Source organism: Pagrus major, chromosome 18, assembly GCF_040436345.1.
Source record: "Pagrus major chromosome 18, Pma_NU_1.0".
Classification (NCBI taxonomy): domain Eukaryota; kingdom Metazoa; phylum Chordata; class Actinopteri; order Spariformes; family Sparidae; genus Pagrus; species Pagrus major.
The window spans coordinates 22,915,536-23,059,079 of record NC_133232.1 but is presented as its reverse complement, the minus strand read 5'-3'; the positions used below and the strand labels follow the sequence as shown (position 1 = coordinate 23,059,079).

Sequence of the window (143,544 nt, the reverse complement as noted above, 5' to 3'; positions counted from 1 at the left end):
TGAAGCCAGTTGCCTTGTTGTTTGTATGTTTTTGGAGACAAACAGTGGCCTGTGTGGACGTCATTTTGAATCAACGTTATGCATCCCGAGCAGTGCTGCCCCCCAAAAATGAATAAGACATGAATAAAGGGGAATAATCTATAGTCCAAACTAATGAATGATTCATGAATGGGCTATTGAAACCCAATGGGATAACACATCATCTTACAGCTAGGCCCCTCCACTGTGATGAGGCGGATAAATGATTCATAAACGGTTTATAAGCACAAAATTCTTGACAAAAAAATAAATAAAAAAAAATGGCCTAAACATTATGATGGCAGCACACACACATGCACACACACAGGTGCACCAAGGCATGTGTGAATGCCAGCACTGTCGGGTCACTAGATCAGTAGCTTACTGTGTCTGTGCTCCCCTTTAAGGATGCCTCATGACAGATGTTTACTGGATGTCCCAGTCAGCCACACTGCGAGCCAGACAAGCCATGCAGGGGAATAATGAGCTGCAGCCCATAATAATAACAGCCTCTGTGCTGTGCTTTTTGTGTGGAGGTGTTAGAATCAGTTGTTAACTTTGTTTCAAATAGGATTTTAATTGGATTACAAATTTTAAGGAGCTACAAATTTGCCTGGCTGATGTTTATTGGAATGCCTGGTGAGATGGGATTTTCAAAATAAGAACCTGGTGAGTTTATCGTCTCTTTTAATGATCAGCTATTGACCTGGCTTGACTTGGTTTGATTTGTGCTTTGGAGCTTTTATTAGCTGTTTTTTTGACAGGTTGTTTTTGGACTTTTTAAGATGCACTGGGATACTAGTTGGAAGATATGCTTAAAGATCCCCTCCATACATGTATTTTCTTTTCCTTTCAGTGCGTCTGACAGAAACAAAGGTATAATTGCCACATTAGAATCCTTAAAATGGCACCTACTCCTTCTCCCTCCCCTAAAATGTGAATATACAAATATTTTTCCTTTTTCAAGTTTAACTGTTGGACACAAGATGTCTCCAACTTCACTGTAAAGTTCAGTGTATGTGACCTGGAGGCTTCAAGTTTCCACATCACGCTTGTGATCCTCTGACTGCTTGTGATGTCACAAATCATGCTCGTAGCCCCGCCTCTTAAAATCAGACGTTCAACGAGCACAGAGAAAATGTACACTGTCAGCAGATGAATGTGAAAACAGCCTTCTGGTGTCACAGTGAAGCTCAAAACACTCAACCGTGGGAACAAGAAGAAAAACACTTGGAGGGTGCTTTAAAATAATGAAATGTAATGTTAAACTGATGGGGGCAGTTGTAGTGAGCTGCCTGTCACTGCCCTCTCCTCCTCTAATGTGAAGACAGCAGTGGAAGCCAGATGGAAGGCCATGCATCGATTGAGTCAAAGAGAGCCTATGAGGGGGGCCAAATTGAGTTGACATGTTGATGTGGGTGTCATTATCACGTGTTGTCATGTGTGTGCCGTCACACCATCGAGGTGACGCGTCGAGGAGGAGAGGGCTTCCTTGCTTGGCCTTGTTTGAGGAGCATAGATAGGTTTGCCTGATCACCGTTTGCCATCCACATCCCCTCCTGGTCAAGCGGTGTCCTCCGTTCACTTGTAATTGGGTGAGCAGTTGAGCACAGTGACACATTTCAACACCGTGGCTCTGTTCCACAGTAGCAAAGACTGCGCTGGAAGGTTTTTCTGAAAATGTGTTTAAAATGCTATCTGAGCGTTATGTTGCAGCAATAAAACCAGCGGCTTGTGTACATAGTCTCTTATCTTCCCCGGCCCATGTGTGCTCTGTGGCTTCTCCTCTGCTTCAGCCTGAGGCACATGTGTCGGGCCTCTACCACCAGTCATAGAGAATAAACTGATCCTCATCAATCATCATTTGTCTGAGCAGTGGACACTTTATTCATGTATGAGGGTCATGTTTTTGATTCATATTTTACACCTTTACACCCTCTTATCAAAGAATAGGAGCTATCATGAGGATATAACAAAATCCCAAATACTTCATTGCCTTGCAGCTTGTACTGTAAGTCTGTAGGATACATGCGAGAACGCAAAAAGGACTTATCCTGCCTATACGGTGCCCTGCTGGGTTTTATGTCTCTGCTACAGTATGGAAGCACCTTGGCTCTGCCCCAGCCGATGTAGCAGCACGCTGAGCCCATCAGGACCAACTGTATGTTTAAGCACACTGTGTTTTATGTCAGGCCACTGTATGCAGAGGCCCGCTGCGTCGACCCCCAGCCCTGCGTTTGGGCTGTGGCCCAGCAGAGGCAGTCTTTCTCTGTGCTGCCGCCACTGCTGAGTTCTGTAATTAAAGGCAGAGGTAAGTCCAGGGGAGAAGGCTGGGCTCTGATTGCTTTTCATGGCCGCGAGGAGAGAGCTGCAGCGTGTCCTGAGGGACTGAGGCGCTGCTGAGCTCTTTGCTGCCTGCTCTGCTCTGCTCTGCCCCCCCAAGACGGGAGCTGTTCCAGGAAGACACACACATTTGTAGTCGCACAGACTGGCATACTCATACACACACACCCAAACACACAGAGTGGCTGAGCGAGGCAAAAATTACATCTGTAGCTGACAGGCAAACTGTGCTAATCTACTTTAAAGAATGCCCCGTTTTAGAAAATATGTGTCAGTACGAGGCGTGAGGAGGCACTGAGGCAAAACTGTAACAGCGCAGTCATGTAATGAATTAAAAACAGCGCGATCAGACAGACATTAAGGATCGCTCCCTCGATTGGCTGCCGCTCGGCATTGACAGAGCAGTTGACAGTGTGATTGGGCTGAGTGTAGATGTGAGCAGAGGCTGCCTGTGGTTGTCTTGGACCAGCGCTCTGCAGGGGGAGCTGTGCCTCCCCCTTCCCTCCCCTCCCTCCCTCCCTCCATAGCAGCAGCCAAACTGACGAGGGCTGCTCTGCACTCTGAGGGCCTGGCAAACATGGACATGCTCACATATAGGATCTGGGTGGGCCCCAGCGCTTTTAGGGGAAAAATGGCCTCAGTGCTCTCCTCTTTCTCTTTCTCTGAATTCATTCATGACAGCTGGCTGGTTAAAGTACACTAAGGGTTTAAACCACCACATGCCTTACAAGTCCTATCAGAGAGATTCCTGTGAAAGGCAGGAGCACTTTGAGGATAGGAGGATTTAAAAAAAAAAAAAAAAGAGAGGAAAGCAGTCGGATGCTGTTTGAATGCCAAGTCCAGCCACGTTTTTGCACTGTGTTCATGAATTAGTTCTGCCAGGATAATTAAAGTAATGCATCAGGATTTCTGCCATTAACAAATAAAAGTCCAATTAAGCTGGGGTCTATTAAACCACTTTCCGCATTGCCTACTTGATCTCAATATGTAGGCTGGTGGCCACTGGGACCACAAGCACGCAAGCTTGACGTTCATAGCTCATTTCCTGCTTCCACATCAGACTCTTATATTGCAGATGGATAGATAATGTGAAATTTCCCCCGTTTCTGCTCACACTCTCCGGGGCCCCCTTGCATTACAACTCGTGGGATTCTTGAAACAGATAGTGAGACGCGATGCTGGGAAATTTGAGAAGAAACCCAAAGAGGTGGGGATTCTAATGCAGTGGACACAGGTGCACTGACGTGAATGGTGTGAAGGCGACATATTGAACATGACTCGGGAGGGAGGAAGCTATATGACGGGGCTGGATTTTAATTGGTTTCACACAGCGTGCTCCCATGTATTGTTCCCTTTGTAATGGCACACACGGTGGCAATAACAGCTCTGTTTTTTGTTATATAATAACACTAATAGATTCATCGTCCCCTGTCTAATTTTTTTTTTTATTCCTCATGTTGGAGCCGGAGGAGCCCCATATCCATGTTGCACTGGACGTGTATATACTGTCAGGGCTCTGAACACTGGAATAATAAGCCACCTTCATTAGCCTTATCTTTGATTTGGTGGATGGAAAAGGGAGAAAAATAGGGGGTTGATGATGAGAAAAGGAGCAAAACATAGGGTAGGAGGTGCTGTGTGTGTGTGTGTGTGTGAGAGAGAGAGAGAGAGAGGAGGAAACAGGAGCTGCAGAGGAGAGGGGGGATGCACATGGTGTGAAGATTAGAGGAAGGGCTGGATGGACAGAGGGAGAGAGGGGACAGAAAAAAGGGAGAGACGTAGTTACTGTGTGTGGTGGGGGTTCAGGGTGCATCCTCCCAGCACAGCCAGTTGGAACAAACAAACGGGCGTGAGACAGACAGCGTTGTTTCTAATGGGGAGAGAAGCTCGCTGTGCCTTGGATGTTTCCCTGCACCTTTCATTTTCTAAATGCTGTTTTGTCTGTTCACCACTTAACAAGGCACCAGTGCCTCAGAAAGGAACCACGCTTTATTTGCTGCTGTACATAATTACCAGCCATTCAAGACGGGCTTGTTTGCTACTCTAAACGATGTTGTGAATTTATGTACAAATAAGAGACAGGCTATATTTTGCTGTAAATCTTTTCACAGCATACAAGATGAGGGTTTGGAATTTATGGCAATCGCCGGCGTTGGGCCCTAAGTTTCGCTGTAATTCATTTCACTTTAATTGCGCTGCTGTTTGTGGAGACTGCGCCATTTGTGCCCTAATCAAACATTAGCCATAATTGAATCGAATAGCTGTTTTATCATACATTGTGGCTGATGCAGGGAGAGCAGGATATATAAAGCCTGTTGAGCAGATGCAATAGTCTTCCTGTCAGATACAGTCAGCTGACGGATGGCGCTTTACTTTCCATTCACTATGGCACGCCAGAGGCAAAACATAATCCATGCGCGACACATCTAAGCAGAAGTCAAATGAGAAATGTTTTTGAATATCTTAACACAGGGGATGTGAATTGAATTGCATACATGAATTTCAAGTTGGATTTGACCCTGATCTGTTGGATGATGCTGATGATGATACAACAGCATGACTGCCATTCTACTACGAGTAATAATTATAATCATTCACAGCTAGTGGTCCTTGTCACAGGAGTGGGGCACAATGGAAATAATAATTAGGACTTCTCATTTCTGATGCATTGCAGAAGAGTGCATGAAGTGTGTGGTGCAGCTCTTTGACATCTAGGACGTACAGCTGTGTGTATCCTCGCCTGTTTCCCTGTGCGTGTTGGCTCCAGCACGCCCCAGTAAGAATTTCTGCTGGCTCTGGGTTTTCTTCAGCTTTGTGACTCCTGTTATTTCACACACACACAACCACACACACACACACACACAAGACAAATATGTTTTGCATGATGACAGTGACCCAGTCTTTTCTGTCGTGTAGAAGCGGCTAATTGTAGCATAAAGACACATGAAGGGCCAGGACGCCTGCTCCACGTTTATTCTGGTCTCGCCCCTGACAGTGACGTACCGAAGCTCCGTCATGCGCAAATAGACATTTTTCAGCTCACTATCTCTCGGTGCACTTCTAACCCATTTCCCCAAGTCATCATTCAGCGACACTGTCAGGAATACAGCCCACATACATCACAGTTGAGCCAGTAAAATGCTCTCCAGAAGGAGTCAAATATGCACCTCAGCGTAGCCGCCGCTGATAGAAGAGCTAATTCATCATTTAGTCACACAAAGCCTCAGAGATTCTTTGTGATATCTTGTATACTGTTCGACTTCAGGAGATCTGGGTTTACTGAATAATTTCCAGGCTTTCTGTGACAGTGTTTGGCTTTGTTTTTGAATAAAGTACAACGTTTATTTTTCAATTTACGTATGTAATATTATTTATGAAATATTTTTATATTTTGCATGTTTTGTGAGGCAAAAGGAATAGAGACAGGATAGTGATGATAATGGAGGAGGGGTGATGCTGGTGATCACATACAGGTGCTCTGTGGATACTTCAGGTGGACTGTGAAGGGCTCACTGCATGAGTGGAATATAGTCTCAGTAAGGGCTGCACAGTTAATTGAATTATTATCAGAATTGCAATAGGGTCAAGTGCAAGATCCAAATCACAGGAGCTCCAGTTTTTTGACAGTAAAAAGTGTCACAACATGCCGTGGCATTATTAATGAAGCATTACGCTGCTACAGAGGTGCCCCAGCTAGGGTTGCAGCAATATACCGGGTTTAAGGTAAGCCTGGGTGACATAAAGTCTATCATCAATTATTGATCAATTTCAATGACCAGGCTTATCTTTCTCATTTTTAATGAACAGGTGGAAAAAAGGTTGACTTTAACCTTTTTATTTTGAATTAACCACTTTATCAAGGCACACAGGTAATACATTTTATGTTGACAATGAAAAACACACAAATAGAATTACACAAATACATTTAAAAAAAGCTGTACCTGCGAGCTGGCCACCCATTTTGTATTCACAGTTTCCTTTCTTCACTCCACGTTCTTCTGTTGTTGCTGTCTCATGGCGATGGTGCAACCAAACTACACAACTGTAAGATGATTGGCTGTTTGCATGTCAGTCATAGCACGCTCCGTTATCAAGAGATGTGACATGCTGTTTATGAGCCGGGGCGTGTTTGTTATGTGCTTTCATGTTGGTTTGCTTTAATGCATACTCCTGAAACTATCAAACTATCTTCTTGATGCTATCGTTGACCACTGATACATATTGCTATCATTTATTATTGCCCAGGCCTATTCCAAAGTAAAACGTGGTATGGAAATTGAGTGTTATCACACTATCGAAGGTATTGAATTCAAGAATATCTGTGTTATTAAAAATATATATACTGTACGTCAACTTTATATCAAGTGTCATGTCTGTCAGGACAGATTATTTTATAAAACTATATTGAAACGTTTGTTCAGCCTTAAAAAACTCTCTTAGTTTACTTCTTTTAAGGGTCATTGCAACTGATAATAATAATAATAATAATAATTATAACTGTGAAATACCATATACATTAAACCGTGATATTTTCTGAGGTTGTTGTGCCATTAAAATCTCATACTGTTGCAACCCTAGCCCCGGCTTACAAATCAAATTCTCCAGACGTAAGGAATTAGGGAACATGCCTGTTTGGTTTAGACTCCAGCAAAAATCACAGCATCATCATTTTTATTCATTTTTTCAGTGAAAATCTAAAGCGAAAATTTATTTTCCCACTAAAATCATGACTCATATTGCAATATCTTTCGAAATGATGCAAAGGCACAATGTCGGGTTTGCAAAAATTTGAATATCTTTATTTTATTTGATCAACACGTTGCATGTGACATAGGTCTTCATCAGAGTCATTGTCAGCAGTAGCTTACACACATTTATTGTGTTATTGTTTTACACTGGCGAATTGAGCTGAAGGGTGGTTCTCAATCCATGTGCAAGCCTATTGGTGAAAAACAAGGAAGTGATAGATAGATGGGAGGAAGAAGGAGGAGGGGAGAAGAGGAAAAAGAAAAGTGCTGTTCTCTAATGATGATTATAGTTATCATTACATTATAGTCCCAACTATTATGGTTAGGGCTTTTTGAGTGCTGACTCAGCTGTCAAGTATTGGATGCTGGCACTGTATGCTTGGTCAGATCCTTGGTCACTTTAGACTGTATTTCAATGGCGAAAAGTTCTTGCTTGGTTACTTTGCATCAAGATGACAATCAGTAAATTCATTAGTGAGTAGAAGAAAAAATTATCTTTTTTTCAGGTTTTAGCACCTAAATTGTGAGGATATGCTGCTTTTTCTTGTTTGTGGCAAACATAACATTATATCAAGGTTATAGAGCACAATGAAGGACAATGAAGATGCCTGTTTTTATAGATCTTATGATTAGATGACTAACTGAGAAAATAATCATTGATTTTAGCCCTTGTTCAGACAAACATGAACACTTCTGAATTTGAGTTCGAGTTGAAGTTTGACCTGTTTTGAAAAAGATAAAAGTGTTTTTTGTCGAAAAAAACTTTTTCTATTCCTCAAAGTGAGGTATCAGGGGAAGAAAAAAGCATAATAAGCTTTGGCATTGGCACCAAACCTTCTGGTCAAAACACAGCTTAACGTGATACCTATGAATATAAAAGAAAGTACATGCCCGCTCCTCATCCACAGTGTCCGGTAATCTCGCTGCCATTGTGAGCGTCTCTTTTTTGCCGTGTTACAGCGGCGTTTCTGTCACCATGGGCTAAATACTTTGCGAGCCTCACAACACCAGGTATTCTCCTTTTATATTCAAATGACGTTGTGTATAACCTGCTCCTTTGAGATCCGTCTCTGAGGTGTGTATATGTGCTTGTGTATGAGCACTTTTTTTTTTTGCCTTTTGTGTGCACTATTTGGGGGATTTGCTTATGGTTTATTTATGCAGGTAATTCCATTGAGAGAAACTCTTTGTCAGGGGAGAGCGAGTGTACAGGCTGCATGCATACTTTATAGCCATATGATCTAATAGGTTTAAAACTCAGTATCAAAGATGTATGCTGCTGCAGTGTTTTGGCTCCAGTGATGAGGCCTCTGGAGAGCTGGGGTAAGGTATCTATGTGTTACTGTGTGTATGTGTGTGTGTGTGTGTGTGTGTGTGTGTGTGTGTGTGTGTGTGTGTGTGTGTGTGAATTATGTGTTTTGGAGGCGACCACTGCTTCTCGAAGCCCTCTGTGCTGGCTGTTAATCCCGAGATGCATTGAGTCCACCTGGACTTAGTAACATGACAGAATATTAGCAATAACAAACACCCGTCTGTCTCTCTTTTATACTCTGCCTACAACTCCTGAGACTCCACAGTGAGCGCAGTGACAGCCTGCCAAGCAAAGGAAAACATGAATGTGTACGTACGCATGTGCACATGCTTATTTGGCCCCCTGAGATTTTACGTGGGCACGGAAGTTTGTTTTTGTGTATGCACGAGTCAGTCGGTGTAAAATAATGAAATTATTTATGTTTTTTTTTCTACTTGCGCTGTGCAAAAATGATAACGAGCGAACACTGTTATTTGGATAACACAGAGTGCCTACGAGGAACACACATTCGGAGGACAAAGGCTTCATTGTCGGGAGAAAAGTAAAAAAATTTTGTAACAATTTACACTTTGACTCCATCTCTGGGGGCTTTAGGAAATGTTAATTTAAGTTCCCATTATGAAATGTATTTAAATCAGACTAAGAATTAATTCCATTATTCTTGGAGGCAGCCGGGGCTCCTGGATCCGTCGAGACGGCATGCTGCTTCCTCCTGAGACCTGTGGGTTTTCCCATCACTTTTAAAATCAATTACCTTTTCTACCTCCCTCGCCTCTCCAACTCCCTCTAAGTACTCTCCTCATATTCTTCATTAGAAAACCCACCACTTCACCTATAGCTCGCTATGAACACCTCAACCGGAACTCTGTGTATATTTAAGTGTTCGTGGCACATCTGAGTGCTCTCTTTGATTTATTAACATGTCTAAGGTAGAGCTATGGGCGGGCACAGATTGTACTCAGTCGTCCCTTTTTTTGTTTTTTTCACAGTATCTAGACAATGTCGCTGCCTCAGATATAAATAGGTAGGCAATCTGTGGCCGGGTAAGACCTGTTAGCCCTATGTGACACTAAAGCCACAACAAAGACTCTGCTGTACTGCTGCTGAGGAGCGGCTGCAGCCCTCTGGGAGAGATCATGTTATTCTCCCTTGTGCGCCATCTCACAAACATCTCACCGCACTAACTGAGGGGAATAAGCATGGATGGGCTTGACGGCTGCTTCCTATTTTAGTCATCGGCAGGTAGGCGGATGAGTTGAACTGCGGAGGATCTCTGTGCAGCGAAGTCTTCGTCTAATTAGTTTGTCTAATTATGTCTTTGTGCTGGAAATTTCTCAAATTAGTGGTATCGTGCAGAATGTGAGCATGCTCATTATGGTTGTCATGAGAATTGTTGCGGTGGTTGGAGAAGAGAAGAGAAAGGGAGAGGGAGAGAAAGAGTGTCATTGGAACCAAAAGCTCTCTCCGGTCCAAATCCCTTTATCAAACACGAGCATCTTGTAATGGGAGATGTAGTGCCCAGCTTGGTCCCAGGAAATGTTACTTCTGCCTGTGAAACACTCTGCGCCGCCCTCCCTTCCTGTGCAGGGGTGCACCTATTTGCGGCAGACCACAAAAAGGTCCCCTTTGATTTTCCCTCCTCGTGCGTCAGCTGTAAGAGTGTCACAGCATCAGGGATGTAAGTGTCTCACTTGGAGACACTTTTTGATTTTCCCTCCTTGTGAGGTACCACAGCACCAGGGATGAAGACCCCCCCCCCCCCCACCTCCCCTCCTCGCCATCGCCCACGACTCTGAGCTTCTTCTCCTGGCCACCTAGTGAGGACAAGCCTCCTGTATCGCGTGCCAGCGACCCTCCCCTCCCTCCTCTCGCCTTTCTTTCCCTTTTTCCCTCTCTCCTTCCTTCCCCTCCCTACCGTCCCTCTTTCTCTCTCTCATTCTCCCTTTTCCTCTCTCCCTCTCTCTCCCTCTCTCCTTCCCCCACTCCTGGGCCTACAGTAATTGGTATTCCGAGTGGCAGCTGGGATCCATACAAACACAGCAGACAGGGGGAGAGAGCGAGCGAGGCAGAGTGTGTGTGTGTGTGAGAGAGAGAGGGAGACATGGAGGCAGAGAGAAAGAGAAAGCCAGCAAGTCAATACGCTGGTTCATTAGAGCACTGAGTCACAGTGGCCGCTGCCTCGTTTGTTTGTGTTTGTCCAATACTCTGCCTTAAGCAGAGCCCACCGCCTCTGTCCGCTCGCACTGGCAAACCTGACAGCAACACACCCCAGGCTGCCTGGCCGCCTGTGATATGGGCTTTTCTGTGCCTGTGAGTATTTGGACATACCGGCTTATGAAATAATTACCAAATCAATAGCTGTGAATTAAGCGAAGCGAGGTCCTTTCTCACGATTCTCTCCCAAACCCTCGTCCAAGTTCATGCCTAGAACGGGCCGCAGTATGTATGGAAATTGGCATTGGCGCGCCTGTATGTTATTCCATAAGCACGCTGTGATTGAGTTATATTCTCCATGACTAATTATATGTCAGCAATATGTGATATTTTTGATCGGATTAACCGAGGTGTTGATGAGACACGCGGTGACAAAAAATAGCAGTTCTGATTACGGCGGCGGATGTAAAGAAGACAGGCCAGTTCTCTGGAATAGAATTTAGAGCTGAGAGGGAGAGAGCAAAAAAAAATAATATAAAAAATATATAATAGAGAGAATGAGAGCGGCTCCATTAGGAAACAAAAATAGGATTCTGCAGTTATTGAAAATATGAAAGTGGATGTTCCAAAAAACAAGAGGGAGGAGTGTTCTCCGGTCACGGCGAGCTGAGAGCAGACCACTTGTCGGGATATTGAAAGAGAAGGAGAGAGAGAGGCAGGTTAAGAGAAAGGGCTGAAATGACCCGTTCCTCTCGTCAAGGCCTGTTTACTTTGGAGGAAATAGTAATATGATGGTGGCCGTGTGGTGGTTGTCTGGCCGGGGCCTGCTGGCTACCAGGGCGCTCATGGTGCATGGTGACCTCTCATTACCACCGCTTGAGGGAGCGTGAAACCAAGGAGATCACTCCAAAGGGCAGCTGTGTAGATGCGCCTAACCTTTTAAACCATCGGAATACGTCAACCATACAAATAACTCATTAACCTTATCCATTTAAATGAAAAGCTCCACTTTTACCCCACACCCACTTCCTCTCTACACTATTAGATTTGTTTAATTGGCCATTGCGCATGATGAAAATGGCAAGTCCCTTTGCAATGTGGTCTGGTCAAGGCAAGCCATGCAGCAGGGCAGTGGGGATTTGGCCCCCTTTGGCCCCCCTGACACTTAACAAAGCTGGTTTAAGATTTGGAGGGGGAGGGTTGAGGAAGTGATAGTATGTTAGCATGTGTGCAAGTGTGTTGTTAAGGAAGCGGCCTCCGGCTCTGTCCAGCAGCACAGGAGGGCATTGATTGGAGGAGCTCAATAGCTCGGGCCTTTTAATCACCTCGCTCAGAGGCTGCATTGTCCCACAGGCCCGGAGAATAAGCGCTGCTAATACCCCTGTGCATATGCACACAGCCACTGGCTCCCAGGCTTCTGCGGCCCCTCACAGACCCACACAGCCACTAATCAATAGGCCTGATTACCAACAGGGAGGCAGCGTAGGCTTTGTTCTCATTTGTCGCCACCTTCCAAACATCTTGCCAACTTCCCCTTCGTTCAGCCCCAACATGGCGTCATTTAAAGACGGCAACCGAGATGTTTCTGTGTTTCCTGACCTGCTGCACCTGGAGCTGGATCCGATGCTGTCAAAAGACTAAACGCTTGTTCCTCTGAGTCGGGAATAATGTGCCGTTGTGACCCAGTTGTAAAGAAAACATTTAGACTTACACATCAGCCCTCTAAAAATGGCATTTCTCTCACTCTCACTCTCTGCCGTGCACTCTCCCTCTCTCTCCTCTCCCTCAATCTGTCTCTCTGCCTTCTTGGCTGTCATATCTCTTTATACTGTTTAGAAATGCTGTACATTGTGTTACAGGGTTGTGACTGATAGCCTGCCAATTTCAGCTGTGGCACATCAGAGAGGCACCCCCCCCTCTAGTGAACACATTAAAGCCGTGACAGTGTGCTCCTTTTGCTGCTCTCACTGATTCCATACAGCCTGATCAAGTGTTTCACAGGAATGCTTGTTTATTTATTTATTTAGTATGTGTTTTCAGTGGCCTTTAACCAAGCTGCACCATTCAAGTGTGCCTCGATGCAGGACAGAAAACACGGAAACTCCCTCGTGGCGTGGCTCGTGTGGTGTAGATGTGCTGCACACGAGCAACAGACAAGAATTATTGTTCTGTCTCATCAGAGATTCTGAGGCCATTTATATTTCCATCTGAGCAGCCTATCAATAAGCCTCTAAGCCGGGTTTCAAAAACTAATAACATCAATGACTTTAAAAGGGAAAACAAATATCAAAGGGAGGCAGCGTATTAGCACCCAGAGATGGCGGGTGAATATTGAGATTTGAGTTCGTAGACGGTCTGAAGGGCAGAGCGGGGCTGTTGTTTTGTCCTGTGCCCTCCTCATAATTACCCTCCGACGCATACAGACATATTGTGCACACGCTCGTTCTCACAGCCCTCTCTGCATTTTTTCTGTCTTGTCTCTCTGGCCCTTTCTCCCCTCTGCCCTCCCTCTCCCATCGCCTCTCTCTCTCCCTCTGTATCGCCTTTCTTCTCCTTCTGTCCTCTCGCTGCACCCCCCCACTCCCTCCGCCCCACCTGCCCCTGTCCTTTGGTTTTGAAGCCAAGTAAAGGAGTCGCCTTCTGAAGCGACGGGGAAATAATTTGTGGCTCAGAGAACAAAGGGAAATCTTTACTGCGAGAGTAATGGAATGGATTTTTGTGATGTGGATGAAAACGGTCTTCGTTTCAGGCTCTCATTTTGAAAAACAAAGTGCTGATGAAAGATCGGGATTTAAAGAGAAAAATAATAGGGGAGTGATGTGTGATGGATAAAATACATCAATTTCTCAGGATCCTACTTTTAGATTTAAAGGAGCAACTTATAAAGAAATATATTTTGCAAAAAATCCTGCATGCGCTAATTATTTTTGACTCTTCATCACTGTTATCGTATTTTGGCGGGGTTGCAGAAGTTGGCAAATTGCAGCTATGTCAGTTACACGGCTAAAATACAGTTTTAGAAAGTGCCATGTGCAATCCATTATGGTCACATATTAGCTGAAAATTCCTCAAAGACCTCGACAGACCTCCACGCTCACTTATTGAGCTGTTATCAATGAGCTGCTTTTGTCTCGGCTCCAGAGACTCTGGACGCATTAGCAGGACATTTATTGTGCAAGAAAAGAAGGCATCAGTAAGCCAAGGATGCAGCTGATCTTTCCACAGAGCACTCGCTCATCCTTAACAAATATGTTTTTATCGCTTGACGTTTAGAATTTACTTTGTCATCAGTGGCTATCTACCTGGTGCACTGAAATTGAAACCAGAGAAGCTGCATCTCTTGACAAAAAAGAAAGAAATCTTACTGAAATTTCTCAGTTTTCTTTTTTTTTTTTTAAATAAGCCTCCATTATACTTGAATGGACACATCAGTAGGTGACCCTTTGTATTCCAGTTTCTGAGAGTAACCTCAAAGTACGTCATTAAGTCATCAAAAAATATTTGAAAAATAATTTGCAATTATTTCTAAAGAAATTCAAGAAGCGCACTCAAGTAGGATTTAATGACCCTTTTCAGGTTATTGCTTGTTGGATCTGCTGGACTTTCTTTTGATAATGGCTGAGATGTTCTTCATTGAAGAGACAGAAAAGAAGTGTGTTTTTACACTTTATTATACAACTGGACACACTGACTGGTGAGAGTGAGAGTGGTTTTAGAGGACACAGATGAAGAGCTGAAATGATTTATGAGACATTATTGATGTCGTGACTTGTCAACTAATGTCTGATGCTGTCTTTTCAATGGTGTAGTGTCCATGCTTCATGTAGGCTGTACAGTTACAACACCTGGTCATTTTTTCTCTCAAACATTCAGTAAATGCCCCGGCCATTTAATAAACAATTAAAATAAATAAATAAATCCAAAAGAAAGGCTAAAAAATGAGCTATCAGTGGCTTTAAAAGTTATTATTGCCAACATGTTAGTAAGTAAATCTATTTTCACCTCCTGCAGACATCGGAGTCTTCATTTGCAGTCATGTTGTGGTTTCGTCTCCATCAGCTCCTGAGAAAAATGACCTTAGCTCCACTCAAGGCTTGACATTCACCACATTCACCCTTGTCTAGTGTCTAGTGCAGGGCAGGCACTGAAACATACAATGGTTTTATCAGAGCTTTTTAGCTTGAATAATCTGCCTACGGGGGTCGGTGGGAGCAATTTTAGCCAAACCATCAAGTTGCTGTGCGAGTAGTAAAACCAAAATAATGTTTATAGAGGCTGAAAAGGTTAGTAGAGCTGCAGTTTGGTGATTAAAGCACCATAAGTGAACACAGACTGGTTCCATTCTGTGTAATCTAATATAAAAAATGATGATTAATGCAAGTTTGAAGATATTTTGTTCAAAAACAAACTATTCCAGCTCGAAAATTAACAAGTGCACGAGTCATTAGTGTTTCACCATGATTGATGTCGTAGCATCATGACACTCTGATCTCTATCTGAATTCCTGTATCTAAATTTTAAATACATCTTCCTGTTGAGTGGCTCATATCTGAACTTTGAAGAGTCAGGCTAGCTGTTTTACCCTGCTTCCAGTGTTTATGCTAAGCTAAGCTAACTGCCTCCATGCTCCCTCATGCATACTCACAGAAAGAAAGCGAATAAGTAAATCTCCAACTATTCTTTTGAAGTATTTTTCAATTCCATACATAGATTATGATTTCAATAAATATTGGGGCAACTAAAAACATTTTATGTAAGACAACCATGACATAACTTCTAAACAATGAAAAGTTTTTTAAAGTGAGGTATGTAGGCAGAAGCTATGCTAGCTGCACAGTTTACAATTTAGTGTGTAAGTAGAGGTGTCATGATTCAACAACCAAGTGTCGATGACGTTCAGAGATCCTTTATTGATGAGAAGAGGGTCCACTCATAGAGAAAAACCTGAACTGAACTAAACCGATAACATCGCCAAAGATCTTTGATTAATTTACTTGAGAAGATGGTTTACTCTGGACAGGTTTGAGTCACCAAAATTTGTAACAAACTGGATTTCTATCTTGTGAATCACTGAAAGCTGATGTTTCTTGTTAAACTCTGGAATCTTTACTTTTGGTGAACATTATTTGAGCTTGTCTAACCCTAACCAGCAAATGACATCAGGATAAAGGCAAGTGGTTGTTGTAAGATACTGCTGTATTTTTAAAGAAGAATTTGTAAAATTTGAAAAATGTAGATGACAGTTGTTGGGGGCAACAATAGCAAAGTTGTCAGTGCTCAAATTTTTTCAAATTGAAAATCTGATTGAATTGTGACCTTAAAATCGAAATCGAATCGTGGATTTGGAGAATCGTGACACTCCTAATAGTAGTAATGATGATGCATCCGTGGAATTATTACTCTTCTTTACTGCGAGTTACTGTGTTTGTGATTATGTTGACTGATAACATGATTGCAATATGATTCACATTTAGTATTAAAATCATGATGGCCTGTATCAAACAAACCTTTTTTTTTTTACATCTAGAGAACAAGATTTATAGGGCATCTCTGCAGCACCCTGACAGATACTATCTATTAGTGTGAGTTATTTATGTCACTAAACAGTAAAAATCTCACGTATTTAACCTCTAAATGAAATGCTAACAGAGACTTGGGATGCTTTGTGCAGTTGTAATCAGTGCAGCAGCAGCAGCAGCCTGTCCTGCATCTCTCCTGCAGCCTCCCTCTCCCCTCTGACTCTGGCTTTCACAAAGTTGATAGAGGCGTTTGGGGGGGATGACCTCAGCTTCCTCTCTCGTAGCTGCTGGAGTCGCAGTGTTTGTCATCTTTAATTCTCATCCATCAACACGGTTGTCAGGGGAACCAGACCTTACATTATAACAGCTGTACTGTTCTTTTGTCACTGCTTCTGCAGTGATATGTTTCACTGCATTGTTTACAACTCAACAAAAGCTACACAGCTTGAAAATACAAGGTTGTTGTTCTTGCATTTATCAATGATATACAGCCAGCCATGGTTTAAAAAGATAAAATATCTTTAAGTTAAATAAATTAAATAAATAATAAGTGATATTAAATACATTAGTGAGACAGCTGCAGTTTGGTTTAAATTGCACTGTAAAGTTAGCCATTTCTTTTTTAGTGTCCAGCACTTGATGCAGACACTTGCTCACCAAACTGCAATAGCAAAGGAATTAAATGTAGATTTCAGCTGTTTAGTTTTTCTTCATGGTCGTCTTGTGCTCCACATAAATCTCTCTGGAAAACATGCCTGGTCTGTCGTTGAACTGGTTGTAGTCATTTGGTGAAAGAGACGGAGGGAGAAGGGCAGCATCAGTCGTTTCAAAACAATATGTCTACATTCTCATGACAAAGCCCTCTAGAGGCTACAGGTGTTATTACGGGAGCAAAGGAGGAAGTCATGTGACATAGCTACTGGTGAATGGGGTCAAAAAACATCTGACTTTAACACTCGGGGCTGCTGTTCGTCAACATCGACAGTCAGCGTTGGTTGTTTTAAAGTGTGATCGTGATTATTTCTTAACAGTATCCAAGTGTATTGTCACCATGAAGACAAAGCTCCCCTAACTGTAGCGAACTAGTATTTTATCCCAAACTAGGATGTTTCCCTGCACCTAATCAAGTTGTTTTTGCAACCCAATCGCCAGAATAAATGTTCTGCAAAACCACAGATAAGTTCAAACTTTGTTTCATTAGGTTCAATTTTCTGTTTCTATCTTGTCACAACACTGTGCTTATGCTCATCAGAAAAATCCAATAGTTTCACACTTACAAATGCCAAAATGCAGACTTGAACTGCGGTCACTAGCTTGCTGGCCTTGTTGTCTGTAACTCCACCACCGTCCCATCCATCTCCCGGTATGAAAGTCAGGTAATAAACTTGCAATGTGAACATGATATGACATAATTTGTACAAATGTCAATATGGTACATAGCCTGTGACGTGGATGTATTTGTGGTTTTACAGGGTGACCGGGCTGTGCTTTTGTGACTAAACCTAAACCTTAACCACAGAGTCGTCATGTTGCATTTTGAAAACTCTAACTTTAATTTCATGTATTTCTTCATGATGATGATGATGATGATGATGATGAAAGCAGTGGAAGATTAGGAATATCCAACAATCTACTTTTAGCTGCTGCCCTGTCAAAACCATGTCTCTAGAAATTTGGTAATTTTGAGTATTCATATTAAAATATCCTTTATGGGGTGAGACAATTATTGTGACCCTTAGGTTTCTTAAACCATTTCAAAAGCAAGTGGACGATTTGAAAATGGGGTTGTTTTTCTGAAATTGTGAAAATCTGACGTGGGGATACATGGTTTTCACATGAGAGAAGCGCTTTACTCGTCAAAATGTGTATTAATACCCGGAACAGCAAAACAAAGAAAGAAGAATTTTCTCAATTTTAAACTTTAAATTTTTAAATTAATTAGAAGTGAAAAAGTAACCATGTTGTTGGATAAAGTCGTAGCTGCAGTATAATCAAACCAGACTGAAGTGTTTTTTTGGATGAGTCCCATTTTTGCATCATCATCCATTCGTTGAACCAGCACCATAATGGTGACACATTACATGACGTTTAATAAGTCCGCTTTTGTGGGATATTAGACACTAATTTGCCACAGAAGAGGTCAGAGATCAAGCTGGCCATGTCCTAAAGCATCCTACAGGAGCATTCATACACGTCTTCCATCCCAGCTGTCATTTTCTCCATATCTCTTTCATCAGCACGAGGAGCGAGGGATGTGAAGTAGGAGGCTTCCCGTGCATACAGCCATTAATCACAGGCCCAGAGGTAGTAAACACTCTTTGATGGTCATTAGAAAACAGTTCTATTACAGAGGTTACTGTGTCTAGCGGTTAACCTTCTCCTCTTTGATGTATAGCAGCGTGGGTTTTTAGAGCGGGAGGAGGAGGGGGGGAGGAGAGAGGAGGCAGGAGGAGGGGGAAACATCCTCACCTAGGCTGGAATGTCCCCCTTCAGCAGCTTTTGAATTGTTGTGCAATCATCGTGCAACCTTTTGTCCCCCCCCCCCCCCACCACCATCATTCCCGTCCCTTCCTCCCCTTTCTCTCCCTCGCTCCACCCCTCCCTCCTGTCATCTGAAATGTGCCCTGCATAAGTGGAGGCAGCTGCTTAAGTGCTGAGAGAGGGAGGAGAAGGGGAGAGTGGAAGTGGAAGGAGGGAGGTAAGGGCCGGAGAGAGAGAAAGAGAGGGAGTCTGACTCACAGTTAGCTTTGCTTTCCCTCCCTGAATGCTGCAGCATCTACTCCTCCCATTGCACTCAAGGTCTCTTTCTCTTTTCTCTCTCTTACACACACGCGCTCATGTGCGCACACACACTTTTGCGAGCATAAAGAAGCTGGGTTCAGTGTTTTACTTGAGGTTTCTGGGTTGTTGAAAATAATTTTGTATTGTGCCGCCTTGGTGCATTATTGACTTGAGAGGCTTTATTGTCATCTTGTTTTTTGTTATGAAATTTTAATGCGGCCCCTCGTAATTAGGGTGGCTGTATTTGATGCAGCTACCAGCCTTATCTCTTGCTGTTGTGCCTCAGTGTTGGCGGCAGTATACGCGGGGCTACTGATGCAATACAAGAAATAACACACGGTTAGAATAGTGACAATTGTCTCTGTCAATAAAATGTCAGATGAAATGTTGCTGGAGCTTAAGGGCAATTTGGCGCGGGCTTGTGCCTGTGTCTTTAGTGCTCTTGTAGCAGTGGGCTTCATAGCTAAAAGCACACTCCCCTGCAGTGGAATTACATAGTGGTGGTGACGCCAGCAAAAGCCCAGGGCTTTTATCAGCTGTCATTCACACCGGAGAAGCTGGATACAGGCTGCAAGGCCACGGCTGCATGGCACAGGACAAAAGCCTAATACTGGGCTGTAATTGTCAGGAAAAAAAGGGGCATCTAACAAGGTCAGAGAGATGCTGTGCTGAAGTTGATGAACTGTTCCAATGACAAAAATGCACTGTAGCCTTGATTTGTATCAGCAAATGCACTTTCAAAGAAAATGCTGATAATACTCTCACAGCTCTCTCCTTGGTTGGTTGATAATGTGAGGACTCATCTCAGATGTACCTTGAGATATGAATAGAGTATATGTCCATGTATGTCCTGCATGTCCTCAAATAAGTGAGTGATTTTAACAATAAAACTGAAATGTAGAGTACCAAACACATTCCTACTTCATGATTTACTCGTGCTCTGTATTGTCATGTACTTCAATACCTCACATTATATTTTTTGGTCCAACACTCCATGGTTTATAAATCTAATTTATTGTTTTGTCATGGTTACAATACACACAAATAATGTTTTACAATTCCCTGAAGCCCAACAGTCAAAAACCAAAAGGCATTCAGTTCATTTTGATAGAAAAAAACAACATCAGAGTGCCCTGAAAGAACTTGTTTAAGCTCTGACCATAAACCACTAAATTCACGTTTTCCCTCATTTTTTCTTAATATGAAATAAAACAAAAAAAAGAAAACTATGAAAACCAAAAACGATTCACAACTGAAAATCTGAAACCCGGGGACATTTCTGCATTTTTGCTTAAAACATGAAAATTAATTGATAGTCAGATTTGTTGCTGTTGTTCAACTTGATTAAAAATTATTTGATCAAAGAATAAAAAATGAGTTATTGAAGCACATGACAATACAGAGCATACTGTTTATTACATTGATGACATTTTTTATGACATTTTATTTTATATTACGAAAGGAAATGACGGAAACCTTGGATTTGTGGGCAGTGTGCAGTGCTTAAACTAGGGATCCACCAATGTGTTTTGTCCAGGGCCAATACCGATTATTAGTTATCAAGGAAACTGAGTAAAAATGCAGTAAAAATAAAAATGTTAGTGTCAAAATTAAGAAGAACTAATGATACTAGTGTTACTTTATTTGAGTATTTACATTTTCTGCTACCATTTACTTTCACTTCACAACATTAATTTGATGAAAGAGAGAAAGAATGCTGCAACAGAGCCAAAGTAGTGCATTTTGAAATGTTTTTAATATTATGGCAACTGGACACAAAAAAACGCAGATAATCGGAAAAATGCTGAATATCGACCCCGATAATTGGCCAGGCAGATAATCGGTCTACCTGTAGCTTAAACCCATTCCTACGTGGCACACTAATGTTGTAGTCTTCTATGAGAATGAACTAAATACCTTTTCATTTTGGGCTGTTGAGCTTTAGGGAACTTAAATTGGCAAGATTAACTTTTTTTGACAATTTGTAAAACAAATTAATCAAGAGAATAATCATCTGATGAATCAGTAATGGGGATAATTGTTAGTTGGAGCTGTACAAATGCCTTTTGTTTGTTTTTTTTTTGCATTCTGTGTATTGGGCGATAGCATTAAGATCTGTATATTACTGCGTCACACAACATTTTAATTGTATCAGCATCAACACAACTGAGTGACTCAGTTGTGTTCCAGCACTCATCAGCAGTTTACCGGAGTCTGAAGAGGTGTTATAATGTCACATTTCAAGTGAATGCCTAAAATAATGTGCAAGTGATTTTTTTATTATTGTTTTTAGTCACAAACTCAATCTGACTTGTACACTATATGTTTTAGCGATGTAATCCTCATCCACAAGTGTGTTTTGAAACCAGAAGCAAAGAGGTGTTTCTGTAGAAATGTTGATCTTATTCAGAATAATTTGCTGCAGTAGCCTGGAGGTCTGAGAAGCAAGCTTTCGACCGGAGCTGCCAACAGACATGCAGAGCTGCTGGTCTAAAAGCACGGTTGGGGAAACTGCTTTGTGTCAGACTCTCCTCCCTCGCAGCCGTTTCACACAGAAACTCTGTGTTTTTCACAAGATAATGAACACACGCTCCACCTGCGTTTGACCCCTTTAGCCTGCTGATATCCCTGGTTGTCACTGTTCACAGGTCAGCAGCTGTACTTCCATAAATACCACCAGTAAACCGAATAAGTGTATCACCCTTTTGTTTCAGCTAATTGGAATTGACAACTTTTACTTCATTAAAAGTTATTGCTGCAAAGTTTACACCACATATTCAACACCGTGTGGAGGAGAATTTCTTTATTGTATCCAGCCTATGACAAGGTAATATAACAAACAATCCAACAAATACAACAATCTTCAATTGTGTTGATTTGGATTGAGGATTGGAGGATATCGGTCCGATACCGACTCATATGGCTGGACTGGATGACAATGGGGCCGGGACGATATGCTTATCTCCTGATTTGATACTATCACATGTTGAAGCTGCAGAGTAAAAGACTGAATTAACAATGTGAAATCAACAGTTTTCCAGTAGGAAATACTGTATTGACTGCAAATATGAGCGCACGTGTCGTTTCATGTGAAGTATGTGAATTGAAATGGATGTTTTGCAAGGACAGTTTTTTCAGGGTTGTGTGAATAGATTACATTAGCACGTTAAAGGGAATTCTGATTGATGTGTTTGCATTGAGCTAATGGACTAAGAGCTAGCACTATAAAATCAATGCAGGAGTCATGAAAAAAATTATAAAGGATACTTTACCAACACGTTTTCCAACCTTAGTTGACAATCGGGTTGATCTATGCAAGTCATCTTTATGTTTATGTATACGTGCTAAAAGAATTTGATTCCTGTCTTCTTGTTGTAACATTACATTTTGTCCTCTTGCAGTTTTATTGTTTTATACAGGAATTTTAATTCATGACCATTTTGTTGCTAGATTTAAAAGATTTACACTTGAGTTGTGCCTCCTGTTAAATTTGAAGATTGTTTACCAAGTTGATGGTGCACATTTATTTATTATTTAAATAATACATAACAATTCAGTAAATACACAAAACACAAGCTTAAATACAGAGGGACTAGTTAACAAATAAAACACAGGTGTACACGGAAAAAGGGCGGGAAAGAGACAGATAGGAAGTGGAAATTCACAATAAGACACATGAGGAGGAATATTACAAGATAAAACAGGAAACATCTAAACTGAAAACCATGACCCCTGCATTATTATCGTTATGTGTTTGAACCCATGTTGATCTTTTCACACCAACGTCACGCTGTGTTGAACCCTGTTTGCACTGATGACAACTGCAAGTTTATACCAGATCAATGCATCAGTTTGTCTGCACGGGCTGCACTGAACAGTAACCAGTGCAAAGTCGATTTTCCTTTTATGAATACCTTGTAAAAACAACATACTACTGTAGTAATGAATCATTACTGCTGTTTTATTAAGCTTGTTTGGAGCTGAATCCGAATTGATAGACCAACATTAACATTGATGCTTTGACCTGAGATGATTAGGGTCACGGTTTATGACTTTGCAACACTAAATTGAGACATATTCAAGGTCTGTGTGATTTTATTATGGATGTCTTTTCTCGCTTCGTCTTCTCATAAATATTCATGATCAGGGGGCGGGCCTACAGGTCAGTGTGGGCTGTGAGGTTCCTCTGTCAGATCACTTCCAGAGAAAATCCATGTAGCAGATGGAGGAAACTGTAAATATTCATCCGTGTTTATCATTTTACATGCCAAGGACTGTGACACGCAGTCACACACCTCTAAAGTGCAAACTGGTTTTTCTTGAACGGTTTCCATTCATGGGTTAATTGTAGGCACAGAAATGCAGTTTTGAGAGGCTGTTCAGGATGCTCGAGCAAGAATGAAAGCACGGGAGCTGTTTTTGTTTCTCCTCCAAACAACAATAAACTCAGAGAGAACACAAAGGTACAAACTGCAGGTATGGGTGTGGCCCAAATATATCATCAATATGGGCGATTAGAGAGGACTACAACATGATGATTGTTGGTGAGGAATGCAGTAGCAGCAGGGAAGCTTCACTAATCAAATCAGCTCCTCAGATCCCATTCAAAAGCAGGGAATAGTTTCCTGAGCACAGTCCAGGTTGGCTTCTCTTATGAGAATATACAACATCCTGAATAAGCTTCAGAGAACGGATGATGTGAAATGATGAAGCTATTATAAAAGAGAGGGAAACCTTCACAGTTGTCTGTTGTGGTTTTTTGATTGCAAAATGATTAATAAGCAGTCGGCATTCAGTTACTCATAGTATTCTGTTTGTTTGTGTTTGGATTCCCAATAGATTCTGTATCACACCAGCTATTGTTTGTGGGGTTTATATGAAATATACATAGTGACAAAACAAATCAACAGCACTTACGCACAATTACATAATGACGATGACAATACAACAGCTACACCCATATCCTGTGTGAGAGCAATTGCCTGGTTTTAGTTTGCCAGCTTACATGATTGTGTCTCTGCTACTCATCGAGTCTATTTACATGTCGCAAAATATTATTTCACTTATCTTTAAGAAATTATTTTTGCAGTTTGTGCTGACATTTTGTGACTCCACAGCACTGCTTGTGATTTCTACCGATAGCTGTGTTGTGCAGAAAAGTGCATACATTTGTGTTTCATTTTCCGGGATGGGATGTGCATACTTGCTCGGTGCTGTCAAAACATGGAGCCCGTTCCTTAAATTTGAGATGATGTAATGCTTGCACCGGTCCTGCTGACACCTCACTGTTGTGATCGAGTAAAAGAAAAGGCCTCTGTGCATCCCAGCAGCAGTTAAATGACCTGACCTCACCAGACTCCATGCCATGAATAGCATGTACTAAATTAAAGGTGCACTATGTAGTTTTTTTATGCCTAGACAAACTAAATGCACAAACTCTGTTTTCATGACTGAATAAACAAACTGGCCTTAAAGGACAACATACTGTTTTGCTTTGTTTATATTTGGCTGACCCTGCCACCTTTCTAGCTTCAAACAGTCTTCTGTGGACCTTATTTTCCTCTGAGAGCAGCTTGTTTATTTGAATTTGATTTGAATTTATCCTCCAAAATGACATTGTGCTTTATTATATATTTTGAGTTCCAAATGTTTACAACAGTGATCAAACCCAGTGAAATCTATAATTTTATTGAGAGTGAGAGAGTAAGGAAGGAAGTCTGCAAATGTGACTAAACGTAACGTGAATAAAACTTTAAAACATTATCTCGTCCATGAATGTTTCTGCCTGTCTGAGTCACGTCAGATAGATTTTCATCAGCAGTGGTTGTTTAACAATGAGGCAGTAAGTCCCATGATCCTGCTCTTCTTCATGACATCATCAAGTTAAGTCTTTTGTTTGAATTTTTCTTGATTGAGAGATCCCTAGCGGCAGTATGTGCGTTTAAAGATTTTCTGTGAAGGCTTAGGATGCATAAAAGGAGTTTCTGTGATTCTGGAGAGGTTTGCCAATGCGCCTCTACCGACAAATGCCATAAAAATGGCTCTTTAGACTTGAGTTAAAAATAATAAAATAACAGAGTAGTCAGAAAAACAAGTGGAAACGGAAAAGGACCAATAATGCTTGACTTTCTCGCTGCACAGTTAGATACGATCTGAAATGACATTACAGCCAACTGGTCAGAGCTTTGTACCTTGAAGCTCTTCTGAACGGACTTGCTGTTTTCTGCTTGGTGCTGACCTGTGATGTTATCAGTCAGTAAGTAGTGCAGCTGATTGGAGCAGCTGCTCAGATGCTTCTGGATACACTCTGTGTTTTTTTCTGCGGCAATTACTCATACACTACGCAAGCCTGCTGAAGCCAGACACACCCCTTCTAAACACAACTTCATCCACATTGTTAACAGTCTCAGGCCCAGTTTACACCTCAGTCACCTGCATCAGTGATATCTAGGACCGGTGTGTCAAATCACCTTGAGAGGCAGATCTAAGGACGACCTTTAAACAAAAACATGTCTGCATTGTAAAGAATCCAACGAGCACAAACTAGGACAACAGATTAGAAGACATGTTGGATTAAAATTAGGGAAGAGATCCACAAAATACACATATAATGCTTAAATTCAATAATTATGGTCAAATGAATAAAAAAATAAAATAAATGTTGATCCCCTGCCTAATTTGAACGTGAGATGTTTTCTATTGTGACTTTTCTAGCGTTTGTTAGTTGGTTTCTTCATACAGTGTGTGGACATTTACTGTCTCTCAGCCTCACTAGTCCCTGATTTGGCATACCTGTTTTTCAGTATAAATTCCAGTCAGGTTACTGTCCGAGCATAGATCTCTTAAAGTTCAAGTAAGTAATTGCATCGGGGGAAATGAGTTTTCCATTCACTCTTTTTTTTTTTTTTTTTTTTGGATGTCTGCCTGCGAGTGCCTCACAACAATAGGTGGAGATTTTCTCTCAGTTTTTTTTATCTGAAAAATTGTAAACAAAATGCAGCTTTGAGAAAGAATGGAGGATACAAAATGACATATTTCATTTGCAAAGGAAGCCGGCAACAGCAGTGATTCTACAAGTGCAGTATGCATGAGCCGGATTTTGACATCCATACCTCCTCTTTAAAATCACTGTACCTTTTGTCACTGCATAGAACATTACTGTCAAACTGACAGTACCAGTTTTTGTACCTTGCTTTCTGATACTACCAACTCCAATACTTACTGAATATATTTGAAATGCCAATAATAGTAGACAGCCTGTATTTACATGCACATTATAACCCATTTAATGGCTTCACATGACTTTCAATAATGTTCGTGCAATAACAGCGTCTACATGATTTAATTTTCTGACGATCAGGTTCACCACAGTCACCAGAATAAATGTTGGCAATTACATTTCTGGAAACCATGGATATGATGACACTTCACATTGCTTCATGTTGTAACTTTATATTTTTTTTACTTCAATTTTCAGTTTAATGTTGTGACACTACTGTGCTTATGGTAACCGTGACGTAACTTCCTGCTAATCAGAAATGAGCAAAGAGGTGGATTGTGGGGGGCTAGTTAGTTAAACAAGCTCACCTAGCTGTAAGCTACCAAGTTAGCTAAGGCTAACAAACTCTCAGTGTTCACACATAAAGTGAAGTGAATTTTGTCTCACGTTACTCACAGTTTGGCCTCAGATTTATTTGCCCCAAACCAAAACACTACTTAAACAGAACATTAGCTCAAGAGAGCGAGCAAGGGTCTGTGTTTGTGTTCAAACTGTGTGTCGATGTAGCGATGTAGTTCACTGAGCGGCTGAACACAAAACTAAAAGATACTTTACTATCTTAACGACAAACTGCAACTTTCTTGACCTGCAAAATTAGCTTTCAAAAAGACAAACATCGTTAATGTGATTCATGGCACAATTCAGACGGGATCAAACATCTATTTCTCTCTTCCTTTTGACTACTGCACAGATTTTTTTCCGAAATAAGATCCCATGGGACACACTGGGTGGGACTTTGGCTCTCTATACATATAATGTGACCACAATAGGAGAATTATTGTAGACATTTTCAGACGACACATACAAATTTGAATGTACCTGTGGTTTGCAGAAATGTAAAATGCCAACCGTTTATTCTGCCAAATCGGGTTTTGGAATGATTGTCGGCTGCAGAAAGTATCTTAATAGTACCACAAATTAAGAGAAGGAAAAAGGAGGGTCGTCGTTTTGTTTGTTTTGGTGTTGTTGATTGTTGGCTGTCACTCAAAAACGTCCAGTATTCCTGCCAATGCTCATGTGTGGAGAAACACTTTTCTACAGTTGGGCAGAATCAGAAGTTAGAATAAGCTCATTGTGATTCACAAGATTGACATTTAATCCGGGTTAATCAGGTTATTTCTACCTTAACTTGACTAACATGAGCCCGGGTGTTTACAACACAGTTGAGATAATTGTAGTGTCACCGTAATCTGTTTATAATGATAATGATAATGGAAGGAGGCTAAGGAGGAGCAATTACCTACTGCCCTACATTTGAACATGATAATAGCAATAATAGTGAAACGTATATGTTAAAACAGAAGCTGGAGGTGTACTCAGGAGGGCTCATGACAAATAATGTCGCAGTGGAGAAAAATGTGAGCCTCTCGTTGAATGTCTCTACCCAGGGTGTTTTGTTGTTTTTTTTGGGGGGGGGGAACTATTTGGGATATAAGAGTGTATCTGTGCTGCTACTGGGGGAGCGTCTCTGAATGGCTGCCCTGGGCATTGAGCAGAACAAGGCACAGAGTGAGCTGAAGCAAGCAGCTCTGGAGCAACAGCAACACTCTGTTATTCAGCCCTTGGCCTGTGCTCCAGAACATTGTGTGTACATCTGTAATCTTACCTACCCCCTGGGCTCACAGAGAAACCCCCCCACCCCCCATCCCCACCTCGCTCGTCGTTCTCTCTCTCTCTCTCTCTCTCTCTCCACCATCACCACCATGTTCTCTCGTTCGCTCCGAGCCCTCGTGTCCATACTCTTTCTCTGCCTCTCGCTCAGTCGCTCTCATCATCGCGTCATTGCCTTTTTTCTCTTACACAAAGATACAGTCAAGCAAATACGCCCACGCACTTTCTCACATTGACACCCATGCACAAACACACCGAGGGCCTTGAAGATACACCCATGTGTGAAGATCGTGCAGTCTTAATGTGTCAGGGCCACTACAGCCTGCGCCGTTTTTTTTTTCTCTTTCTTCTATTAATTAAAAATGAAACAATGGCGTAAATCTTTCCATTTTGGGGGTCATCCGCGGCTTCGTCTTCTGCAGCACACCGCTGTGTATATTTCACACGTATATGTGTGTGTTGTTTTTTTAAGCTGAAATTGAACTGGAGCTGCGAGTGTTTAAATATACATGAAGGAAGAGGGGGCTACATGAATGCGATCCCGTCCTGGATGGTGAGCAGTTATGAGCTGTGTCATGTGTCGACGCTTTCGACTGCTCTGCGCGGGGCTTTCATCAGCCTCTGCCTCTGTCACTGAGACGTCCCCCTCTCCCTCCCTGCCTCCCTCCCTGCCTCCCAGCTCCACTTCACACACTGTAATAAGGCATTCATACTGTCTCTCTGGTGCCTCGGCTGTTTTGCCGCACCACTACATTGCAGTCCAAGTGTAAAAGCCTGCTGTTGTGTCAGTGAACGCTTTTGGCTGTTTGATGTGCATTGATGTTATTTCACCCCATAGATATACATGTTAGCCAGTTACATTTACGGATTAAAGGCGTTCTTTTAAAGCATTTTTTTCTTTTAGTCCTCTGCTGCAGCTGTGCGAAGTGACGTGTTGTGCATTGACATGTTATAATTCATGTGATGTATTGTCATCATCCGCTGGTTAATATGTACGGCTGTTTCCTTGGGGATCAGAAGTGGCTGTTGAAGACATCATGAGATCACACTGCTGCCTACACTTTAATAAATCCTTATTGTTTTCATTGCATTACCAATCAATCATCATTTGACGCATTTACCTCTGCATTATTTATTTTTTTATTTCAATGTATACTGAGTGTACCGTTTACTTATTCTCTGGTTTTAGGGTTTGTGTGTTTATTTCTAATGGGAGGCATTATAAAACACACCTTTTAAGCTCCCACAGAGTTCAAAACAACAGGGATGTATTTTTCTCTCGCGTCTTTTTCCTTTTCTCAGACGGCAGCAGCTTTCACAATTGAATTTGAATGCCATGCTTTTAGCGCCAGGGTTGTTTGATTATCCACAGACAGGGAGCTGTGCTGGATTCCATTCCTTTCATCATGCTTTAACCAGTGTGAGCTGGCTCCCCTGTCGTATTTTATGAGAGGTGATTTTAGTGCCTCTCCTTTATGCAGATGATTTTGGCTGCCTCTCCCCTAGTCTAGTCTTCAAGAGGTGCATATTGGTTTTGACAGGAGAGCTAACCCCGCTACCTTCGCTCTCACCAGGCTGTCTTCCTGACTGCTTCACCAGGCTGGGTATTCTGGGCCATATGCTAATGCGAATTACGCTTAGTGAAAGGGAAAACGCCGGATGCATCTACAGGTGTTTTCGGGAATTAGACTCAGTGACAGGAATATTACACCAGGCTGGGAACCTCATTGACCCTTCTCATCCCCACAGGGATGAAAGTGTCTTTATATAGTGCCACTGAGCCATATATGCTCTTTATATGCAGTAATACTCCCTGTTAATATCCACCTCAGATGACAGGGGTCCACATGTGTAGTGTATTCATCTGAATATATGGATTACAGGTTGGCACAGAGCCTCCATATGAGATCATGTGCTGTCAGCCACAGGATTTTTTATCCCTCCTTCCACTTATAAGTGTTCCTGCTTCCTTCACCTACTGACGTCCAATGAATGTGCGCACATACACTATAAAGGGCTTGCTCCTATCAATTATAGCCTCTGGTAAGCTGCTCAGCTCCTTCATGTTGGCCTGTCTTTTGTTGGATGTTATTTTGTCCTCAGAATACATGCGATAAATGATGTTATTGTCCTTTTAAAACAGTTTTATGCTAATGCTATAATGATGATTAGTGTAATAGTGCAAGAGCAATGCACTTCTTAATAATCAGACATTTGAATTGGATTGTGAAAAAAATAAAAATCCTGAATAAATAAAAGATAAATAAATTAGAGTAATACAACCAAAACAATAAATAAAATGTGAAACGACAACACGTTAAATTTTAAACCGCCCACAACTGCTAAACCATAACTTCGAATCATAATCTCTATTGTGTTGCGGAAGAATAATAGTTTTTATTCGGATCCACATCATGTTGTACTTACTCATATTTACCAGCCACCTAAGTATGCCTAAGATCCATACAAATTCCATGAGAAATTAAAAAAAAATGTTGGAAGATGCCCTATCTTGCAATGTCAAAGGAAGTGAGAAAAAAATTCCTGGATCCGTCCCTTCGTCTGGACCTGCACCAAAAGTTAATGGGGTCTATTCTGGGCTAAGACCCATCCTCTAACCAAGTTTTGAGGAAATACGTTGAGTAGATTATGTGTAATCCTGTTTACAAACCAACCAACAAACCGACTGCTTGGCAGAAGTAATTACCAAGAGTTATAAAACAATGCTATGTATATTCCTGTAGAAGACAACATGTTGTTATCCATGAATTCATAGATAAGTACTACTTTGTTCACTGTCCAAAAGTGTAACAGCGATGTCTCTGATTGGTGAAGCTCGCTGTTACTATGGAAATGTTTATTGCACCTGCGAAAAATGTCATGTCAGCTGCTACTACTACCACGATCAGATCGTTTATGTAACATTTATCACAGAGCAAACACGATTTCCCTTTTTACTAGAGATGAGGAAAAGTGTCCAAAGGGGTCTTGGCGTGTATTTTGTCAGTAAAGAAAGAATATCCGCTGAAATATCGTTGTCGGTACTTTTTACTCCCTAATGTCAGTATCGGCATAGGCCCAAAAAATCCAGTATCGGTGGGCTCTAGTGAAAAGTTGAGCCATGTACTAGTGTTTGTGAGTTGGGGATCTTTTGAGAGAAATCATCTGTAATGGTTTATGGAATGAGTAGTCCGTCGCTCTTCAAGTAATTATATGCACAGTCTTGTACCTTTGCCCTTTTTTCCCATTTATTTTTTTGCTTTGAATTATGGTCATGATTCATCTTGTTGTTGGTTGCCTACCTGTCTGTTTCCAAACAGCAGGCACTCATGTTCGGCCATCATCTAAGCAATTTCAATGGGGTATTTCTGGTCCTGGTTCAGCTCTGCCAAAGCCTCAGAACACACAATGCCACATGAATAAATTCTGTACTGCAGATCTCTTTGCTACAATGACCACACTTAAAGGATAAGTTCACCCAAAAGTGAAAATTCAGTCAGTAACTTCTCAACTTAATGCAGATGAAAAGTCAGCTAAAGTTTTGTAGTCCACAAAACATTTCTGTGGCTTCAAGGCAAACTAGTGTTGCAGCATTCTCCTAAACAAGATGCCTCCATTAAACTTGTCTGGCATAATCTAAATCTCCAGAAGCCCCCATCCCTGATTGATTTGAAAATACTTTATTTAGACCCCTTTTTAGGCAGAAATCTTCACTGTAGCTGCTAAGCTAAAAGAGTTAGCGCACACCATCTTTTAAAGTCAGTTTGGGATCTTGGGAAACAAGCTGTATGGAGCCATTTGATGCTTTTTTTTTTTTTTTTTGAAGTTCCCATCTACTTCAGTTGTTTAGGAGAATGTTACAACTCTGTTTTGCTGTGAATGTCCAGAAATGTTTTGTGGACTACATCTGCATGGCTGCGTTTTCATTTTTTGGGTGAACTTACCCTTTCCTATATGTTGCTCTATCTTTTATGTCCCAGCATTCACACGGGAAGGTGTTTCTGTTTTGACGCCGAAGCTCGAACTCTGAAGTCACTCTCTCTCTTTCACTCTCCCTCTTTCCTGTTTCACTAACTAAGTAGAGGGCTTTGCATGATTGCCTGGATGAGTGTTTCCCCTCAACGCTGCATTGCTATTGTCCACTTGTCCCTCCTTCATCTGCGTAATTGTATGCATGAAGTTTCGACTGTAAATCCCAGCTGCTGGCAGGTTGTCTGCTCCTGCAGTGCTCTGTGCGCTGGTAAGCCATTGGCTGAGGGCTATTGGTTTTTCTTAAGCTGGCAAACATCATGAAAGATAACACAAAGAGGAGCTAGGTAGGTAGGTTGGGTTTTTTTTATTCCTGCTTCTCCAGTCGAATAGATTGGGAGAAAAAAATCAGGCGGCGTTTGTCTCTCCTCTCTCCTCGCTGAAACAGATAGAGTAGCTGTGTGGAATAAAGGAGATGCTTCTCTCTCTATCACACTCCATCAGCATTATTTACCAGACCTGCCAGTTGCTTTGTACAGCACCTCTCCCTGCCAAGTAGGCGACTGGCGTACGACCAGGGGCTAGTGACAACAGGCTACAGTGGAAAGCAAGGAGAGCTGTGTGGACGAGCCAAGTCTATTCATTCCCCTAGGCCGCTGAGTGAAGCACAGAACTCTATCTGCTCTCACTGAGGAGACCACAGCACTTTATGGATTTTTTATTTTTTTTTATCATACGCTATGTGAGAGACGATCATAAACTCGGCCTACCTTTTTTGAATTAGAGTATAAATGCAACTGAGTGCAGTGTTGTAACATTAATAGGTTTATAATGGCTGTGAATAACCATATTTGTTAACCCTGAGCTGAAGTTAAAAGGCTCCGAATGACCGCGAGGCTTTGAGTGTGTTACGCTGACTGTATGTACTGTACAGGAGGTGAATCACACGTGCCTGAGAGGCTGTAATAAACGCATGTTTCGTTTGTCATCCCCAGCCACCCTCCCATCAGCCCTCCTCACAGAACCTATGGAAACATCAGCACTTGGGGCTTGGAAACAGAAAAGTGATTTTTTTTTTCCACTGCGTGTCACAGATGGTGGGAAAGCCTTTGTAATGCTAATATAATATCACACTGTGTCGGCCTAGCACTGCAGTTCGCTCTGTGTGCCAAGCAGCCTGGCTGTGGAGTGATTTACCAGTATGGAGAGAAAAAGACCTCCCTCGGTTTACACTGAAAGGCTGCGTGGTTGGCAGGTCCTGCCGCTCGGCCTGCTGCGACCGGGTCCGCCTTTACTTTATTGATTCCGTGGTCTGTCCAGTGCTGTGGACTGTTAATTAACTCTGTCTGCGAGTGTTTGTCACATTGTGTGTGCTTATTAAAAAGGATATTACTAAGAGTGACTGGGCATTAAAAACAGCAGGAAGGATATTGTAAGTGATTTTCCGAATCCGAGGCAAAGGCGTATTTAGCCGTGATACATCGAAGAAAAAGAAAAAAAACCTGTGCGGCATATTGTACCACAAACACACAAATGTTCTCACATAATATCAAATTTCTTTATCCTATTAAACCAGTAGTTTACAGGAAAAAAAGGGCACCTCATTATTAAAATTGTGCCTCTTATTATCAATGTTATGCCACCTCCCAACAAAGCAGCCAATGGCAGGCCACTTCCTCCAGTGTTAACCAATGACTTTCTGCCCCTTTCCGTGGCAGCGAGTCAGCAGCCAGGGAGGAGGAGACGGGGACATTGATGTCTCTCTCTAGCAGCGCCACGTCACATTGTTGTCTATTCGATTTCCAGCCCTCATCCCTGGTATTTGAATCACAAGGGGGAGCGTTTCATATCCTTGCTGGGAGAAGAAGGGTGATCTTGTCTATCTGAAAGAGCATGCTGGATTAAGGGGGTTATTTCCCCAGAGGGGGGGGGGGGTATGAGAGTGAGTGTCACTCAGACAGCCCTCACTCTCACACTGCCTCTGCCGCTGCATGTTGCCAGGGAGCCCCGGCTTCAACTTCTTCTTCTCCCCCTCTCCACCCCTTCTTGTCCTTCATCATGTAATCCTTAGCTTTTTGCTCTTCCCTCCCTCCCCTCTTCCTCCCTCTGTCTCGTTCTCTTCCTCATCGTCGCTACCATCTCGTCACGCTGCCTTCCTCCTTCCCCTGCTGGTTCAGTGCTGCCCTACTGGGAATGGAGAATTGCGTGGTTCGGAGGATGGTTGTTATTCCAATCACACCTCCGATGCAGCGAGGGTCTAGTAAAGTACAGAATAATTGGCAGGTTCCACCAGACACAGGCCTTCTATTCTGGTATGTGTGTGTGTGTGTAGCTGTGATGAGAGGGGGCTGCTGTAGGTGCAGCATTCAGAGGTCATTTCATTAATTACTAGCTCTTGTGTTGCGTGCGTGTTCTCACATTCGGTTTGTCAGTCTGTGTAGTGATGACATGTACGTGCTGACAAAAGAGCTCACTGCTGACTAAAAAAAACAAGAAGTATCAACCAAAACGACCTGATGTAAAAATTAAACCCACATTTTCACTGTTTCATTAAAGCAGCCAATAACATATTGGGCGGTTGAAATTTGGCTGCAGTTTTTTGTCTGTTAGTTATCTCGCTCAATATTTAGCCCACCTCTGCGTCATAACTCATTTATAGTATTTGTGTCTGTGCTGTAAACGTGTTTCTATTTTTTCACACGGGAGAGTAATGGTGCAAGTAGAGCAGATGCTTGGTAAACACACACACCTAATTAACTGGGGGTCATCCCGGGTCAGAGGGCGGAGGTCAGAGGTCGCATGCGTTTCCCCCCTTGGCCTTCTGAGAGTCACTGACTGATAGGACTCCGGGGGTGACCACTGATACACATCAATGGAGCCAAGCAGGGCAGCTAATAAAGCATGTGGGGTACAGGGCTGGGGACAAGCGTCAGGGAAAATAAACCAGTGCTATCTGCTGGCAAACACATTGACCCACAGACTTAATGGAACATGTCTCCCATAGGTACACTGCTCTATTGATTAGCCATTGATGGTAGTTGTAGCCAACACTGATATTGAGTGTGATTTTGCCTTTTTTCCCCAGCGTTAGGCAGGTCTGTTCTTGCAGAGGTTGAAAATATGGGTGAAGTATAAATGTGTTGCTACATGCGCTGTTCTTTTTTTCTCTCTGCTTCAATTGGCTGCCATGGAAGCCAGCAACCATAACGACCATCATCACTTTCTTTTTCTGATGCCCTTTCTCCGTGATCCAGCTTCACCTTTAAGGGCTTCTCATTATGAAGAACTCTAACTTTAAGTTCTTACATGAGCACGGTGTTCACATGTACGCACACGAAGGCAAGCACACACGGATCAGTACACAAACCTGCACACTCAGAAGCTTATCTGTCCAATACATGACCGGAGCCAAATGCTACCACGTGTTCGTTTATTGTAGGGAACACACAGACACACACATATGCTCACTTGTATAGAAAAGAAAGGCAGTGGCCCTGAAAATTGCATAAATGTCAATTATCCTGCAGCTTATTCTGCGCGAGGTAGAACAAAGTGGTGGTAATAAAAAATATTGATCACTTCAACCCATAATGTGTCCGACAGGCATTGTTGTGGCAGAAACAGGCATTGACAGAGTGCCTTTGCAGCCATGTAAACCTGCAGGACATTATGTCACTGTATTAGCACTGATCACTGCGGTGTAATGGCCCCTGGTCCCCTCCCACCCTGATTTAGATTCAGCAAAGCAAACGAAGCGTAGCTCTAATAAATGCACCTGTTAGAAATATGATAATTGCATCTCTGATGGCTGACCTTTTTTTTCACTGTTGCAGTAAAGATTATTCGATGCATGCCATGCAAATGTGTTTGTTTGTGTGTGCGTGCGTGCGTGTGTGGCTTTGTGTGTATCATTCAGGAGTTCGGAGGCTTGGTCATGATTGGTAGTTTTTGGCTCTGTTTCTGGGCGGTGGATGCATCTTCTGTTTTTATCAGCAGTTACTCATACATCAGCATCTTTTTAACTGTACTGAGTGGGAGCACTGTGTATGTAATGAGTGTGTATGGGACTGTGCGTGTGTGTGAACGTGTGTGAGCTTGTATGCAGAGCCTCATTAAATACGCAATCGTTTCATAAGACTGACCCTTCAAGAGCAGTGGGTGGACCAAACATAGATTTGCAAATGAATCTGTAATGTGAAAGTTTATGGTGCGTTAGCCCGTGTGTGTGTGTGTGTGTGTGTGTGTGTGAAATGGAGTACAGTCGCATGTTAAAACCTAAATTTGCAATTTCTGTGATGGAATAATTTAGCTTTACATGCCTCACCGTGTTTTCTTCTGTGCTGTGTGTTCATGTTACATCAACCTCTGGCTAGTCGAAATGTGTTTTTGTTATCGTCACCACATTAACTGTTTTCTGGCGTGCACTCTCATGAACCATAAGTAGATGGCTATACATGGGAGCAGGATATATCCATATGTTAGTGAGGATGCCATCGCCTCTGTCTCATTAGCAGCAGTGCTGAGGCCCTGAGCTGCTTCTTGTGCTCCATTGGGACAGCTGATGAGGCCTGACTATGTGACCTTTAACAACCTAATCAACTTTTAACACCTCGCCTACTGCCTGCCTTATTGCCATTCTTCTCTCTGCCATTCATCGGCAGGGCCCCATCGCCATTTAGGCTCCATCATTTATTACTTTTCTTTGTTTGAGGCAGGATCCTTGTTTTTACTGATCATCTGCACATGTATGAATGAAGCAGCATTGTAAACACATGCAGCAGCACTCTCTGGAGGCATGTGGTGATGTATTGTAATCGGCTGTCTCTCTCCACACTCTTGACCTTCCCTCTGCTTGTTTCGCTCCCCTCCTTATCGCTCTCTGTCCTCTTCTCCTCACTGTTGAAGAGCTCAGGCTGCACAAAAGATAAACAGAGAAACAGACACAGTTATCAAGTAATATATAACAATTTTAGAGTTATATATCATGTCTCATATCATGTCTATATACAATCTCTTAAAGATATAATATGTAACATTGCTTCATTAAAATGTCTAAAAATGACCAGACCTTTGTTCTTACATTCTCCTAAATGTTTTCAACAATATTCAAACCCAGAGAAATGTGTATTTTATTCAAGATTCAAGACTTTAACACATTACCTCAATAGATTTTCATCAGCAATGCTGGTCATTTAACAATGAAGACAACAACTCCCTTTTTTGTTGTTTGTTTTGACTGAGTGACCCCCTAGTGGCAGACAATACATACTGTGTGTTTAACTCTGCACACACATGTGAAAGGGTTAATTAAAAAGGTTCTTGTGTTTGGATGTATGTAAAGTAAAACTTAACTAATCTAACAATACATTAAACCACCATGGACTTCTGTTAGAAAGTATATTTTCTTTTCTGAAAATAACTACTATTACTACTAGACAAAAAGAAAATAAATAAAGGAATCCACGTTTTTGTCTGTTAAAGCAACATTATGTAAAAATTGGCATTTTGTGAGATTTGGCGCCCCCCCCACAATTTCTGTACAATTTTCTTACACCACTGTGGTAAATATAATATAATAATAATCCCAGCTCTGTAACAGTTTGTCAGATGTAATGTAGGTGCTAACTGCAATCAAAACTCATTACGTCAAAACAATGTTAGGTGTTGAAAACTTGTATGCTGAAGTAAACATGTATGTAACACTGTAATCCTACCCTCTCACTGAAGTTACATAGCGCAGAAACAAGTGGCAGAGACACCATTCACCTTGTTACAAGACACTAAACCACCAACATGATTTTGAAGCTGTTATTTTAAGTTAAAAAAGTTACATAATGTTACTTTAAATATTTAATAGTTAACATACACATCCCTGAAATGAAGGAGTAACCTGAAATGGCTTTCCTCCATTAATATACAATGATTGACACAATTGCACAAACACCTCTAAAGTACAGAAAATGTAATGCAATCTAATGCAATATAGCTACTGTATGTCATAAGCACTGTTACGAAGACAACGCAGCAAACATCTTGCAATGTAATGCAATAAAATACAATACAGTTCAGCAATTAAAGCTGGTACTTGGAGCTGTTACTGACATATGAACCACAGGGTCCAACTTTCCTGTTGTTTTTCACATCGTCCTTAATGGATGCATTTCCTTCATTGTCATGGAGATGGTTTAGTTGCTATCCGTAACCTGATTATGGAATTTTGAAAGGTGTCTTTAAAGAGAATAGACCGAATCACTGTGATGTCGCGCTTACAACAGTCACATTATAATATGTGACGATTGCAGACTTGTTTATTTATGGTGTTATTATGAATTGTTGAACCTATCTTACGTTTCTGCTCTGCTTATTTCATGTTCTACATTTCGTTGCCAGCATCTTTGATATCGACTTCACAGCGACATCTTGGGCTAACTAGTGTGGGGTTACACTCAAACTGTCATTTTTTTGTGGCCCAACATTCTACAACCTAATGTTTGTCAAAGTGTTATTGCATTTTAGATGAATCAGATGTGTACACTTTGAAATATAATCGTGAAAAAAGTCAGTTAAATTGAATGTAATTGAGTGTGTGGTGCAGGGGCTTTCTATCTGGAAGTTATTGTAAACAAACAACTGATTTGTCCTGTTGTGGGAAATTGCAGGTACAGTATACCCAAATTGCAGTACATGCTGTATTTAGCATGTGCATTGTGCATGATTTATAGTGGAAATATTTGCTGTTGCTGTCAATAAGTGATCAAAAACATTGACTTGACTCCCATTAAAGGGTAGTGAAATGATCCTTTAAGGCAACATTAAATTGAGAAACTTTCAGCAAATGTTAGCGAAAAGATAAATGATATTTAAAAGCCACTCATCCCTGAAGACACATACTGAGATAAAATCCTGCCAGAAATGTCAGTCTTCTACTGTATCTCAGCAGAACTATGATCTCGTTAAGAACAAAATACTAATTGACTGTACAATCTCCTGGGAAAAAGCTGGATTTTGAGATCTATTAAGAAGCCTGCACCTTCGTTCCTGAAGCAGACCGAGGCCTCAGAGGTAACGGTGGTTACAGTTGTCCAGACCTGGCTCTGCAGGTTGTGCCGTGCTGATAAAGATCCAGCTCTATAATCCCGATTCATAGTGAATCTCTACCTATCAGATGCTTCGTGAGCTCTTCAGCAGCCTGTGATTGACGATGATTATCTTAAGCGGATACCGTATCTCTGCCATCACCGTGGCCATGTCAGGGATTTAAGGTGAGGGTGTGTGATCAAATACAGCACCAAACAGCTGACAGAGGAGACGCACAGTAGCAGAAGCACATGTAGACAGCGCCATTGAATTAAGATATACAGATAAGGCCAAACAAATATTCCCTGTCAAGCAGTCTTCATGGCAGAGTCAGCCAATCAGAGCTTTGTGTGGAGAAGTTGTTGAAACAGAACATAGGCATGATTCAGGAAACACCTACAGGACTGTAGATCTGTTTTAGTCCTGACACACTGCAGCCACCACTTGAGCCAGGTGCTACTGTTGTTGTTGTGTTTTTAAAAGTCATTTATTTTTCCCTGGAAATAAGTTAACTAATTCAATTAGAACAAATAGGTATACAAATAACAAAATTCAATGTGATTGATAAATCACTATTATTAATTTTTTTTTAAATCAGTTTTAAAAATTCTAAAAATGATTTTGATTATTAAAGGTGCAATATGTAAGAATTGGTGTCTGGTTGAATTCATACATAAAACAAATAGGGAGCGGCATATCACCAGAATAACCACTAACTGCTGCTAACTGAAGCTACTGTTAGCTAGTTAGCTCAGTTAGCTGTGCAGCAAGCGGTCAGAACTGGGGGCTTGGAACGCCAAGGTAGTGTTGTTGTTTAGCCTGTAAGCTAAAGAGCTCTGGACTGAGACAAGCCGCGGCAAGCTGGTTAGCGTGCCAGTAGATATCTCTGCAACACAAAGACGTCACAATGTCAAATATTTCTTCACATTCTGTTGATTATTTTGGTTTCTTTAAAAATATTTTTGACTAAAACTCTTACATATTGCTCCTTTAAATATTCCAAAGAATTATCAGCAGACTAAAACTCCATGAAGCTTTATACCAATAGCAATGTTTGTTAACAGTTCTGGGGTAGAAAACATTACTTACATACAACTAATGTAGTAGTCAGTTTACCTGTTGGGCCACTAAATGACAGCTTGGGTTTACCCAAAACTAGCAGTAGCCTAGCGGTTAGGCTGGCCGGTGGTGATGTGTAGCTGTTGGGTAGATTTGGTTTGTCAAACAAGCCAGCAAAACATGCAGTATATAGAATGAGCAGAGCAGAAACCTCAGCTAGGTCAGGCCACTGTTTAGCTTTAAACATTACTGTTATGGCTGAATATTACAACAGGAGAGGTAAGAGTTCATGTATCTCCATAATGCAAAACAATCACTAGTGACTGTTGTTGTTAACAAAGCGCCATGAATTCAGTATATAGTGCCTCTAACTCATTGTTTTGGTTTCATATCCCACAACTTAATGGATTTGGTTTACTATTATACAATAATGCACTGATAATTCACTGCACACTACCTGGACAGCACCAAAAAGCAGACAAACATGGCGGCTGATTGCTAACACATTCACCATATCGATTTTAGGGTTCAAGGTTTTTGTTGTACTGTCGCCAAGTGGCCAAATGAAATCAGTTAATAAAGGGTCATACACAGATATACACATTATACCAATACAGAAAAACCTCTTAATGATATCGTGCCATTGATTTCACCAGCTTTAATTACAAACACTGACAACTCACGTGCTACTTGCACTCATGCAGACACAGAGCACAGGAGCGTGTCGGCGGTTCTCTGGCTGTCGTCTGCGGTCTGCTTGATGCCTTCAAGTGAAACATTTAATAGATGCAAGGTGATGTAAAGTGTTTGATCTGTCAGTGCTGCATCTTTGAGGTTGGCTCAGTCCATCGGTGCCCTCAGAAGAGGAGAGCTCTGACATACCAGTTGTGAGGAGGCCAGTTGACCTTCGACAGAACAATGCTCATGTTTGTGCGAGAGAAACAGAAAGGGACGGAGGAGGAGGGGGGGGGGGGAGACCGGAGAGTTTCTGCTTCTCCTGCAACATAGAAGGAACAGAGACAGCACAGACATAGGCATAGATTTCATAGGGGACGCAGGGGACACTGAGAGCCTTACTGCATTTTATTCCATTGTATTTTGAATTGTCATCTGGTGCCTGAATTTGTGTTTTCCCTCACATAAATTAAGACATTCCCAGCATAAATTGATGCAGAAAAAGGCACCAGAATTCACCAGAATTCACCAGAATGGCGTGTTTGACACTCAAAATTTCTGTGGAAATGCATATATGCCCTCTCCAGTGTTGAAACAGAACCTACGCCCTTGAGCACAGACAATAGCAGGACTATGACGAGAGCTCTACAGTCCACCTATCACTTAACTACAGAATGTCAACAATTATTTAATAGCAGGGATAGAGAGACAAATGATGATGACGAGATAGAGGCCTGTCTGTATGAAGTTTGCATGTTCGACCCGCGGTCTTTGTTACAGCTGTAGTCTCTGGAATATCCAGCCTCTTAACAATAATAGGCCAGGTTAAATTCATGCACTCGACATGAGAGAGTCTTTAAGGGTGCCTGGACCCTCACTACCACTCATAGTGTGTAGTTCTGAGTGCAGGATTTCTTCCCAGATGTCGAAATTTTGTCTTTTAAGACAAGTTCTTGCCTGCTAACATGTGTCTGTGAACACACTGTGTATTTGTCTGTATTGGATTTGTGTTTCTCTGTACTCCTACCACGTATTGCTGCGAGCTTACAAGCTCAGGAGTATTACCGTGAGTTGCGTGTGAGGCAGGTTACTCAGTCTGTCTGCAGCCAGCCAGTGAACCTGCTCTGAAACTGTATACCTGTGCTGAAAAGAGGAGTCGCCATTTCAGCGCTGTCTGTTTGGATCAGTGTTCCCTGTGGCGCTATGCCCTCTGTTGGGGATCTATTCCCTGGCCCCTGATGTTTTTCCTCACAATGGGCCCTTTGTACCTACATATACTGCTGCTGTGGGACCTTGCTTCGTATTTTCGGCAATTATACGTGATCTCGCTCCAGCCATGCCTCTTGTTGCTGCTTCATTGGAGAGAAATGCAATCGAATTGAGGGGAAATGCAGCAAAACGGGGATGCGGGAAGAGGCTTGCAGGAATTAGATTGTGGTGTTGATAAGTTTTATATAGAGCGAGCAAACATGTTCTTATCTTGTTATCCAGCTTGCACATTAACACATGGTGTGTGGAGGAGGTGGAGGAGGGCTTAAAAGGATAAATCAAATCCTAATCATTCTGTTTGGCTTTTCCCACTCTCTGCTCTTTGTCTCTATTTCTGTTTTCTCATCGCGCAAAGGGACCCCGGCGCACACGCAAGAACAATGGAAGGGTCAGGAGTACCAGCCATTTTCATTGCACCTGCCGAATGCTCCAGAAATGAGTGCACAGTGATTACGTGCCCTAATGTGTGGTATTTAAAGAGCAGTTTCCTGCAGCAGAGTTAAATGATGGTGCCCTCTGTGAAGTATTAATGATGTGGATGGATGAATCAGGTCGGCGCAAACCTGTTGACGGCAGCCGTGGCGCTCTCTTAAAGCTGCACCCAGACATCAGGCTTAACCGCTTGGCAAATTGGACATGCTTGTTGGCTGTAGCTCCAATTTATGTGCACTCTCTATTGCAGTTAGTCCATCTTCATTATTGAAATGGCCTCTCGTCAGGTCTTGACAGAGTGGTGGAGATGGTTAAGGGAGGGAGAGGGGGAGCAGTACAGGAGAATCATGAATAATGTGGAAAATAAACACATTTGGAGGCATTGGAGCCGGCTGGCAGGAGGGGTGTTGGGAGTGTTGTGAAATGCACGGCTTTCTCTCTCCTCCCCTCTTTCTCTCTTTCCTCTTCCTTCATGTGATTGTATGCGCAGCTCCTGCCAGTGGATGCTGATGCTGTGGATCCTCAGCCTTGGGGCTTTGTCTAACACACATGCAATTGGGCATAAACACACACAGACACACACACACATGCTTCTCCCCCGCTACACACCCACAAGCAGCTCTAGGCGCTGAGCTCTGGCAGGACCTCTGTAGCCTCACCAGCATCCCAGCTGTGTGTTTTGTAGCTGCCACTCTTGAGACACGCTGCTCGGTGGCTGTAGCCTATGTCTAATAGGCCGCTGCAGTGACGTCCCTTTTTCTGAGTCTTTGATATTGTTGCATTTGATAAGTCTTGGCTTAGCTCATCTGGGTCCGCCAGTTCAGGAGGAGGTATCCAATTCGAATTTGTGCTTTGTCGTGGAGGATGCTTTTTATTCGCAGATGTAGAATTTCAATTTCTCAGTGTGTAGAATTGAAAACAAGACGACCTCAAAAACATCTCTTAGCTCAGTAAATGCCATGTGTACTTAAGCCCCGGCTTTAGGAGCGATAGCACTCCTCTATGAAGAGATGAACGGGGTCTGGCTGGGCCTACCTACAGGGTCCTTGTACGTGCTGCACACATGAGCAGATGTGATGGCTCACGAGATAATTACCCACTGAGCCGGCGTGTATGCAACTGTAACCTGAAGCAGGGGTTCCCTTCAGGTAGCTCTCCTCCTCAGGTCAGCGATCAGCTAATGACATTTAGAAGCAATAGGATGAAAGAGATGGCAGTTGTTTGTAGTCGGCCGCACTCTACCTTTGTCTTATTGTCTTCCGTCTGTCTTAATCTCCCAGCCACCGTTTTCACACCACAAGGAGATCGTGTTATTAGATCCCCTCCCTCGGCTCATTTGTCATCCTGCAGCACCGCTCCTCCAGAGAGGGACTGCGGGAGCTACAAAAAAAGCGAACAATATAAACAGGCAGGAGGCCACGACATCAAATGTTCATCATTTACTGGCCCACAGTCTCTTGTATCATCATTATTCTTTCAGGAATCACACCAGGTTAATCCGCTTTTTTCTTTTTCTTGTCCCTGCCACCTTTTTCAAGAGGCTGAAAAACTTCAGCGTCTCCTCTCCTCTCCTCTCCTCTCCACCTTAACGTATTGCTCTGTATTACATTGTACCCGGCGCGACTGCATTCTGCTACACACACACTCAATCATCCCCCACCCCCACTTTCACCATCACTCGCTACGGCAAAAAGTATTGTCAGTGTTCACAGTTTGCTGTCACCGCCTCAGTCACATCTCTTTAATCTGTCCTCTTTGAGCCGGGTTGTTTTTTCATGCACACAGAAAGGAGGGTGTCAGCTAATTACAATAAACAAATATGCTCTGAGACGCCTATGTAAGGTTCCCATAGGTTAACAACTCTGCTATAAATGTTAAATGAAGCTTAAAATAGGATAGTATGACATACAGTTGCCATAGTGATCTCAGCTGTGATTCTTTGTGTACTTTGTTGGTGGGTAAAGTTTAAATTAATCTTAGAAACGAATCTGTGATACAGAGAAGAAATGAGTGATTGTTTAGTGCCCCAAGGGCTTCTTTGATGTCTTTGTCACGTTTGGAGCTTTTTCTATAATTACTGCAACTTTGTGTTTCCATCCAATGTGCTGCTGTTGATGTTATTCTGGATTAGACACATGGCAGTCACCCCTTCCATACTCACATCTCTTTTTATTTCTTTCTCCGTCCTCTCTGTTTCTCTCTTGCTCTCTCTTTCAACAGGTGGGACAGTCAAAATGATGCGTAGGAGGTGAAGCGTTGAGCCGTATTGATGGATGTGTTAACAGACAGCAGTCTCACATTGATCGTGAAGACTCCAGAACCGGAGAATGCAAATGCAGTGGAGAACACAGGTGAAAACTATTCAACTAACTTCTCAGATTTATAGATGGTAAACATAATACTTATTAGATGTAACTTCTTTTTAAATGAGAAATGCACATAAAAATGTGAATATTTGACCCTGCAACTCTGCTTCAACCGTTAAGAGATACTTTGTTGTTGACCTAAGAGCATAAATTTAAATTTTCCCAAGAATAATCAAGCATTTGTTAGAATAAATGAATAATGACTAAAACAGTTTCTCTCACAACATCTTAAAAACTTTGAAAAGACAATTAGTATTACGACATACCGTGGAAGTGGCTTTCTCGAATTAACTTTTCACTTTGCCATTTTAAGCTCTTTGTCAAGATATGAGGGAACGTGAAACACATCCTGTCCTTTTTAAATGAAAAGTGGAAGAGAAACATTAAATGAAGCTTTTTAAGCTATTGTTAATCCTCTCTGCTGATGCTTCCACGACTCAGAAGTATGACATCTACCTTGTCTCATAAGAAGGTGCAAATGTGAAAGAGGGTGCGAACGTTGTTTCTCTCACGCTCATTCCCCTTTATTAGCATAACCAAAATACTGTGTGTGTGTGTCTGTGTGTGAGAGTGTGTGTGTGTGTGTGTGTGTAAAATTACTATTTAATCTGATGTATTTGTTTATTTAATTCATTTTTATTTTATGTTGCACCTGCTGCCTCTGTCAATTTTCAATGACATAAACAATGTGTCTTAATGATATTTCTATGATATAAGCTCTTGATATTAGAACCCGACCGATATTATGGAGTAAAAAAATTCCAATATCAATAATTGTTCACACATTTTTTGCAACGATCCCTCAAATGTAGTTGTCAAACAATTGTGACAAGTGTATGTTGCAACAGGATATTTCACAGTTTAACAATAAAAACTTAATTGACTAAAATTACATAATTAATGATTATAAATTAACCCAAGCGTCTTTTTCTGCAGTATCATCTCTAAAACACAGTTTTCATATCGGGTAACACGTACACCGATACCGATATTTCTGTAATAGGCCAATATCGGCCAATCATATTGGCCAACCGAAACATTGATCAGGCTCTGCTTGATATTAAGCTTAAGTGGAGACACTGTAGGTGAAGAGAGTAAAATGTTTAACTAATAGATATCACCATGACACTTCCCCACTTGATTACTTACATTAAGATAATTATTTTCAATATGCAAGTTTTCTGAAAATATATGTTTAAATATATAAATGAGGCAGATTTAATTCAAAATGCTCTAATTTGCATTAAGTTCCAGAAAGTAAATCTGGACATTGGATGTAGCCACGTTTAAACTTCTTGTTTCATTTTATTGACATATAAGAGTCAAAGGTTTTTACTGAGGGGATTTTGGATATCTCTTTTTATCACTCCACAAATTAGATAATACTATCATTTGCCATGTTTTTAGGAATGAAATGTTTTATCAATCAGACTATGAATGATATATGAACAAATCCCTCTTTAAAAACCTTCAGAATATAAATAGGAATTAAACTGGAACGTTTGGTGTATGTAGGTGCAACTGAAGTTGAGATTTCTGACTCTGCAAGGAAAACTTAAATTAAATTTACATCTTTAAAAAGTACCATACTTTTTTAGAAAAAAAATGGCTAACAGGGTAACGAGTTTAACAAATAGATGTCACCATTAAACTAATGTAACACTGGTTATTCTTTACATTAAAACTGAACATTGAGTTGAGCTACATTCGGGCTCGGGGTGAGGAAAGCATGGTGACAACTCCTCTTCTACCTTTGTCACTTTAATGTTTGCGTCTTCAGCAGGACGACTGAACACTTACCAATCTTTAATATCACTCCGCCGATCTCAACCATCCCTAACGTGACAGGCAAGGTGTACCACATTATGTGGTTCCTGCTATAACTTAATGAAGAGAATACAATATATATGTGTATATATATGGACATTATAGAATAAAATAAGGTAATCTACAAAATAAAATACATTTTAACAAAAATAGATCTCATCTCACACTAGGACATTCTTTGTGTATTACAAGTTTTCTGATATCTTAGACAAAGGAGGGTATCTAATTAAATTTGCATGAATTTGCATAAATCAGAAATCTGAACTGAAATTAACAAACACCTAAATGTGTATTGTGGACATTTTCTCTCCAATCGTCTGAAAGAAGATATGTTGTGGAAGAAAAATAGCAAAATCTCAAAATTGAACGGAGCATGAAAAACATGTTGTTTTTACCTGTAGTGTCTCCTCTTAATTAAAGTTAGTCCAGCTGTGTCTGCAGTGTAGTCACTTCATTTTCCTGCACTGTAAGCCCCACTGATGTTGTACTTTTTTCAAAACTCATTCAGCCACTACCTGCTGCCCCCTAAAGTTTACCTCTACCAAGCACCACTGATCCTTAGATGAGGTTTATCTTAGTGTTTCAGCTCTGGTCAGGCTCAGCGGGGACTGACCGGCCCCCACTGTGAGAATCACACAGATTATCCACCGCTCTAGCCTGTTCCTTCAGAGGCCCTGAGAGGAAAAGAGGAAGAGAGAGAGGACGGAGGATGAGAGTAGGAAAAGGAGCGTAAGAGGAAAGGGTGAAAGTGGCTCCATTGAGCAGCAATAGGGCATCTCTCTGAGGAGGATGGCCATGAATCATTGCTGCAGTTACTCACCACTTATTATGAACATCCTGTACTGGCTGGATTGATTTCCCCCCACCATTCACAAAATGTCATATAGTGAAGATGGAGCAATAGGTAGCAAGTGACTTCTGTGGCTGGCCTACCAGCTGGATGAGTGAACGCCCCGGGTGGCTGAGCTGCAGAATGGCTAGCTCGGCATTTTACGAATGTAAAAGCCTCCATATAACAGGGATAAGGAGCGGAGAAGTTTGAAGGGAAGGAGATAGTGAGCAGAAAAGGAAGGAAGAAGGGCATGGGAAATGGGGGCTGGGTGTGAGGAATTATTTCAAAAAGCCATTAAAAGGAAGAAAAGGCCATGTCAGCTGTTTCCATTTGCATTGTACATCACATTGTGATATTTGAGCTATTGTATTTCCTTGGCCACATGGAGTAAAGCTTGATTCATGTTAATATCAGGGAAAGAAGGTCGACATTTAGAAACATTCTTATTATTACTTGTTTTGTTTGTAAACTGACTGAAAGTGGACTGTAAGTGAGAAAAAGCATGCATGTGCACGTGTGTGGCATGTGACACACTAATAGATGAGGCCACAGTCGCCAACTTGTCTCTCTCCTCATGTCCATGACCGTGTCCCTCGGCATGGGCTCGTCTCCCCGCAGAGCTGCCTGGCACCGAGCAGCTCGGGTTTACCTCAGGTGGACGGAGCCCTGAATGTCATGGCTAGAAAGATAGACTCTGAGAGCTCAGAGTGCTAACTGGTCTGGTCTGGTCTGGTCTAGTTTGGCGGTGGTCGGGCTGTCTAGCATGGCTGGGCTTGGCAGGGCTGGGGATCAGAAGATCACCACCTCCTGCCAGCAGCCGGGGTCCTTCCATATGCTCGGTGGTGAATGTCCATGCCAGCTTGCACGAGCGGTGTTAAAACCAGCCTCGGTTTCTATTCGAGGACATCGGTAACACAATTACAAAACTGCAACTGTGCTAGGATGATCTCAGAGTGCATGAATCTTGTTTTTTTATTCGTATATGAGCTGCTCTTCCTGTGAGCTAGATATTGAATTCTGGCAGCAGTGAGCATTTTGGATGTTTATCTTGTTTACATTTGCCAGCTCAGATGCAGTAGAAACATTATGCTGTACCATATCAGTGAATATGAGGCTGCTGATCCCCCTTTGACCTCTAATGTCAAACTCGATTTGTCATCTACAGTCATCGCTGTGAGACCCTGTGTGTGTGTGTGAGTGTGTGTGTGTTTGTGTACCTGTCTGACTGACTGATCTGTGGCACATTCTGAACAGCTGAAGAGCTAATGGTCCAGCTGGAGACAGATGGCCTCTCGATAACACTATACCCCCAAGCCAATACTCACACTCTATCACTCTCACTCTCAGACACACATGCACATGCATGAACACACACACATACACATGCATGAACACACACACACACACACACACACACACACACACACACACACTCTCACATACGCACTCACACACACAATAAAATCACATGCACGCACACATTGGATAGGATAGATTGTTAATCCATTATAAACCCTGAGGAAACACATTTTTCAATATGAGTTTAATGTTTCACAGCAATTTTGAACAATCTTTTGGCAATATTAGGTGGCAGCTTAGGTTTCATGCGAGCAGGGGGGGATAAAGGAAGTTAATTTCTCCCCTTTTTTGTAATTTCCCTCCTTCTGTGGCTTTGCTGCTTTGTAGGGCTAATGAAAGAGATACGTAATCATTTCTTTATATTTGCCTTATCTATGCATGCTGGAAAATTACTTGGTAGATTTCAAACACAGGCACTGTTTACATATAATTCGAAAAAAAACAAACAAAGGAATTGTGTCCATGTGTGGAAAATAAATCACTGTTGTCGTCTGATACTTCAAAACGGTAGTCCACACAGTGTTTCCCACACATATGCTTTACTTGGGCGGTCCACCTTGGTATATTAACAGCTGCCCAAATATATTTAGCACCCCATTTTAGCATTTTATCCTGTTATTTTTTTTTATACATCTGTGAGAACGACGCCATCCGCGAGTGATGTTGATTTCGATCCGCTACATAATTAACAACAAGCTTCCTCCACACGCGATATACATGCTGTTATGAAAATGAAAGCGCAGGTGAAAAAAACCCCCCAAAACTTAATAATTAACTTACTGCTGATGAAGGAAGCTGATAACTTTGCTGGCAGAGAGACAAACAGAAAGGTGAGGCAAGCTAGTGTGGAAAAATTGAACCAATAGGTGATGGTGGTATGTCTCTTATGCACTCTCTGCTCTCCACAGAGAACATGTGTCGGTAACATGCTTTTCCTCTGAGGTCATTCGGCTCACAGATTGGAGTGAACCGATGGCAAATGCCTCGCTGTGATGCTTCTGCGGCCCCTGACAAGTTGCTGCTTTAACAGTTTTCTGACTCTGAGGGGAAGGGAGAAGACACATTATTTCTCCTGAGGATTTCTTCATTAAGGATGACAGTAGCGCACTTGTATGCTTTTAGTAGGCGTTATGGTTGCTCCGATGTGTCCCCAGGCCACAGACCCAGAGAGACCTGCTCTCACAAATTTCATTACCTCGTTGAATCACTCCCCAATCATATCCATATTCAAAGATTTACTCATCATCAATACAGCCATGCTGAATTCTGTTTGTCAAGCAGTCTTCCCCTCAAGTGTTTATCAGTTCGTCAGTAATGATTAGGCGCATCCATTCTCAAATGGGCGACGTTGCTAGTTAACCTCTGTGAACACATTAATCGCTGTGGTTTGTTTTTCAGTTTTAATTCTTTTATCCTGGCATGATTTTACAGAATATGCGTGAGGTAGCAGCTTGGGATTGTAGAGGGAGGCAGGTGTAGATGATATTGGTTATACAGTCTCCAGCATATGGGCCTGTCGTGTCCCATGTGTACGTACCTGCCTCGGCTGCTGTCATCTAATTATGCAGAGCAAACAAAGCTATCTGCCTGCTGCTACAAGCCCGCTTCTGTGGGTTTTGATTGTTACTCATCAGATGGATGTCTTCAACTGATTAAGACATTGTCACAATCGACCTGAAGAAAATCACTGAAACCTACTTTCAATTTAGTCATTACTGCTATTGTTGCTGCCAATCTGTGTAATTTTGTGGTATCTTGTTACCTGAGTGCTAAGTTGGATCTAAACAAATGAAATGCTAAAGAGACGGGGAGGTAATGCAAGACGGCTGCATTAAATTGGTCTCATATATTGCTCTTGGGCTGGTAAAGGAAAACATATAATACCATAGTATCATTGTTATATATTATTATAAAGAAGAGAATGTCTGAGAGGACATTATTTTCACTTCAGTGCAATTAGAAACATTTCGGATTGAATTTTCTACTACTCTCTGTCTGTGGATAAAATCTTTATTTAGCATAACATTCAAAGTATTTAGTAACAATGAAATAAAGGTTTCATAATTGCAGAAGTCATTCCATTGATCACTAACACCACTTTCAGGACAATCCAGGAGTCACTGTTTTCTGTAAGCCTTTGATAAAATTGCTCATTTAGTTCTACTAAATACAACAGCATTTCTCTTGCTCTTTATCAGTTTCACTTATGCCACCACGTTAACTTAACAGGAAGCAGGGGACTCCATTTGTGAGTCACCTTCCTTGTGTTTAATGCATTCTGAGAATTTGGCAGGATTTTTTTTATGGCTGTGTTACTCCCTGCCTTGTCTCCGCTTTTACATTTGAACATCAAGCAGTAATGGGTAAGAAGTTGTCCTTGCCTAACTTGACAACGCTAATACCTCTTATTCAACCTAGTACCAAAACTGAATCATTAATGTTTAAGGCTGGCATCACAAAATGACATTTTGAGCTCTAGGGGGTTAATTGACACTAATTGCATTTCAGCAGCCCAGAAGAAATGTCAGTGTAACTACAGAGCAAAAACAATGTAATTTAACTTCAGACTTACAGAGCTGAAGGAGCTGAAATCTTTTCCTTTTTTTCCTCTGCAGGGGTATGTGAGCAGAGTGGCGATCTGAGTCTGTGTGGGCTCGTTGATGCTGCTCTCCCTCCATCCTCACCTCCTCCTGCCGCAGAGACTTCACAACAGGCCTGCCCAACACACCCGAGGACCACGCCTACATCACCAACCCTCCCCCTGCCCCTTGGCACTGACTCCACTCTGAGCCTGACAGCGGCCCCCTGCACTCCCTCCGATGACGCTCCAACAGTAGTCCCCCACCTTCACCACACTACCACTCCCACATCACTTCCCACCCCACCTGTAAGCTCCTGGGGCCCAACAGGAGACACCCAGAAGAGTTCCCTCCTGCTGCCTGTTGCCCTCCCTCTGTCAGCTTCAATGATGGAGCCCAGCACAGTGTCTGCCCTGACAGAGGAGTGTCTTCTTCAGCCTACCCGCACCTGCCTCGGCTGCTTCATTGAGACCCGTGATGCTACTGATCCTAATTCCATCCCCAACACACCCCATGACCCTAACACCAACCCTGACACAGAGACTGGACTAAGTGTGAGGATAGGGGATGTGAGCCGAGAGGACTTCTCTGACATCAACAACATCAGCATCCAGTGCCTGAGCCATGCGGGGGAGGCAGTGAGTCACTATGGAGAACAACTCCTCTCTGACCAGCTACTTAGCTTTCCTCTGCCGAAAGCCTCAGGTGAGGGCAAGAGAGTGGATGAAAACAAAACAACAGAGGACTGTGAAGACCCAGAGGATGATGCAACCGCTAAGAACTTGTATGATGGACTGTTACTGGACAAAGTGAGCGGAGAGGAGGTTCTGCTTGCTAATGCCAGCCAGGACTGGGGCTACTTTGAATCCTTCATCAGTGAGAGTAAGATGGAACTGCTGGACCTTTGTTCTAAGAATGAACTGTCTGTCAACCTCTTCTCTGAGGAAGACGTTGACAATCTATTCGATGACGAAGACGATGACTCGACTTTAAGCAGTGATGTCTGTTCGCTTAAGATTCGTTATGAGTCTTTCCAGGACAACATGAGGGAAAAAACAAATGTGCTCCAGGAGGAGACACAGTTCAACTTCTTCCCTAGTGTTCTGGCCAACTGTGCCAAGAAAGAGGAAGGAGCAGGAGTCTTGAGGAGGAGCACTGAGGAGCTTCCGCCCAAAACTGATGAGCTCATCCTTGAAACAGGGCAGGAAGGAAAGGCTGGGGACTGCAGTGGTAGGAGCCCCCTTGATGGGTCCCAAGGCTCGCCCATGTCAACTCCCAAAGTCAACTACCTGATGGACTTCAATTCCACAGAGGAGTCTGGCGAATTCAGTGACGACAGCTCCTGCACTGGCTCCTCCTCAGACACCCTGCAGGAGGGCAAGTTTAATAAGGGCCACTCAAAGAGATTGCTCAGCCCCTCTAACCCTCTCAACTATGGTTTGCGCTCCAAGAGAAAGGTTCGATACAGTGATGATTACTTATATGATGTTGATTCGCTTGAGAGTGAGAAGAATGCAGAGAAAAAAGAGAAAGCTCCTGCTGGTCAAAAAGAAGAGGAAGATGTTGACTGGTGCCCCAAAAAACGTCGGAAATCCTGTCGCAAAGAACCGCCAGTGGTCATCAAGTACATCATCATCAATAGGTTTAAAGGAGAGAGGCTCATGTCAGTGAAATTGGGCAAGTTGGACCCTGTGGATGCTACTGTGAGCTTAAACACAGACACAGTAAGCAAATATGAGACACTGGCTCCTCTGAAGGATTTCTGGCAGGAGAGGCAAAGAGAGAGACAGGAACAGCTTAAGCTGGCAGCCAGAGATAAACAACAACGCGGTTTTCATCTAAACGGACGCCATCATCGCCCTTTTAATTCTAGTCATCCCAAAAGGAAATACAAGATTGCAAACAGGCTTAAGGTTCAGAGGATTCACACTGTGGAGCAATCAGCAACAGCACAAGGCTCCCCTCTTTCTGATCGGGGCCAGGGAGGTGTCACTAAAGAAGAGGCCACCCCCATGGTTGGGGGAATAATAGCAGCCCCCGGCCTCCCAGTGACATTAGACACAAACTCCATCACGCACACAGTTACAGCCAAGAGCCGCTCCCAGGAGAGGGAGGAGAGGGAGGGGAGGAGATTGGGAGGAAATAAAACAGTCAGGATAAGGAAATTCAAAAGCGAAGCCAGGCTGAGGAGCAAGAAAATGAAAGAGGCAGAAGGAGAGGAGGGGAGGAGCGTGACAAATGAAACGGATGCCTGTGTCGCTGCGGCACAGATTGAGGACCCTACTGCTGGGTTAGAAGAGGCAGGCATTAGCTCGACTACAGTCAAACCCCATTTTTCTGACAATGCCACCACCGCTCACACGTCTGAGGAGAAATTCCCCTTTGTTTCGTCCACCTGCTCTCCTGACAAAGCTCCCTCCTCAGAGGAGGTGGAGGCGGGTGTCCCTGTCATCCCGGGGGGCTACCTGCAGACCCTGTTAGATGCTACAGACTCCTCTGGTGGGGCAGCTATCTCTTATTTCCCCCAGCAGCCCTCTAGGCAGCAGTATCCTCTGGGGCTATCCCTAGAGGAGAAACAGTTTTCTTCTCTGCAGCTTGCTCAGAGCTGCGTCCTCTCTCCTCCCTCAGAGTCAGAGCTCCAGCAGTCTCCCCAGAACTGCCCCAGCTTCCCCCAGATGTGGCATCCACAGCTCTGTGCAAGTCACAGCCAGAGCTTTGGACCTGAGACCCCTGAGACTCCCATCTTGCCCAACAACTTCCCAGCTGCTGTACCCCTGAATGACAGCCTGCCAGTGTCTAACTACAGCCAGCTGAGCCCTGAGGCTGACAGGCTACTTTATGAGAAGAGCTACCTGACTGAGGCTGGGCTGCAGCCTGGGGCAGATCTGCAAGTGTGTCAGTCTGCTTGTGTGGAGGGCCAGGTGCAATACCAGAGAGGGTCCCTATGCACAGACAATGGCAGGCTCATCAGCTATGACTCAGTGGGCTCTCTGTCAGCCTCCTCCAGCAATTACAGCTCCCTCAGCCTCAAGTCTTGTGAGCGAGAGGGTGAGGAGGAGGGCCGAGACAGCTTCTTAGCTCATTGCAGTCCTAAAGTGGTGATTCAGCAGAGTGTGGACTCCCTTACCCCACTCAGGGAGTCCTCAGACCTGCTGGACATCTCCAACTTCACCCCTGACAAGTTTAGACACTCATCACTGTCAGAGCTTTCCCCTCCTGAGACCCCTAACCTGTCCCCCCAAGTGGTGGGGCGTGAGATGAAGATGGCGGGGAATGTTGGAGAATACCAGGATGTGAATGATATGAGTATGGACTGCAATAGGGAGGTGAAGTGGAACTGTGACGTCATGCAGCAACAAGAGCACACGGCAAATGCATACCCAGTGGAAGAAGGCCAATTTCCGCTACACAACTTTAACAGTCAGGATGTGTTGTGTTTGGATAAAAAGGAGCTGGGAGTTACAGAATTTGATGAACAGACTGATGAGATGATGGCTGGTTCGAAAAGCATTAAGTCAAAGAGGAAAGGCAATTGCAAACAGACAGCTGCAGGACAGAGCCCAAAGAAAGTCAGGGCTCCCAGAGCTCCCAAGTCAGAAAAGGCCAAGACGCCCAAACAGAACTCACGCTCCACCAAAAAGATCAAGGCCATGTTGGAGGGTAAGGCAGCAAAGAACCAGGCAGGTGGTTGTGGCACAGGCCTGACTGACAGTAGTAGCACTGGGGACTGGTCTGGCACTGGCTGGTCAGAGAGCAACAGCCTGGTTGGAGATGACCAGAGAGAATTTGAGGAGCCCTCCAATATTCTGTCCAACATTGTATCTGGCATGGCTGAGGTCCAAAGGTTCATGATGGCCTCCATTGAGCCACTGTGGAATCCCATGTCTGAGGCCTGCATGCCCTCTGAGGCCAATAGCCTCAACCTAAAGACCCTCAAAATCTTGGCAGGCACAGAGGCAGACCTGAAGAAAAAAGGAGCCGTGCTAACGGGGGCTGGGAGAGGCAGAAAGGCAGGGGGCAAGGGAGGAAAAAACCAGGCCAAATTCAACCCCTCTCATCCCTTATTCCCTCAACTAGCTCTGGGTTGTAACATGTTTGATAAACCCAACTTTATTAACCCCGGGCCTGCGCACAAAAAGCTGTACCGTCACAAGACCAGTGCAAAGTTTCCTCGGATTGAGACACTGAAGGGGAAGCGAGCTGAGAGAGACCCAAATAAGGACATAGCACTGATGACCTCTTTTGAGAAACTGAGGTAATATTTTGTCAGCTGCTGTTGCACCCCCTTCTCACTTTCCCCCATTACCTGCTCAGCCCTCCCTCCCAAGCATACCTACACTGACGCTATGCCAGAGCTGCATGACTACTACGTTCCCCCTGACTACTCCCACTTCCTTTTAATCCCCCCGAAGAGGAAATTAATATCTGCATGAAAAACTTCTTGTACTTTGCAAACTACCTATTGAGTGATTGTGTCAAGCTTGATTGAGATTTGAAACGACCATGGCTGCATTTTTTTCTTGCTTTTGTTGTTTCTGCTTTGTTTGTTCTTCTTATAGTCGTTTTTGTTTTACTTTTGTCTGAAAAAAAGAATAAGCCTTGAAAACAATTCTGTCGCCTTTATGAGGAACTTTGTTTTCGTATTTTCTCAGCAGAACTAGCTCCCCTGAATTATGTATTTATTCCCCTTTTTCCCTAAAGATGTAGCTATATACACAAATGCATTGAGTGACATCTACGCACCTCTCCTCCTCATCTGTTTTTGTATGCAGAATATGGATGTCCTGTTGTTGCTGTCCTTCATACACTGCCTGGCTCATTTCAAGAGGGAAACCTACGATAAATGAGCCCTATTTAAGCCCAAGACATCTTGAAAAGACAAGATGGGACCATTTTGTATTGATGACATATCAGACATTGTCTTTTTTTTCCCCCTCAAAGTTGGAATGACTCCCCATTTCCTTTTATCAAGCATTTCTTTTTTCTTCTGGAGTTTAGAGGAACTGGTTGTCTAAATTTACATTTTTACGCCTTGCAAATTCATAAAAGCTCCACCCTCAGAGTATTTTTGTCAATGTTGTTGTACAGGGACATGCAATATTTGCAAAAAAAGATGATTATAATCTTAAAATCAATGTGCCAAAAGTAACAATGCTGTGTAAATGACCTCTTATATATGTGTGAATATTGGCTGTTCCTCTTTTCTATCCATTGGAGTATTGGCTGCTCGGGTTGGAGACTCCTTACAGACACTTGCCACTACAGGAATTCTTTATTTGGGACTTTTCTCTCTTCTCTGATGAAAGGCACCAACAGCTGGCAGTGGTACACCGCCACTCACTAAACCAAATCAGAAAGACTCTGAATTCTCCTCGTTTCCCCCACTTTGTTTGCCAAATTCAATTTACCTCAACATCGCCTGGCACTGAGAAGCAACAAAAGAGAGGCAAAGGGGAGGTTTGCTCTGAAGGCTACTGTAGAGGAAGAAGATGATAAAAGAGATGTTCAAATGAGCTTTCTCTGGACCAAGGAGAGTTTGGTGCTGATGTTCGAGGGTAAGCAAGGAAATAATTTGTCAGTTGGGGCTGTGCCTCACTGAATAGCTGTTTTTGTACTGGAAATTCATGGCAGTTTATTACTCATAGAGATTCTGATGCACGCATCAGTCGTGAATGGACATGACATTTTTGCAGTTCGATTTTAATGTGAATGTGAAAACAGTTTTCAGTACAAATGACATCTGTAATCTTGTAAATGAAGGAAAGCATGTCTTTGCATTAGCTCCACGTGGGAATCTTACTTCTATCTTACCTGAAATGGTAATGTAAACAGTAATTCTCTTGACATTCTCATGTAATTTATTTCTTAACACTGCCATAGTTTAGGTTGCACCACAGGTGTTTTCAGTCTGTGATTATTTTGGTTTATTTTTCACATAATGTCTTAATGTAACTTCTTTATTTTGAAGTCACTTTCTTTCAAATGTTGTCATCTTAGTTTAAATAGGTCAATATATCGGCAGAAAATATCACCGCCATAAAGTAAAGGCCAAATAAAGGCACAAATTGAAAACAAAAAAGTATTGGTGCTATCTGATCCAGTGTATTCCCCAGCTATTTATATTAATTACTTTGGGCTCATTCACTGCCTCGCTGCCCTGAAATAAATCCACCTTAAAACAAACCATACATTCATCTTTAATAGGTTATACAATCTTTGAGTTTATGTACTAAATGAATTTCAGGAGAAAAGCAGAGCCCCTTCAATTGCTTACAAGAGTGTCTTTTTACAAGTATATACTCAAACATCTCTCTCTTTTGAATGTTAGGTTTTAAATGTAGCAGTAATTACATGAGACTGCATGGAGATGTGCGGGTAAATTGAAGCTTGATGTAAAAAACAGGCCTTGTCACACTGGATATGGTAATTCTGACGCACAGGTGATAGTAATTGATTGCTTGCATATGGCAAGAATCATAATCAATCTTTCTCTGTCTTTTTTTTTCTCTCCTCTCTGCCATGATCCTTTGTTTCTTTTCTCCAGTGTATCAGGGTTAGGACCAAGACAAGCTGCTGATGGGAAGCTCCACATGGGCTGCAGGCCCATTTAGTCTGCCTTCTCTCATTTCTGCCTATTGTCAAATTGAATGTACTTCTCTGAGTTCATAGTTTTCTTTTTTCTTCTTTTTGTTTTAAAAATGTGCCACTGTTGAGCTGCCTCATGTTAATGGTGCTAAGAAAGCTGACAATTGTTTTTTTTTTCTTTCTTTTCTTTTCTTTGTTTTTGTTTTCCCAGAGTTAACAAAAAAAGAAATGCAAAATAGATTAGGTACCTAACCCTCTTTATGAATGTATATTATAATGTTATGTTTGATGTATTCACTTCATGATTCTTTGACATTGATTGGGATTACTTTTGCTCTTTTCATTAAAAGATTACCGAGCTTTATATAAACTGTCTAGAGTTGTTACCAGAAGGAATCTTAATGAACTCTTGACACTACAAAATCTTGTATATTTTTTGTGTGCCAATTTGTAACATATTTTGTAAGTGTATATTTTTCTTAGAAAGTGCTGTGAAGTATTTGTGTGTGTGAGTAACCTTTTATGCGCCTCTATGGGCAGTGGAAAGGATATACAATGACAAGTTTCTGGTTTTAAAAACCAAAATATGAAAGTATCAACAGAAAACTAGAAATATTTACATTTTGTTGGGAGTTTTGTAATAAGACCATGATCTTGTTGTGAGAGTGTTGTGTTACTGTGCAAAACACAAATAAGCAAAGAAAAAATACGAAAACTTGGAAAAAAAAATATAATTTGTGAACAATTTGCTGTTTTATAGATTTTCATGTAAATTATTTGAGTATTATTTTGTTTTTTTGTTTTGTTGTAACTGTTGCAAAGGTTTTAAATATTTGTGATCAAGCCTGTATGGTGATAATGTAATATTGGTAACTTGCTGAGTTTTGTAATAATGTTTATGGAGTAAATATACAAATTAAAATAAGATTTTGAATGCTGCTTTCTGAAGAGAGTTGGGTTGTGTTTTTTACCGCCCACCCGTTGCTGTAGCCAGTTAACTACACTATAAACAGGAAACATAAAATCTCCACTCTACTAACTTCTCTGTAAACAAATCCAATCCATTCAAAAATAATAATCCCAAAAGGTTATGGCATGCAGTTCAGTGAAAACCACTTAATTTTACAGCAAGCTATTGAGATGTTCGAAGTGAGTAAGTAATGTATCTGTTAAACAAATCCCTACACCCGTCTTTGTTGTACTACTACAAAAATAGTAACGGTGAAGAATATAGCCTGTTTTATTAAATGTTTGTTCTTGCCACAAAATATGTATGTGTAAATACTACCTTAATATTTCCAATTAGCCTGTCCTTATTTGTTATATCGGAAGATTCTTGGACGAAAGGCATTTTAATTTCTGCACAAGTCTGGCTCTGGCTCATGTTATTTTAATGTCATATCTAATTAGCACACAGGGTCAGGCATTGCTAGAGTGACTGCTCATCCATAACTCTGAGCTGGGCTGCTGTGGGCCACACTGCAACTCATTCTGGCATGCTTAATTGGAGCTGGAGATACTGTCTGAGACCATAAACAGATCCTGTGATGTATGCCTCCAAAATTGTCAGGTGGTATTAGCATTGTTTTTGTTCTTTAGTCACCCATAGCAGATAAGGGAGCGAGCAAATTATACGATGGAATGTCTAATGCAACGGATCAGGTACACCTTTGGTTATTAAATCAGATCCTAGTTGTTTTGTCAGTGCGTGCTCACACAGCATGGACAGTCAGACTCTCTCATTAGGACAATTGTTTGTCATCAGGGCAAATGTTTGTGTTTGTTTTTACTGAGAAGACTATAGAGTAATATTTTTAAAATATTACAGCATGTCTATTTCTGTATTTTTTTTCTAAATGCAGGCGTGTACTTATTGAGTCACAAGAACCCACAAACACAATTACTCAACAGCACATCCACACATTTTTTTGTTTGTTTGTTTGTTTGGCTGGCAGATTTGTTCTGAAAAGAAGAAAAACCTCTTTAAATACAAACCTTTATAGACAGATCTGATGTGTTCAATTCAGTAGGATGCCATAATGTTACAGTTAGGTAAATCCCTTTTTTTGTTTGTTAGGAAAATAGCGTTTAGCCGTTTCAACAACTGCCCAACAACAAATGGCCTGTAAGTAGATGTCACCTACTATCAAAGGGTCACCACCGGGTCTCTTCAGGCATGCTGCAGTACACTGTCTAACCTCCACCCACACAAAATTGTATTGGCCAGATATAAGCCTGTGGTCAGTTGATTCAATTGATTCAGTTTGCTGACACACAAAGCAACAACAGAAAGAAGGTATGACATCAAGCTAGTAACATAGTAACTAACTCATTTGGCAAAAATAACATTTTCTGACAATATTTGTATTATTTAAACTGGAAAGGGAAATTAAACCTAATGGCAAAATATTTTAGAAAGAAGCTGTATTATGCACTAAACTGTTATTTAAAGGGAATTAAAATTATCTTATTGATTGTGTAACAGAGCAAGAACAGAAAATAATCCCAGACTTTCCCCTAGAAAACATGGGGGTTATGGTTAATGTAGCCTACCTTACACATGCTGTGATTTGTAATCTTTCTTTTTTCCTTTTTGATGGCACATTCTCGGATAATGTGTTGTGAACAGTGTTATCTGCAGATGTATACGTGATCACAAAGACATAGCTGAACACCATATTCATCGGTGGTACTCCACAATGTCAGCTGTCACTGCTGGCTGAAAGGGAATTCAGCGAGTTGAGTGAGCGAGTTTATATGACACAAAAACATGTAGGCTCCATAAAGCATTTCCTTGAGCAACACATACTGTACTGTGTGTACTGTATTGAACAGTCGGCACAATATACGGTACATACTATCTGTTATAATGTGTGCATTTGTATACCATACACAAAACCCCTGGTTGTACAACACTGGAGCCTATATGATTACAAAAAATGTCAAAAAGGATTGATACTTTTTCATTGCCATTTGATTAATACTATCAGGCATTCTGTCTCTAACAGTGATCATTCATCAGCTATTGTTTTTGTTGAACTAGAGAATGCAAATAGTATTACAATGAGGATGCAACGCTTACGCAACACATTGGTTGGTTCAATTTATGATGTGACATAAGCCACTGGATGCTATTCCTATATGTCAGGCATGAGACATATGATTTTATTACAAATCCTTTAAATAATGTTATATACAGCATATACATACATATTTAATGAAGATCTATGTTATTTGAACAATGTCATATATATATATATATATATATATGGCTATTTTGGCCTGCAGATCTTTGTCCTACAACCTGAATCCTGCAGAAGGTAAGAGTATTTGCATTTACAACCGCATCGTGACGCTACAGCTGAGCAGTGCCACACTGTCCAAACAAACACCTTTTCTCTATTGCTGTTCCCAGGCTAGCGCGGGGGTTTGTTTCCCTGAGCGAGGCCTGTCAGGCGGCCACAGTGAAGAGGTTGCTCCAGCTCTGCCCACCTCGCTCGCTGTGATTGGCGGACACAAACTCAAACCATTTAGACTGTTGTTATTGCAGTGCCTGTGTGCGCCTGGGAGGTTTTACTGAGGGAAACACGACATCATTTTTCTCAGTTTCCGGAAGATCATTGTAGCTATCCTAAAAGAAAGAAAATGGAATCCTGAAATCGTACTTAGCTAAACAGTCCGGCGTTTTGTAGAGAATAAGAAGAACAACTGGGTTGTACGATTACATTGCTACTAACATCATTGAGCAGGTAATGTAACATATATTTGGCGACAGGCTTTATATTCCTCCTGATTGCCTTTGATTTCGTGAGCTAGCTAATTTTAGCTTGTTTGCTCTGGTTAGGTTGTGAACGTCACTGGTTGACGTCGTTCGCTGTGTTAGCTTGCGGTAATGCTAACAGTATCGTCAATGTATTTCTACGGAAACTCACGAGTTTTTAAATGAATGTTCAGCAACAATACACCACACAGATATCCAGTTCACGCCATGTTCCCTAACATAACCGAAATGTTGCTACATAGTTAAGAATATACGACAAGGTAATGTGATCGAAGACACCTATCATGAAGTTACTAGCTTAGTTAGCGTTAGCTAATGTTAGAAGTCCCGTTGGTAGCGTATGTAGTTAGCCACTCGGCTAGTTAACATGGAAGCTAAGTAGCACTAGCGTAGTGGAAGCTCAACATCACCGGGGTTGTGTGGTCATTCAAAACGATTTGTTTTGAGTCGACGACACAGATGGTATCGCGCTCGCCATATCACCGGTCAATCATTTACCCTGTATATTTCTACATACACACTGGTTTGTCCTTTACAGCTATGTTAGTAGTGGGTGAAGTTGTTCAGTGTTAGCAATCACATACAATGCTAATAGCTAGTTTGCTAACGTAAGCTTAGCCCGATGATGCCATTTTGTTTGTATCTCGACTTTGACCAACAGACTGCTTTTCCATAGGACTTTGAAACGCACAAACCATCAAAATATCCACATCAGCTAAGGCTATTAAACGGTCACTTTTTACAATGTGTTCAGGAAAAGGCACGCTGTATGTTACTAATAAGTGGTCGTAAACAATGCTAACAGTAGTTACTAGATCGATGTTCCCAAATATTGACTGTGTCGCATTGTGATGCTGTATTTTGACCCATGTTTTCCCGTGATGACATTTTCCCTGGTTGGTAGTACACCGATTCGACCATTACACTCTTCTTTGTTAAAACAGTGGAAATACTTAAAAGGTGTCAAATAAGACATTTAAATGTGCCAGTCCATGTTGTATTATGCTATTCTACATCTGAGTATTACTATCTTAAGTCCTGTAATTGGACGAAGAGTGGTCGAATAGGGCATATCCATCTGTGTGTGTGACTTACATCTTTATGTTTTTATTTTCTGCAGCGGCTGGATCTTGTTGAAGATTGGAGAACATCCCTCGACCTCTCTCCCTTCTGAATCAATGGAAGGGTCTGACAGTTTAGAGCAAGGTGGCGGTGAGCAGCCGGAGTCACAGCGCAGAAGGCAGCAGGATCGTCTGGGCAGGGAGGAGGCCTTCTATCAGTTTGTCAACAATCTCAGTGATGAGGACTATCGTCTCATGAGAGATAACAATCTTCTGGGCACCCCAGGTAATAATCCAATAATCTAATTACATTAGATTGCAACAGTAATCTTTGACTGTGGAGACACTATTTCTATCATTTCCAGCAACTAAAACGGTAATAGGTTTTAGTTTTTTAAAAAGGTAGGTTACATCACACAGATGCCTGCCAAAAAGTTCAAGAAACTAATTGCACTCGGTGTGTGTAACATAGGATTTGAGCTTTATTGAATTGTATTCCTCGCTTTCAAAGTTTCAAACTGTATGGCTGACAAAAAAACCTAAACAAACAAAGTGCTAATATACTTTGAGGCAAAACATTATGAGATTAACACCTATTAGATTCCTCAAAATTTGCTCCAGCGTTTCAAGTTGATACATGTTTTTTATTTAGGTTGTTAGATTTTGAAATATTTTTGATGTGGAGAGCTTTCAGATATAAGTATTTACCTGTACCCAGCCCTGCAAAAAATGCGTCAAGATGCAAAACTTTGAATCATAATTTAGTTGACAATATCAACATCTAATTTTTTTTATTACCTATTGGTAAATTATTTGCCCTCCTCCGTCTTTGTCTGTCTTGTACTTGTACAATAGAATTAAAAGATAAAATAAAACTATGTCACTATGCTCAAAATGCAACATCCTACGGACTACTGAAGACGCCCAATCCGTTTCTGTCCCAGGACAGTGGGAGGGGGAATGTAAGTTTGGAGCACCCTTTAGCGGAGGACCCTGCAAGGAGAGGGCATTGAATGGACAATGGCATGCCCTGGTAAGTCTGGAGGTTTTCAGTATTGTCCTATTGCTGTGTTCAAAGACAACCAAACAGCTCTATGGGCTAATACAGAACAAAAATTACACAAGCACTTTTCTTTTTTGACATGTGTATATCATCTCTGCAATATAAAACAAGATTTTTTTTACTTTTTCACTTTCATTCTCTACCTGCCAGATATGTAGCTGTTACAGTTTGTCCATAGTGCAACCTCTCCTCTTCCTATGAAATAAATCAGAAAACTGGTTCAACTCCTCGCACATACAGTACTTGCAATGTCATCCTCTAATCCGTCATTAGTGGTCAGGGTACAGAAGAGGAAGTGAACTAAACCTGTAATAATCTTCAAGAAAGGAATACATGGGTTACCAAAAGTGTATCTTTCTTTTTAATAACAGACCATTTTTCTTGTAATGTCTCTTTCAGGTGAGGTAACAGAGGATGAGCTGTTTAGTAGACTTCAGCAAATCAAAGATGGCCCAGAGCCGCAGAATAACACCCCCAGTACTGAAAGTGGAGAAGATCCAGTTGGTAAGTTTGCCATTTCTTTTTTTTTTTCTTGGATTGTGGTTTACCATCAAATTCCAATATAATGTGTCTCTTGTTAACTCTGCTGATTTTCAGAACCACCAGAAAGCTCTGAGGATCCTGCCAGTGGTGACAGTCTATTGGACTGGCTGAACACAGTGAGGCGCACTGGCAATACAACCAGAACTGGTCATCGTGGAAACCAGTCATGGCGGGCAGTAAGCCAGACCAACCCAAACAGTGGCGATTTTCGCTTCAGCCTGGAAATCAGTGTGAACCGCAATCTGGCTGAACAGCAAGCCGCTGCTGAAGGGGAGCAGGAGGCTTCAGGTGAAGCTCCAGGAGAAGCTCCAGGGGAAGCTTCAGGTGAAGCGTCAGGTGAAGCTCCAGGGGAAGCTCCAGGTGAAGCTGCAGAGGTGTCCTCAGAGGTGGCTGCAGTGGTGTCCTCAGAGGTGGCTGCAGAGGTGTCCTCAGAGGTGGCTGCAGTGGTGTCCTCAGAGGTGGCTGCAGAGGTGTCCTCAGAGGTTGCTGCAGTGGTGTCCTCAGAGGTGGCTGCAGTGGTGTCCTCAGAGGTGGCTGCAGCGGTGTCTTCAGATGTGATTGCGGCGGTGTCCTCAGAGATGGCTGCGGCGGTGTCCTCAGAGGTGGCTGCGGCGGTGTCCTCAGAGGTGGCTGCGGCGGTGTCCTCAGAGGTGGCTGCGGCGGTGTCCTCAGAGGTGGCTGCGGCGGTGTCCTCAGAGGTGGCTCCAGAGGTGTCCTCAGAAGTATCTTCAGAGGGTCAAGAATTTGCGCCAAATGCTGAACCACAGGTCCCCATGGAGACAGAAGTGGTGGAAGAACCAGTTGTAGAGGAGTTGGCAGTCATTGTTGAACCAGAACCTGAACTAGAAGAGGTTGTTTCACAAGAGATTTTAGGGGAACCTCCCAGCTCACCTGCTGTCCTGCCGGTACAACCCCCGCCTTCTCCTTCTCCACGCAGGGGTCAACGGAGACCCCGCAGCCGCAGTCCAGAACCACGCAGGACAAGGGCCCGTACAGCCAGGAGCCGGTCCCCTCTCAGCTTGGATCAACTGGATGGTCTCCCTAATCCACGATATGTTCAGAGCCTTCCAGTGTCCAACCCTCTAACCAATGCCCCCCCTGTGCCTCAAGTGGAGGGCAGTTCACGGACTCGACAACACATTCTTTCCAGGCAAAGCACTGCTGACAGTGATGTTCAGCCATCTCAGGCTGGTGCAGAATCAGTTCCAGAGGTCCCAAATGTTGGATCTCAGGAAGGAGAAGCTGCTGGGGGGGAAGGGGGTGCAGCGGGGCGCCGCCCCCCTACTATTATGCTTGATCTCCAGGTGCGTCGTGTGCGTCCAGGCGAATATCGCCAAAGAGACAGCATTGCTAGTCGTACCCGCTCGCGCTCCCAGAACTCAAATAACACATTTCTTTATGAGAGTGAACGTGGTGGATTTCGTAGGACTTTCTCGCGCTCTGAGCGTGCTGGTGTGAGGACCTACGTCAGCACAATTCGCATCCCTATCCGTAGAATCTCTGATGCAGGTCTTGGAGAGGCTACCTCAATGGCTCTCCAATCTATGATTCGGCAGATAATGACTGGTTTTGGTGAACTCGGCTACCTCATGGATTCAGACTCTGATTCTTCAGATTCAAACCGTGGAGCCAACACACCTGCAGATCTGGCTGAAGCCCTCAACAACCCAGATACTACTCCTCCTGCTGCTCCTACTGCTGATGTTGATGAACCACCTGTAGCTGCTGGAGTCAGAGCAAGGACAGCTGAGACCGATGTGGATGAGAGCCTTGCCACTGGTCAGCCTGCCTCTGGTGGCAGGGCCCGACCTAGACCACCTATTAACCTAGAGGAGCCCAGCTCACTGCCCTTCCTGCGGCTCGCCCACTTCTTCCTCCTAAATGATGATGACGAGGACCAGCCCCAAGGACTGACCAAAGAGCAGATTGACAACCTCTCCATGCGTAACTTTGGTGAGAGTGATGCCTTGAAGACTTGCAGTGTCTGCATAACAGAGTATGCAGAAGGTAACAAGCTACGTAAGCTGCCCTGTTCTCACGAGTACCATGTGCACTGCATTGATCGCTGGCTGTCCGAAAACTCGACTTGCCCCATCTGCCGCAGGGCTGTCTTGGTATCGGCTAACCGAGAGAGTGTGGTGTAGCTCATAAAAGACTACAGGCCTTTTGTCTCAACCTAAGTAATCCAATATCCCAAGCCCATAAAAGGCTTTGAGGAAATGTGTTCACTCTTCATACCATTTGTGAGTTTGATCATAATGCAGTCACAGGTTTGATTTTGGGGTGCTCCATACAGTGACATTGGGACATTCAATTTCTAATAAGACATTTATTTTTGCAGTCCAAAGTTGGGCACAAGCAATGCATGCTGTTTGAATCAACCTGTAGTGACCAAGCAGTTCTTTGCATTGTGCCAAGCTCACTGGCAGACCAGTGTCCATTAAAGAATCCCCTGGTTATAAATGCTGCACACCTGCAGGTAGTTCAGGCACATGTGCTCTTTGTATTAGCCTCTAAATGGCCCTTTATGTACCAGAAGTTGGGTATTGGACACACAAGACAGTTCTTAGTTACACCAGTTCAAAGTATTAGCTGTAAATAAGCTTGTAAAAATAATTTTGAATCATACTTTGTATCAGTGAATTGGTTTTGGATTGTATATTATCTCATATGAAGATCAGGGGTGGTGTTGGCCGCAATCACTCTCTATCAGAGCATCCCTCAATAGGTTTTATGGGTGTACACAACAGAATTATTTCAAGTTTGTGATGTCCAAAGAATATCGGACATTAATGGGTTTGCCATTTACAGTGTGACTTGTAGTCACTTCCTTTTTTGTCCACCTGAAAGAAACAAACTTTTGGAGGGGCATATGTACCATGAATATTCTGTGTGCTTAGTTGTCTTAAAAATAAAATGTTCAGGTACAAGGGAAAGATTAATCCAACCATGTTACATTTTCAAAGTGCAAGTTTATTTTGGGGTCATATTGCATCTTTATTGTGATGATCATGAAAATGTATTGCTTAGTGTTAATACCAGAAATTAGGGATGTCTCAATATTGGTAGAAGAGATTGGGCTGATACCAAGTACTTGGCATGTGAATTTTCCCACCTCAAAAATACTATACTAACAGGCATGACATGTCAAAATTTGAATATGATTGCTGTTGCTTTTTCCCCACATGTAAAATGTCATTTACTTTTTAATGTACAACGATGAATTCACAATTACTTTGTCCTGTCATCCATGAGATACTGGCCTGATTCTTTATTTTTCCATGAACATCTTGGATTGTCTTTTATTATTGACTGATGTATTACTCTCTCTAAGCAAGTATTGCATATAGTGAAAGGACTGGAAATTGATCTTAAATGAAATGTAGACTTGCCCTCTCTATACCTGTACATGCACCTCAGTGTACAAATGACAACTTAAGTTATTAATCCAAAGGTTTGGCTGTCAGACTTTTAACAAAGGCTGAACAAATTCATCATTGTACCTTCTGTCTTAGAAAGGCTCCAGTAGAAATTAAACATGCTTGCCCACTGTACCCTCCTGCCTCATGAGCAGATGCTCCATATCAGAGTGCAATACATGCGAAAGTGAAAGTAGGGAAACACAAACCATGATATAAATATATGCTGTTGTTATTAAATATGTTGTTAATGGCTAAAATCTTAAATGAAGACTTATTACCTATTAAAATGTGTTGAAGTTCATTTTATTTTATTTAGAAGTTCTGTAGGTTTTAATAGCACTGTTGATGAACAGGAACACTGGCTAAAGGATTAGAAGGGCATCACTATCAATGCCACCCTGTCATGTTTCTTGTTTCACTGTTTGATGACTTTGTCACAATTATTACTTCCCTTTGCGGGACATGAACGTTTGAATGCAGACCTTGTCATTGTTAAATACCATGAAACATGTAAATGAAATGTATGTTCCCTCTTAGGCCATGCTTTAGTTTTGGCCTCGTTCTGTGACCACCCAGTGGAGTATGTTAACTGGGTGTTAGATGAAACTAACCGCTGAATTAAACAAGTTATGCTTCAAAATGTATTGCAGGTATGCAGTCTGTACAGTACTATGCTCTTGGATGCATTTATTCTGCATCTAGGTGCACACATTATTAGTTACTATTACTTATACCTTATATATTAAACCATACAAATATACTTTTATTTCTATGTTTGCTTTGATCTGACTTTTGCATTACATGGTCCTCTAAACCCTAGTGTGAGTGCAAGTAGAGGGAGTTGGTGTTTCCCTTCCCATCAGTGTTACTGGCTTAAAAGATCAGTCCATTGTGCTCTATCAGACTATACAAAACACGATCATTAATGTTGCATGTGGCCACTGACACCTGCATTTGGGGAAGTCATGTGTTATTAGTAGCACCCCTACTGGTAGGATTTCTTAAAACTCCCTCTCATGTACAGCTGCCAGATAAAAAAAACAATTATCTTCATGGATATTATCTTTGCTAGCAGCAAATGCACAGCAGGCATTGACGTGGTATTGAACAAGAATATCCATGAACTAATTTTACAGTTGATAAACCGTGAAGCAGTGTAGCTTTGACTGGAATACAACAAGCGACGTTCACTGTGGTTAATATTGTCCTCGACGTTGGGGCACCAGGTACAAACACTGGTGACATCTATTAGTCGCACGTTTTAGCTAGTTTTGACAGATGTATTCCACTTTGTCTCTTTTAACGTTATGTGTGTTATGACCTGGCTAGTGTTGCCTGTAGTTCACAGTCCACAGAGGCGGAAAAAACAAGGAAGTACCGGAGTCAGACCACGAAGAGAATGGCGCTCCGGACAGCTGGGAATCGACTGTGGCGCTTTCAGAGGGACTGTCTGAAGGTAAACTAGCTATCTCAATGCTAATTAAGCCAAGCGTCAAGGTTAAGCTAACGTTATATTCATGTTAACACTCGCGTCGTACTTTGTAAAGACTGAAATCGCACAATGTGACGGCAGTTCAGACTTTCTGTCGTTAGAGAAATCGCAACCACGCCAGGTAAACAACAGGTGCTTCAACAATGAGCTCATATGATAGAACGCTGCTCTGTTTACATTCTAGAACTGTCCATGTCGTTGCTAGGCTAACAGCGTCTTCGCTTATTGTCATAACAACAAGAAGCTACACGAGAATTCCACCTTTACAGGATGCGGTGCGCTTTGACCACGCAGCGGCGCTGTTGACGCTAAATGTGCTGAATGTAATCGTCTTGTCTCTTGTAGACCGTCTCCTTCCAAAGACTTGGTGTTGTCAGATTCAAAAGGACCTGTCCAGTTGAGCTGAGCCATTTGGATCATCTGGTTCTGACAGTGAAAAGCGTGCCAGACACCGTCAGCTTTTATACCTCAGTCCTTGGCATGGAGGTCATCACTTTCAAGGTGTGTGTTTTACATGTAGTGTGTTGTAATTCCCCTCCACACATATGCTTAAGGTCAATACAACTCCCTAAAATTTGCATGACATGGATTTTTACAGAAAAACGTATAGTAGCCAGATTAAAATCCTTAACATGGCTCCTACTCCAGTCATAAAAAAATCCAGAAATATTTTAAGGGATTATTGGGATATAGGTGCATATGTGCATGGATTTGCAATAAATGTCAAATGAAATGTGTTGCATTATTTTTGGGGACCAAAAATAAAAAATAATCACAAAACACAAAATTTAAAACTCAGATATGTTGCAGAATAGACAATCAAATGAAACACTAACATATCCCAGTATCTCTAACTAAATATGAGTACTGTGTGTGCACTGGAGGCTTCAAGTTTCCACATCACACCTGTGTGTGCTGAAAATTGGACCAGGATTGTCTTCCAAACTATTTGTGATGTCACAAATCATGCTCATAGGCCCGCCTCTTAAAATCAGATTTGCAATGAGCACAATGAAAATTATTAATTTTACACAATGAATGTGGAAAAAGCCAAACTTGGACATACATTATTCTGCAGTGAATCTCAAACATTCAACATTAGGGACTCTGAAAATGCATTTTTGACTGATGGGGTTCTTTAACTATTGCAAATTAGTTATTTAATAATATTATCAGTAATAAAGTAAAGTAAAGTAATATTATCCTTATATGTGCATTATTTACACAGAGACAATGAAAAGTGAAATGCTCTTGCTCTTTTGGTTTGGGAGACCATCCACTAGATGGCAGGCTTTGATTATGTGTCAGCTGAGAGCACCGCTCTCCATGCATCACTCACACCTATCATCTCTGCATTTTCAAGGGAAACCGTAAGGCTCTGGGATTCGGACAGCAGAAGTTTAACCTTCACCAGCTGGGTCAGGAGTTTGAGCCCAAAGCCAAGCGTCCAACCTCAGGCTCTGCAGACCTGTGCCTCATCACCAAAACCCCTCTGGCAACAGTAGCTGCACATCTCAAGGTCTTTCACCCATTTCCTCCAGATTGTCTTGAATTACTAATGTCAGTGTTCATCCTGTAAAATGGTTGCTCTTTTAAAACCACTTGACTTCTAGTCGACTTTGTCACATTTCGTTACCATTTTGTGATTAAGGTGCAGCTTTAATGCTCAGTGTCAGTTTCTGTTGTCTCTTGTCCTCTGCAGGTCTGTGGGGTTGAGATAGAGGAGGGTCCAGTGGAGAGGAGTGGAGCTGTGGGGGCTATCACCTCTCTTTACTTCAGAGATCCAGACCACAACCTCATCGAAGTGTCAAACTATAACCAGTCACCAGAGGGATCTTCTTGAGACTTCTTTGGCCTTGTTTGAGCACTTAAATGCATCCAGTCACTGCATTAGCCCTTCTGTTGGACCCACTTTACACAATTACAATTTTAGCTAAGAATTTTTAATCCCCAAATTACTGTAATTCAAACAACACATGCACTATTTTCAAACCAGGGTGGATAACATCAGTTGGCTGTGCAGAGTGTTTCTGTGACGTTCTGCTGACCAGTGGTTGCTATTTTAATGATGCGTAGAAAGGCTGTAGATCTTTATGACCAAATGGGTACTTACGAAGTTTGTTTTTTTTAACTTTGTGTAGAGAAATGAAACACTTGTGAGAATAATTGCTGCTTCAGCGGAAAATAAAAGGTTCCTGCATGTACTAAAGGCTCTCTTATTTCTGCTCTTTAACACAAGAAACAACTGTTTAGATTATACCTATAGCCTGTCTTCATAATGTGGTTGCTTCAGCCATTTGTTGTTGCAGTATTTCAGTTTACTTTTCATATATATATATAGATATATACACACACACATATATACATATATATATATAGAGAGAGAGAGTTTACAAGTGTTAAACTAAGTAGACTTAAAATAAGTAAACTGGAAAGTTTCCCCTGAAAAGAGCTTTTGCACATTATTTATAAAGCACTGTATGAGTTGAACAGGATGATTGAACCTCTCCTCAAGTAAAATAAAAAATTCTTACCTCTTAATTTTGAGAGTATTTAATCTTCCTCAAAACTGGTTGCTTGGACACATAATGCCCAGCGCAAAAACATGAAAAACATTCCACACAGTGACAGTACTGATCATTTCCAATAAATGTAGCCTAAATATGGAGTCAGTAGGTACATTCTTTTGCCTAACCATGCATTTTCTCAGTACTAAATATTCCCATCTTCAGTTCACAATTTCCCACATTCATTGTTCTAAGAGCTATAGATTCTCATTGTTTGTGATCTGTTACGTCAGCGACAGAATCACACCACTGATGACCCTCTCTTAAACCTGCCTTTGAGAAACCTGTTTGAGAGTAAGGTGGGTTATCAAGAGAAGAAAGGGACCATCATTTCTCCTGTTTCTGACTTTAAACAGCAACACACACCTGTCCAAAGCAACCTGTTCAACCATTGTTGTATGGAAACTCCATTTATGTCACAGCTATAGAGCTGTAGAGAAGCTCGATTCTTCAGATGAGGTTGCACGACTATTGTGTCGTCTCGGAAACGTATACATCCTTATTGTGGTTGTAGCCCCTCCTTTGTTGTCGGGTGTGTCCTAGTGCGAAAGTTTACTGGAAATGGTACACAACTGAGGGGATATTTTTAGCTGCCCTGGGTCTTCTGTCTTAATTCCTGTGCAAGTCTTTTCTTCTGATAAAACACAGTGATACAGGTAGTTTCCACCGGATAACTTTCCTGGTATCGTAAAATACCATCGCTGTGTGTGATCATATTAACAGTCTTCAAAATTAGAGCACCACACCCATAGACTTATAAAGATTTATTGGATAAAGATAGATTTCTCCATTCCCTGGCTACTGTGAAATGTGAGTCCCTGCATCTATTGCTCTCTTTATTGCTTGTCTGCATGTCATTGTATTGTGACATAGTTCTAGTCTTTCCTTATTGCTGCATTCTTGAGGAATGTTTTCATGTTCATACACAGTGACAAATGTCCCTTCTCCTAAAAGTTCAAACGTGTCTTTATCATCTATGCCTTTATTTCCTTATTAGTCAATATATTATCAGTCAGTGACAGCATTCTGAAAGACTTTGTTGCTTTATTAACCACATAGGGAAATGTAACACTAACCCACAGTAATAGCTTCAATTGAAGTGCATTCCAGTAAAACGATGATCTTTTTATATGATAAAACATTTCTCACGTCATTTTCTCCGTTGGCGATCACCTGCATTCATTCACTCTAGTATTTCCATTATGAATAAGCAACCATTGCTGGTTATTATGCATTAGTTAATTATTATTTTTTTCATTTTTGAACCTCTGAAAATAGATGTACAGTTGATTGACCTGAACTATTAGCTGTATAAGAAACAAAGCTTTGGCCAAAATGTTTTGCCCAATAAAGAACCTCACACGTTGTTTCTTAAGCTCTCCGCTTTGGTCATTCAGAACACATGGACGTTCAGCAGTTGTAACCCAACCTGTGGACCCGTGAAGAAATCTAGTGTGACTGAAATAGTTTAGTCTAATTGACTTTTAGACAACTCTGGTCTTTGAGGCTCACTCATCTGTGTTAGCTGTAATCAATCTGGCTCCAGAGCAGAAACACTGAGCAGAGAGCACTAACCACAGCGCAATCTCTGCCACTTTGCTCATTTAAGCAATGTAATGCCCGCTGTTAACACTGAGAACATTGTGCTGACCTTTTCTTTTTATCTTAAAGCTGTGGATACAGCCGATCGATTCCTGCTTTTAACCAAGCATTGTTGTTAAAATTCAGTTAAAAGTTTCCAGCATCATCTGATATGCATCTCCAACAATGATGAACCTCTTTTACCCTTCTGATCCCAATGGTAGGTATGTCTTTTCATCCAAAACGCTTCCAAAGAATAGTGAATAGATAAAGTTCAATTACAGAGAAGAGTGTATAAAGTCTGGTGGCCTGTAAGATAAGACCAGTGTTAATAATTATTACTGTAAATTATCTCAGTTACTTCCCCAGATTGTCAAACAAACTGTTTTAGACTAAACAGAGTTGTTGGTTTCCTCGTGTTCTGTGCCGGGCAGGTGCATGAAACATGGGCCTTGTGTCTCAAGGACAAGTGTCCATATCCTCCTGACTTCTTGCCACACATTAACTTCAGGACCACACACTGGAATGAGGAAAACAACGGTATTTTCCCAGCATTGCTCCACATTACAAGTTTTTGTTGACACTTCATGGGGGCATTGATGTGTGCATAGAAGATACATTTATTACTCTGCAAACTTCCTGCTTGTTTCAGCTGAGGGACACAATGATGTATGTATTTTATCGTGGAAACAGGACTGCAGACATTCTCTTGGCTTTGAATGATTTACTGGCAGTGATTAAGCTTATGACAGAATGATGTGCTGCAGTGTGTGACCTCGTTAGGCACAAACTCGCTCTACAGAATCTTTTCTTCTAAGGAAATACAGCATGTTGTGTTTTCTCCTACATTTCGCGTTGCTTTCATTTTTTAATGTGTTTACATAAATGTTTGTTTGTTTGTTTGTTTATTGGTTTAAATATACAGAGACAATGCACATTAATAAACATTTCTGTAAACATGCCGGTTTAGCCACGTTGGCTAATTTTCAACCGTAGTCTCTGGGGCAGGTGACTTGAGCACTACAATAATTAAAAATGCATTAAAAAATAAACAAACACAAAACAGTACTATGCCTACTTATAAAGTACAGTATACAATACAATATATTACAGTGCATACAATAAAATACCTTCATTACAGTTTCAGAACAGATGGTCACATAATTGACCGTCTCTCAACCATAGTTTTAAATTTCTTTTAAAAGAAAGATAAGTGTCATACTCCCTGAGCTGCACTGGAAGAGTATTCCAGGTGTGAGTAGCTCTCACCGAGAAGGCTGCCTGACCAAAAGCAGTCCTTCTTTTTGGAACTACACAGTCCCCTCTGCTGACAGACCTCGTATGTCTGTCAGTGGATGTTTTCTGTGTAATAAAAGTACCAAGGGGGGGAGGAGCCAAGCCATGTAGGATCTTATAAGTGAGACAGGCATCTTTGAATTTAATGAAGTTGTCCCAGCTCAATAGATTGTAATTTGAAATGCTGTGACAGTGATGATAAGTATTTGACTTCTTGTCCAGTACTTTCACAGCCTGATGGTAAACTACTTGTACAGATTTTAATGTTGTACAAGAGGCTTGTGCCCAGCTGGTCAAACAGTATGACAGGTGTGACATAATGATAGCATTAAAATACAATACCGCTGCTTTTGTTGACAGTGAGTTTCTGATGTGGCGGAAATTTGATAAATGAAACTTTGCTGTGTTTACTACTAATTTAATTGGTTTTTTGAATGTAAGATTTGAATCAATTTTTATTCCAAGATATTTATATTCAGACACAACTGTCAACTTTTCCCTAGTAACATAGACATTGGGACACTGTGAAAAATGTAATTAAAATCATGCACAAACTGATAAACTTTATTGTTTTTGTTTTTTAAAAAAAAAACACTAATTCAGAATGTGATGTCTGCGACACGTTCCAAAACACTTGGAGCATGTTTCCCACTGTGTCATATCACCTTTACTTTTAACAACACACAGTAAGCATTAGGGAACCGAGGACAATTATTGTTGTGTTGTTAAATCTTTATCTTTCTTGATTTATGTTGATGTATTTTGTGCTGCATAATGCACCACACATTTTCAATCATGTCTGGACTGCAGACAGGCCACTGTAGTCCCTACACTCTATTACTATGAAGCCACACTGTTGTAACACATGCAGAATGTCATGCTGTTGATATATGGTCTGTGCTTTGCGTGGTAGATTTGTAGATGCAACAACGAGCTGTGTTTATAGAGAGTTGTTTTTGAAGTGTTTCTGAGCCCATGTAGTAATATCCTTTATACAATCATGGTGGTTATTAATGCTGTGCCACATGAGGGATCAAAGGTCACAGGCATTCAATGTCAGTTTTCAACCTTCCCCCTTAAGTGCAGAGATTTCCCTCTGTGCATCTGTTTTGATGACATTATGGATCATAGATGGTGAAATTCTCAAATTACTTGCAATTATATACTTTCTGTCCCATCTAATTATATAATTTCTGGTCTTATTTTTTGCATTTCTCAATATTTTGTAGCTTTTTACTTGCTTGCTTTTTACTTATTGTAAATGACAGCCTGCCCTCAATGATCCTCAAGTTTGATAAAGGTAATTTAAAAAAAGTGCATTGAGAGACATTGTTCTTTTACTGTTTTTGCCAACAAAGTGGTGAACCTCCCCTTGCTTGTGAACAACTGAGCCTTTCGAGGATGCCCCTTTCATACCCAATCATGTTACTATCACCTGTTACCAATCAACCTGTATACCTGTGAAATGTTCCAAACAGGTGTTTTTAGAACGTTCCACAACTTCCCCAGTCTTTTGTTGCATCTGTCCCAACTTTTAAGTGTGTTTGCTAAAATCAAATTCAGAATGTGAATGAGTGAATGTTTATTCTGAATATTTACAGAACAAAATGAAGTTCATCAGTGTAATAAATGTCTTGTATTTGTACTGTATCTGATTAAATATTGGTCAAAAAGCATTTGCAAATCATTGCGTTCTGCTTTTGTCTTACAGCGTCCAAGCTTTTTTGGAAACAGGGTTGTAAAAGAGATGTGAAGATGAGAGGAGGAAGAACACCTTCTTATTTTCTCAGACTTTCTTTTGTAGTAGTTTTATTAAAACAAAAACACACAAACAAAAATGCTACATTTGTACAATGAAAGGTTAAAATGTCAAAGAGGAAATTCTGTTGCATTACAAGCATCAGGCATTTACATTTTTTTTACATTTCAACAATCCATTGTTTGGCACAAAAACAGTACAGTGCCTTACACTACTTCAATGTATAATTTTGATATTTAAAATATTTAAATATATAAATCCTTCATCTTCCCTTTGCAATGTAACAAGATCACATTTTACAACTCATTCATTTCCTGATAAAATAAAATATCATGGAATAATGCAACAAAATAATTTAGCACAATGTACATCAGATAAATATCTGCTGACACAGCTCTGTCAGCACCAGTAAGAAAGGGGAATGGGAGACATAATTGTGGTGTACAGTGGAGTGTAACATCTAGTTTAATTAGCAAACTGTTTTTTTGTAATGTTTTCCTGAACTGATTTGTAAACAAATGTGTAATTTTCAAAACATTTTACTTTAATTATTTAAGTAAAAGATCTGATAATGTATTTATGTACAATAGGTTCTGTTTGTGTTCACTGCAGCTGTGACAGAAGGGCCCTACAGTCCCCGAGTCTGTCCAGCTCCTCCACCACATCAATCAGCCTCTCAACCTTCTCTGAGGCAAGCACCGCCCCCGCGTTGTGTCTGAACTTCTTCCTCAGGCTCTCATTGGTCAGCGGGTTGCGCCAGTGACCGTAGAAGGTGTCGCAGCGTCCCCTCAGAATGTCTCCATCAACAAGTGTCACCTGGACTTCGCCATACATGCGGTCGAAATTAGCCGGGTTGTCCTGGGGATGTTCCACGCGAACACGGCTCAGCAGAGCGTGGAGGTCAGGGCGCATAATGGCAGCAGGCGTGAAGGACTGCACAGTCACCTCACCATCCAGGAGAGCGCTGCAAGCATTGAACTGGAAAGAGTGGCGAGCCTCATGCTCAGAGTCAGGGAAAGGCCTGTTGATGTACTTCGATTTGGGGACTCTGAGCAAGATGTCTTGGACTTGAGCTGGGGAGACAGTGCCAGGGCCAAACCCCACAAGAATCTTATGGACTGAGGCTGCAGCATCTGCCACCCAGTGCATCCCCAGATGGGCGGGGAAGCGCTTGAAGCCCATGTCCTGCTCCTCTAGCAGGAACATATGGCCATCATCATGGGGTGATTCTAAAGGCTGTGGCACATAGTCTTCATAAAAAGCACTGAAGCCAGCCACGCCAGCTACGGCATCCAGGACCAGAGGACTCGCCTCTAGGCCTCGAGAGGCCAGCAAGGCAGCCTCCAGCCCCAGACGTGAGGCATTACCAATGTGTAGGGGTTTAGATTGAGTGGCTGCGTTAGCCATCGGGGCTCCAGACAGAGAAGCAGCTATCGCCAAGGCATGACTGCACTGGGAGGGATCCAAAGACAAGAGGCGAGCGCAGGCAGCTGCACTCCCCATGGTCCCCACCACACTGGGAGGGTGAAACCTGGGGATGGAAAGAGAGACTTTGGTCAGGTGTTTTGTACAAACAACTACTCTTTTACTTGACTCTCCACATGCTGAGACAGCTTATTTTCAAGGGTGTTCAAGGAAACCTTTTAATTTCAGTATTTGATAAACAAGTAATGCAGTGGGTCATTTGACTTGGTGTAAACACTTGCCAAATAGAGTCCTGTGTGATATTTACCTCCACATAGCTAATTGTGCAAACAATACCCACAGAGCCTCTGCTGTCCCTTAGATTAACATAATAACACGCCTTTCACAGCTCATTGACACCGCTGAGAGGCTGCACATTACGCTGCAACAGCCTTCTTGTAAACCACACTGCAGACATCAGCAGAGTCAAACACGGATCTCTGTAGACTCGTGTGGATACTTGTCCTCCACATAGAATGTAAATAAAACCTCTTCAACAAGGAGCTGGCTTTATACCTGTTAAGTGATCACCTGGGGAGATCCAGTGAAGTGCAAAACCTGCCGCAATGCTCCTATTAGCCAATAAATGGCAGTACATACATCCAAATTAACTTGTGCTCTGTAGCACTCACTTCTTGGGGATGTTGCGGGCCTCATTAGAGAACCTCATCAGTCGGCCTTGGATTTCAATGCCCACATTGAATGCCAGCAGGAAGTCGGGGCCACTAGGTTTGCCGTTAGCAGGCATCATGTCACTGAGTGCTAACACAGCAGGAAGGACTGCTCCTGAGGGATGAGTGGCAGGGTGCCATGTATCATCAAAGTCCATGGAGTGAGTCTGCATAAAAAAAGACACATTAATAGTACTGGCTGCAAGCAAGAACATGATGTTTCTATGCTTCATGCAATAACACAGGGGCTAGCTGAAAACATTTTTATAATTAGCTGCAGTTTAGCTCTCTACACCCATCTCCTTACTCGACATCCTTTTATTGACATCCTGATGGCTTCTTTAGGAATGGAAGCCAAGCAATGTTTGCGGACATAATGTTGGAAATTTCCACAGAAGGGTAAAGTGGAGTCATGTGTTTTGAAGCCCAGACAGTGCCATAGCAGAGTATAAAATAGATGTAGTTTGGTTGTGGTAAAGGGTTTAGTGTGTCTAAAATTGTGTGGTGTACTGGGGGCAATGGTGACCCATTTGTTCCACCTAATTAAACTCACCGCCACTCCATTGACGAAAGCTGCCAGTGTCGGGGAGAGCCTTGTGCCCCTGCGTCCATACACAGAGCTGATGTCATCAGCAGCATACATGAGCTGCAGGGGAAGAGACGGAGACAGGTAAACGCAGGGTGTCGCCACAGTGGTGTTTTTGATACACAAGTCGGATTGTGTCATCACGTTCAAAAAATGAACTTTAAGCTCTGACACATCTCTCTTCAGTTGAAAGTTGAATAGGTTCCTTTGTAAGTCACTTGCCAAACACAGAAATTTTGCGAAAAAAGGTCACCAGACATTCAGTATAATAATAACCTGTGATCTTTTTCACCCTCATCTCATCTGTCCACACACAGCTGTTGCACAGACTTACGACTACTGTTTGTATAAGGTCACGCAATTACTTTCATCTGTCTTATTGCCTCATATCAAATAAGAAACCTTAGAAAAGTTTTTTTTTTCTTTCCCCTGTCTCACTCACCTGGCAGTGCTGCAGTGCCAGTTCAAACACGTCTGTCGTGCTGCCAATCAGACCAACTCCAATGCTGTCGAGCACCATCCTCTTGCTGCGCTGGAGCACCACGGAGGACAAGTGCTGAGGCTTTACTTCACTGATGAACTTCCCATAGCTGGCCGTGACTGTGTCCTCAGGGGCCGGGTGCTTCAAGACTGCAGGTGGAAAGAGCAAAAGGTGAGTGGAAAGAAGGAAAGAGGTCAGAAGTGAGTAGAGGAGAAATGTTGCAACAGCTGAAGCTGAGAGAAATACGTCCACTTATGTTTGGACAGGAGGGTGGAATAAAGTTGAGTGTACCAAAAAGTTAAGTTTACCTTCCACTGCAGATTTATGAAGCCCTCTGACAGCCCATACTGGTCTAATGGTTTTCTGCAGAACAAAAAATACAGAATATCTTTATTTATCTTTTTTTTAAATTATTAAATCTTAAATCTACTACAGTTAGTGAACACATGCAGTGACTTTCTGCCTTTTCTTTGTCAGACTCACATCTAATTAAACCACCCTCTGGTGGGGATTACAAACCTGAAATGAATGTTACTCAGCCTGCTTGTCCCTTTTCAAAGAGCTCTTATGCTGCTGAGGTGGGGCTGTAACATTTAACAAGAGCTCTGTTATAAATTCTTCCATACTATGTTCTCAGATAATTTATAATAATAATTAAATAAATAAAAAATAACCCACAGCAACCTGTTATATGATTTTAGAGTTTTGTTTTAAATTCTACACTAGGCTGGAGGAAGCAATTGACCTACTTAGGCATAAATAAGATTTATGCCCTTAATTAGAGTCTAAGATACAGAGATCTATAATAAATAAGTCATTACCTGTAATGTGGAGATCATGGTCGCAGTCAGTTGTTTCTCTTGTTCTTACTTTTTCTTTCTCTTTGACGCAGGAGGTTTGCAGTCAACAAGTTGTGAACGATGCTGATGCTTTGATTCCGAGTACCTGCCTTTATATAGTCAAGGGGTCACAATGGCTGCTGATACTGACGTGGGAGGAACAGGGAAGCACATATCAGATTAAGGAGGAATTTCCACAGTGGTCAACATCATCATTGCCAGTACCAGCATCACATCCGTCACAAAGGGAGGAGGAAGGAGTGGTTGCTGGTTATCTCAGATAGGGAGCAGTGATGTCACCTCTCAGGTTGCACACTGTAGGATAATGTGGGGGGAATTTCAACTCCTCCTACACCCACCACTCAGGCCTTATTTATGACAAACTTTCATCTCTGCGTCAGAACAACAGTTCATCTGTCCGAGCGTCTTCACCAGGTAAGACTCTATTTTCATTTTCTTTATTACTAACTGGCAAAAAGACTTTTTGACATGAAACCTTTGAAATGCTACACAATTAATTGATGGTGATAACATGCTTTTTAACAGGGGCTTAATTTCTACAATTAGTTGAAAGATACTCTATAATACATTGTAAAGGTATTTATGAGATCTGTTATCACAGAGCAGGAGAGTTGAATACAGCTACTCTGCTGTGTCTCCTGCTTCTGTGTGAACCTTTGACTGGGCAGGGCTGAATCCTCTCAGCTGTGAATGTTTAAAGAGATAAGACAGAAAAGAGCCTGACCACATAACAGTTGCCGTCTGTGCTTTATGGTATATTTATATTCCTTAAAGGTATTATTATAATTAACTTTTTGTCTTTTGTACAAATAAATCGCACTAAGGCAATTTTGCTGTGTGTGGTCAGCTTTCCTGCGACTTTAGTCGAGTTGTGCTCTCCATCCACAAACAGTGACCTCTCTGTCTGCATATCACTTGGATGATGTATTGCATTTATATTTTAGCAACACTGTAATTCTTATACATTTCTTTTTTTTTTTTTTTTTTTACAATAAAGCAACTATCAATATACGACTGTATTCTAATTTTTTGGGGTAAAAATTTGGGGTAATTTTTGCATTTGGTATTGCTCATTATCTGTAATTAAAGGTTGACAGCACTTTGTCACATTTATCTACCATGTGGGCATCCAAGAGGGCACTTTTACTGCGTATTTTTCGAACCACCAGCCGTAATCCGTAAATAAAAACAGAATGCAATAAAATGAACTGTGTTTATGACTTGGGAATGACTGAGCCTTTCAAGGATGCCCCTTTCATACAAAATCATGATACTATCATTTGTTACAAATGAACCTGTTTACACGTGGAATGTTCCAAACAGGTGTTTTTTAAACATTTCCACAACTTTCCCCTGTCCCAGCTTATTTTTAAATGTGCTGGTATCTAACTCCAAATTAGCATATATTTACAAAAATCAATAAAGTTGATGAGATAAAACATTAAACATATTGTCTTCCTACTGTTTTCAATTGATTATATTTCAAAAAGGTATAGAAATTATTACATTCTGTCCTTATTTATGCTTTACACAGCATCTGGGTGGGTTGTACATGTATGTATGCATTCATTCTTATGTTTTCTGTGTCATTTGTTTCAATGTCTCAGTGAAACTACAGACCGACAACAAAGACACTATGGCAACTTCAGATGGGTTTCCAGCCAGTTTCTATGGTGAACCAGGAGTGTTAGGCATTCTATCCAATGGGATCAGTGCATTCCTCGTACTGCTACAGAACTTCAATACCGCACGCACTGGCAATGCACCGGTGGGCGTGGAGAACATACTTGCTGGTAAAACTTTTAAGGTGTCTGCTAAAATAACATGATAAAATGTAATATAGAATTGTCTTAGTAATTTAAATTCCATGTTTTTATAGGTGTTCATCTCATCCTGATTGGTGGCATATGCCAACTGGTGGCTGGACTGCTTTCCTTTAGAAAATACGATCACCTGAGTGGCACTGCCTTCATTGGCTATGCGGCTCTGTGGGGCAGTTTTGGTGCCACCCGAATCTACTTTGGTGCTTTAGCTGAAACTCCTATCACAGTATTTTTGCCACATCAGATGATGAACAATTTGTCCCTGTCCACTAACATGACGAGCAACATATCTTCGAATGCCACCACAGAGATCCCAATTTGCCCGTTATGCCTGTCCTTGAAAGAGTCCGCGATCGCTGGTCTGGTCCCTTATATCTTCCTGTCCTTTCTGCTTGCCTTCTGCTCTGCGACAGTCAACTACATCATGCCTTTTGTCTTTGGGGCCATCACAGCCACCTTAATTTTTGAAGCAGTAGGTCTAGTAGCTAGCTCCTGGGCTCTCGTGGTCTCTGGAGTTCTTGAGTTGCTCATTCTGATTTTTGCCATCTACGGTTCAGCTGCATTGCTCGCCAAAGGTCTGACTCAACGTCTAGTCCTCAAAGGCTTCGGTACCCCACTATTTAATGTGCTCCTACTAGGGACCCCCAACTCAGGAAGTGCCCAGAGCATTGGCCAAGAGAAGAAGAAAAACACAAAGTATGCAGAGCCCATGGCCTTGGGTTTCTTCTCTGATGCAATTGCCCCCTTCATCTTTGCGTTCTACAGCTTTGGGTACATGAAGTCCTTTGGGTTAGGAGCTGCATGGGTCTCAATCATCGCGGTTGCCCAGCTGTTCTCCAGCTACTATGCCCATCTGCGCCAAGATTGCTACCACACCACTAAGTTTGGCCTTCATGCCACATATTGGCTGATCAAGGCTTGGGATGAGTTTGTGCTATCTGGTCTGCTCGTGGAGGACAGTGAATTGATCTCAGGCAGGCAAGCAATGGTGGGAGATTGGTTCTTTGTGATTGCAGGCTTAGTGCTCTGTGTTGGAAGCCTGAACACAGATGCCCTGGAACTGATCCACAACATACTGTTTGTCCTGCTAACAGTCTCAACAATCCCCCAGATCCCTCTCCAGGCATACTATATCTTCTTTGGTGTAGCTTGCTCCCTGTTCACCGCAGTCTCTCTGTATGGTACCTTCTCACGTCTTATCAACACCATAGCAGAGAAGTCTCTAATCCCTGTAGGACCGCAGCCTGTCTCTACAGAGCAGTTGAAGAAGGTTTTGAGCTGCAGCAGGGCCAAGCAAGGAGACCAGAATGCACTGCCCCAAACTGACCAAGCTTCAGACGCCCTGTTCTACCTTACAAATGGGGTTGCAGCTCTCTCAGCTCTTCATGCAAGATTTTTCAGTATGAATCCTGCCTTCCTTCATCTGACTGTCCCTTGGGTCCTCATCTCTGGAGCCATCATCCAGGCCTATGTCAGCCGGCTGCAAGTCACAGGAGGTGGCCGTTTTGGGTCAGTCATCTCATCCATCTATGCAGTAATATGGGCAACCTGGACCTGGTTTAGGTTTGCAGGTATGTCAGCACAAACATGTTTAAAATGGAGACTTGTTCTGATTGAATTACACAAAAGTCTGATCCAAAGTTTTTGTCTTCAGGGAACCTGCTTCAGATTTCCACAGAGGCAGCCTACGCTTTTACAGCAGGGGCCATTGCTCTCCTGGTCATTAATGCTTTCCTTATGTTGATTGGTAAGATTGACAAGATTACTTTTAAATTAGCATACTTTCATTTGTTTGGTTTTGAGCTTGTTTTCATTCTTCCATTGTTTATGTCAGCTGCCTACAGGAACCTGGTTCTGCTGTTTCTAACAGTGGTCATGGAGGTTGTTCTGGTCTGTTTCCTGCTTTCCACTCTGCAGCGACTGCCGTATGAACTAGAGAGTAAGTGTACAAAAAGTCTCTTTGGTAACACATTTTTTAAAACGTTTTTAAATCCAGAAAAAAACTTAAAGGTGCAACATGTAAGAATTGGACACCTGTTGAATTCATACTCCAAACAAATAGGGGCAGCATGTCACCAGAGTAACTGCTAACTGCTGCTAACTGTATTCTGTTTATACATCCATGACTGTAGCTACTGTTAGCTTGTTAGCTCAGTTAGCTGAACTACTGGCGGAGTGTTGTTGTTTACACTGTGGCCACCAGGGCTAGCTGATTAGCATGCTAACTTCGGTGGATGTCTCTGCAACACAATACACTGTGTCTTTAACATAACATAAAAACTATTATTTCTTCACATTCTGTTAATAATTTTGTTTTTTCATAATAAATCCAATATATTGCACCTTTAAATTAAAATAAAATCTGTTTGAAATATCTATGCAATTATTGAAAGATTTTGTCATAATTGTCTTTTCAGTGGCCATGCTTGCACTACTGTCAATAATTTGCACATATGGAGCTCTTGCATCACTGGTGAACTGCATCTTCTCACAGAGACTCCTGCCAATGGGCCCTCCCATAATAAAGGTAACCAATCAAGAAATGCCTTTTGCATTCCTCTTCCAGTTCTACAAAAGACGCTATTGTGTTGTGTGTTGTGTAATGAGTTTTCCCTCCCCCTGTGGCCCGTCTCAGGAGAAAGTGAAACAGGAGTCTGCTTCACAGCTACCCTGTCCTGCAGTTGATTCACGACTCACCAGTAGTCTCCTGAAGATTGCTGGCCTTCTGGATGCAGGAGAAGTGTGTGGTATTCCCACAGACACTGTGTATGCCCTGGCTGCATCCTGCAAGAATCCTCAAGCTATAGAGAAAATCTACAATATTAAAGTATGAAAAAAAGATCATTAAATGCTAATTTAAATATTGTCTTTGATGTGAAACTCATCAACCTGCTATCTGTGACCTCATCCAGGACAGACCAGCAGAGAAGCCTGTCTGTATTTGCATCTCCAGTGTGGAGCAGCTGGTGGCAGCAAAGCCTCCCTTTAGTCCTCTGCTCTGGGAGTTTATGAGGAATGTATATCCAGGAGGCATCAGCTGCATCGTCAGCAAAGGAGACTGGCTCCTCAAACTAGGTAAACTGTTCATAGCAGCTTAAAATCTGTGTTACTGGAGTCAGTTTACAACTGGTTCAGCTTATCTTACATAAATATCACTGACATATTCACCTTACCTTTTAATTCATCTTTTGTAGGAGTGGGTCCAGCTTATGACCGTGTTGGTACCAAGGACAGCATCATGATCCGCGTCCCTGACCACACAGTGACCGGCCACCTGTGTGACATTACTGGACCCCTCGCTATTACCTCAGCCAATCCCAGCGGAGAGCCAGACAGCACCCACCACAGCATGGTCATCAAGTAAGTGTCTCTTCACAGAGCTCTACAGGGCTCACGTCCACAGCGTCATCTATCACAATATATGTTGCTAATTGGTGGCAACTACATGCAAATTCACTCACACACCCTCTCCTACCATCTTGTTTGCCACAGTCGACTGGGACACAAGATCCAAGGTGTTCTGTGTGATGGGAACTCAAATGAAGTTGTTGCTTCCACCGTGGTCAACTGCCTGAAGATTGATGAAGGTAAAATGCAAAGAAATCCCCATTACATTCCCTTTTTTTATGTTTTAACAGAATCTAACTCAAGCCTGTCATCCTCTTTTTTTTCACAGGAACCATCACCATTCTGAGGGAAGGCTGTGTCCCTGCGGTAAAAGTCCGACAGATCTTTGACAGAGTGAAGAGCACCATGGTGTGATTGTCTCGTACCTCGTTTCTCTCCTTCAGAGAGCCTCCTCATGCCTGGTTCCCTGAAAGATCGGCCTCCTCGGCTCCCTCAGTACCATTCAATGAGCTCAGGGACACTTTATGAACAATATGAGAAAAACGGAGTGAAAGCTAGTGAATTGGTGGTTGGCAATGTGTATAACTGTAGATGTTTTGGCAAATGTTACAATATAATAACAAAAACAAAAGAATTTTGATTTATGTAAGTTAAAAGAATATCCAAATGTCTTTATGAAATGACTTGTAAATAGTGAATAATTGTATCAATATGTATCTATACGTTTACATTATACTGTGTGTTAACACTGATTTTTCGCATTTATGCTCATTTTAAGGTGGAACAGAAAACATGTCTCCTGTTACTGTATGTATTTAAACTATCTTGTGCTGAATAAATCTGTGAAAGTAAACAATGAATTTGACTGATGTTGTGTATAAAAGCAAAATAATGAGATGTCACCAGTAATGTGAGTTTTAATAGATACATTTGAAGATATGTTAGAGTTAGAGCCTGCATTCAAAAGTTGATAATTGATAGTTTCAGGAAACAAAGGGAGACAGAAAAGAAGGAAAACAAAACTACTGAGCAGCTATCGTGACCTAACCTGTACTGTAATTTTAACTTTTATTTAGTAGTTCACAGCCACGCTAGTTGCTCTATGAGGCTGCACTTAGGCCCAGCAGTGCTTTGAGCTAAATCCTAACATCAGCATGCTCACATGCTCACAGTAACAATGTTAATACAGGGATGTTTAATGTTTACCATTTTCACTGATCTTAGTTTTGTAGGTTAGCATGCTAACATTTGCTAAGTAGAACTAAACACATTGCTAAGGCTGATGGGAATGTCGCTAGATTGACTAACAGACATTGTTTTTTATCATTATATATAAAAACTATCTAAGAGTTAATAACTAGTCATTCTGTTTCAAATCTGATCCCTGACTGCACATATGCAGTTTACAGGCACAGGGTCACAGGCAGCAGTGAGGCTGATGATAGGGAAGCTAATATTTGACCAATGATGATACTTTTTTTTAACAACCACAGAGGACAATGTTAATTTGTTCATAACTCAGCTGTCATCAGACACCAGTAGGTATTCGACAACATACCAGCATAGCTCATATTACTTACACAAAACTCACTTGCTTCAGGCGTCACTGAGTGAACTGACAGCTTTCTTTTTTCTCTCTTTTTTAAAATCAGTTTCTTTTAAATGCATCCAAAATAGGATAAGCCAAAACGCTCTGCATAAAATCGCACAGAGGATGAACTCACAGTATCTGCTGCTAGAGGATCGCTGCAGCTAATGGAGGCTAATTCATGTTTTCCTCATTAAAAATGTAGTGTTGCAACCACTTCTTGTTGTGGCTGCACTACGGATATTACTAATTTCATTTCTGGCATTGTCATATCCGACATCCGAACATTATTACAAATGCACAGTTGTCTGATTATGCATATGGAACAAATGCACTTTTAATTGCTGCATTTTGAATCTGCTCTGTTGTTATAGTCGCAGCACGAGCGCTGTCGGTGCTGAGTCACTTTTATGAGGCTCATAGATATTCTGTTGTATATTCTTTACTAAAATTACATTAAAAACTACATTCATATTGAATGTGCTGCGTACCATATCTGCTTTTAAAACAACAACAGCAAAAAAATTAATATTTCCAAATAAAGTAATTCTGAAGTCATTAAAATTGACTATTTTCTGAGCCCCCCATGTATTGGTCAAACCCACCTCAGCACCGGCAGAGAAAAAAACCTGGTGCTGTCCATGGTAGTAAACATTTTTAGTTGATATAATGGTTTTTGCTATAATGCCTACCATTTTCATCAGTCTGAATTTTGCATGTAAACATGCTAACATTTGCTAATCAGCACTAAGCTCATCTCTAAGACTAATGGAAATGTCATTAGTTTTGCAGGTGTGTGGTGAAATCTACAGTGATGGACTGACTGACAGACATTTTGCCCTTTTGGTCACCATGATGCGAGACTTTATGCCTTGCATTGTTAGTCAGGGTGCAGATAAGGAAATGCAAGAGGTTATAATACGATTCATTCATTCATTCATCATAGTAATTGTTGAGGAACTGAAGAAGTGCATTTTTCAGACTTTTTCTGGGAGATATGAGTTTCTGGGTAATGGTGACACAGCAGATTGTCTTCTGATAACTGTTTTGTGGAAATGTCTTATGAAACTTACAATCACAAAAGTCACTTGAACAGCACAGATAATAGAATAGAATAGCATAGAATAGAATAGAATAGATATACTTTATTGATCCCAAGCTGGGAAATTAAGGTGTAGCAGCAGCATTACACACAGAGACGAATGACAACACAGTAAAATAAAGAGAACAACCTAGACATATTAACATAACAATATAAAATGTAATATAAAAAATGTATATATACAACAAATATGTATAAAAATGTATAAATGAGCAGTGTTGGTGTATACACAAGCAGTATTAATGGTAGTGCAACATAAAGTATAAGGTGCAGTGAACAGATGAGGTGCAGAACAGTGTATATGGAAAGGTTACACAGGAAACACTATCGAAGTGATCAGACAAGACCCTTGATAAACGTATCAAGAAAGCATTACAGATGATGAAACATACACTCAAAGTATTGTATGAAGGTATTGTTTAAATAAAACATCCGAGCACCCGAGCACAGCAGAGAGAAAGAAACAACAAACGTTCCCAGATAGAATCGAACTGTGGATTTGTTAATCAGTACACAGACTACCAGGGTGTTTGCATTGAATTTACTATGCATTTACATGTAGGTCAGCTCGGCCTCTGTCTGAAAGCAAATCACTGTGTTTTATTTTTCAGTGGTGAGATTTTGTAAATGGTGGACATCCTGACATAGTCATTCTTGAGGAAGCTCAATTTTTTAGGTTTCTTCCAGGAGATTTGAGTTTCATGGTAATTGTGCAGTGAATTGAACTACACATCTGTTTTTATAGCTGATCTGTGTGAACTTCTTTAAATGTGGTTTTTTATTAATTGTAATTCTTTTTGCAAAGGAGGCTCAGTTTTCAAGCTTCTTGAGGAAGATTTGAGTTTCTGCATCAGGCGGATTAAATTACACATCCGTTTTTGTAGCTGATCTGTGTGAACTTCCTGGACGGTGCTTCATGCCTTGCATTGTGGGTCAGGGTGCAGATAAGGAACTGCAAGAGGTTATCATACAATTCTATCATAGTAATTGTTGAGGAATTGAGGAAGTAAACTTGTCAGACTTCTTCTGGGAGATATTGGTTTTTGGGTGATGGTGCAGCGGATTCTCTTCTGATAGCTGATTTGTGGAAATTTCCATGGAACGATGTTTACTCACATGATGTCTTATGGACAGCACAGATATGGAAAGGTTACACAGGAATCACTATTCAAGTGATCAGACAAGACCCTTGATAAATGTACCAAGAAAGCATAACAGATGATGAAACATACACTCAAAGTATTGTATGAAGGTATTTTTTAAATAAAACATCCGAGCACCCGAGCACAGCAGAGAGAAAGAAACAACAAACATTCCCAGATAGAATCGAACTGTGGATTTGTTAATCAGTACACAGACTACCAGGGTGTTTGCATTGAATTTACTATGAAGAGTTCTTTTGCTAAAATCATTGTCCAAAATAAAAATACACAGCCAAGACTGTGAGTGGTTGTATTCACACAACCAGTTGTATTTTTCACCTGGCACAAAAATGGGTCCCACCAATGAAATCTTGCTAGTCCTGATTGTGTATTAAAGCTCCTGTTGGTAAGACAGTGATACTGTCGCTTTGGGTTTCCAAACTTATCAAATACTGACGCTTTGGGATTGTAGGTCGGCTCGGCCTCTGTCTGAAAGCAAATCACTGTGTTTTATTTTTCAATGGTGAGATTTTGTAAATGGCGGACATCCTGACATAGTCATTCTTGAGGAAGCTCAATTTTTTAGGTTTCTTCCAGGAGATTTGAGTTTCTGGGTGATGGTGCGGTGGATTAAATTACACATCTGTTTTTATAGCTGATCTGTGTGAACTTCTTTAACATGGGGTTTATAATTAATTGTAATTCTCTTTGCAAAGGAAGCTCAGTTTTCAAGCTTTCTGAGGAAGATTTGAGTTTCTTGGTAAAGGTGTGGCGGATTCAATTATGCATCTGTTTTAATAGCTGATCTGTGTGGACTTCCTGGACGGTGCTTCATGCCTTGCATTGTTAGTCAGGGTGCAGATAAGGAACTGCAAGAGGTTATCATACAATTCATTCATTCACTCATTCATCATAGTAATTCTTGAAGAATTAAGGAAGTGCATTTCTCAGACTTATTCTGGGAGATATGAGTTCCTGGGTATTGGTGCAGCAGATTGTCTTCTACTATGAAGAGTTCTTTTGCTAAAATCATTGTCCAAAATAAAAATACACAGCCAAGACTGTGAGTGGTTGTATTCACACAACCAGTTGTATTTTTCACCTGGCACAAAAATGGGTCCCACCAATGAAATCTTGCTAGTCCTGATTGTGTATTAAAGGTCCTGTTGGTAAGACAGTGATACTGTCGCTTTGGGTTTCCAAACTTATCAAATACTGACACTTTGGGATTGTAGGTCGGCTTGGCATCTGTCTGAAAGCAAATCATTGTGTTTTATTTTTCAATGGTGAGATTTTGTAAATGGCGGACATCCTGACATAGTCATTCTTGAGGAAGCTCAATTTTTTAGGTTTCTTCCAGGAGATTTGAGTTTCTGGGTGATGGTGCGGTGGATTAAATTACACATCTGTTTTTATAGCTGATCTGTGTGAACTTCTTTAACATGGGGTTTATAATTAATTGTAATTCTCTTTGCAAAGGAAGCTCAGTTTTCAAGCTTTCTGAGGAAGATTTGAGTTTCTTGGTAAAGGTGTGGCGGATTCAATTACGCATCTGTTTTAATAGCTGATCTGTGTGGACTTCCTGGACGGTGCTTCATGCCTTGCATTGTTAGTCAGGGTGCAGATAAGGAACTGCAAGAGGTTATCATACAATTCATTCATTCACTCATTCATCATAGTAATTCTTGAAGAATTAAGGAAGTGCATTTCTCAGACTTATTCTGGGAGATATGAGTTCCTGGGTATTGGTGCAGCAGATTGTCTTCTGATAACTGTTTTGTGGAAACTTCAATGGAACGGTATTTACTCACACAATGTCTTATGAAACTTACAATCACAAAAGTCACTTGAACAGCACAGATATAGAAAGGTTAGACAGGAAACACTATTCAAGTGATCAGACAAGACCCTTGATAAATGTACCGAGAAAGCATTACAGATGATGAAACAAACATTCAAAGTATTGTATGAAGGTAATGTTTAAATAAAACATCCGAGCACCCGAGCACAGCAGAGAGAAAGAAACAACAAACATTCCCAGATAGAATCGAACTGTGGATTTGTTAATCAGTACACAGACTACCAGGGTGTTTGCATTGAATTTACTATGAAGAGTTCTTTTGCTAAAATCATTGTCCAAAATAAAAATACACAGCCAAGACTGTGAGTGGTTGTATTCACACAACCAGTTGTATTTTTCACCTGGCACAAAAATGGGTCCCACCAATGAAATCTTGCTAGTCCTGATTGTGTATTAAAGGTCCTGTTGGTAAGACAGTGATACTGTCGCTTTGGGTTTCCAAACTTATCAAATACTGACACTTTGGGATTGTAGGTCGGCTTGGCATCTGTCTGAAAGCAAATCATTGTGTTTTATTTTTCAATGGTGAGATTTTGTAAATGGCGGACATCCTGACATAGTCATTCTTGAGGAAGCTCAATTTTTTAGGTTTCTTCCAGGAGATTTGAGTTTCTGGGTGATGGTGCGGTGGATTAAATTACACATCTGTTTTTATAGCTGATCTGTGTGAACTTCTTTAACATGGGGTTTATAATTAATTGTAATTCTCTTTGCAAAGGAAGCTCAGTTTTCAAGCTTTCTGAGGAAGATTTGAGTTTCTTGGTAAAGGTGTGGCGGATTCAATTACGCATCTGTTTTAATAGCTGATCTGTGTGGACTTCCTGGACGGTGCTTCATGCCTTGCATTGTTAGTCAGGGTGCAGATAAGGAACTGCAAGAGGTTATCATACAATTCATTCATTCACTCATTCATCATAGTAATTCTTGAAGAATTAAGGAAGTGCATTTCTCAGACTTATTCTGGGAGATATGAGTTCCTGGGTATTGGTGCAGCAGATTGTCTTCTGATAACTGTTTTGTGGAAACTTCAATGGAACGGTATTTACTCACATAATGTCTTATGAAACTTACAATCACAAAAGTCACTTGAACAGCACAGATATGGAAAGGTTAGACAGGAAACACTATTCAAGTGATCAGACAAGACCCTTGATAAATGTACCAAGAAAGCATTACAGATGATGAAACATACACTCAAGGTATTGTATGAAGGTATTGTTTAAATAAAACATCCGAGCACCCGAGCACAGCAGAGAGAAAGAAACAACAAACGTTCCCAAATAGAATCGAACTGTGGATTTGTTAATCAGTACACAGCCTACCAGGGTGTTTGCATTGAATTTACTATGAAGAGTTCTTTTGCTAAAATCATTGTCCAAAATAAAAATACACAATCAAGACTGTGAGTGGTTGTATTCACACAACCAGTTGTATTTTTCACCTGGCACAAAAATGGGTCCCACCAATGAAATCTTGCTAGTCCTGACTGTGTATTAAAGCTCCTGTTGGTAAGACAGTGATACTGTCGCTTTGGGTTTCCAAACTTATCAAATACTGACGCTTTGCGATTGTAGGTCGGCTCGGCCTCTGTCTGAAAGCAAATCACTGTGTTTTATTTTTCAATGGTGAGATTTTGTAAACGGCGGACATCCTGACATAGTCATTCTTGAGGAAGCTCAATTTTTTAGGTTTCTTCCAGGAGATTTGACTTTCTGGGTGATGGTGCGGTGGATTAAATTACACATCTGTTTTTATAGCTGATCTGTGTAAACTTCAATGGTACTGTATGTTTTTTGTTATTTCAGTTGAGTGATTATAGCAACAGGGGTTTCCTTACATGAGGAATGAGGACCATCACTGGATTCGGGTCAGCTGGCAATAGAGGAGTTGAAAGCAGCAGGCCGGGCCAACCGGGCCAACGAACTCAATCTGTTTTTTGTTTTTTTTTAGTAATTCTTGAGGAATTGAGGAAGCTCAATTTTCAGGTTTCTTCCAGGAGATTTGAGTTTCTGGGTGATGGTGCTGTGGATTGACACATTACACATCCTTTTTTATAGCTGAGCTGTGTGAACTTCCTTAACGTGGTTTATTATTAATTGTAATTCTTTTTGGAAAAGAAGCTCAGTTTACAAGCTTCTTGAGGAAGATTTGAGTTTCTTGGTAAAGGTGTGGCGGATTCAATTACGCACCTGTTTTTATAGCTGATCTGTGTGAACTTCCTTGACATGTGGTTTATTATTGAAACTGAGAAAGTATAGCAACAGTACAGCTGACACAAGTTTCAAAACAGTCATCATTTATGTCTCATTTCATTATGCCCATTTGATTTCTACGCTAGGAAGCTTCATGTCTTGCATTGTGGGTCAGGGTGCAGATAAGGAACTGCAATCTGCAATTAAACGTCATGGTGACACAAAACAATGGCATCATGTAAGTGTGTGGCAATTCTATAAAAAGATTTTCTTGTAAAGGAAGCTCAGTTTTCAGGCTTCTTCTAGGAAATCTGAGTTTCTAGGTCATGATGTGGTCATGATGCAATGACATCTCTTTTGATTGCTGATTCTGTGTAAACTTCCATCGTGAGTGTTTCATTATGAAAGCTGAGTAACTTTAGTCATAGGCTACTCTTTATACAATGTGTTATGAAACTACCAATCAGAAATTTGAGATCGAGACTCGGTAAGTCACAGTCCATGGATTGTGTGTGCAGTATCACTCTATTCCATGAATCCCAATGTGCCCAGTTCTTAATACAAAGAGACCACTTTCAATTAAATTGTTGCAGAAGGTTCTGTGTTGTAATCTCTTTGATTTGATCATATTTCCGAAGCTTTGGCATATTCAAAACTCCTCTTTCCATATCCTTATAATCCGATGACAGGATCGTTTGTTACTCTGTATAAAACACTAAAGTTCATAGTGTCATTTGATATGCCGAAATAAAGTGCGGGAGAGCACGTCGCCCTCCTTCACCCCAAATGGACGAGGAAATCAAGGAGTCCTGAAAACTGTAAACAGGGAAACAGGGCTTTGTACAAGGCTCTGATGGCATTACAGAATTTACCTCAAATACCTGAGCAAATAAATTTTCTTGAAATCAGGAAAACAAGCAAACTTGTGATTTTATGTTGTAGTGTCACCCTTACCACAGAGAATATAGCACGAGAAAGTAATGTTATTTGGGAATATATTTAATGAAAAGACATAGCCTTGAAGTTTAACTAACCAGAACACAGAAACGTTTTATTGAAGTCAATCATTTTCCTGACACTGACTCCAGCAATGAGGAATGATCCCTGGATTTCCCTTGTTGGTTTTTATCTATATTACCATGAAAGTTGGTAAAATAAACAAAGTATGTGAAACCTTGGGATATTCCCTGATGAATAATCAATGTAGGTACGTGATGAAACATAAAAGAGTGCTCTTAAAGAGTAACTCATTACCAGGAAATGTTTACTCTGGTTGATAAAGGGTTGAACAATACATTTCAGATTAGTTCATTGTTGATAGGGCGACTATTAATCCTTTCCACAGGGTCATAAGGCTTCAAATAATAGATATGATATCATGTTGAGTGTTGTTTTTTCTTGCACCTTCTGAAGGAGGCATGCTGCAGGCACATACATAACTCATGGGGACTTGAAAATGCTCAGTCATGTTCTGATGGCAGTGCAACAAACCTGCACACAGTCTGAAAATGTAAGAGCTGGTGGGACAGTCAACACACACACACAAATATTTACACATGCATAATAAGTGCTGACACATGTCTACATAAACACCCTAACCCTGTCTGAGAAAGTCACTGTTGTGACAGGGTACAGTCTGAGGCTCTGAGTGCTGATGTCTTCTCACCCTGCGCCGCCGCGGTTAACAGTGTGCAAAGGACACACTGTAGCCTTCTGCTCAGACAGCCTGTCTTTGAGGAAATAATAACTTCCTCATAGACACATCCTTGTCCAGAAAATGGTCAGAAAGAGTCAGGAAATATTTAGAGGATGGTTTCTTGTCATAGAAGAAGGAAAATATATTGTTTGCTCTGGGTTTCTACAGAAGGAAACAAGGAGTGATTAGGTTGCATTATTATTATTGTATTGTAGGTGTTTCTTCTGGGAACACCTATTGACTTTCAGTCAGATGATATGATATGTGATAATCACCTATCATTTGATAATAGACACCTGTTTTGCGTAATCGTGTTTTTAAATGTACTAATGACGCGACTGAGTTTCCACCTTAATTGCAAATAATCAACACCCTTCTCACCACCTTAAAGCCAGTTTATGAACATTACAGACAGGGCTCAACCAACAACTGTAATATTAATTAATGAGTATAGCAAACATTGCATGATCCATTGTTCATGTGGGCACCTGACTGTTGCTGACAGTTCCAGTGTGGAGGATTTGGTGGGATCTAGCTGTGTGGTTGCAACACAAAATAAAAAGATAAAGGCCCTCTCTAGAGTCAGTGTTTGATTTGTCTGTTCTGCCAATCAACAACCTCCATCTTAATCTACATGATTGATATGCCCGGCCGAACACACAATATTTCGCTGGACCGCCTTTAGCTTTGATCACGGCACGCATTCGCCGTGGTTTCATTTTGATAAGCTTATGCAATGTTGCAACATTTATTTCTGTCCAGAGTCCCATACTTTTTTCGCCAAAATCTTGTATGGATAATGAGAGAGTCTTCTCCAGCACATCCAAAAGATTCTCAATGGGGTTACGGTCTGGACTCTGTGGCGGCCAATCCATGTGTGAAAATGATGTCTCATGCTCCCTGAACCACTCTTTCACAATTTGAGCCTGATGAATCGTGGCATTGTCATCCTGAAATATGTCCGTGTCATCAGGGAAGAAAAAATCCATTGATGGAAAAACCTAGTCATTCAGTATATTCAGGTAGTCAGCTGACATCATTTTTTGGGCACAAAGCGTTGCTGAACCTAGACCTGACCAACGGAAGCAACCCCAGATCATGACACTGCCCTCACAGCCTTGTACGGTAGGCCTAGGCATGATGGGTGCATCACTTCTTACCCTGATGTGCCCATCACTCTGGAACAGGGTAAGTCTAGACTCATCAGTCCAATCTTTATGCTCCCTTTTTTTTCCAATTAGCCTCACTGATAAATGGTTTTCTTAAGGCTACACAGCTGTTTGGTCTCAATCCCTGGAGTTCTCTTCACATTGTGCGCATGGAAATGCTCTTACTTTCAATATTACGACTTGATTTCACCAAACGTTCCTGTTGTCTTCACATTCTGTATACGCCCCTTGTCCTCCGGGTCAAAAACCCACCCTCACTAAAGATCTAAAATAAAGCAATTTCATTTCATTTTAAATGCCAAATCTATTTTGCATGAAGAAACAACCTGTCATTCATCAGAAACTGTGTGAATATCAGAGCTTTCCCTTTTTACAGTGCAGAAAGACTGCATTCATTCAGTGGACACCACTCGCTTTTATTTCAACACAGCTGTCATATATGTTTTCTTTACTAAAGTTGATTTTTATTATTATTATTATTTCTTAAGGTACTGCAAAGCTGGTAAACAATTTTTTTTTATCAAGAGATAGTAATTGTATAGCCCAAGAAAGTATGACAAATGCAATTTACTGAAGGCACTTCCAATAATAGTCAAATGCGAACAACATAAACCATCAAGGCAATCTGAGAGGGCAACCACGGCCACTACAGGAGAACAAGCAGCCGCTTCACCCACTTGTCCCAGACCTCTCTTATGGCAGCTAGTGCGCTTTCACACGTCCTGCAGGTCTTGACTCACTGTTATCAAACTGTATCATTCTTGAGGAAGTGTGAAAGACTTTCAGTGGCATTGTGGCATGAAAAATTCCCAGAGACTAGATGCGGTGCCAGCCTCACCTCGTGACCTGTAAGCTCCTGCTAAGATTAGCAACCCTATGCAGGTCTATCTCATCCATGCTATTACAGCTGTCTCCATATTTTTAAAAGCCCTCCAAATTTGTCGTCGCCAGGATGGTTTTTTCGATAGCTGGTGTGATTTTAGTAGTTTCAGCAATCTCCTTAGTTGTTTTCTTTGCTTGATGCAGGAAAATTATTGGACCCTTCTGAAACAGAGTCGAATCTTTTCCATGACCACATGACATGTCTTCTGACATGGTTGTTTAAGAAATGAGAAGCTACTCACTGCATCAGTTAGAGTTAGCTGTTGCCAGCTGAAACATATTAATCACTGCAGTAATTATCCAATGGAAGGCTCTTACCTATTTGCTTTGTTAAATCCAGGTAGTGACTCTTTTTTTCAGCCAGGCAGTGTAGCTTGTAAACATGAGAAACAAACATATTTCACTGGCGAGGTGATCCTTCGAAATACTTCCCAAATTGAGCATCTTTAGCAGCAGGAAGATGCTTTTACCAGTTTACTGAAATACAAACTGATTGACTTTATAGGATTTTTTGATACCCTGTTGATCTTTTATTTTATTTATTTTTACATTATTATTATTATCAGTTCACAGGCCGACCAAAGAATGATATTTTGACACTGATAACAGGCATACGATACTACCTCAAAACAACTGATATATCGTTCATGCTCTAGAAGTGAGTCAGTTCAAATTGCAAATAAAAGGGCACAAATTTTAAAAAACGACAAGGTGTCCAGCTTCACAAATGATGGACATTTTATCATGTGGTCTGGGGGATGGAAACTTGTTTTAATTAATCTTTTTTTATGTTCTTCTCATTTTGTTACAAAACTCCTCAAAAGTAATATATATTTTATGTGGTTGTGCATGTGCGCCTTCCAACTGACTTTTTTCCCATAATATGCGGCTACAGTGCAATCAGGCAACTTTCATATCGGGCAGTTATTAAAAAACAGTGAAAATCACATATTCAATGATATATTAAAACAGCCTTGTATACATGATTTAAATTTTAATGCCTATTTTATCATGGAAAGTATATACAAAACAGATATATATTTAAAATACTGCAATTTCCAGACAAAGAGGGCAGACAATGTAAAAAACAACAACTTTATTTACAATATTTTACAATTTATAATTTACAATATATTGGACACAGCATGAAATTTAAATTAATGTTATTCAGTTAGTTATATTACAAGTGATTACAGTGCATTATAGTCTTATAGTCCTAGACAATTCCATACCAAAATAAGGTTTGCTCAATCAGATAAACAGACAAACATGCTAAAAACATCAAGACATGAAGTGCTTGTGGGGTCGTCCTTGTACATGGTGGACCAAATAGATATTATCTATTATTATTGTGTATCTGGATTTATGTAACATTCTGCAGCAGTTTTAAATGGTAAATTCATTCTATGACCCATTTCTGAGGACTGGACTCTGTTTAGCTGAAACTGTGGATGGTGTTGTGTCTCCGCTTCCTCTTCCTGACTCTGAGTCTTCTGAATTTCTTTCCCTTTGGGTGTCTGGCAGAAAATGATCATACTCAAAAGCAGGATTCGTCTGCCCCTGTCTGTGCCGCTTCTGAACCTCCTCGAAGATTTGAAGAACCTTCAAGGCAAACAAACAAAAGCAGCAGGTTGAAGTGTAAGCATACACTGAACTGAAACTCTTTATTAAGAGCGAACAGAACAAGAAGAGATATTTATATTACCTTAGATTTAGGAATGAGACCCACTCTGAAGAAACCAATATGCCCTGTTTCGATCTTAGTGCAGTCGACCACAGTAGATGCGATGTTCTCAGGAGAGGCTCCATCACATAACACCCCATCCACCTAACCCAATAAAATGCACATGCAGTTTACAGCAAAAAGTGAGAACACCGGTGCGTCTTGTGTTTAATAAAACTGAAAAATTGTGCTCACCTTGTTGCCGAGTTTGGCATAAACTTGGTTGTGGTGAGTCGTGTCTGCCTCGCCTGTGGGGTTGGCTGAGGTTACAGCGATGGGGCCCACCTGCAAGAAAAAAGGTTGTTGTATTTAATAAAGAAGCCTGCTGTGTAGTTTCACTCACTTTAAAGGAGACCTATTAGAAGTCTTCATTTTTTTCCTTACATACAGTGCTGCAGCATTGGACAGTATGAGGAAACTGATGTGTTTTTTTGAGCATTAAAGCATTTAAACCTATTGTAGAAGGAGCACAAACTTGAAAATGAACATTTGTCTCCCTTAGGGCTTGAAGTGATTCATTTCCAAAGCCCTTACCAAATTAATGAGGTGTGTAGCCACAGAACAGTCTGGGTTTCTGATGGCAATGCTCTGTGGAGTCCCTATGTGTATGGCAGCATCTCCTAAACCAAAGGTGTCCATCCATGGACCTGTGGGAAGACAAGAAATCAACATAATGCTAATGAAACCCCATGCAAGCAACAGCAGGCACCATAAAATATACATAAACAAATGCAAACCTACCTCTGGGTATCACCATGCTAATGGAGGAGGGCCACGCAGCCTCCATGAAGTCCAGGAGCAGAGGGCTCAGCAGGTGTCGCACCGGCTCCAGCTGCTTGATGGAGGAGATCCACAGGGACATGGGTCTGTCCTGCGCCTGCTTCTTCACCCTTAAAGACATCAATTAGTGAGTGATGAGAGTGAATCAGTAAATGGATATTGATAAGGCTGGCACGCTCTTGAAATGGAAACTCACTTATAAGCTTTGATAACTGCTTCAGGCCTGTTGCAAGCTGCCACCAGCACATAGACGGTGTCGGTGGGCATTCCACATATGCCACCATTTTTCATGATTTCTGCAGGTGCAAGAAGAAGAAAAATGAAACTCACCTCGAGTATGTAAACATCTGGGTATTTTCTAAAATCATCATTGATTTCTTTAACAGATTCTTACCTGCAATCTGCTGGACGGACGTGGCCTTGCGTGCAGGTAGGTGTGGACAGATATCTGCACCTCCCCCGACCCCACTCAGCTTAATCAAAGGTTTTCCTAAGGGGATCTGCGGGGACTGGAAGGTGCTGTTGAAAATGTGTGCCAGGAAGCAGTAAAAACTAACGAGACCAAAGATGATGGTGACTCCTATATCATAACCAAAAGGCAGGGCACCTACTGCATCCAGCAGGAAGCTGATAAGAATGAGCTGGAAGGTAAGGGCGTAAGCAAACCAGGCGACATTTAAAAACAGTGCCGCAGCTGTCACTAAACCATTAAACAGCATGAAACTGATGATCCCGACAGCCACATCGAAGCTTCTGGTTTGACCATAAAGGCCGCCATATCGTGTCAGCCCCCACACCGTCCACATCACCCCGTAGAGAATAAAAACTGTGCTCTCAAAGGTTTTACCTCGGGCAAAAGCTACTGAGCCGCAGAGCAGCTGGAGTGCCCCTCCAGCCACCACCACCCAGGGCAGAACCAGCACAGACAGAGGATCTCTGCCACCCACTGTGGCTGTGATGGCAAAGGCAGCCAGCACACTGCAGGCGTGGCCCAATACCTCTGCATCTGCGTACTTGGAGTAGCCCAGGTGAGGTGAATGGAGGTCTTTATCATGGGCTCTGAGAGTAAGACCCTGCATCCTGGTTACCAAAGCCTTAAAGTAACCCTGCCCTGTGGGAATCATTGTCGTGGAAACCATATTGAATGTGGTTATTAAAAGCATGCCAGCAGAGACTACAAATATGGCTGCCTGTACACCCTGTGTGCCCCCTTGGAAGAAGCCTTGAGGCTGGGCTGCAATGGCGATACAATAAGCTGCAAAGAAAAGCTGGTAGAGCCCCTCCAGCAAGCTCTTCTGACAACTGAACAGAGCCAGGATGAAGAAAAGCACAGAGAAGACAACAGGGAAGGGAACAGGGGAGTAAGGCTGAATGGAGTAGAACGACAGGAGAGCGCTGTAGCCTTCTGCAAACTTCAGCAGAGCAGTGAAGCCGTAAAAAGTGGCGGCTAGTGTGTCCATGGCTCGATAGAAGAGGACACACATGCCGAGCTGGAAGACTCCAGCTGTCCACAGCCAGGGGACGTGACCGACGAAGAGCTGGGGGACCACACCTAACAGAGGACAGGCTAGGACAGAGGCGGACAGCAAGTTCATCACCAGACCTACTGACAGTGCATCAGTGCAGCCCTGATTCTGCTCTGCTCTCACCTCAGCTTTGGTCTTCAGGACTGTTCCTGCAGGCTCCACTTTACCTCCAGTGATGGTGGACAGCAGGCGTCCAAAACCAAAGTAAACACCCACCACACAGACAAGAAGGTAGTTAGCAGCTGTGGCAGACTGACCAAAACCTGCAGCAGACAAACCTGCGATTTGATGGGCACATGCTAAGCTAATGCCAACAGCTATGAGAGACAGAACTGCTTTTTTAACCAGGACCGCTACGCTACCTATGATGAGCAGGGCTAAAGTGAATGCTGCCAGGCCCGGGACCAGAGAGGATCTCAGCTCTGTGGGCTGCAGCACCCCCTGACCCGCCAGGATGTACACCAGACCTGAACCACACCACAGGGCGGAGACAGTCAGACACAGAGTGGAGAAGAGCTGGGCGTGGGACAGACTGCGACGGATACCTGCGAGACAAAGAGTAAACAGAGGAGAGAGATCGGGGGGAGGATTATGACTTTTTTTTTTTACACACAAATAGTAACGAATTAAACAAAACTTGTGACAGACATTCATCAAAACCAACCTGCATAAGCTAAGATGGCTGCAATGATGAGGAGCAGAATCCCCAGTGCAGTGTAGGGGATGAAGTTTTTTTCAGGTGAGCTGGCATAGTCGTTCACCAATAGCAGGAGAGAACCTACAAGTCAGACAAAACAAACAAAAATGACCACGCTAGAACAGTTTCTTTATGAACATTTAAAAAGATGACATGATTTTGCTCAATCTGATAGCAAGAACAGGTGTCGGCCTCAAGTATGACGGACTTAGAAGTTTTCATCAGAAAAAGGAAGCATGAGGGCTTACTTCAGGCACTGGGTCTTCCTCAGGACGTGATGCCCATGTGGGTCATAACTAGTCGACATTTTTTCCTTTTGTGATTTTTTACACTAATATGTCCAAACAAATAAAGGCTTTGGCACGAGTGTGCCTGAAGTAAACCCATGTGCTACCTCTTTCTAAATTGATCAGTTTGACTTAAACTTGCATTCACTCAGTATTGTCTCTTTAGTTTATTTAAGAAGGGACAGTGCAAACTAATAAAACACATGATAATACATTTATCTGTAGTCCCCTGGCCAAAGGTGTAGAAAAGACCACTTAATACGACAAAGCACGGAGGAAAAACAAAAACAAGCAGAACAAAACTGGGCACAAAACAGAACAGGGTACAAAAAACAGGACATGTAGTTATTTTATTTATTATGTATTAATAATTCATTCTTATGTCATTATTATTATTATTATTAAATTAAGTATTCTGTTTTAACTTTATCACATGATTACATGTTTTATTTAGCTTATTATTAATTCAATTTAAAAAAATATCTACAGAAAAGACCTGTTTTCTGATATTAGCTGCAGACATGTATTAATGTTTTAGAGTTTTTACAGTTTAAAACATACGTAACATGCTACTTAAAATTTTATACCAGTATTATTATAATATATCACTTTATTTCTCATATATATTACCATGACATTTAATTATTAAGAAGAAAAGATTTGGGTTCTAATATTAGTGATCGGCCACTTTTTGTATGTTTTTCCCAAACACATTAGATAAAATCAGATGATTAAAAAAAAAAAAAACATAATTTGGGGAAATTACAACGAATGTCAAATAACAACAAACAACAAACACAATAAACGGAAAAAACCCCATCAATTAATAGATTATGAACCAATTATAGAAATACACAAAAACATTAATACAAGGAAAAAGAAAAAATACATGTAGAAGAAAACACTTCACGAATGAAGGTTAAGGTACATACACAAACTTTTTTAAATGTTAAGTTTTTAAATTATACCACCATGACTTCTAAGATTTTGACACCAAAATACAGGAGGATTTCACTTTTTTTTAAAGCATATTCATGCTGAAATAATCAAACCAAAACATAAAACAACAGCAGAGAGAAGTAGAAACATTTCTCAAAAAACCTTACCTCCGGAGATGCTCAGAATACCGACGGACACATGCAGAGACTGGAGCTGAGCCATAGCGGTAGCAGATTTCTGAGGACGGCAGGCTGCGCTGGCTTTATACGGCTGCGTGTGACGTCAGCACGCAGGTGAAACCTGAGCCGAGAGGTTGAGCTGCTGCAGCCGCTGCTGCTGCACCTTCACTGGGGAAAACCCTCCAGTCCGTCACAGCAGGAAAGAAATCGAGTTGTAAAAATGATCCTGCACGTAGGCAGTGTATCTGAAAAGTGATCTCCACTCCACTTCCACAGCCGACATTATACAGGCAGATATATTAATAAAATACCCGTGATAAGACGTATTATAATCGCAATTTAGTCTAAATATCAACGCTAATTGTTCTCGTGAAATGCTAACTAGATTATACTTCCATTGTATATTTCAACTCAATTTAAATAACACAGATTTAGTGGTTTATGTAGCTTATATCTTCTATATCTTTTTCCTTCTACAGTGCTCCATTAAATGCAATAAATAAAAAAGACTGACATTTATATGATACTTTTTCAATATGAATGTATATGTCTTTATCTAGCAAACCATTCAAAATGAGAGCATGTTCCTGTAAATGTGTTACATAAAATAAACAAGTCATCATTGAGGCCACATTTGATTAATTCCTCATTATTTCACTTCTGTTGTTAACTGATAACTAAGTCATTGTGTGGAGTGACTCAGCATTTCACCTCAACAGACTTCCTGGTGACCGTTAACGTGGATGATGTCAGCGTTTTGGACAACAGGTTGTGGGTGGAGACAGAGAGGCAGGCAGGGCTATAAAGAGTCGTCTCAGAGCTCAGCAGGCACACCTCCACCTCTGCTGAGCAGCCTCATCACACACAGAGTCAAGCCAGGTGATCCACACATACAAGGTGAGATCTGTCTGTTCTGTTCTCTAAACTTAACTAATGCTTTTTTCCTGATGGTTTAGGAACACATGTTGATTTCAGACACAAGGTCTAAGATTGAGCAGAACATGAGCAGACTCCAAACACTTCCTGTAATTTCTCTTCACTGGTGTCGAATGTGTTACCTGGCAGCAGCAGCACTCCTCGCGCTCCTCCGTCACCTGGCACTGTAAATATTTTATGTAAACATGTGCAACAGGAGCAGCGATCCACATATCTGATAGGGAAATGAATATGGGATAAACACATCCTGATGTCAAATTAAAGAAAAGTTATGTAACCAAGAACACTGTAGATAAATATTTGTGCTTTATGTGTGTTTTGTAGGAACCATGGTGAAGCGTGTTGCAGTTATTCTCTCAGGCTGTGGAGTCTATGACGGCACAGAGATCCACGAGGCCTCCGCTGTCCTCGTCCATCTGAGTCGGGCGGAAGCAAAAGTAAGAGAAGTAAACTTATTACAGAGTATTTATCTGGTATTTTATGTGAAATATCTGGATCCAGTCCTACATAGAGGAATTCCAATTCTGTTCCTTAATTTAGCAATACAGCTGACCTAAAAAACAGTCCTAATAGCTACAGAGGTTGATCTGATATAGAAGGTTTTACATTTCAGGTGCAGATGTTTGCTCCGAATGCAGACCAGATGCATGTTGTTAACCACTGCGAGGGGAAACCTACAGAGGAGAAAAGAAACATCCTGCAGGAAAGCGCCCGCATCGCCAGGGGTGACGTGACTGATCTGGCCAAGTTAGATGTTACAGCATTTGACGCCGTCATCATCCCAGGTTAGGATTCTCCAGCCATAAGAGTAAAATATTCTACACCTTTCTGTTTTTACACCTCCACTTTTGTGATAAGCTGAACAAATCCTTTGTGTTCTCATTCAGGGGGCTTCGGTGTGGCGAAGAACCTGAGTGACTGGGCAGTGAAGAATAAGGACTGCACCATCCAGCCACAGCTGGAGAAGATCATCAAGGATTTCCACAAAGCCGGAAAGCCGCTGGGCATGTGCTGCATCTCCCCCGTCCTCGCTGCCAAAATCCTGCCCGGCTGCGAGGTCACTGTGGGACAGGACAAAGAGTGTGAAAAGTGTGTGAAACAGTTTCTAATTATCAGATGTTTATTGCTGTGAGAAAATCTCAATCTGCAGCTCTAACTTCCGCTCTCTCTTTGTCTTTAGGTGGCCGTACGCTCAGACTGCAGGTGCCATGAAGGAGATGGGCTGCAAACATGTCAACACAGATGTGGACAAAGCACACGTTGATGTCAAAAATAAGCTGGTCACCACCTCTGCATTCATGTGCAATGCTCCCGTTCATAAAGTCTTTGATGGAGTAGGAGTCATGGTCAAGGAGACACTGAAACTGGCTTAAGAAGTCTCTCATTACATGCTGGGTGTTTGTACTTATTTACAAAATGTCTGTGATTTCAATTCAGTTCGGTGTTTATTTCAAATTATTACAGTTATCTCTCAGCATTCATCTGATGTTATATCCTCAATGTGTTGTTTCAAGATTTAAATAAAAGTTTCCCTACAAATGATACTTTTGCTATTTTTTATTCTTCACCGCAAAAAATATCTTACCTTAAGTATATTTGTATAATGTCTAGTCAAAAATATTTGATTTCATTTAATAAAAGACACAATCATGTAGAAAGCAGCATTTCAGTGAGATGAATTGGAGTTTTTTATCATTTGTTTTATTGGCAGATTACTTTTTCACTTATTTCAAGCAAAAAGCACCATCTCATTTTGTATTCACATTTGTTCCAGTGTTTACGAAAATAAAACAATGAAAATCATCACAAAAAAAAATCCACAACATAATTACTGTTGCATAAAAATCTAAAATGGGGGGGACTAAATGGTTTATCACACAGGGCAGATGATTTTTGAGTCCCCTGAGAGGTCTACAGGCCAAATTCAAAATCCATTTGGCAATTAACACTTTTAGTCATACCAAATAAATATTGTTAAAATAGATACTCCTTATTTCTGAAATCCTCTTGTATGAAGTTAAGCAAGATTTCCCCGAGAGACCTTACTGTAGCTCAGAACAAGGAAACTGAGTCTTGTAAATGGTTAAAAACATTTAATATCTGGATATCATACAGTACATTTTGCTACAAACTTGAGGTGGGACAATGCTTTGGGTAAGAAATAACACTTTTCTCAAGTCCAGTCTAAATAACAAATGAGTGAATCATGAAACTAATACGTTAAAGTCTCGAGTCTACTCTTTCAACAGCAGATGTTTTACAGATTTCACACTACCCAGCTGGCAACCAGCGTTGTTAGTTGTTAATATCTGGGTGAATGTAGGTCACCTGATGACAAAAATTCAGTGTCAAATTCAACGTAATTTTATTGGTTTGAGTTGTGGTGTTAAGTAACCAAAATCCAACGTCTTCCAAAATGTCTCATGCCGACGTCGAATTGATGTGACATTTAGTCATGAGGTGTGGTGACCTAAACCCAATATCATAATCTTTACATCCTCACAACCTGAAATTCTAACATCATCGGATGTTGATATTTTGATGATTTTAAGTCATGGTGCTCATTAACCAAAATTCAACATCTAGCCAAAGTTGGAAGTTGATGTCAAGCCAACACTGAGTTTTGAAATCAACCCAATTTTCTTTTCCAACTACAATTTATTTACGCCTTTCTGACATTTAAAGCTATGGTCTACGATGTGAAAGATTGATCATTATTATTAACATTATTTAGATGGTGGTTATGGCCCAATAGTACAACCTACACCTACACCTGCAAAACTGCAAAGAAATAGACCAATAGCAGCCATCCGATCCGGATGGGAGTTTCCCCTTGCTCAAATTTGCACTCTCTCTCTTGGACCCTCCATCCAATCCCCTTGCTCACTCCCCTGCTCCTGGTCACGCCTCGTCCCAACCCACTTCCGCATTTGAAACTACAAGCGGGCAAGAGGTTTGTTTGGCCCTGAGCAGTTCAAGTATGGAGGGAAAACAGAGCAACAGTAGCAAGTGGCCTCTGCTTGCCCCATCGGCAAAGGTTGAAAGAAAGCGCAAGTCTGTCACTGAAAAGGCCGAGACAAAACGAAGATGTGACATAAAGAGGGCTCAAACCCGAGTAAACATTGGGTCATTGTTTGAACGTTGGCGAAAGCTCCCTGTAGATATGGACCTGAAAAGCGATGCTGATACAGCGGAGTTTTCGTTTTAACAGGTAATCTTTCGTCTTTATTGTGGATGTTGTGACACAGATAACTTTTATGCCGATGCCGGCTTATGACTGTGAAAGCTGCCGTTAGTTTTTTTCTGTGTTATTAGACGGCGTCGAGACAATTTCTGTCTCTGCAGTATTGTCATTGCTCCGAGGGGAGGGTGATACGAGCTCGGAGGGGAGGGATTAAGGAGCACAGAGGGGAGGGGTGTGTGTGGGGGGGGATGCTTTTTTCAAATCTTTCTCAGAACGTAGACCATAGCTTTAATTGACACCCAGTGCCAGCAGGGTAGTTTGTTTTTATGCCTAAATTACTGAGGAGTTGGATTTTGAGTATTTTTTTGTACCAACCTTTAGATAATATTTCTATTTTTCTATGTACCATTACTAAAGCTCTAAAAGCCCTGGATATTTTACATATTTTGAGTAAACCAGTGACCAGTGTCAGGTTATTTTGACAATTTAAAGACAGTTTAAACACAATCCAGTTAGATCTCACAATAAACACAATAAAATCTCAAAACATTCTGGACATTAAAAAGACATTTTATTAATCAATCATCAATTCAAAGATGAGACAGTATAGTAACAACAAGACAATATAAACCTATATCTTAATAACTTATAATGAATAAAGAAAAGAGTGGATATTTGGTCTGAGTATGAGATATATCCCTGTAAAGGGTGCAAGTAACTGGGAAGTATCGAGGAAGTATTCAGGTGGTTTAATTGGAGAAATTATTGAACTGATCCGTTCCACAGGCCAACTCTGCTGCATGAAATTTCCTAGGACGATCAGGATCCTATCAGCAACAGAAAGAATCAGGATTAATAATGTGAAATTATAACCTGCATTAAATAAAGCGATACATATTTGTTCATGTTTGTCTCACCTGTATGGGATAGGCACAGGTGGAAACATAACGGATCACAAATCCACAGCGTCTCTTCTGGGATGTGTTGGCGTCACTGGCATGGACAAGTAGTCCGTCATGAATCTTTTAAAACAAATAGAAAATACTAATTAACTCACCCATTCTTGCTCTCACACTTATTCTAAAAAAACATGTGATGTTTCACAAAAGAAAAAATAAACTCACAGACATCTCCCCGGCTAAGAGAGGGCAAAGCACAGCTTCATCAGCCTGCACAAGCTCTTCTGGGATCTCCTGGTTGACCGTCAGCATGTTTCCCGGGCGGATGGCTTGGTGGTGGGGCAACATGCCAGCACAGTGGCTACCTGCAGGACAACGAAAAGTCAAAGACCTTTATACATTTGATACAATATATGTAAAAACTCTCACACTAAAAATATCTGCTTGAATTCAGCTAAGGTCCAACCAGGACAGTGGCTGAAGGCTTGAGTAGCTGAGGTACCTGGGATGACCCGAAGGGCGCCGTTCTCCTTCAGTGAGTCATCGAAAGCGAGCCACACGGAGAGAACGGGGCCACCATCAATACCCCAATACCTGAGAACAAAACAATTACAGTTAGACGCAAACAAAACAAAACAAAACATTTATTTCTTTAGTGTGTAAATCTACCTCATATCCTGATGCCAGGCCACATACGGAAGTCCATTCTCTCCAACGCTCCCATCAGGCTTGAGTGTTGGGTATTTACAGATGAAGCGGGAGTCCAGCAGGATGACGTCAGGGCCCAGGATGGCTTTGACCACTTGTAAAATTTGAGGGTGTTTGGTCAGATCACTCACCCACGGATACTGAAGGTGAACATTGTGGAGGCTGTACTGGGTGTACTCTTCACCTGAAACATCCAAACACATAATAAACCTGTTCATTAACAAAAAGTGCAACGTCATATACGATCCAATGTAATGGAAAGATGGTCACACTTCAAACAAGAAATAGCATCCACAAGGTATCATTATTAATAAGCGTTAGTGAATAGGTAATAAGGCCATGGTTAGTAAAGGTGCAGTATGTAGGAACTGACCACCTGTCGATTTCATACTCAAAAAGATTAGGGGACAGCATATCACTAGAGTAACAGCTAACTGCTGCTAACTGTAGCTGCCAGTAGCTTTGGGGAGTCGGGGCTAGCTGGTTAGCATGCTAACTTCAGTACATATCTTTGCAACACAAGACATAGACATAACATCAAAACTGTTATTCACATTCTGTTGATAACTTAAGTGCATTTTTTAATGTTTTCAACAAAAATTACATATTGCACATTTAAAATCGATAAGACTAAATGTCATATATCATAAACACATTTATTGTTATTTTATGTGGCATTTATAAGCAATTACAGTATAAGGAACTTCTACTGCTAAATTCATTAACTGTGCACCACATCCTTGGTTATTCACTTATTAAAAGCATCTTAAAAGGGCCTTATTATCTATTAACTAATGCTCATTAGCCTGTCTAATTTGTGTCTCTGTTCACCCTTTCCCTCCTTATCCTTCTTACACTTCCAGTGGCACTTACCAAATTCCCTCTCCAGCTCAGAAAAGGCATGCTTGGCCTCTCTCAGCTCAATGTCACTCAGTACAGGCAGTGCTGAGAGGAAGCCCTGCTGGTTGTAGATGTCCTGCAGTTTAGCCGTGGATGAAGACATCTCTATTGGACTGTTTCGCTGCTGATTCCTCGGGCCTTCTGCTTCAAGAATTTACACGGTAGAGTCTGTTTTTGATGGAGGTGGAGGTTAGGGGGTAGAAATATATTCTGTCTAAGATTGTGTTTTCCATCTAGCTGAGTTTTAGTTGTTTATACAGACATAAAAAGAGAGAGAGAGAGAGATCATGCCCTGACCCGATGGGGAAAACATCTAACCACATTTAGGTGGGTCGCACTGAGCACCATCTTGTTCCACCTGCTCTATAAGACCAATATAACCCTCACTGCCTGTGTAAAGCAGTCTATTGTCCACGTTAAGAGTCTCTTTGTTAAGGTATAAGATCTGTTGACTAAAACAGGTCAGGAAAAGGAAAAGCAAAGATGGGAAACTGTCCTTTAGCCTTCATGAAGAAGTGAAATATCAGCATTTAACTTGCAGAAATTAAAACAGATTTTTTTGTATATTTATAACATAAAACCCTCAAAACCACAGTGAAGAAACAGTTACATTCTCCCATTCATAATCTACTCAATTAAAAGAAATATACATAACACAGTAAAATGTGTAGATTTGTTTTTGCTTTAAAACATAAGCAATATTTAGACTTTGATCTAGTCCAGATAGTGTTACATCTAATGACACTTTACAAATAGTATAAAGTGTTGGTATTACTTTTTTGTATTGATTCCCATAAAAGCTTACATGTAAAGCAACTATTGCAGTAAGTATTATAATATCTCCATACCTGTCTGCTGTTAAATCTTCCTCTCCTCTCTCTGTGAGTCCTGGCTCTGGATACTGCTCAAGCTGTTCTCAGGTAGAGATTATATACTGCACAGAGCACCTTCTCAGTCCACTCCCTTCGTCTGTATCTTTCAATAAATCTGCTATAGAATTACAGGATTTTACGTCCTTGAGGACACTTGATTGAAAGATAACCCATGACTCAGTGATGCAATCTGCATGTACATTTGACACTTCTCATTTCTCTGAAAACGTCTTTCTTTGTTTCCTCTCCCCTCACATGGTTTCCTCCTGCCTCTCCACAGGTCATTGGTGGGTGTGAGTAGCATCATTGTCTTGCTCAGGTGTGGCCAGGAATTTACTGACATTTACCATGTAAAGCAAACTGAAACCTTTCCTTCTCAGGAACTACATACTCATCTTATCTCACGTCATGTTTTATCACCAAGAAACAGACAGTCAGTGATTTGTACTTGAGGGCTATTTTTGGTGCCATCTTTCAATTTCAAAATGAGTTCACAGTAGCTTGTTATTCAGTAACTCAACATTCCCAATCATCACACCCTCATATTAAACTTCTCTGTATCTTGGCAGGAACTCAGGGAGTGAAGCGATGACGATTGATGCCTGGGTGTGTTAACAGGGCCGTTAACAGGATTATTACCAGAGGGGAAAATCCTCAGTCTCCTTTTATATTAGCGACAACATTTATTGTTGTTGTGGACTTTATAACATCATTGAAACTACTTTTCTTCATCTTATTTTCCATTTAAATGTTTAAAAGATTTGTTTGTGTCATTCTGTGTGAATGGTGTAAAAACAAAAGCGAATACAAAGTTAGTCACCAAAAAGGGGGTGCAACGGGGAACTGAATCTTGCATTTTATTCAAAAAAAAAAAAAAAAAAAAAAAAGGCCCATCAATATTTATATTGGCAAAATGCTTCATTTGAGTTTAAGTTTTGTTTTTGCTTTTTTTTTTTAAATATTTGAAAGTCGGTTTCTTTTGTAAAGAATAGTTGCTACCAACCTTTACAGAGTAGCACTACGGAAATGAGCTCTAGTGAAGAGAAGGACTGTATAAATAATTTAATGTTTTATAATTGTCATACGAATTTTACTGGTTATTTTTAAGATGAACCGAGACTGTAAATTTAATTATAAGAAATACTGAAGGGATCCAACATATTTGTTTCTGCATATGTCAAATCAAATAAAAACTTAAATAAATAAAACAGTAAAACAAATAAATAAATAAGTAAGTAAATAAATATCTTTGGATCCTCTCCCTAGCTTAGAAAAACATCGCAGTTGCCTCAACACAATATCTCAATACAGTATATTTTTTGGGAAATATAACAAATATATATTAAATATAAAACAATATATATTATTACAACTATTAACACATTTCACAGCTAATCATTTAATACTGTCCATTATAGTCTCTGGTTACTCGTTACTGTGTGCTTTTATTTTGTTTTTATAAATACAAATACGTCCTTCCCTGAAACCGTGTGAGAGAACCGAGTTTGAGGTTGCAAAAGAAAAAGCCGGGTCCACATTTTCACTTCCTTCGCAGTGACCAGAAACATGTGATGTTATGGTATTGATTTTAGTCACCCAGCTGCTGAAACGTGACATCATTCTCACTTGAAACCGTGTGACCAAGGATACAAATGATAACAAATAAATAGATCACCTGCTGCAGACTGTCTGTCCCGTGCTTTAATACAAAAGACAGGCTAATCATTTACAGCCTCTTAGAGGAACTGTCCAAGGATTCTGATAAAAATAACTCAGAGGAAAACCCCTGCTCACCCACTGGTCACATCTTGTTGTCTGATATGTGTCAGTAGGTTCAGTTCAGATGTGGAGCAGTGACCCGGAAAAACAGAGAAACATTAAGGGAGGTACACCCACCTGAATACAACTTCCTTGTCTGATTGTCTGATATCATTGCAGACACATTTTATTGTCTTTTATTGTGGGGTCAGCTGTTTAATAAGCCAAGGCTTAATGATAAGAAATTCTTTTACAGACTACAAAGTAATACACCACATAAAAAAGAAATAATTTTAAAAATCAGCATTCATAAGCAGACAACTGTGGATAGTCTCAACAAAGCACCAGCACAATTAGCTCAGTTATAATTATGTATTTTATTATTTTGACTATTTATAGTTGTCTTACAAAGTAAACAAAAAACTTTAGAAAAAGAGATATATTAAAAAGATTATATAAGAAGGAGATATATCAGATATATTAAATATATAAAGGTATGAAACGGCTCCTGTAACGTTACATACAGTAAACACACTGCAGACTATAATCAACAATATAACTGTAACTGTTCTTTATTAAGAACGAGCAGAACCATAACAGAGCAAACAAGATGTTTGACTCCAGCCTTGTCCACATGATATTTCCACCTACATACTATTTTTGTCTATTATGTGGCTAAAAGTGCTCTTAGTGAGTGTGACGGAGTGCTAAAATTGCATGTAGAGTAAATTTTACTTGTGGTTTAGATTCACTGGAGCGTCTCTGTAATGGTGATGAGAGTAAAAATTGTTGTATGACCAGGTGGAAACATTTAAAAACTAATTTACAGCGTGTATAATGATGTTTTTCTTGTTTTTCTCCAGCTCTCAGTCTGACTCTTTGTCCCTGTTTGGATGCTTGGGGCAGAGTGGGTGGTGCTGTTTCCTTTTTTCTCCACTTTGTGTCCTCTTGTCTCCCCCGAGTGGCTGCTGCTCGTTATTGCAGCGGTGGACGAGCACGGGGTCCTTGTTCTGAGGCGTTTTCTTCAACAACAGCCGCTGCAGCATTTGTTTGTCGGATCGCTCCCGTCGGAAATCATCCTCGTAAACCTTGAGCTGTACAGACGGTAAAATCAGAAAAAAACAAACAAAAACATAAGATTCTGGTGACAGACACATCTATGGGAAATTCAGGGAGCAGCTCCAAGTGGATTCATCCCCACATTTAGTCAAAACTGGTTGTTTTAAACCCTTAAGGGGGGATGTGGAGCTGTGAAATGTCTCATCAATCATCATTTTAGATCATATAGTTGTTACAGTATATTTAACCTATACATTTCATATTTAACTTACTCTCCACCAATCCAACAAAGCATTGAGTCAACAAAATAACCCGTCAGTGGCTTATGCACATCATTATTGTGTTTAAGTGTGCATGTGTGTGTGTGTGTGAGTGCATGCATGTGCACAGACAACTAAAACACTACCTGCTCTTGTAGTAGTGCCACCTGTTGGCGCGTCTCCTCCCTCTTCTTCCTCAGCCTCCGGTTCTCCTGCAGTGTGTGCTTGTGGTCGTTATGCTCCGTCTCATATTCTGCTTCATAAATCTGAGTCTGCTGACACAAGACATCAATATGGCAGTGAGCCAACATCAGAGCCATATCTTGTGTGATCTGCAGATACTCCTTAATAAAACACTGTGAACACAATTCAGAGCAGCACAGAGCCACCACTTGGTGGTGCAGTTCACCGTCTAACACAAGTTTAAGCAGCAAGCAAATCTTTCCCTGGCAACAGTGAGTTGACATCAGTTCTGCTCTCATCAGAACAGAAATGGGAACAGGTTTTTGATGCTGTGCTGAAGAGAGCAGCCCACCTGACATCTCAGCGCCTCCAGCTGCTCTTTTAGATCGTGCACTTCTTGTCGGGAGTCTCCCAGAGCTCCAGGTGGGGCACTGCTGCTCTGGCTCTTTCCCCGCCGCCCTGCCTCTGGGCTGGAAGGAGCTGGGAAAAAGGAAGATGAGGGGTTGTATCCGTGACTGGGAGACAGGTTGGGAGCTCCAGGGGGATTACTGGAGGGGCACGACACAGGACCACGTATCACAGCACTGAAGCTGCCCTTTAGAAAAGACATAAGACAAACTGATGAATAATACTGCAGATCAAAGAATATTGACCGAAATGGAAAACTGAGAGGTGTGATACCTGTTTGGCAGGCGTGCAGTCTTTGTCTGGGTGGTGCATCCTGCTCTCCAGCAGTCTGATGTATTCCTGCAGCTCCTGGTTCTTCTTCAGCTCCTGCATCAATGCCTGCTCATAGTACTCCTTTGCACTCTGCAACCCCAAACATAGCAGTAAACCTCAAACATGTAAACCACACGTAATATATACCACCATCCACACCTGCCTCACCGCAACCCACAGTTTAGGAATCCCCCCAAACGCTGTATCTACACCCACTTATTAGGCCCTCAGTGCAATGAACTGTGTGCCATATGCAGGCTTGAAATGTGTCTGTGTGTTTACCTGCTGGTGCTCGACTTTGAGCAGCAGCCTGCTGTTGAGCTGTTTGATGGCGGTGTTCTCCAGCTCCAAAGCCTCCAGTCTGTGCTGTAGACTCATCGTGGCACTGCGGTACACCTGGTCCCAGTCCTCATTCAGCTTCATCAGCTGTAAAACACCATCATCATCATCATTATCGTAACCATGGATTCTACTGCGGCCATCAATTCATGTCTCCATTGCAGGCGTCATTATAACCCTGTCTCCAAAACAACGTGGGCATCAGGAAGTGAATTTAGGTCAGTCAGGTGAGACTTCTCATTCTTCACTCTAAATTTATCCCAGTTTACAGCAGTTGAGAGAATTATTTTGTCTATCTCTTTTTATTAAGCAGCCCCTGATTAAAAATCAAGAAGCAGAGGTTGTATAATTGTGAAAAATGTAACTTTAATGATCGTTCTTCACAGCTTAGCAGCAGTTTTCACACAACGCCCACACTCCTCCTCTGGTTTTCAGAGAGAACCGAATGTAATTGCCAACATCAGCAATACAAATGTGGACCTGTGGAGGATCTGCACCAGTTAAAGGTGATACTGTACCTCTTTGTTCACTCTGCGAAGCTCAGTGTTCTTGTTGAGCAGCAGCAGTTTCTCCTGGTCAGTGGAGGTGACAGTCATACTCTCGGTGATCAGGGTAACCTGCTCCTCCGTGGACAGCAGCCTGTCACCCACGGGACCCACATCCTCCGTCCTGCACACAAACACAAACACACAGATACAGCTCACACATGCACAGATAGTCAGAGAATATGTGCCATAAATAAAGTCACGATGAAGAACATTAGCAGAGGATTTCCATTAATAAGCAAACACATATGCGCACAAAAGAACGTCAGAGTACTTTTGAACACCCACTCGCACAGAGTGCACTTACAGAGAATCGAATCGGAGCTATTATGCACACCCACGCACACACATGCATGCACAGTCACATTATGCACTCAAGACACTCAGACACACACACACACACACACACACACACACACACACACACACACACACACACACACACAGAGCGGTGCATTTTTCTGCAGTCCTAGCCAATCAAAATCTCTGTTTACTATCAGATGTGTTTGCATATCGATAGCCTCTGGAAACAATGCGGGTGATGATCCCTGTAAAATGTTGATTTCTGTTGGAGTACTTGGAGAAAAATATTTGCAAAGATTAATTAGTCAGGCTAGCTTCCTTTCCAGCAGCTCTGTTTTGAGGTCTTGTCTAAAAGGAATATGTGACAGGGAGGCTGCCGAGATCTAAAGCCCAGGGGGGATCTGCTCAGAGAAGAACACACAGCTCTGCGTGTAGCCCCCAGGGCTTCTCCACACAAACACGGTGTAGAACCGATGTAACCTCAGAGAGCTAAATATTATAAAGTCGTCACCTCTCATCCCCCTTAAGGCTTAACTCCCCCACAAAGATACAGCTTTCATCCACTTACGCATGGTGTCCTGCTATGTGAAAGCCAGTGTTGCACATTTTTTTAGAGTTGTGCTGTCAGGTCAAGGTATTGCAAATGGGAAGATGCACTGCCCAAATGACATACAATTGGCTGAAAGGACACAGACGTGTGAATGAAAACTTTGTCTCATCTGGTTTAGCAGTTTTCACAACACATAGTCGCTTGTGAGATCATGTGAATTTGAAAATAAGGAATATGAGACTTTGCTCTCTCAAGCTTAAAGAAGTTTTGGGGGAAATATGCTTATGTGATTTGTTTTGCCAAGAGTTAAATGTGAAGATTGACTCCACTCTCCTGTTTAGCTGCCAGCAGCTAAACTGGCTCAAAAAAAAAAAGAAAATACAAAAAAAAAAAAAAATCCCCCAACAAGTTGTGGCTTTACAGGGGATTATGTGTAGGACTATTTCCTGCCGGGAGCAATGATTTACTGGGGGTTTTGCTGGCTGATTGTTATGGTTTTTTAAACAAGTTTTAACAAATAAGTTATATGATGTGTCACTTTGTCAGAGGTGCTGGTAAGTGAATTTTGCTATCTTCTTTGGTTTTAACAAACAAGCTATATAATGATGTACCTTTGGCCAGAGCCAGGCTAGTTGTTTCTCCTTGTTTCCAGTCTTTATGCTAAGCTAAGCTAACCGGCTGTCAGCTGTAGCATCATATTATTTATGTACACTTATGAGAATGATATCCGTACCGTTAAGTTGAGCAGTTTTCACAACCTAAAGTCACTTGTGAGATCATTAAATATGAAAATAAGGAATATGAGACTTTGCTCTCTCAAGCTTAAAGACATTTTGGGGGAAATATGCTTATTGACTCAACTCTTCTGTCTGTATAGAAACAGCAGCAGTTAAACTGGCTCAAACAAAAATCCCCCAACAAGTTGTGGATTTACAGGGGATTATGTGTGGGACTATTCCCCGGCGGGGAGCAGTGATTTACTGGGTTTTTTTTTTTTTTTTAACAAATAAGTAATATGATGTGTCAATTAGTCACAAGTGCTGGTACTGTAGGTGAATTTTGCTACCTTTGGCCAGAGCTAGGCTAATTGGTTCTCCTTGTTTCCAGTCTTAAACTAAGATAAGCTAACCGGCCGCTGGCTGTAGCATCACATTTTGTATGTACAGTCATGAGAGTGGTTTCAGTCTTCCAGTCAAACTACTGGCAAGAAAGGGAATTACCATATTTGCCACAATGTTTAACTGTTCCTTTATGAAAACTTCTCAAATCCGCTGGAATACTGTTTTTTTTTTATTTTGTTTTTTTACCAAGCTTAGACCAAAGGCATTTTTCTGATTTTGACATTTTCAGAAAGGATATTATAAAAGGTGATGTTCTCCATAATATTAATCTATTTCCAAATGATACACTGCAATTTGTGTGAGCCTCACATGGCCTCATCAGATAATATAAAAACGGGTAATTACATGAGAGGAAACTTTACCCAGAGTCAAAATATTTGTCTAAATATACACTCTGTACCATCTGTCAGTCCTCTGGGCTCCGCAGGGCAGGAGAGAGTGTTAGTGAAGGCTGTTTGAGGCCACTAATGAGTGAATCATCCACACGGAACTAACAGATCTGCAGTTTGGAAAGTGTAGGATGAAGGCAGAAGCCGAATTGTAGTGGCCAGTATGAGCACAAAATGCTAACATGCCCATGTCCAATACCCTGGCTTGGCAAGTCAGCACTGTGTATCCAGCCATCCTGTTGGGACCACACCACGCTCCATCTCTCACTGATCCAGAGCCCTTTTCTCTTTCAACTTCTCTGACAGCCGATACACACTGTCTGACCCAGTTTCACAAAGTTTTCAATCGTAAGCCGCCTTGGAAGGACACCAAAATGCCACTGCTTCCCGCAGCAGTATGGTAATTCACTGTCATAGTGTATGATAAAGAGGGAGATAATATCTTTCCTTCTTGCTGGTGGCAACCCTGACAAATATCACTCTAGATTTGTCTGTGTGCAACCGGTCGATGGCCGCAGTCTAATCCCCTTACAGAGGAGAAGTGTGGACTTTCAGCACGGTTATTTTTAAGGCAGACTAATCACATCTGTAGGTAGTGTTGTCACGGCATTTACCAAGTGTGCCCACATGAAGCACCATGACTGTTAGTCACTTGTGTTTAAAAGAGCTGACCAAAACATAAAAAGTTAGTTTTAGGTTGGTGGCTTGACATTGTGTAACTTTACAATATCTTTTTACAGTATGTTGGAGTATGAGTGTTATTTCAATGATGAACTGAGGCCTATGTACATATTTATGACCTCATGGGAAACTCCGCAGTCAGTCCTTATTCGTCCTCTGAACTGAAATTCTTTATTTAAATCTGAACATAAATGTCGATAAGAAATAGAAAATATCTGTTCTGTGGGTGAGTTTCTAGAATTTATTCAGACAATAGTATAAATTAAACCTTCAAATCTAATAAATACTACCTCATTATTTACTGTATAGTGTTTAAATGTTGTTGACACTAAATCAGAGGGGCGTTGGTTTATCTTTATAGCATTTTTTAAGGCTGTAGTTGGTGGATTTTCAAATTAAGCCATTAAGTGTTCCTGTTTTTGTGTCCACCATTGTATGTAGAAATGTGGAACATGTAGTATATGTACGTACCATATTTCTTGAGTTGATTTGTGTTCCTGTTGGTTCTGAGGGAGGCTGCTGTCACACTTCGGTAGGGCGTCTTTCTGCGTTGCTGCTGCTGATGATAGCGATGAGGAAGATGACAAAGACAGCACATCTCCATCCATGATAGATCCAATCTTCAAATCTTCATAAAGTGTGGAAGGAAATTAAAAAGCTGCTACACACAAGGGGCCCAGTTTCTCCCTCATAAGTCTCCGCCAGCATGTGGTGGAAAGTAAATAGTGTCGTTAGTATTGATACATAGCAAAAGAGGAAGTAGCCGAGACCAGGAGCCACATGATGCAAAGTTGTGAGAATAGGAAGTGACACTGACAACTGCTTTATGTTAAAGAGGGTCAGTCCCTCTGTGGTGATTTGTGTAAATGTCTTGTACTTTACACGGTCTGATTGTACAGTACTCAAAATGTTTACGCAGTTGACTTGTTGTCTAGTTTTTACATCATTGGGAAAATCTGGAAACTCCACTCAGTGTGTTTATGCTTATATCAGCATGTTAGGAGACTGGGTGAACAGGGTTACATTTTAAACTAACAGATAACACTATGAAACTTCTCTAGCTGATTACTTACATTAATTATTATTTTTTGTATCACACATTTTATGAAGTTTTATGTTGAAATATGCAAATTATGTTATCTGAACACTGGGTAAAGCCAGGTTCAAAATTCTTGTTACTTAAAATTGAAACATCAGAGTTGAAGGTTTTTACTGCGGGGATTTTGGATATCCCTTTTCATCAATCCATAAATCAGAAAATACCGTCAAGAGACATAGAAACATCCATTTTCATCATGTTTTTAGGAATTAAATGTTATATAAATTTGGCTATGAATGATATTTAATATGAGCTGCCCCTCTGTGAGATTAAAGGCAGGAATAAAACTGGAATGTTTGGTGTACTTTAGTGCTAATGAAGTGGAGATTTCTGGCACAGTGTACAATAAACGCTAATTTTGAGAAAACGGCCTTTAGAATTAAGTATCCTTAAACTCCATAACGTTTTAGACATAAAATAGTAAATACTGTAAAATGTTTTAACTAAAAGATATCACTATAAACGTTCTCCAGTTGTTTAGTTACATTTATTATTATATTTTGTATCACAAAGTTTTATGTGTAAATATGCAAATGGTGTTATCTGGTTAAAAATTCACTAATTCCAGAACAGACATCTGAACACTGGATAAAGCCAGGGTCAAAATGTACGGTTCATTTTGTTGACATGTAAGAGTCAAAGGTTTATACAGAGGGGAGTTTGGATATCAGTCAATAAATCAGAAATTACTACTGGGGAAACTACCGGTTGCCTTCCTAAAGCACTCACAGTAGATCTACCATGAACTGGATGACTTGAGAATTGTCACAAACACATGATAACTAATCTTGAGAAAACGGCCTTTAGAGATATGTATCCTTAAATTTAATGGACGTAAAATAATGAAATGGTAAAAGTTTTAACTCTTATATATCACCATGAAACACTACATTAAATTATTTATGTTTTTTGTATCACAAGTTTTCTGATTATGTCCAAATATGCAAATAAGGCTTTCTAATTAAATGTTCATTAATTTGCATAACACTCCAGTAAAATAGACTGAAGCAAAATAAACACCGACAGTAAGTGTTTTGTTTTCCTTTCCAATATTCCTCTGGAAGAGGGCATGTTTTTCAGCAAAATAGCCCAAAATCTCATAATTGAGCGAAAAATGTTCTCACCTGCGGTTTCTTCCCTTAAAGGAGCAATTCATGAATTAGTTAGTAGCGGGAGATCTGAATAGATATGCATAATTTCTGCTTGATTATACATTGCAGGACATGTAATTGATAATAATGGTAAGGCATACATTTATTCATGACAAATAATGATAGGGTCAGGCGGATTGCATTCACAAGTCTGCTCATTACTGGGATTGAGGTAAGTGAGCTGCAGCAGGTTAATTAGGAAATCACATGTTCATCCAAGGGACCATCAAGTAAATTAAAGGACTTTTGTTAATTATGTTTCTTTATTCAGGCTAAGCTGTCTTTTATTATCGCTAACAAAACGAATTTGCCAACCTCGTTTGGTACACGTTTTCCTCCACCGACGGTGGCCATTTGTAATAAAGAATTGCCTGAGAACAGGGTTGACAAAGAGATGAGCTGCAGTTCAGATGTAAATATCCTCCTCTCTCTCATAGTTTATATTGAGGGCTGAAAGGTAAAATAAAAAAAACCTTTATCAGTGACACTTTTCAGCATTACAACACTCACTACATAGAGTGTTACCTGCAGGCGATATTCTGTTTAGTCAAGTCAATTTTATGAAAGCGTAGGAAATGAGAAAAAGTCATTTATCTGATTAAATGTTAGGCCTGTATTTTTGTAATAATTTGGTGCAGAATTTATTTGAAATTTTGCAGATAAACATGTTAGTTGAAAGTACATAGACGTACACATAATGTTTTTAAAATATATATTACTGGAAGAAGTCTTGTTATATTCAAAATGTTTGGCATGTCAATACTTAAATCTACAGCCATACTAGCAGCTTTGTAAGGTTGCACTAAGGAAAAACCGTGTGGTGAGCTAAAAGGTCACGTCAGCATGTTAACAGACTCTGAGTGACAGTGCTAACATCCTGCTGTTTAGCAGGTATAATGTTTACCATGTTTACCATCTTAGTAAGGTTTTAAGCATATCAATATTTGCTAAAAAGCACGCCATACAAAGTACAGCTGAGGTGAATGTCTTTAGTTTCATTAACCAAAGCAGAATTTTTGGCTGATAATGGTGTTCGATGATCACCAAAGTGACTAAAATTCATCTTGAGCGATAACAAAATGTCCATACCAAAGTTTATGGCAATCCATCCAATAGTTTCACTTAAAATCTGTGAAAAACTGTGAACATAACGTTGGTGCTGGAGGAAAAGTCAGGTGAACACCAAAGCCATTAGTATTCATCCTCTGAGTGCCATCTGGACCAAATTTCATGGCAATTCATCCAATAATTCAGGCTGGACCAATTCAGGTGGATGAACAGGCCAACACTGCCATATGGAGACATTTCAACTAACTAACTGACTAACTAACTAACTATGTTGTTCTTTGATTCATAATGGAAAAGATAGGATAGTAGTCAGAAAGACATTGCTTCTATTAAATTACTGTCCCTGGTTCTCACTTCAAACAACATCAGTAAATTACTGCAAACAGCTTCTCCACTGGTGAAAAAGATTTAGAGTGTTGTTATCTGCTGTGGTATCCAGAGGGCTGAGTCAAAGTCGCTGTCATTTTAGTTGCATCAGATGGTGCAACACCATGAGATAAAAGCAGGAGAGGCAACAAAATGTGTCACTGCTGCCCAGTAGCTCCGACTTGGTCCAGTGATTCCATTCTCATGCCTGTGCCATCTATCATGGATGCCAGTCAGAGTATTGCTGTGCCAAGCAGAGGCTTTGCTGGGAGGCCCAACGAGGGAGTAGCGATGCAGTGCCTTTATTGACCCAAGCCTCTGTCAAAGCCAAGGACAAATGGGCTGCTGCTCCATGAGGGGATTGATTTTTAGTCTAACGGGAGACCACGGAGAGGAATAGAGAGCATCCCATGGAGTGGAGACGACTGAGAGGTGGATAGTTCTCCCAGGTTACTGCCTCTCTTGTATGTGCCTGATGTGAATTCTTCATCAGGAGAAAATCGGGGTTTTACTCTGGATTGGACCAGTTGTTCCCCAAAACACTTGCTCTCTGCAGTGCCTTTAGAACAGTTGATTCACCTGTTTAGTATCCAGCTCACCAACTCAACCTGGGTGTCTCAGTTGCATGCCTGTGGGTGAGTGTGTGCGTAGAAGTGTAGGCTCTGGTTAAAACTTAACAATGCATTAACTTGTCATCTCCTGGTCTACCGCATAGGGAAGTAAAACACAGGGGCAGCATACACGCAAGTTTGCATTCGCTCACAACCACTTGCATACACGCAAACACACAGTGCTAATGCACGTCTACTCCTACAGGACCACTGCAGTAGAACAGCTCTATTTCACTGCTTTTTGAAATCAGGAAAAGACTGAATTCCATATAGATCCACAAAGAGAAATGATTTTCTATGCCACAGCACATTGTCACACTGATTATACTTAAAAATATAAAAAATGTGCGTGCGTCACATTAGAATGCAAGAAGCAATGAGAGAGAGATGAGGCATAAAATATTGCTTCCTCCAAAGGAGAAGAATATGTTCGCATGCAGACCAAAGCAACTTCAGGCCATCTCAAATGCAGAAGCTATCAATGATATAAAAGGTTCTTTAATTAAGCATCCGATGGCATGCTCAGCCTTCCCCTGTTTGTAATATTAGCATGAAAAGAAGCTGTTTAAAAGCAGAGTGCACTCGTGCTGTTTCCAGCTTTGAAATTCTCTTTACTAAGGTCAGGGTGTCTCAGCTGCACGCAGCATTTCATCAGAAATGTTCTGCACTGGGTGGCATAAATAATACGAAAACAAACAGAGAATCTATTAGGTGGGCAGTGTCTTTGGAAAACAGAGGGTATTTGTGCAGACAGAAAGAAAGAAAACAGCACTTCTAAATTGATATTGACTACCTTTAATGATATTCTTCTGTGTAACATTTCTAAAGGTAGTACTCCACAACAACAAATTCACACGGACCTTTGTTGATTTACAGACATGAAAAAGATAGCTGCAAAGTCAGAGACAAAAGAGACCGTAAAATATCTTGTTACAGATAAAGCCTGATGAGCCGACAGGAAAGCTGGCAGGTACAAGGGCTGACAGAGAGGGATCGGCTGTTGTGTCTTGTAGTATTCAGAACAATAAAGGTTGAGTTTATAAATCTGATAACTTCAGAGCTCTGTAACTGATCAACCCCCTCTAGTTTTATGACAAAAAAGACAGGAGACATTAAGAGCATAAGAACTTAAAAGGGAAACTCTATTTCACAGATCAAAGTCTGTGTACTGGTCGGGATGAGTACCGTACTATGGTACATGTGAAAAAGTTGCATAAAGCTTTTTGAGGCTTCAAAGGCAGCTACATAAAATCAAAGATGCTCAAAAACAGAAGATGATGCATTACGAGCTGCACCAGTGGTATGAAGTGGTATACGCATCCTGTTTCGTAAGTGGGCGCAGTCGGTACTGGTAACTGTCATGAGCTAGCTCGAAGGGCATCACAAAATTACACCAACTAGCTCATTCAGGCATATGCAGAATACCCGCCTTACTCTGCCTCTGAGTGGTTGCCTGCATTGGTTGGGTTGGTTTGGTTTAGGTGCAAGAAGTGAGAGTGGTTAGGGTTAGGGTAAACATATCAGCCAATCCGATGCATAGTAGGGCAAAGGCAATGAGTTCTTGCCAAAAAGAGGCAGAGTAAGGCTGGTCTTAACAAGCAAAGCAGTGGGATCCATGATGATGCAACTGTCTGCATCCTTTGGAAAAGAAAAGACTGATAAATTGATCCTGCCAACAAGTTTTATCTGTGCAGCCTTCTGACGTGACACAGAGCTCAACTGTTGTCCAAAAACTGTTAAAAACACACCATTGCACTGAGTGACATATTCTTTCCTTACTGTTGACACGGGGAATTTAGTTTATTTTGAGTCACCTACACATACAGTACACCATCCTGCTGCACAAAATGTGAATTAAGCTCAGCTCAGCTAATAATAGTCCCAGACAAAAGTACTGTTTACGCTTGTTTGAGTATTGTTACAGCTCACAGAAAATGACTTGACCTTGTCCTTTGTGCAGATACCAGTGGGACTGGGGCAATGAGCCTCGAGAGGGTGGAGTAGTTAGAAAGTAATGAGAGGTGGATTCATTGTTTGGTCTTTTCATGCGATTTCTTGACAACAACAACAAATACAATAACCTGAGCCTTATCCTCTATGACCTTAGAGTTGTGCTGTTGTTTTCCAAGGAGGAATTTCTTACTCTACATTCAGATCCCTGTCTGACTGCATCTGGAGAGCCCTGTGTCGCAGACAGGACGGCAGATTGAGTTCAGCAAAGTTTTAATGTGACGCCATTAATTTGGCCACTTAATCACAAATGCTCACTATTCTCCATTAACTAAGCTTTTAATGCTCCCATTAAAAATTAATGTCACCCTTCTTTGCACTTCAACATGGGTGAGCTCATTAGAGACAATCTCTGAACATGGCTCCTCTCCGCCCAGCCACAGCTCAATACATCAAAACCCTGGTTCACTGTCTAGATTATATTGTTGTGGAATAAATCTATCCTGGTCCCCTTAAATCTGCAGCTCAGCCAGGTCCATCATTATCTCCTTGTGTAATCTGGATCACCACTGTAAGTGCCACACATGTCCTTCCTGTCTTTTTCCTTGTTCTTTTTTCTCTCAGTCTTTTTGTCCATTTGTCCTTGTCTTTCATATCTCCCTCTGTCCTACGTTCTTTCTTTTCTCCTCTATTTCTTCAGCAGACAGATGTGAGCCAAACACTTTGAATATCTGGCATGGACCTTCTCCGGATAGTTATGGCCCCTATTTATCAGCTGCAGAAATCAAAACAGGTGTCAAAAAGATAGAGCAGCATTGTGTTCTTCTGCATAGTGAAAAGGGAGAGCTACTGTGAAATGCTGCCTGGATCTTTTTCAGTTAATTGGAAATGGAGCTGGAATAACTCTGCCTTTCACAAACTGACTTGAGGAAGGAGAGGAAGGGGACGCCCCAGTCACATGAAGATCCATCAACATACTGTATATGTGTGTGCATGTGCATTTAATGAATGTTTTACAGGTAAAAGGGTGCGTGTAGTTGTTAGGGCAGCAGGAGTTTGCACTACTCCTGCCACATCGTACAATCCTATGACACACTGCAGTAATCGATGACACATTACACAAATTGGTGACACGTCTCCACAATCCATTCTACCACATGTCCCTGACACGTTCCAAGACTCTGACACGTCCAAACATTCCATTCAGTGACATGTACCAACATTTGACACATGCAAACATGGTCTTCTATGACACGTCCACACATTCATGTCAAGGAATATTGTGCTGTGTCATAGAACGGATTGTCGGGACGCATCAAAGAATGGAATTTTGAGACGTTACATAAAATATCAATGCCGCTGTCAATAAATGTTAAAAATGACCTTGGTCATAATGGTTGTATGGATTGTGCAAAGCTCAGAAATATGTCAGAGCGAAGAAGCTATTTTTAGTTTTTTTTACTTCCTGTGAAGTTTGTTCTCTTTCTGACACTGACAGTTCATACACCCACTGATAATCGGCCAGTCAGTCAGTACCATTCGTGTGATGATCATTGGACCAAGACCTGACCTTATGAAGTATTGATCTTCACCTCCAGACTTCACACTGTCTGTGATAATAAGCATAACTCTATTGTGCTGCTTCTACAGAGCTAATCTCTCCAGCAGTGGTGTGAGCTTGCACTATGTGACATGTCATATTTCCTGGCCAGCCCCTTATTGCATTGCATTTGCTCAGGCATATGAATGAACACACAGAGCAGCACATACTTGATGAAAGAACAGAGATTTCCATTACAGAACAGTGTGTGACCATTATGGGGCAGGAGTAAAGTAAATAGGAGTTCCATGACCTGTGAAATATTTATCTGTATGCTGTGTATTGCTTGTGTTTGTGTGTGTTGGCTAAAGGAATATAAACTGAGGTCCGTGGGGATTTGAGGTGAAGGGGACGGGGTGGGTCCCAGCCTGCAGGCTCTGGACAGAATCAATGGGATCAATTAACATAGGGCCCGACTGAAAGCAAACACTATATCAAATCCATCTGTAATCCACTATGGGTTTCCCCAGTGTGTGTGTGTGTGTTTATACAGGCACACGTGAATACTTCAGATCAGTATACAGCATGCGGATTGTAATTTCCCAGTCTGAGTGGGTAAAATGTGATAGAGAAACAGAAAGAAAGTAAAAAAGAAAGAACTTAATGGCAAATTCGTAATACCACAGAGTTGAGATAATTAAATTAAGCATTGTTTGTTCAGATCGTACAAATTTTATGACATCCATCAAGTTGGCAGAGGAAAAAATCAAACAAGCCAACAATCACACTTCCAATAAGACTTCCTGTGATTAATGTTTCAGAGGGCAATGAGGACATCAATTTTCCCTGGGTTGCTGCAAAAGGACAATTAAGATTGCCTGATTTAAAAAGAACTGATAACAAAGAGACAAAAATATCCTTACTTTGGATATTTTTGGGCGTATGTTTTGAACATCATCATTTCCACCGTTAATTGTATTCCTCACAATAGCTGTGTTTACATTTTTTTAATTTACTTTGTTTGATAGGTTGCCTTGTTATTAAACATGGAGGACAATAACTGTGTTTACGATCTTTGGTTTTCAGTGAAGGAGAGCAGAAATATCTTTGCTGGATGTTTGTTACTGAAAAGGAAAAGATTATTGAGCAATTATTCAACTTGCTTAATGCTGTCTGTGCTATCAAATAATATCAGAAAACACAAGCACCCAAAACAGAGCAATCACATTTGCATTCACCATCAGGCTTCTTCTGTTTGTGAAGATGTATGTTAGCTATTGCAAAGCTATGGCAGAGCTATGTGTGTAAGCTTCTAAAGCATAACCCCTTAGTGATAATAACGTCTTCTTTAGTCCCTAGTGTGGGAAAAACATTGAATCCTACCCTCCCTTTAATGCAACTCAATAGCATCTTTCTTTAGGACCTTTTAGCCCTCATCCTTCAAAGCCCAGGTTGTAACCCTTCATTATACAAATGTCAAATCCATGACAACCCTGGATGTAATCATTAGTGGATATTTTCTCAGACATGACAAACGCTTCCTGCAATGATCAAATTAACTTTGTCATTGTAAAATCGGAGTGCCTGTTTACATGAAACCTCATGGTCTGCTTAAAAGGTCCAATATTGTATTAATTGAGATTTCTGGTCCCTTTTGATTATAAAGCAGGTGTAGGTGCTATATAAATTCTGTCAAAGTATCAAACTACCCACAGCCCGCATTCAGAAACTGCTCCTTCAAACAAGCTGTCAGGACTTCTCTAAGGTTGTGATGTCACAACTATACAGTCATTGCCCTCAGCCACGCCCCCAAACACAGGCAGAGCTGGTGCAACACGGTGGGCGACGCCTGCTCAGGCCTTTGAGAGCTGACCAATCAGAGCAGACTGGGCTTTTTGGGAGGGGGGCCTTAAAGAGACAGGCACTGAAAAAGATTCAGACAGAGGTTGAATAAAGTTGCTGTTGTAATGGACAGTATGAGAAAAATAGCGGAGTAGTGTTTTTTTTTACATTATAGCATGTACAACAATTTTAATAGAGACCCAAAGTAAAAGTATGAACATGAGAATTAGTATAATATGGGACCTTTAACCTATCCACAGGGACCAGATATATTGATGACATACCTTCCAGCCAGTATTGCGTGCAGTGTATATTCACTGTGGGTCTTATTGCATCGGCAGATTTGGGCAAAACTCACCTCTTTTCCTTGCAGAGAATCAGATAATGATTCTGTGAGACAAACACCTGCTCTGGGCTGTTGTAGTATACGGGGGGCATTATCTCTCCCAGGTTCCAGACAGTTAGCTTCTGCCTTTGCCCGCTTCTCTTTCACTCAAAGCCAATATGACTATTTATGTGAGGGTGCTGGGAAATGATAGATGATAGTGTGCTGCCTAATAAATATGAAATCCCTGGATCATTAGCTGGATTAGATTGGAGGGAAAAGTGCATAATCAGCCCATGGACGCACTGTGGTAGGGGAGTCATCGATATCATCGAGTCAGTTCAACCTCAGAGAGACAGACATAGTTAGAGACACAGAGGGAGAGACAGTTAGAGGCATGGGTAATAAGGGAGAGAAGTCTAAAACGATTAATTCAGTAATGGACAGAGAGCAGGCCAAGGCAATTACAGAATATGACCGTCTATTTAGCATTCAAATGGGGCTGCTATTGCCCTGGATAGTGAGGTTGTTTAGTCTCTGAGCTTGGAGAGGGCTGCAAGATATAGAGAGCAGGAAAAAAGATGAAAGTTTCCTGTCAGTAGAATTATACTAAGGCAATGAAGGAGAGGGAAGACAGAGGAGAGGAAGACGTGCTCTCCTTTGTTGTCAAATTTATAGCGCTGACATCACCTTTCATTCAGTGTTGCCTTTACCTTTTAGCCTCTAGCCAGGGCTCAGAGAAGGTGGAGAAGTGGTACCACGGAGTGCTGCAGTGGGCCATCCCTCCAGCCCCGCTGACAGGCCAGTCGATGTGTTTAATCAACCAAAGACACGCTATAGGGAAACAGGCTCTGCATCAAAGAAGTGCTGATACATTGATTCACCTCACCTCCAGCCATAACAGCCTATCTACTTTGCCTGATCCAGGGCAGCACACATACAAGTACAGTCGTCATGCCAGAGAAATCAAATCAAATCAAATCAAATCAATTTTATTTACATAGCCCAAAATAACAATCACATTGCCTCAGTGGGCTTTACAAATCTGTATAGTGAACGACATCCTCTGTCCTTAGACCCTTGAGAAAAAGAGATAACCTCAAAGGGAAGATATTGAGCAGGAAAAGGAGGATGCGTGTTGCTGGAAGATCGATACACTGTTCAAGCTTTGCTGTGTTCTGACATCAGAACAGGATAGAATTGATCTGGACCTCCTGTTTCATTGGAGGGCTCCAAATTTCAGAGACCAATTTTGTCCTGAAACTGCAGTCATCATGAAATATACATTAATATAAAATGTGACGGTAAAAAGTTTCACGGCCAGGCTGCGGTGCTGACTGCAAGGATCCCCTCATCTGCTAATACCCATCTAGACTTGGAATCTCTTCGCCAAATCATAAAGATGAGATATTATCTCCTCAATACAAGGGCTCCATCCTCACTTTCACTGCATCCTTGAGGGACCTTAAAAATGAGCAATAGAAGACGTCATTGTCTTTCATGGGACAGTTACTTTTCCCAAGCAGCTTTCTTCGAGCACTAAAAGTATTGAAATCTCTGAAGTACAAGGATAAATGAGGGTTTACAAGATGAGATGAAGCCATCGACACAAAGACGCGGTCCCACACACACATTCACATGTCCATCATATCAACACCATGCTTTCACAACATGCCACTGAGCTGTTGTCTCAGAAGAGGCTTATTTCTGGTGCAAATTTCAATGCCAGCGTGGGAGACATTTTTTTTCTCTTTAATTTATTCTTCTCCTCATCCTCTGACGTGCGCCTTCATTCATATGAAGATAAACCCTACTCATTTCTTCCTCTCATATACTCGGAATAACAGCCAAAATAGATTTCTTTGAGGATACGGCTTGTAAGATTACATTTTCTCTTACATCACCCTTTTCCATCTGCTCTGAGTCCTCCCACTCCCCAAAAAGGGGCTGATGGAGGCACTGCTGCAAACCCTCTAGGTTTCCTGTATCGTCCCACTGCCCCTCGCCCTGGCCCGGCATCGTTAGCTCACCACAGGCCTAATTGGGTTGTGTCTAATAACTGCCATCCCCAGGGTGTGCTCTAATGAATAGAGAATATAATTAATGCCATGGTGACGGATATTGGCTCACAGCCCCCAGGCAGGACCTGCTCAGCATTCGACTTCTTCACCAACTTATCTCCCTCTGTCTCCTTCTGACTCTGCATTCCCTCCTCTGAGAGACCGCGGCATAATAAGCATTGTGTATTCACCCGGCTTTCACCCATTGGGCCCTGCTCCAGACCGATTGCTGCCCTGAAAAAACTACAGATGCGCGACCTTCCATTTAAGATAGCTGATCAAGTGAAGCCCTGAAATTGCCTGGCATTGCGCTGATATTAATCCTATTGTAAACAATGCTCTGGCTGTCTGGTCCACTGTGCTTTGCAGGGCTTACTATGAATTTTAAACATGTTTGTGAATAGCTGTGAGTGGATGCCTGAGTGTGTGTGTTTGTGTGGTACTGACGCTGTGTCAGCGTAAGTGTCAATGAGGCGTCCAGGTGAATCCAACAAAAGATGGAGGAGTGAACAACCAGCTGCTCATGCCCCTCACCGAGCACACCTACAGGCATCCATCTAGCTGTCCGGCGCTCTGTCACGCCTCACAGGAAGATGCTGATGGATTCACCCTCGATCCTGCCCTTTCTCCGCTGTTTCAATGGCTCTCCTCTCTGCCCTCCCGCTTCCATCTGTCTGCCATCTGCTCCATCCTTCTAACTTCCTCGCTCCCATGTTACCTCGCGTGCAGTCTGATTTCACCCTTCTCCCACAGCAGCTTCACTTCCTCTATCACCAGCATTCGGGCCGCTTGGTACAGGCGTTTTACTGTCAGAATTTGCAGGGAGGCACTGAAAAGACAATTCTTTTCAGTGCCTCCCTGCAAATTTACTTATTAATTTAGCCAGCCCATCTCCTGCTGAAACATGAGAGTTTAACTATTTTGTGGGTACTTTGAGCTTAGAGGAGCAAATACTTTGTGGCACACTACCGACCCCTGGTGGTAGCCCACTGCCACTACACCTCACAGGTATGATTACTCCCCAGTTTGACTGGCAGCCTCTGTGGCCAGGCGTGAGTCCAGGGTGTGCTCTTAATGAGAATCTTGGGAGCAAAATAAGAGAAGAGAGGGGTGGGGGATAAGAAAAGCTGAAAAGATTGAAAGAGAAAGAGGGAGAAATAAAGTTGGCAGGACAGAGAGCTGCAGTAATTGAGGGTAAAAAAAAAAAGAAGTTATAACAAGGTGTTGCTCTGTTGCTTCAGTTGGCTAAGTTAAGCTAGGCCAGTTTGTAGCAGGATTAGAGAGAGCATCTGCACACCGAGAGGCTAATGACCATGCTAGAGATGGATGGTGAAATGACTGCACAGATGCCCTTGTTTGTCTTTGTATCTGCATGTATGAGTGTTTCTGTGCAGGCGCTTGCCTGTATGTGTATGTTTAGCTCATGTTTGTTTGCCTGTGTACAGGCACGCGGTCGCCTCAGCGCTGCCTCTCCTTGACTGACAGGTCATTAATGAACATGGAATCCGACATATTTATCACGCTGGCTGAGAGAAGCCAAACCATTATGTTAAAACCATTAGCGGGAGGCTGAATTCATGACACGCATGGCTTCCATGCCAGTTGACTGAAATAGCTGTAAATGGATTAAATTAAGTATGCAAACATCCTGACTGACGTAGAAGAAATGCTGCAATACATTTGAAATTTCACAGAAGGTTTTGGCCTCTGCAACATATTTCTCCTGGATAAAAATAATGCCTTTGTTTGAGTAAAATGAAGATTGCCTCTCTTTGGTCTATGTGTGCGTAGCAGTGTGAGTATGTGCGCGACATAATAGTAATGCCATAAGACTTCCATTCAACGTCTTAACATCACAGCAGACTACACCCCACTGCACTGACCTTGGCTGTAATTGCAGCAGGACCTTTTCTTTTATGCATTGGTCACCGGGATTGAAAAATTAAATGTCAACCATGCCTGAGGAGGAAGAAAGGTATTGCACTGTATCGGATTGGAAACTGTCCAAAATGTCCGACATTCAGTCGCGCTGTCCCTGCTGCTCCTCATGAGAGAGCCCAAGTCTCACTGTGTACACAAACACAAACACACAAACACACACACACACACTTGGAAAGAGTACTTGGAAAGATGTCAGAAATCCTCCAAACCACTGAAATGGATACTAATGGAATTCTGTGGGAGTCTATTTAATTGCAGAGGATACAGAGAAAAAAAAACTGACTGCACACACACAGATCCATTCATTCATGCAGACAGGAGCAGAACACACACACACACACACACACACACACACACACACACACACAGTACACAAATACTGTACACACACACATGGACACACAAACCCTTGTTACTAAGCGGTACAGAAGACAGAGGGATTGAGAGTATTCACATTTGGAGGGGAAATAGAGCATGTGGTGACAGCGGAGTGTTGGGAGCGTCCAGAGGGAGTCGATGATGTGCAGCCGAGAGGAACAGCTTTGAGTCAAGGTTTCTCAGAGTCACAGGGGGAGGAACAAAACATTGGGGTTTCTGAAAGGTTTCTCTGATTCAAAAGGTGACTGAGACCTTTTTGGGTGGAGCGCTACAATCAGAACATTCGAGTGGTGAATGTTCGGGCACTGGAAATTGATTCTAGATTAAATTTTGGTTGCTTCTGTGGAGCGGGTACATTCACTGGTAGTGATATGAAAAACCAATTGATACATTTATCTTAATTTACGAGGGCTGATCAGGAAAGACATTTTGTACCAGTGCACAAAACAGACTCATTAATTTGATATCACCATCCACACTGTTGCTAGTTGCCATGTGCCATGTGCCATGTGCCACACTCATATTAACGTTAACATGTCATGAAAGATGTCTCTCCTTTTCATCAGTGTACTAATAAGACTTTAATTAAAACATGCTCCTTCTTGGATTTTGGAATCTCTGAAAACTGCAAAGCACAGCATTGAAGTCTAAGATCAACAAAACTGATCTTGGTCAAACTTTCAGAGTTTTTCATATTTAGATGAAGGACAGGACAACTTTTAATGATATACTGTGCTAAGCTTAACAAGACGTATGATCTTGTTTCTCCAAGCGACAACAATACGTAGTAGTTTTCCAACCCTAAAACACTGAAAGCAAAGAGGACTTATCATCTACAGTGTCTCAAAAGAGCATTTTGCCTTGTCATCCCGGCAATTTATTTTCTGCAGGTCCCACCACTACCTTATCCTGTCTCGATGGCATTTAGTGGATTCATTGCCAGTATTTCCGTCTCCATCTGGAGATTTCCCTCGCAAGGTGGTTTTAACAAAACAAAAGTAATTGTTTCTAGGTGATCTGAAATTGTTTCAGCATCCCAGAGATAAAAAATGAGGGCAGCTTGAAAAAATCATTCCCCTTGAAATCTGAGATGAATTTGCCTCTAATCATGAGCGGGGAATAGCCCACCACTCACCGAAGCAGAAAAATTCAAAGCCTTTGGAGCAACTTCCCTCAAGCTTGTTGAGAGCTCCCCTAATACTTGTAATATATCATATCAGCACACATTAGAAGTCAAAGGACAATTTTCTGTACCACTTTTTAATAGTTTTGGAGTCTCTGCCGAGCTGGATATAACAAGATGGTCCTCAGCACCTGCAAAGATCTTAGAAAAATCTGTGATTTTATTTGATAACTGCTATCATCCAGGAAGAGATTATTTATAAATGGGCCTCTTTGGTTAGGAAGGTTCCTGCAAGGCCCCTCAAGACTTTTAAATCTCAACATCTCAATATTATATGAGTCATCTTCCATACTCGATGTGGGAAACTGAATTTGGCCTTATTTTATCACAAAGCACAAACTGCAATAGTTCCTGACTTTCAGCGGAAAATTATTTCAATTGAAAACAGAAAGCCAGAAAACTATTTTACATCCCCAGCCTGCACAAGGTTGTAGACGGGACAAACATAAGAGATTATCAGTTTATCAAACAGTGTGCACACACTGAGGAACAGTGCCATTTCTTTTAATAATGGAGGAGTCCTGCACAGTCTTTGTTGCATTCATCACCAGCTCCAACCTGAAAATCCTTGAAATTAAACAAAATGAAAAAAAGTGTCTTTAACAGAAAGTGGCAGGAGCAGTCTGTACAAACTGTACTTATCACACGTTGAGTGACACCTCATCCTGTTGGTGGTGAGCCAGTTACACCTTTTGATGAGCTGCTATTACCACGCTGGGTGAACGTTTTTGGGGAGTGTAGAACCAGTATTTTGTGTAAGTTCGTGTATGTAAGTGCGTGTGTGTTTGTGTGTGTTTGTTTGTGTGTGTGTGTGTGTGTGTGTGTTCTATTAACCTGAAATTTCTCCCAGAAATCCAATCATGCAGTAGAACTCAGCTCAGTTTGTCACACCTCGCTGACCCCTGCTTGTAATCACACCATATTCTGGAAATGTTCCAAAAGTCTGAAGGTGTATAAGGGCAGGACACATTATACACCAAAAACAGCTCCCTGCTGTACACCACTTTATGAGAAGACAAACACATTGTGCTTCTCTCTACTTTGAAATGGAAGTTAAATATTTATGCACATTATGACTAACTTCAGCTGAAAATGGTTCATAATATATTTCTGAAGACGTCTGTGCAGCTTTAATCTATTTCTTTCATCTGGTGAATAAATGTTTTCCAAAATAATGTCAGATGTGGCTCCAACTTCTATTCCTGTAGTCTCTAAAGGGATGAGCAAAAGCTTTAAAGCTTCAATTACCTTACAGAGAAAATCTTGCCCTCCGTTTTGATTCACTTTTGTCTTTGAAAACAGATTAAATGTTGTAAATCGTCATTGGTCTGATCTGAACACATTCTCTGATGATCCATCCGAAAACAGGAAAGCTATGTTTAATCTTCTGAATAAAGAATTTTGAGGATGAAATAATTGCAAATTGCTGTGGGATCAAGGAAAATGTATACATACATTTACTAACATATAATACCACTCTTTTTCTCTGTATAGACATGCTTATTAACCCCGGTTCAGTTAACACATAACAGGATTAACACATGATGTCACAGCTCAAGAAAAGTGAGGTGAACATTTCCTAACAGGCATTCATTAAAATTTGGGGCTTTAAGATATAATATGTCCAGGCCTGGTGTCGGTGTTGCAGTCATCAATATCAACAGTGATCAATAGTTTTGCTGTTTATACTGAATCAAATGAAACCCTCTAAAGTGAAATGGTTAATAGTACTGCCAAACTCACTGACTGTTTTTAGCTCATTGGATCAGAAATTTAAAGCCATTTCCCACGAGTGCAATTTTTCTGCATGACGACTATACACACTGGGTCCAGTCTGAATTGTACGCGGTGCCATGTTCCATTTTTTCCCTGCTCCTTTCTCTCAGGTTTCCTGCACAGACATGAGTTGAGTCTCACGGCACAGGGCCACAGATGCGAGACATCACCACACCCCCCAGCACTTTGGACCTACTCTGGAGATGGTCCATCCCAGGCACGGCTTGGCTCAACTCGGCATGGTAAAACTGGTCATGGAAATGCAAATCAGCGCGCCATGGATTGACCCTGCGCGGCCCAAAATGACAGTGGAAAACCCTGCTTGACAGCCAGATCCATCCAGATATTTTTTTCCCCTGCCTGAATGTGCTGCAGCAGTGTGCATATGTTAATGAGAACCCTTAAAATCAGTTTTTATAAATTTTGTGTGCAAATGTTTCAGACGAAGATCTGTGCTTGGTCTGTGCTTGGTGTAAAAAGGCTTTAATTTGCTTTATTCCCAATGGCTTTCACCAACTGATAGATGAGATTCTAGTTTCAAACAGTCAACGCCACATACGACTGCAAGGTATAGAAGACATCGGCTACATTTTCAATTGTGGATACCAGTGGCACATATGAAATTTGTGCAATTTTCCAGCAAAATACCAGATATGACAGCAAACATGTATGATGCCATATTAAATGTAATAAATGCATTGAAAAAATAAATCATAATTCAAAAGCTCATATTAGATGCCTGCAATGATTGTTTCACGAAACTGTGTCAGTGCAGGATTTAATATGTTAAATTATTAATCAGCTGCAGGGGAACACAAAAATCACTGTTCGTGATTATTTTCATTAAAAAAATCATAACAAAGTCAAGATTTCCATCCAAAACCTACACCGAACCTGACATACAACTAGCAAACAGCCATCACAAAATTGCACACTGAGACTTTTAATAACCCAACAACAATTAACTCTGTATTGATCAGTAAAGCACTGATCATAAAGCATGACAAAGCGTTGCACTTCTCATTAAAACAGCCGCAAACATGAAGCGTTTATGGATGGTTATTACGCCAGTTTGAAAGAATTAATGACATGGCAGATTTCTTAAAATATATGCACCTTGATAATTCTATACTCTCAGCTGAAAGGGAAATTTCCCTCGTGGGATATTTGACCATTTTCCAACCGTCACTTTTGTCCGTGCTTGCATCAAAATAATAGCTATTAATAGAATGCAATTAATGGAAAATATACACATCTTAAAACACTGGTATAGTCTTCTATTCATAGATGAGACCAGTGGCTTGTTGTGGTGAAAATTAAATGCAGCATTTTTATAGCTATTCACAGTAGCCCTTGAATGCAACATCACATTGGAAACAAATGATATTCAATATGTTATTCATTTGCATACTGCCAGATATGGTTTTGTCTCCAGCGGAGTAGCAATTGTTTCTGTCAAGTGATGGGGGGCAGGGCCAGCAACACTGACAACTAATCACACTGTATGCATTGGCCAATTGGGGATCATGAATATTGCACTTTATAGATGCATGCGGAGCCAACAAAACCCAAAACAACTTTTGATGAAACTGAATAACCATTAGCAGAGAAATATGTGTTGCATTAATGTCAATAAAATTAGTATTCCACATATGTTACCTCCACTGTGCAGACTTTGATTGCGAATATAATCAGACTGATATCATCAGACTGCTGTGTTTACCCTGCTTGACTTCAGTTTTAACTTAATTGCATCATAACACATTTCAAGAAAACATATAGACTCTGAAGGTGAAGGTTGATCAACCTAATATTGTAACGTTTATTCTACAGTATAAAAACACAATGACGTCGGCACCATCCTTCTACCTTGTTGAGTTTGCACTATCGTGAGGCTCTGCAGTAACAGAGGAAGTGAAAGACAGGAAAGCAGAGAGAAAGAGAAGGAGAGAGGAGGAGGAAGGGTATTTTTTTGGAAGGAGTCAGACAAGTTTGGAGAGTAGTGAGGAGATAAGACCCATGGAGATATAGCTGCACAAATCAGCTCTGAGTTGATGCTGTGACACTGGAGAACTACAGTCTCCAGAACGAGAATTAGCACAAAATTAGCACATATTATCATAATCCTTTCCTTTCTTCAATTTTTTATGATGTCTGTCTGTCTGGGTCGCTCTCTTTCGTTTCTTATTTAGTCTCCTTATTACTCCAATCCAATGTCATTGTGAAACTTTGCTTCCACAGTGACCTATAGCTACAATAAAAGGCAACAACTCAGAATCCGCCGAATTGGTTTTGCCGCACCGGCCAATAACAGCTATAAGGCATTAGTGATTTGAGAGATAAAAAAACTTTAGGGTAGGTGATATATATACACAAAACGGCTTGAAGAGAGGAGAGGCCAATGAGGAGTTGGAGGATTATAGAACAATGACTAAGGCTGTTGCACTGCTCTGAGCTGAGTCACAGGCACCTGTTAACTGACACGCCACGTACAGTTATAAACTGGACTGATGACCACTGAATACCTGAAAAAATACTGGATTACTGTTGAGACAACATATCCTCATACCTAAACCACTGAGTAAATCAACTGTCAGCGTAGGAGCTATCTCCCTGGACGCAGACATTTTTCATTAATGTTCCACCGAGACGTATTTTTGATGGGCACAGTTGCTCTCAGCTGATGAGATCTACTGAACCAATTCCAAAGCTTTTTGCACCTATTAATCATTTAGACCCCAAAACATTTAAAAGATAGGGCCCAGGTTTAAAAAAATACCTGACTTACCCTTTGAATAAGAGTAGTACATTACTGGCTGTGTCTCTTTATTACTCTCTCACTTTCTCTCTCCACCCTGAAATCGATATCCATTTCTAGAAATGGAATGCACGGGGGATTGAGTGCTCATTAAAAGCAATGATGCCAGACTCTGGAGCAGATTTGCTGAGAGATCCTCCATCTTGGCCTCAACATTTTGGAATAAAGTCACACACATACAGAACAGAGGCGTAAAGGCTAATATACATGTGTTTTGAAGTCTTCTGACAGAGAGCGTCCCCTGAACGCCATAGCCAAAGACCTACTGTACATTTTCCATCATAGACCCACACACCTCCTCCCCTGCATCCCGCCCCTCCCTGCTACTACTGATGGGTAACAACGTCATGCTCCTGCTGCCTGGCAACGCCTCTTCACTGGAGGACGAAAAGTGCTTCATTGTTTTTCTGCCATTCACAGCAGCTCTCTCAAGGTCCCTGCCTCGAAGGGAGAAGAGGACACCTTTCTCTTTTTTTCCTCCTTTCTGTTTGCATCTGTGTTTGTGTGAACCTGTGTTTGCAAGGGTGACAAGAAGTGTATGTACTGAATGAAACAAACATGGCTGACCCTTGGGTAAAGGATGGATGCAAAGGATCCAAGGCCTCCATTAAATTGCACAATGGTACGCCTGCTCGCTTTTGTCCCCTGCATTTCTGGAACTTTTGTTTGAGATATTGAGACATTTCAATCACAGTGAGAGAGCAAGACAGGAAAGGACAGAAAAAGAAAGTCATAAACACAGAGGAGATGAAGACCCAATGGGAAAAAGTCCATCCTTATCACTATTTAAGTTTCCAATCATGTAACGATACCTCACTCATGTCCTGCTTAGCTCCAACTTGGCAGATCAATAAAATGTCACCTATCACCAGGAGCATGGTTTCTCATTTTAAACCTGAAGACAGCATGTCTTGAGCTCACTCACCAGGCATATTCACCACACCCGTTCTCTCTCACACTCTTTAACTTTCTTTCCCCTGAAGGTATTTGTGGTTTTCGAAGCAATGTTCTCATCCTTCCTTCACTTTTTACACTCCAGTGCCTTTACTGAGGAAAGTCTCCCAGTCGACCCTGTATTCTTACTGTAATGACTGTCCAATTAAATCAGTCTGTCTGATAAACAGCATACAAACATTTGAGTAACACATACTGTATGTATGCTCTTCATTATGCAAGCACACACACCAAAGAGGGGAAATGCATAGAGGCACACACACACACACACACACACACACACACACACACACACACACACACACAATCTGACAAAAGCAAAGCAGTGAAGTGAGAGCAGAGACACTTTTGTACTTGAAACCAATTGCACCATTGGGATCAGAGCAGATAAAAAGGTCTGGGGAAAAGAAATAAAAACGCCACTCCATTTTTAAACCTTTAATATAAGAGCAGAAGCCTCCCTTTGATTCTCAAGGCCTGTAAATTGGAGAGATGGCGAGAATGCACCTTATCTTCTCTCAGCACCCTGTCACTCTTTTGTGCTCGTTTTAGTTGGCCTCTGAAAGAAACTGGTGTCTCTGATAATAGTGCTCAGTGTCCGACTCTTTCACCTCCATTTAAAGGAGCATTATTACTCATTCATACCGGCCAGAGGACAGCAAGTGTTGCTTTTAGTTATCGCTCTGTGAGTGTACAGTTGTCAGCAGTCAGTTAGAGTTAATGTATGGTCGAAATATTGCAAAATATGAAACTGAGATTAACATACATATGATGAATTTGGGGTCAATAAAGCAATTGTACAAAGTCTGGATGACATTTGTTTTCGGCTCGTAAAATATCAAAACCACGTTGGCTGATTTATAGGAGGGTGTGTTATCAGAGCACAACAGAAAAACCAAAGAGACTTTCAGTGTTAAAATCATAGAAAATGAATGTTTTCAGGTTATGGGGTAGCATGGGGTAGCTGATTTGACTGTTAATGCTCCAACATCTCAAATGTGCCTTTTATAGCAATAATTAATTACAACAAACCCACGCTGATAAAATGACAGGGAACCATCCAACAAATGCAGCAAGATATTACATGAAAACAGACTCTCTATCAGTTTAACAAACATAACCCCAGGACCTTTAAATAGTTACAGCACACTTAATTGACCGAAGGTTTCCACAAGAGTAGTTTAATTTGAGCTAATTAAAAAACAGCAAAAAAAGAAAAACTGAAGCTTTAACAATAGTGGTAATAAGTTTCGTAATGGCTTCTCCCCGAAATCTGATAGTGTTTGTGTAAAAATTAAGCCCTGTAGTGATTGTTTGCTTCATTTGACTAAACTGTATCACAGAACTAAAGCATGCTGTAGGGCAATGACGGACTCAGGATGTTTGAGGAAAAAAAAGGCACCGGCTGTATATAGTGGGGCACCAGCTGTATGTGGTGGGGCACCAGGGCACAGAAAATGATGATACATTTATAGTGAACTGGAAGGGTACCTTAGAGGGCATTTTATTACGTTGTTCAACTGGAAGGGCAGCCTAGAGGGCACTTCATCATGTTTTCTCCACAGGAAGGGCAGCCTAGAGGGCATTTTATCATGTTTTATCTCCCACCTTGCAGCATGTTTGCAGCGATCACCACATCTTCCCCCCCTGAGTCCACCAGTGCTGCAAGGGCTTCTTAGATCTACAATATGAGTGACATTGAGGAGTAATTTAGTCTTAATGAACTTGTGGGCTTGTATGATTAAGGGTTTAAACAAATGATTGATGGCATGTTCCACTAGCTTTTATATTAGAAAAGAGGCACTTTTACAGGAAACTCTCTCCATGTAAGAATGGGATTCTGAGCACACTGCTTCATACCTTGGGAGATAAAGATCAAAGCGAGATGAAAAGCTTAGCAGAGAGTCAGAGGGTACCATTAAAACCTCCAGCAAAGTTCAAGCTCTTATAACGAACTAAACATTTACTTTGGACTGTTTTACAGGCTTGATTTTATATTTGGGCTAAAGGAAGCAATTAGTGAGTAAGGCAAGACAGACATTGGATCCAGCGGTGTGGCGAAAAAGCAGGTTTTGCCATTCATTTTAATGAGGGTAGTCTGTTTTGGCTGCGGCAGTGCAGGACGCAGGGGGTTCCGCAAAAAAAATAAATTTCATCGACGAGGACAAACAATCCTGGGTAGGACCAGCATGCCAGGAGCATAACAACATGGCAGCTTCGTCTTTCGGCAAACTGATCAGCGGGGGTTCCCAACACATCACACACACGGACTATGGAGTGACACTCCCACACCGCCGCACCAACCTGCAGCATTTCGCCGTACCACAGGATTTGGTGTAAATGCAGCCAAAAGCTAAGCCCTAAAGACCTGATTTAAATGAGATCTGACCACCATCATCATACCACCATATTACATTACCATGTCCAGAGAGGGAATTACTGCTCTTCTGTGAGTCTCTTCTCTTTTGTGACTGTAGCACCTTGGTGACCAGACAGGGAAATTAACCACATGAAAAAATGCAGGAAATGTTTGGACCAGAGGAAATGTATTGATCAGACCTGGATGAATGATTTAAAATTTCAATATTTTCATTAACCTGACTTAACCCCTTTAAATAGAGAAAGCACTTTAATTATTACTGGTTTAGAGAAAACACCTTCTAAACTTCTAAGTGTTTCTTTTTTATGCAGAGACCAGACAACAAACCTGAACCTCGGTGAAGAAATGAATAATGCCTCCATCCCATAATGAAACATAAAAGCTTTTCACTGATTTATGGGAGCTGTTAGAGGGAGACGCAACTTTTTAGGCTGCCATCAGAAAGTAATGTTCTGAATAACAATATGCTGCTGGCTTTAAGCATACGTTCTGCTACATCTGAATCAGATAAATGGAGAATGAAATTACACAAATCAAGATGATCACACAGTTTAGTGCACACTTGTGCCTCAGGCCTGTAAGTTGATTATCACAACAGCTTATAATGTTGTTGTGAGTGCCATTAGTGCAGCCAAAAGTCATATGTTGGGTGGGTTCGCATAAAATAGCCTGTGGAAAGGCTGCTGTTTGTTGAAAGTTGTGTTGTTGTTTTGGTAGTTCAGCTTTACTTGATTATTGATTCCTTGTAACAAGTGTTAGGAAATAGGTAAAAATGTCTTGATAAGTCCTTATAAGCTACTTATTAACATTGTTATGTGTTAATAAGACTATATCAGTGTTTAGCATCATGAAAATGTTGTTAGATTATCAGACATTTATAAGCACTTACAAGAATCTTGTTACCAGTTTATAGATTGCTAAAGAACGTTAATAAAAGCCATAAAAGCCTAATAAAATTAATATCTTTGCAATTATATTTATTGACTTGCACTAACTTACCTATTATGTCATTATTAAACCTTTACTAAACTTTTTTGTTTGACCACTTGCTGCTTCTCAATTGAAAGGTTTTTCTGTTTTGCCTTGTTTCATATTAATGTTAATTGAATATTGAGGCTGTTGGTTGGACAAAACAAGACATTTGAAATTGTCACTCTGGGCTGTGGGAAGATTTTGATGATTTTGATGGTTGGTTTTAACCATATCCGAATAGTTTATATGTGAAATTTCAGATTTTTCAGTCATCATTCAGTCGAGTGCATAGTGTACCTCCGCCAAGGCCCGACAGTCCCCTTTAATTAAGTCAAGCCTAATCTAATATCGTCCGGCAAAACTAAATA

General features: G+C 41.3%; 9 protein-coding genes across 10 annotated transcripts; 5 read left to right on the top strand and 4 right to left on the bottom strand.

The window, feature by feature from the left end:
• Positions 1-44,515: 44,515 nt before the first annotated feature.
• Positions 44,516-55,468, top strand: nexmifb (neurite extension and migration factor b). The gene is made up of 2 exons (XM_073486298.1): positions 44,516-44,597; positions 51,246-55,468. Exons 1-2 carry the CDS (start codon positions 44,516-44,518, stop codon positions 55,466-55,468), a joined length of 4,305 nt encoding a protein of 1,434 aa, XP_073342399.1.
• A 5,916-nt stretch (positions 55,469-61,384) lies between these two features.
• On the top strand, positions 61,385-68,308 carry rlim (ring finger protein, LIM domain interacting). The gene is made up of 4 exons (XM_073486975.1): positions 61,385-61,543; positions 62,696-62,922; positions 64,099-64,203; positions 64,297-68,308. Exons 2-4 carry the CDS (start codon positions 62,754-62,756, stop codon positions 66,384-66,386), a joined length of 2,364 nt encoding a protein of 787 aa, XP_073343076.1. The 5' UTR covers positions 61,385-61,543; positions 62,696-62,753; the 3' UTR covers positions 66,387-68,308.
• A 404-nt stretch (positions 68,309-68,712) lies between these two features.
• On the top strand, positions 68,713-71,365 carry glod5 (glyoxalase domain containing 5). Of its 2 annotated transcripts, none has more exons than XM_073486864.1 (5): positions 68,713-68,890; positions 69,006-69,120; positions 69,502-69,657; positions 70,520-70,675; positions 70,859-71,365. In XM_073486864.1, exons 2-5 carry the CDS (start codon positions 69,064-69,066, stop codon positions 70,997-70,999), a joined length of 510 nt encoding a protein of 169 aa, XP_073342965.1. In that variant the 5' UTR covers positions 68,713-68,890; positions 69,006-69,063; the 3' UTR covers positions 71,000-71,365. The 2 variants fall into 2 exon arrangements, with proteins under 2 accessions (XP_073342965.1, XP_073342964.1); XM_073486863.1 differs by having other exon boundaries at positions 68,994-69,120.
• Positions 71,366-76,771: 5,406 nt separating this feature from the next.
• irg1l (immunoresponsive gene 1, like) lies at positions 76,772-80,464 on the bottom strand. Its single transcript, XM_073487509.1, has 6 exons — positions 80,383-80,464; positions 79,870-79,924; positions 79,523-79,710; positions 79,048-79,140; positions 78,456-78,661; positions 76,772-77,890 (listed from the first exon to the last, which is right to left on the bottom strand). Exons 1-6 carry the CDS (start codon positions 80,398-80,400, stop codon positions 76,963-76,965), a joined length of 1,488 nt encoding a protein of 495 aa, XP_073343610.1. The 5' UTR covers positions 80,401-80,464; the 3' UTR covers positions 76,772-76,962.
• Positions 80,465-85,237: 4,773 nt separating this feature from the next.
• Positions 85,238-86,139, top strand: LOC141012855 (putative threonylcarbamoyl-AMP synthase). Its single transcript, XM_073486402.1, has 4 exons — positions 85,238-85,319; positions 85,439-85,604; positions 85,737-85,831; positions 85,921-86,139. The coding sequence occupies exons 1-4, from the start codon at positions 85,253-85,255 to the stop codon at positions 86,004-86,006; spliced, it is 414 nt and encodes a 137-aa protein (XP_073342503.1). The 5' UTR covers positions 85,238-85,252; the 3' UTR covers positions 86,007-86,139.
• Positions 86,140-98,305: 12,166 nt separating this feature from the next.
• On the bottom strand, positions 98,306-103,398 carry LOC141013446 (uncharacterized). Its single transcript, XM_073487183.1, has 9 exons — positions 103,344-103,398; positions 101,918-102,031; positions 100,122-101,798; positions 99,924-100,023; positions 99,689-99,837; positions 99,482-99,594; positions 99,143-99,232; positions 98,930-99,052; positions 98,306-98,826 (listed from the first exon to the last, which is right to left on the bottom strand). The coding sequence occupies exons 1-9, from the start codon at positions 103,396-103,398 to the stop codon at positions 98,629-98,631; spliced, it is 2,619 nt and encodes an 872-aa protein (XP_073343284.1). The 3' UTR covers positions 98,306-98,628.
• Positions 103,399-104,209: 811 nt separating this feature from the next.
• LOC141013288 (glutamine amidotransferase-like class 1 domain-containing protein 3, mitochondrial) lies at positions 104,210-105,833 on the top strand. The gene is made up of 5 exons (XM_073486953.1): positions 104,210-104,252; positions 104,616-104,728; positions 104,905-105,076; positions 105,179-105,380; positions 105,472-105,833. The coding sequence occupies exons 2-5, from the start codon at positions 104,621-104,623 to the stop codon at positions 105,662-105,664; spliced, it is 675 nt and encodes a 224-aa protein (XP_073343054.1). The 5' UTR covers positions 104,210-104,252; positions 104,616-104,620; the 3' UTR covers positions 105,665-105,833.
• A 2,197-nt stretch (positions 105,834-108,030) lies between these two features.
• On the bottom strand, positions 108,031-110,897 carry LOC141013712 (probable alpha-ketoglutarate-dependent hypophosphite dioxygenase). The gene is made up of 7 exons (XM_073487541.1): positions 110,831-110,897; positions 109,956-110,150; positions 109,044-109,266; positions 108,877-108,968; positions 108,600-108,739; positions 108,393-108,497; positions 108,031-108,302 (listed from the first exon to the last, which is right to left on the bottom strand). The coding sequence occupies exons 2-7, from the start codon at positions 110,083-110,085 to the stop codon at positions 108,225-108,227; spliced, it is 768 nt and encodes a 255-aa protein (XP_073343642.1). The 5' UTR covers positions 110,086-110,150; positions 110,831-110,897; the 3' UTR covers positions 108,031-108,224.
• A 2,211-nt stretch (positions 110,898-113,108) lies between these two features.
• On the bottom strand, positions 113,109-119,387 carry LOC141013483 (uncharacterized). Its single transcript, XM_073487235.1, has 7 exons — positions 119,234-119,387; positions 115,692-115,842; positions 115,117-115,260; positions 114,796-114,924; positions 114,467-114,709; positions 114,078-114,203; positions 113,109-113,706 (listed from the first exon to the last, which is right to left on the bottom strand). Exons 1-7 carry the CDS (start codon positions 119,368-119,370, stop codon positions 113,479-113,481), a joined length of 1,158 nt encoding a protein of 385 aa, XP_073343336.1. The 5' UTR covers positions 119,371-119,387; the 3' UTR covers positions 113,109-113,478.
• Between the last annotated feature and the right edge of the window lie 24,157 nt (positions 119,388-143,544).

Coding starts and splice junctions, on each gene's coding strand:
- LOC141013712 (XM_073487541.1), bottom strand. CDS start 110,085: ATGTCTTCATCCACGGCTAAACTGCAGGACATCTACAACCAGCAGGGC. Junction 108,498..108,599: donor TCTTAGCCGGGGAGATGTCT/GTGAGTTTATTT, acceptor TTGTTTTAAAAG/ATTCATGACGGACTACTTGT. Junction 108,303..108,392: donor CCTGTGCCTATCCCATACAG/GTGAGACAAACA, acceptor TGTTGCTGATAG/GATCCTGATCGTCCTAGGAA.
- glod5 (XM_073486864.1), top strand. CDS start 69,064: ATGGCGCTCCGGACAGCTGGGAATCGACTGTGGCGCTTTCAGAGGGAC. Junction 69,658..70,519: donor TGGAGGTCATCACTTTCAAG/GTGTGTGTTTTA, acceptor TGCATTTTCAAG/GGAAACCGTAAGGCTCTGGG. Junction 70,676..70,858: donor CAGTAGCTGCACATCTCAAG/GTCTTTCACCCA, acceptor TGTCCTCTGCAG/GTCTGTGGGGTTGAGATAGA.
- rlim (XM_073486975.1), top strand. CDS start 62,754: ATGGAAGGGTCTGACAGTTTAGAGCAAGGTGGCGGTGAGCAGCCGGAG. Junction 62,923..64,098: donor CAATCTTCTGGGCACCCCAG/GTAATAATCCAA, acceptor TGTCTCTTTCAG/GTGAGGTAACAGAGGATGAG. Junction 64,204..64,296: donor AAGTGGAGAAGATCCAGTTG/GTAAGTTTGCCA, acceptor GCTGATTTTCAG/AACCACCAGAAAGCTCTGAG.
- LOC141013446 (XM_073487183.1), bottom strand. CDS start 103,398: ATGGCTCAGCTCCAGTCTCTGCATGTGTCCGTCGGTATTCTGAGCATC. Junction 102,032..103,343: donor TATTCTGAGCATCTCCGGAG/GTAAGGTTTTTT, acceptor TCTGACTTGTAG/GTTCTCTCCTGCTATTGGTG. Junction 99,595..99,688: donor TAGCATGGTGATACCCAGAG/GTAGGTTTGCAT, acceptor GTCTTCCCACAG/GTCCATGGATGGACACCTTT.
- LOC141013288 (XM_073486953.1), top strand. CDS start 104,621: ATGGTGAAGCGTGTTGCAGTTATTCTCTCAGGCTGTGGAGTCTATGAC. Junction 104,729..104,904: donor TGAGTCGGGCGGAAGCAAAA/GTAAGAGAAGTA, acceptor TTTACATTTCAG/GTGCAGATGTTTGCTCCGAA. Junction 105,381..105,471: donor CAGGACAAAGAGTGTGAAAA/GTGTGTGAAACA, acceptor CTTTGTCTTTAG/GTGGCCGTACGCTCAGACTG.
- irg1l (XM_073487509.1), bottom strand. Junction 79,141..79,522: donor TGGCACTGCAGCACTGCCAG/GTGAGTGAGACA, acceptor CTTCCCCTGCAG/CTCATGTATGCTGCTGATGA. Junction 77,891..78,455: donor GCCCGCAACATCCCCAAGAA/GTGAGTGCTACA, acceptor TTCCATCCCCAG/GTTTCACCCTCCCAGTGTGG.
- LOC141013483 (XM_073487235.1), bottom strand. CDS start 119,370: ATGGATGGAGATGTGCTGTCTTTGTCATCTTCCTCATCGCTATCATCA. Junction 115,843..119,233: donor AAATCAACTCAAGAAATATG/GTACGTACATAT, acceptor GTTTGTGTGCAG/GACGGAGGATGTGGGTCCCG. Junction 114,925..115,116: donor TCAAAGTCGAGCACCAGCAG/GTAAACACACAG, acceptor TTGGGGTTGCAG/AGTGCAAAGGAGTACTATGA.
- nexmifb (XM_073486298.1), top strand. CDS start 44,516: ATGGATGTGTTAACAGACAGCAGTCTCACATTGATCGTGAAGACTCCA. Junction 44,598..51,245: donor AAATGCAGTGGAGAACACAG/GTGAAAACTATT, acceptor TTTCCTCTGCAG/GGGTATGTGAGCAGAGTGGC.
- LOC141012855 (XM_073486402.1), top strand. CDS start 85,253: ATGAGGAATGTATATCCAGGAGGCATCAGCTGCATCGTCAGCAAAGGA. Junction 85,320..85,438: donor AGACTGGCTCCTCAAACTAG/GTAAACTGTTCA, acceptor CATCTTTTGTAG/GAGTGGGTCCAGCTTATGAC. Junction 85,605..85,736: donor CACCACAGCATGGTCATCAA/GTAAGTGTCTCT, acceptor TGTTTGCCACAG/TCGACTGGGACACAAGATCC.